Raw genomic sequence first — 126,967 nt, forward strand, 5'->3', positions numbered from 1 at the left:
CAACAGGCACTTAACTATCCAGGATAAACATCGCAAATATGATGCGATAGATAAAGCGCGAAGCAAGTAAACGATCGCAGTTTTTCGCGATCTTGCTTCAGCCTGCTCTTTATCTTACCCTTTCTGCTCAGGCCAAACAGTTATTTAACCATGAGACTGAATTCACTTTCTACGTGACAACTAAAGAAAGGCCAACAAATTTGAATTCTGCGCATCCGGCGGAGATGGCTGCCGCAGCCGCTGCCGAGCGCGAGCTCTCCGGGCCGACAGTGACCGCAGCGCCGCATGGTGAGTGGAAACGGAAGGGGGCCGCTTTCTCGTGCGCAGCTCGTTGGGAGCTTGCAAACTGAAAGAGATGTAAAAACGTTGCCATACATTGCGGGTGGCCCCTTGTCTTGGTTTGCCGCCAGAGGGCGGGAACACCGCAAGTAGCTCTACGCGGGCGCAGCTCTGCGTTGGCGAAGGGGCTTGAGTCCTCAGACTTCAGAACTTACGTACTCAGCAAGTGTTTTCACCGATGCGTCTTTAAATGTTTGTATAGTCTCACGTTTAGGAAATTGATTAAAAACTTTACGTAGCTGTGAAAATGCTGCTGCGCTGCCCCAGAGTGCGCTGTGGAGACAGTGTTGCCACGACACATTAAAAAATAGTAGTAGATTTTTTCGCGAAAGATCAGTAGAAATCAGTAGATTTTTTAATTTCAATTTTTGCACTCAGTTTATGAGCCCACGAATTCAGCGCTTATATTAGTACTCTGCTGAAGTATTGTAGCTTCCAGAAAATAGTACAAAAATTGACGCCGAGATTCTTAGCGATACTTTTCAAAAACCCGGGGATCCAGAGAGCCATTTTCAAGCACGATTTTAAAAATAGTGAAGCCCTCCGATGGCCTATTCAAAGGCGTCAGATGGTAGTTAGTACCTGAAAGCTTTAGAGTATAGTATCTTCCAGACAGGGGTAATTGGAGATCACTGGGAGAGGCCTCCATAGAGGCCTCCGTGCTGCTGTGCACATAAAAATAGGTTGGTCATGATGATGATGATGATGGTTTCATAGTTGTGGGGTTCGGTATGCACCCACTTTCAGAAATTCACCGCCTCACCTTTTTCCATAGAGCATAGAAACTCTATGCCTTTTCCCCACTTTGCTCAAAGACAGAGTTAGTGCCACGTTTGATGGTCTGGAAACGCAAGAATTTATGTTAACCTCGAAGCCAACCACGTTTTTTTTTTTCTCGCTAGGTAGCATCACATTTATATAACCTCTGTAACCTCTATAATCATCCATCCATCCATCCATCCGTCCTCTGTACTGAAAAAGTTGCAGATCCCGCTTTCGTTTCAGTAGAAAAGCAAGAAAATCAGCAGATTCAAGCGCTTCATCACTGAATCAGCAGAAAATTTTAAAAATCAGTAGATCTACTGATAAATCAGCAGCCATGGCATCACTGTGTGGAGTCCTTAGTCCAGGGCCGCAGCAGCCCCGGCCGTCCACTGCGCTCTATATTAATCAGCTGTTGCTGATGAGTAGTTGTAATCAGCTGTTGCTGATGAGTACTAATTAATTATTAATGTGAACGCATGAGGCGATGTTAGCGCGACCACATGATGGTCCAAAAAAGTTACGGGAGCCCAAGTGAACCATTCGAGGCAGTTCACGACGCCAGTCAAGGCAGAGTGAATTAGGCGAAGTTAATTAAGGCACAGTTAATTAAAACAGAGTTAATGCACTCGAACCCACGGTCGTTGAAGCCTCGACCTTTGGTGGTGGCAACGAATTACATAAATAGATGAACTAATTTATTAATGAATGAATTAAGAAGTATACCAACAATTATTGGATAATTATTAATTAATAATGGATTAACTACGCATTACCTAACTAGGCGGATTTATAATGATTTGAATATATCAAAGCTACGGCAAACATTACCTTGGTTGTGCCCAGCTACGCGGCACTCGCATATTTTAAAACTGGCTGAAGTTAGCTGGGACACACGGTATATATGCACACTCTCAGCACTTCATTTCGGGATAAAAAAAAATGAAGCTAGCACTATTTCTTTCATCAGAGCACCACATTCACTAATGCAATGTTTAAACCTGCGTGAGCTTTGCTCCCTTGCGAGCAGATTTGCACATCCAAAGTAAGTTATCGCTGCAGGAACGGAGCATTAATATGCATTCGCGTCACCAAATAAAATTGGATGATACGGCCCGTAAACTCTTCAAAACGCACACGGCATTTAAAACGCATAAGAGTGTCGCGAAAGTGCACCGAGACTGCAGCAAAACACGCATGTATACAACGCGCCAAAACACATAAACAACGGACAGTGCTTCGTCGCCCTGTCCGCGCCGTGCTGACCGAGCAAAGTGCGACAGCAGCGCCACGAGATGCGAGGATCGGTGGTGGGTCCACGCAGTCACGGGAGTTTGAAATGAACCTAGTCTACTAACGTTGGGTTGGAGATACTCTATTTCTTCTTCACTCCGCCTCATTAGATAGTCTTATCTAATTAATCAACTCCTCAAATATTACAATTAGATGAAAAGTGTCAATAAGAAAATTGTAGAGCGACATGAACAACTCCTGATATAGCTTTATGTTCCTAGTTTCGTTGCCTGTGGAAGGTACAATATCGACGGGGCATGCGGCACCCCTGAAGCCGTAGCCGATCCAACTCCGCAAGCGCTGCGCCATATTGTTTATGCGGTGCAGTACGTCTGTGACGCATTCTATCAAATTTCGTGCATAGAAGACCAACAAAACGGGCGTTTTCGTCGTTCATACCGTGATTCAGGAGCTCATACAACTCACTCAGCGGTAAGTCAAGGTAAAGAACTGTAGACTCTGTGGAATTACGAAAGTTACGAGTTTGTGAAACAGTACTATGCCTCCGCGCAAAAATATTGCGCGCCGGGGTCGTAAGTCGGCGACTCAGGGCAGATGTGCGGGAACGCCTGCAGCGTGCGCATCCGGCACGACAGAGCAGCTGGAAAGCAGCAAGCTAACAGCTGCGGTCGTAGTCGTAGAGAAGCTATCTGATTCTGTCGTCGCCCAAAAGACGCCGGCGTTGCCACGCAAGGCGCCCGCCGAGGCTTGCGCCGCCATTGAGCCCAGTGCCAAGAAGAGCAAGCTGTCGGCCGCCCTGGCTGCAGAGCCTCAGCCCGGGCCTGAACCGGCGGATTTGGAAGACGGGGCAACCTACGACAACGTATCGGAAGACGGGGCAAGCTACGACTACGTATCGGAAGACGAAGAGGCCGAAGTCGAGGAGGAAGACGCCACGTGCGAAGCGCTGGTACTTGACGCCGACGACGACGAGGGCGGCTCGCCGCGGCCTAGCGACGATCAGAAGGCGGACGACGAGGACCACAAGAGCGGTGCGGAGGAGGACTCCATGCCTGCCGATGCTGAGAAGAACACTGAAGATGACATCGAGGAGAACGCGGACGGTGCCGCCGATGCGGATGCAGAGGAAATGTGCGACGAGGCTGCACCGGACGACGAGTGCGGTGTCCGTGACGGGAGCGCGGAGAACGTTAACGGCGAGGAGTACGCGGAGGTGGAGTCTCAGGACGGCGAAGAGGAAGTCACCGAAGTCATCGAGGAGGAAGGAGAGGAAGAGAACGCCGCATGCGGTGGCGGAGATGGTGTGGAAGAAGGAGAGGGCGCTGAAAATTGGCAAGAAGCAGCCGAAGGCGCGGACGAGGAAGTGGAGGAAGGCGCGGAATATTACGAGGAGGGCGAAGGCATAACCCAGGATGGCGAGTGGGACGAAGAGGTGGAATGCCTCGACGCTGACGAAGCCGAGGTCGTCGATGACCTGTACGATGCTGAAGGTGCAGAGGGCGAAGGCGGCGAAGCATACGCTGGTGAGGAAGAGGGACAGAAAGGTGACGACGCAGTGTGTGCTGAAGAAGATGGACAGGGTGACGGGGATCACGTGATGGATGCGCCCGCGGTGCACGATGAGACAGCTCGTGACACTCCGACAGTGCTTCGTGACACTCCACGTGACGGAGCAACGATAGAAGGTGCTGGTGAGGATGAGACTGAAGGCTCTTACGTGCGCAACGATATCGAGGGCCAGGGAGGTGAGGGAACCATGGACGCCAGGGAAGGAGAGGCATTGGCAGATGAGACAATGCCAGCTGATGACGATGCCAAGGGTGAGAGTGCCACGCGTGAACCGGCAACATCTGAGCCTGCTTATGTTTCAGAGGAGGCAACCGTGGAGGTAACACAGCTGGCGGAGCTGTGCCCCACTGTGGTCTTCGAGCAGCCCGAGATCATCACTGAATCATTTCGCAACAGCATCCAGAGATCAGTACAGCTATTCATTGAGCGGCTGCTGCGTGATGCTAAAGAGTCGGGCCCAGTGGCACAGTATGGAATGGCGAGCCAGGTAAGTTTTGTATGGGCTTCTGTGTACAAGTGTGCCTTTCTGGCAAGAATTTGTGGCATCTTAAAAATTGGTAGCAGATCTTGCAAAGCATCTCAAAGAAGTACTGACATAAACTTTTTGTCTTGTTTTTACTACTTTATTGGGTAGCTGCAAACCCAGTAATTATGCTATGAAGCTTGAGTTCACTGGGACAGCAAAAATAAGTGCAATACCTTTTAATGCGACAAGTTCAAACGTGGGCCAAGAGCAGCATGACTTCAGACATTGTAAAAGAAATCCATACACGATCTTTGACAGCGTGAGCATAGACAAAGGGCAGTGAAAGGGGTGACAAATGAAGACAAGTGCTGCTTGCTGTAGGCCCAGTAAATACACTATGAAGCTTCAATTCACTGATACCGCAGCAAATAAATACAATACCTTTTAATGCAACAAGTTCAAAACGTGAACCAAGAGCAGCGTGGCTTCGGCTGGGAAAAAGGCAACCCATAGTGCTTGTCTTTTTTTGTCACCTCTTTCATCCTCCTTTGTCTAGGTTCGCGCTGTCAAACATCATGGATCAACACCAACTAACCCATTTGCATACCTTAACCCATACACCACTGAAACCTAGTCTTACGGTCTCGTGGTACCAGATGCCACTTATGCGTCCACACAAGCTGTGGCCATGCTGCCGAAAGCAGAGTCCTTTCAGCACTCGATGGGACAAGAGGGGAGAGCATGTCTTCCTGCATTTCCAGAACTTTTTTGCACTGTTCGGTGACAGTCATTGTATGGTCTTCAACCACCACACCCTGCCACTTCCGCTTTCACTGATGTGATGAGTCTTCTCTTTCACATCAGAAGCCACGCACTGTGGTTTATGCATGTTTTGAACAGGTCATAAAAAAATTGCTGTAATTAATAATTTGTGGTGCTCTCAAGAAAGTGTGGCTCCATTCCTTAATTGTGGAATCAAAAGCTATTTAAATAGGCAAAAAAAATTAATACACCAAGCTTTTGTGTTAGTCCTTTTTTTTTGTGTTAGAACATCAACTGGCTCAAGATAGCTCACTCGAAATCCTATGCTTTATTGAGAACTGAAATGAGGCCAACGGCAAAGCCGCTGTAATGCTGGCACAATAGTCGCTCACGTCCATGTGTTCTGTGCTCCACTATGCCTATGAACAGCGTCAGTTTATAGCATTGGTTGAAGGTTTCACCCAGTCAGGAGCATCGTGGTACAAAGGGGATAGCCACAAGTGTAGGGATACCATTGAGATTCTGCAGCTGCGTCTTCAGGTATTCTGGCTCTAAACGTGTTTAATTCATTTGTTAGGGCACAAGTTAAAGCAATTACATCGCCATCAATGAATCCAACCCCAAAGCCATAAATTTGAAAGAAGTCTGCTCACTTGAGCTGAACTCATTTACCTTGGCATCTTCAGAATTTGGGCTTGCTTGGCACTGCAAGCTGGTGTTGCAGTGAATATCTCTGGTGAAATCACAGGCTTGAATGTTAGCATCGCTGTGAAACTTGGACTTCCTCTTAGTTCGGTAGTTATTGTAGTGCTTCTACAAAGACAGACTTGTTGCCATTGGGTGTATTGCACACAAAAACAATAAGAATGCTATTAATTTTATTAATGCAGATAGTATTGTTTGCCTACTTCGGCCGTTTTTTGTCTGTCTCTGTCCTTTTAGTCTCTTATGCCGACCCAGTGAACAAAGTTGTCTAGCTGCTTGGGAAGCTAGGTATGTGCTCCTGGCCGTGATGCTGTTGTCATTCCACTGTCATCATTTCATGTGATCTTACTCTTGTCATGCCGTTGTCGTCACACCTTCTACCCCAACCCATTCACCCAAATTAAAGTTTAATAGCTTGTGCCAGTAGGTATGGGCTCGTGGTCATTGCTTCGCCATCATTCTAGCTTTCCCATCCGACATTCATTCGTAATGCTGTTGTCACACCATCATCATCATAGTCTCATTGCATCATCGTCATTACGGCTTTGTCCTCTGACTTACGTAATGTTGTCGTCATCAGGCCATCATCGTCACAGTCATACACAGTCAGGGTATGTTGTCGTCAGGCAGTCGTTTTGTCGTTGTCGTCAGGCAGTCGTTTTATCGTTGTCGTCACTTGAGTAACATCATCCCATTGCCATCAAGTCGTCGTCCTCATACCGCCTTCGTTGTTTCATTGACGTCAATCTTTGTTATTGTATTGTAATCGTACTGTCGTCATTCAATCGCGATTATGGCACTCTCCTCGTGTCATCGTCAGTTGCTATCATGTGTCCATTGTCAGACCATTACGATGCCATTGGGGTCGGGCCACCATTGTCACTCCTACTACGTCATCCGCCTCGTCATACTGTCGTCGTCAAGTCAGACAGGCTTTGTGCCACACTCATTATCATGCCATTGTAATCATACACTCGTCATCCCACTGCCCTTATGCTGTTGTCTTGTGTCGCTGTCATACAGTCGTCATGCGTTTGTGGCCGTACTGTTCTCGTCATGCCATCGTTGTCACGCTGTCAATCCACCATCGCTATCGCTTTAGTATCATCGTCCCATTGCCAACATGCCATCATCGTACTGTTGTCATCATGCTGCCGTCATTCTCACGCTGTCATTTCACTATCATCATCACTTGAATATCGTCATGCCATTGTTATGCCCTTGTCACCATACCACCTGTGTCTATCCATCGACATCATTTCTTTTTCATTATATTATAGTAATCATGCTGTCTTCATTCAATCGCGACTATGTCGTCGTCTTGCTGTTATTGGTCACACTGTCTTGGTAGTGCGATGGTCGTCATTCTCGCTTCATCTAGTTTTTATTTTACCGTCATGGTCACACCATTGTCGTCACCTTATTGTGGTCATGCTGTTATCGTTAAATCCTTGTCATAATTTAAGAATCACTATCTAATTGTCGTCATGTCATCGTAATTGTATGCCTTTGTTGTTATATTGATATCATTGCTTCATCCTCATTCTGTCATCACTGTGTCATTGTCATACGGTCGGCGTCATGCCTCCAAGCTCATGGGTGACCTTGGAAAGAGGGTGCCTTAACAAAGTGGGAGATTATCGGAATATCGTGTGTATAGGCAAAGTAACGAAAGTCTCAGAATTACTGCTTGACATATTCAGTAATCGGGACTTAAACAGTACTGTCTGTCACTGCATAGCTCAGTAGCTATTCGCATTACCGGCAACAGTCGTCGTGAGATGAGTTCTGCCATTTTTTTGTGGCAGCATCTTACCTTTACTGCTCAAAGAAGCTTGTTTCATAATAGCACTAATTGATTTGTGCTTAAAGAAACAGTAAGTTGGAAAGCTTAGTTTAAGCTGGTCTGCTGAAGTGCTTGAATAGTGAAATTTCCTAAGCAAATTTATATATTAAAAAGAAAGAATGGACCTTCGAATACGAAATCGAATATCAAATATATTCTTATTGCTACAAGTGAAATATGAAGTTTGTGTGGAGTCTGCTTGTTAAAAAAAATAAAAAAACATTGGGCTTGATTCCATTATTTCATACATGCACTGCTGTTCACAAGTGGGCATACTGTCAGTCGAGAAGGTTGCATATGAGAAAAGTGATTGCATCTGGCGCTCCATGATAGTGACAATAGTGAAATGCGGGAATGTCACATCACCAGATGTTTAATGAGCAAAGGAAAGCAAAGGTGGCAGGGCAGTCTTAATATTATACACTTTGCTTTAATTGAGAAAGCAAATTTTTGGGCCGGCCAGAGGCGAGCAACCTTTATTGAATTAAGAAAATTATTGCGCAGAAGTTATCTGCTTCATCTGTTTGCACAGCAACTGGTGCCTCTCTACAGGAACCACAGCTTGCAAAGCTGCAACAAAATCATTTACAAATATTTCTCCCGGAAGGCTCCTATAACGGTTGTTATCCTTTATATTTGAACGGACATGAATATTTGACAACTTCAAGTAGCGAATTCTTAAACAATATGATTTGAATAAGAAAAACTGTTTGATTCATATCTTCAATATTTGTGTACCCTGCTGGATTGTAAGGCTTAAAAGGGCATTTTGATAAAGAATGCAGTAGAACAAAAGCGCACTATGCCAAACATTGAGCTTTCTTGTCCCACAACTAATTGTTCCGTGTTACTCATAAATTGCAACATGTTCTCTCAGGTGATTAGTGAGATCACATGTTAACTAATTATCAAAGTACTTACTGTGGTATCTGTAGCGTGGGACTCTGGATTAATTTAGACCACCTGAGGTTCTTTAACATGCACTCAATGCAAGGTACACAGGCGTTTTTGCATTTCACACGTATTGAAATGTGGCCAGGAGTAATACTTGTGGCCTCATGCTTAGCAGTGCAAGGCTGTGTAGCTGCTAAGCCACCGCGGCGGGTCATGGAATCTCATGTAACTGATATCCACTGAAGAAATGTACGTTCCAAAACAGATCATTTTTAATAATTCCTTTATTTATAGAATTCCTAGAGTGCTCTCACTGGTGTTATTGCAAAGGGAGAATGCAAAAGCAGGTACATCAAATGCAAAAATAATATACACACTAGTCATATACACAGGTGCTTGGCATGTAAGTGCCTCAAGTGGCCAGTCGTCTGGCAATTTTGCTTGCATTTGGGGGTATCTTTCATGCTCAGAAAAACACTTTTAGGTAGCATGTATCAAGCAACCAAAAGCTGTATGGGGAGTTTTTGTGTTGTCCTATAATTTTTTCATGGACACTTTTTATCCAGTTATAATATTCGAGTAATTAATTAAGACTACTGATCTAATTAGGCAGAATGCGAAAGATAGTCTGAGTATCTCCAAGCAACTGCAAACATTACTTTAGTTGTGTCCAGCTATGTGGCATTTGCATATTTTTAATGTTTGGCTGAAGTTACGTGGGGCACCGTGTAACAGTACAACACTAAGACCATATGATAATGAAGCAAACAGACAAAAAAAGTCAATTCAACAATTCTCAGAGCTACAAAAATATGCCCAATAAATATTAAGACACATAGATTAGAAAATGAGGTGAACAAACAAAAATGAAAGAAGAGTAGAAAAAATATTTGGAATATTGTTGAAGTCAAGCAGCCTAGTAGATACATCATATATCTCAGTATATCTGCTCATAAGAGATACGTTTCTTATTGGCGAGTTTACTGGCAAATGCTATGGCATCTGTGGATGCTGCAACGTGTGGACATGTTGGCGTACACCTGGCAGTATTCTTTAGCCTGACCACAAGACTAGACGAGTGACTTGCAGGTGAACTCACTTTCCCTGCACCTACGGTTATGCCGTCACATACTCCATGACCAGCACCTCGGCTGCGAAGTGCATTTTTTTTTTTTTACATCCTGCATTCACGTAGAGTGTACATCAGTGTAGCGCGCCATGTACAGCAGAGGAATGTTTGGAATGGTTTATGCAGAGCACCAGTTCCCCATTTTCTATCGTTGTCTGAAGTGGGTTGCAGACCGGGATATGTGACGGACATATGCATTGACAGTGTGTCTGGGACAGGACACCATTGCCTCCGCTGAAGCTGAAGTTTTTGTATATTAATGCAATAGAAACTATCTGCTATAAAGATAGTGCAGATATACGCACACATTGCTGCACTTAGAGGGGAGAAGGAGGAGAAAGGAAAACATTTATTAAGAAAATAAAAAAGAAATAAGCAGCAGCAGTCTTCCTGCCTGTGTGGGGCTGTTCAGTCTGTTGAGAGCAACACATTGCTGGGCCTACAGTTTGCAAAGCTAGGACTGATGTATGGCGTGCTCCGTGTGCTGCATGCAACTGCAGCAGCCTAGCACGGCTAGTATTTCAGTGCAGATGGCTGCGTAGGACTTGCTTCCTGGTTATTGACCCCTTTAACGTTCGCTGCGAAGTATTACCCATGCCACGTGTCCTCCCGTTATGATTATTTGTGCTCCTAATGCATTCTAGGCAAACTTCCACTATTGGGTTCGTTATAAAATGTTCTACAGTAATGAGCACTGAAAGATATGAGCAGATAAGTTTTATTTAGAATGTCGAGCAGTAAATTTAATTTCAGAACCCTACCTGCCAGTCACAAATTTATTTTTACATGGAACACCAAGAAACACTCTGATGTGTAAACAGTGTTACTTTGCTTTTTATGCTCCAACCTTTCTCTTCTTTCTTTTTGCACTGGACATTATGCACTGTGGTGACATGTTTTGTTTGCCAGGGTTCGGTAAAAAAAAATCATATGGGAAATGCCCATGCGCTGCTTTGGAATGGTTGTGCAAACCTTCCACAAATGTCAACTAAGCATAGATAAATTACATGCACCATGAATTGAACACACAGTGCCGTCTGTTGACATTTCTAAATGTACAAAGTGAATATTCACTGCTGCGGCATCTATGAATAGTTTTAAAATGAACAGTACCTCTTGTCTGGCTAATTACCAACTTTAGCTATATGACCCCCATTCTTCTGCCCAGTGGTTCTTTGGCTATGGCTGCCAGTGGGTTAAAAGAGTCCTTCTGTGAACGCCATGTCTGTTGGGCATGTCAACCCCGTGTGAAAAAGGAACTTTTGTCCTTTAGGTCTGCGCACTCAAAGATTGTGAAAAGAGGCATTGCGTCGTCATGTATGGAATTGGCTCTTAAAAGCTCGTGTCTGCACAAGATGCAAGAAAGTTTTGATAATCAGATCAGCCGACTTTTGGCAGCAGGGTTCCCTATGTCGCTTTTGACTGCCGTGGTTGAGGCTCTGATCCAGAGAAGGAAAACCACAAAAAGGCCGGCCACCGAACCTGAAACGCGAAGGCCTGCGGTGGTCCCTTATATTCATAAGGTGACCCATCAACTCAAGAAAGTTGCTTGCAGGCATGGTGTTCCTTTGGCAATTTCTGCGCCAAACAAGCTTTCAAAGCTATGTTCCCGCACCTGCGGAGAGAGCAGAGGAGGATGCCAAATTCGGCATGGTGCCTCATACGTGTCGTGCGCTGTCGGCGTGGTACATGGCATTCCACTCTCATGTGGTAAGACATATGTTGGCCAGACAGGGCGTTGCGTCAATGAGCGACTCAGGGAACATGCACAAAAAGTAAAAGTAAACAAAAATGTAGATAGAGGAGCGCACCTTGTTGCGCATATAAACTATTGCAGCAATTGTGAGGCGCGACTTGATCGGATGGCAATTCTTGGCAAAAGCAAGAATGAACATGCGCGGCTTGCCTTAGAGGCCTACCACATTAAAAGACAAGGCAATAATTGCATCAGTAATACATCTTTGATCCAGCACCCATCAGAACTTTAATTCCTACGTTTGCGTACGCGATAAATTTGCAGATGTCAGTAGTGTATTCTCTGCGCCTGCATGGTTGTGTGGTCTAGGTATACAGTATATATATGCATCGACGACGAAAGAAAACAAGTTGTTAGTCAGCGCCAGTGTGTGTCATGTCTATCTTTTTGTGGTTCGTCTTAGGTGTTTGCGCTGTAACTTTAAGTTCAGAATAAGAGAGTCTGGTCACGAAAATGGTTCCTTGCATTTTTCTTCCTTTAATAGTTACCTACCATGTAGTGATAGTACAGTGTCAGAATTCCTCAAAGGTGTGACAGAAAGCATGGAGCATAATGAGCAGTACGTGTATTTGTGTAACCTTCGCATTTGTGACTTCAGATTCAGTACATTGTATTAGGCTAAATGCTTGCAACTTGAGATGTTCTTGCAGCGTTTATTAGACCAAAATGTTTTCTAATTTTCCCAGAAATCACATTTGTCTAAAATCACAGAAGTAAGTTTTTGCACACATACATGATCATTGTGAAGTGTTGCCTCTATTTTGCAATATTTCGTCAGAACACAATAATTTGGTAAGTCGCAAAGCCATCTGAAGCCACAACATGGGAAGGGACAAAGTGTTATGTTCAGCATCTGCTAAACCAATTTCAATGATGCTTGTTGCATTTAAAGGATGTCAAGTTCACTGATTGTTGGGAGCAGATCTTTTATTTAAGCTGCAAATTTTTTTGCAAGAATTTTAAAAATTGAGAAAAGCATAGAAAAATTTTAATTGTAAAGTTAGAAAATATAAATTGGCAATAAGCAAATAAAGTTACCGAATTATACAACATTTGATATTTCAACTGGACTTGCACAATAGCCGTTGAAATTTTATGTAAACTACACAAATTGCATTGCATTTCACTTTCGATGATCAAACTGATAGTTTATAAAATTGAGCTATCTGTTTTTAGTCCAAAGATATGGAGTTCTAAAGCTTGTGCATCATGTTTTTTATTTGCCGATTACTGTCAATTTAAAAAAAATAATTTGGGCCCTAAATCAGCAGTTCTTCTGCAACAGGCGGTAAAACTGAGCTTTCTCTCTTGAACGCTACAAATTTAATTTAGGTAGGGCCAGCGGTTCCCTGGTAACACTATTTGCGCAATGCACATATAAAGCTGTCTATTTTAATGCAAACAGACTTTTCAAAGATCTCCTGTGGTGAACATTGTAATTCTGTCATGAGCTGGATTACTAGAAAAGGTGGAGACTGCTTGCAAAACAAATTGCAGCTTGACATTACATAGTTAAGAAATTTTGCCCAGTAAATTAATTCACTTTATAGCAAATGTTCAACTTGTAAAATTCAAGAGCTTATGTGCCTGAAGTTTATGTTGAGATGCATTGATGTTCCAGTTAGCACTTAACACTTTTCCACAGTGGTCAGTGGTTCTTTAATATGAGTAGGGAAGGAACTTTGTGGTAATGGGCAGAAAAATTCATCGAATTCCTTTAGTGAGCAAAAAGCCATTGGGTGCCTGTTGGGCTTGCCCACACCAGGAAACAGCTGCAGTGCCAGAAATATTATGTAGTTGGCCGAACTGTGGCATTTGTGATGAATGGGACCTTGTGGACAAAATGTTCTGCCTGCTTGATGGCCAAGTGGCACCGACTGCAGTGTGCTAGCACCATAGTACTGTAGTGTGGTAGGTAGCTGGGCAAGTAATAATAATAATAATAATAATAATAATAATAATAATAATAATAATAATAAAACACCATGGCAACCACGCCAACTTGGAGGCCATACAAATCAGTATTCTTTAATGAGATTGCAATGTTACAGACACTCGACATGCATTTGCACCAATGGTGTCGTTATGCTGCCCGGCTATTGATTGGCACATGCAGTGCGTTTGGCTCCAAAAGCAACCAAGCCAAGTGGGTGCAGCGTCGCGCTTTGCTCAGCCGGGTCTGCCGGAGCCATGCTGGCTTCTTCCACTGGTTGGCACATGCGCTGTGGGAGCACCGCACTGTGGCAGTGCCTACACCGGTCTGAGCGAAACGGGCAGTAAATGTCAAACTAAATTCATGTAATCCTTTCTTTTTGACGCTGACAAATGCTCTTACCTCGTGCACCATTGAGGTGTGACACCAGCAATGCTGCTGGAATGCCAGCATTCTGAGAAGTCTTCATTCTGATGCCAAGCTGCATTGCTGCTTTCAATGGTTGAAAATTTCTCAAGTGCTGAAGTCTGCTGATTTGCTGGATATGTTGGATATGCTGGTTACTGCTGTCAGTTTTTTGGCTGGGCATAGTTTAAGGCTCCGTCGAGTCCACTTCTTTCTTTTTGCCTCTCTGCAGGGTGAGAAGGCGGCGTACGGCTGCAGCCTTTGCAATGTCCAGATTGACCAGCCCGAGCAGTTTGACTGCCATGTTGAGAGCGCGCGGCACATGAAGCGCCTTCGTTGGATGTACTTCATGGGTCTCAATAGTGAGTTGACGGGATAGATGGATGGACGGATGCTGTGAGCATCACCTTTGAAACGTGGTGTTCGGTTGTGCCACCAAGCTCTTGTTCTTATTTTGCCTACTGTCCTGCCTATATTTTTGAGACAAAACAACTATCCCCTGTTGTTGGCACCACCTACTGACTTGCACGTTTGTGGAGCTAGTGTTGCTGCTAGGGTTCAAGTGGTCATTGTGTGTGCGTTGTGGTGTGCGGGAATTATTGTAGTTGTGCAACAAGTTTTATTTATTTCGAGATACTGGAGGCCAGTTGGCTTAGAGGAAAGGCATGTCTTCAGTACGTGTTAAATGCTTTAATTTCAGCAAAGAGAGGCCGAAAGCATTGTTTTAAATGAGGGACACTAACGGGAAACACTGAATCAGTTTAAGCTTGATAAAGTATTCAAGAACCCTACTTTCGTTGCTTTTGCTGTAGTAAGTAGATGATTAGAAAATAAAATCGTGGTCAGTTTCATTTTTTGAATTTTGTGTCAATGCCTTGGAGCTGGTACGTCAGTGTGATGCCACAGATTGCAATTAGTATTTTCTTGCACTTCAGTGGTTGTGGTTCTTTAAAAATGTTTGAAACTTCACATGTTCAGTGTTTAGAATACAATTTTTAGTGTTGAAAGTTACTCCGAGCAGACAGCTTCATGAGGTCCAGGTGAGGTGGTTTGAGAACGTCAGGCAGGCGTAGCCTATCATTTTTGCACTTCTTCCTGGCTTATTCTCTAAGCCCCTTCTCATGGCTGTTTTAGCATTGTAGGAGGGTAATTTACTAACAGAGCTCCAATTGCTTTGCTCTTTAGGGTCACTTTGAGGAACGTAAAGGGCTCCAAACCATGTCCGACATTTTGTGGACACATTTAAATAAGCACAAGCACTGTGTACAAAATACTGCGACGATCGTCTCTGGCAAGCACAGCGGTGCGTGTGCCCCAGAAAAGCCACAAATTCGAAAAACTATTCCGTCTGTCTTTTGATTGTACCTAAGTCGTGATGCCAGCAGGGTGTCGCCAAAGTAAAAAGCTGTTGATTAGTCAGTTGATGAGCGATGATAGCATCACTGTGATTTTAGACAGCTCTCTTCTGAGAGATAAAAAAGGTTAGGGTGGGGGAGCTTGACCATTGTGCGCCACTAATCTTGCGATAAAGCTTCCATTTAGTCAATGTCGTGCAGAAGGGATGGACAGTGGAGGAGCCTTTCTTCTGGTGTGTTGAATTGAACCGCAGCTTTGACAGCACTGCGTGGAGTTGGCGAGAATAGGTGACGAGGAGGAAGTACCTGTGTGAAGGGCAGCAAAGGAGATCAAGAAAGTACAGCGGCTGCTTAGTCATACGTCAAACGCCCGAAACTTTGCTGTTAGGGCATTATCTTACAGAATTATTGTGGCTTTGTGTTCGTCGTGGACTGGTACGCAGCTACTTCTACACAACACATTCTTGAGCTCGGGGTGGCCTAAGGGCCCATAAGATGCGATGGAGATGGTAAACAAATATTTTTGCAAGTGATTAGAATCTTCTACCTACTGTGTCCAACAACAAGGCAGTTGCAGTGTCTCGAACTGGTTTCCCACAAGCGCCACTGTTAATAAACAGCGCCCTCTCAAGATGCTGCAATGCTGCTGGTCACGCAGAGGAGCCGAGCAAGTACTTCTGCCGCGTGTGCCGTATTTCGATGCCCTGCCCGGACCACTTGTTCGGACACCTGCGCAGCGAAAGGCACGTCTGCCTCAGCAAGGCGCTCAATGTGCACCCGGCCTACACCGAGTACCTGCTGCTCCAGCAATATGCCAGAGGTGAGTCAGCCTTGGCCCGGTGCATTTCTTGTCACCTCTCTCGTTGCGCTTTGTGCCCTCCCCTTTCGCCTTTGCACATGACAACTGTACGCGGGTTCCCTTAAAGGGCCCCTCACCAGGCCACATAGCAACTTTGGTTATACGCCGGAAGTTGTTACATGCCCTCTAGGGGGCGTTCTGTCTCAAGAATTTTCCAAATTAGTTCGTTAATAGCCAAGGTATAAATATTTCAGTGCCGCGAACCCATACATTCAGGAGATTAGGTCCACGGCCAAGCGAGACACCATCTCCGCTTGCCCCGTCTAGCCTCCGCAAGCGAAATTCTTTCCCTCCATTCTCCCTTGCTGGACCTCGAGGATCACGTGACGCATACATCACGGAACCTGCCTTCATTCTTTTTCCCTGGCTTTTTCGCTGCGTGGCGCACTTCCTCTGATGGTGTCACGCTCGAGCTGTTGCGATTGTCTAGTTTCGTGCAGCGCAAGATATTGCTCACTGTGCACGAGGAAACCTGACTAGCAGTGTAAGTCAGTGCCACACGAACACTGAGGCAAACACAAGCAGATCACAGAGCATGATTGTGCCCTAGAACACGGTAGAAAATGACATACCGTATTTACTCGCATAATGATCGCACTCGCGTAATGATCGCACCCCTAAATTTTGTCGTCAAAATTCGATTTTTTTTTATTTTCCGTGTAATGATCGCACCCCGAACTTGCCGCAGCGATATGTCGTGTGCCAAGTCTAGCTAATAATGATCGCGCTTACCATCTGTCGAATGCTACGTGAACGACTCTTCAAGACAAGCCAACTGGCCTGCACGCACCAAAGATTCCTAAGTAGATGCCTCATTTCATTACTGTCATCACTTTCTGCACTTCCATGACAAAATGAGGTACAACCAAACTTGCCTTTATTATGGGTTGGCTTTATAATGGTTGATGTCAACAAAAACAAGGCGCATTTCGATCCTTTCATCTGCACTCGTGAGCACGCAACAAATCGCGCGCGGAAATGATAGTAGCCACGTTTACTCTGATACGTTAAAAGCGTACCCTATTCATACGCCGACGCTTGTAACACAGCTAAGATATTCGCGCACCCTTAGCGGAAACGTGCCGTATTAGGATAGTAGTGAAGACAGATGCCGCAGTTTCCGCAGCACGTCGGCCATGCATTTCTATGTCACTGGCAGCTAAGCGCGCCCACCTGTTTCTGTCCCCTCAAAGTGGACATGGCTACGTTATTGCCGCAAACTTGCCGATATTAACGATATTATTCATCACTGATACGGAAGAAACTGTTTCAATGCACGTAATGTACTCACGAGAAAAAAAAAATCGCGTTTGGCACGTTCGGCTTGCTCCGCCGGCCGCTATGTTTGTTTTGGTGTCCCACACCCGCAATCCCGCAGCAAACGTGGGACGAAAAAAATGTTTTTTTTTCGCAGAAAATTTAACCCGCGTAATGATCGCACCCCTGAATTTGCGTAAATTTTTCTGACAAAAAAGTGCGATCATTATGCGAGTAAATACGGTAGTTTCAGTGTCTGTGTGCGCGAGTGCACAATGTGGGAACAAGCAGACGAAATGGAAGTACGTCTCTCTTGCTGTGGTGCGAAGTAAAATGGGAACACGTAGATATTCGGTTTGTATGTTTTATTATTTCTCTAAACTTCTTAATTCGTCTATTGAAGCAACAGGTTACACAAATAATAGATATTGCTTGAATAATTCTCAGAGTCTTGTGGCACTATGAGCAACGTGACAGCACAGACACATGTACGTAGGCGCATTTGCATGTATACATCATCCTTCCTGTTTGGGGCATGAGGAGAAGGACGATTGGCATTTGGTTTGAAATTTTAGCTCTTTTCACAGTGCATAGAAATGTAATACTTAGCAGATGCAATCCATGGTGCTTGTCAGCTCAAAATGGCCAGTCCTGGTGAGGGGCCTTTTAACTACTTACCCTAAAAGGGCAGTTGATGGGGAAAAAAAAAAAAAAAGAAGGCCACGGTGCTTCTAGCTAAGAACACGGTGCTTGATCACTAATGCTTTTTGAAGCCTTTATATAAACAACTGGCAGGAATGCGAGTATTTATTGCCATTGTAATGAATTAAAATAAAGTGGAATATAACAGAAATATATTAAAGGAGCCCTGCAATAACTTTGGATGGTGTCATTTTGCTCCGTTTCTGTACCCAACAAGCCAGAGAACATAATCATAAATAACAATGAAAATGACACATGCAAATGGAAGTTTGTTTGAGAAGCGTAAGAATGTGTGCAAATGAAAGCCTACTCTCAAACTTGATTTTGGTGCCTTTTACCAGTGCATTTCACTCTCCCAGTAATGTTCTACCATGCAAGCCAATTGCCGGTGATTGCGCGCGCAATTGCCTTGAAAAGTTTGTGTGCCACAGTTTCGAAAGCCTTGGCACACAAAGCCATATCTGTCCTTCAAGTGTGCGCATGCAGGATGACGGGTTGTTTTTACACAAGACTTGTAAAAGCACATGAGCTTCCACTATGCATTATACTAGTATTGTTATGCAAACCTCTACGGTGTGATGTCTTCCAATGAAGAAAAATAGCTGCATTGTGACACTGCCGTCAACAGCAGATAAGATGTTTTCTCAGACACATTGCAGGGCCCCTTTAATGGCAGGAAAGCTAGTCCAAGTATCATAAGTGCTGTCACACTTTTCTGTAAATATCACATGAAAATTCTGTAAACAGATTTCGAGCACATCTTGCACGAGCTCTAATTTTAGTTATCGCTTGCCATATGCTGCATAATAGGCAACAGCTCTCGCACAGTTGCTGCTACTAATGACTTGCCTCAACTGGATTTTACTCTCACGCAGATGGTCTCCTGAGGCTGATTTCATTTCTAACACTGACATGCAGAACGAGACCTTGCTTTTGTTGTTCTCAGCAGTCGGATGGACCTAAAATTCCAGCACTGCTTTTTGAAAGGCATCCTCCTGTGAGGGCCGGCAGTGGTCTTCGTCACCTGCTTTTGCCGTTGTTTGGAGCTGATTGTTCGGAAGTACGAGTTTACTACCGGTAAAGCCAACCTCGTTCGAATTGTGGCATGGGTCATCGAAGCTTTTGTTCTGCAGTAGTTTTTTTATTAGCGTAAGGTTTCCACAAATAGTTGTCGGTCCAGAAAGCAAGTTTCATTTGTACATTGCACTTGTATGTCAGAATGAGATGCTCCTTCACATGGTTTAGTTTCCACTGTGGGCACGTGGAAAAGTGTCTACATTGGCAGCTTTATAGTTGAGTAAAACCTCGTTAATTTGAACTTCACGGGACTAGAACAACTGTTGGAAATCACCAAAGGTTAAATTATCTAATGTGTCAAAGAAACGACAAATAAATGCTTACTACATCAACGCGACTTTATTTACCAAAGAAATCCGCAACCCCTCACTTCTATTCCGTACAAAGTCAGCATGGAAGCTGTGGTTATTGTTATCTCGAGACTGATGGGTGCTTGCAGCGGCGGGATCCTCGCGATTTCCTTCACAGTGTGGCTCCGGTATGACACCTGCACCTTCATCTGAGTAGACAGGCTTTACTCTACCTGTTGCATACACATACCTATTATTTTTAATGCTTTATCGTTAGGAATGTCAAAGCAGAAAAAAGTGTATGTCTGGGAAACCAGTCACGTAGCAGAAGTGTGCATATAATGTACGCATGTACAACCAAACCCAGTTATAACAATCGCAAGTGTAACAATCTATCAGTTATAACGACCACATTTCAGTGCATTTACAATTTTGCAATCTTGTCTATTGAAACTGCTTCAAGATATAAAAAAAATTTGTTTAAAAATCGTCATACTGTTCCGACGAATGCTTCGAACCCGGTCGCGGTAAAAAGAGGACATATGCAAAGTACCAAAGCATGGAAGTGCTACCAAACTGGGCACACGGTAGCGCGTGCCCGCTCTAGTCTTACTGCGACAATGGTATGGCCTTCGAGATAAGCGAGCAACCGCTGCACTGATTTCAGAAGCTACAAAGAAGGTCACACTCTTGCAGGGCTTGACTCCCCCCAGGGAGGAGGCCTACAGCATAAGCAGTGTGCCAGGAGGTATACCCTGGTGTGTGCGCAGGTGCAACATCGTAACTCAGGACGGTGGTACTCGTTTCGACGCAGTTGTCCGTGTGGCACCACATGCATTATACCTGTTTTAATGATTTTGGACGACCATCTATGTCCTTGCACCATGGGAACAATGGCTGCCGACAGGACCGTACCCAAGGGGGTGCCTGGGGCGCAGGCCCCCCCCCCCCCTGAAATTAAGTGGCATACCCCCCCGCACACGCCACCACTCCTGACGCGTATTCCTAAAGCACTGCCAAATCAAGCTTGAGCCTTGACAGCTATATGGCGGTGAACATTTTGCTGCCTCTTTCAATCCTTTTGTATGGCAGTACAGTGGAACCCCAATTATACGACTTTCTCGAGACTGCGAAAAAGCGTCGTAAAATCTGAACATCAATCATCCTATAAAAATACTACTAATTTCGCGCGATGGATTTACGAGGAACTTCAATGTAAACTACTAACATACTCTGCAGGGCTTGGAAACCCAAATTACCAAAAAAGTAAATGCGATAACAATTAATGCTGCAGTACAGGTACCAATCATACTTTATTCAAACGAACCTCTACGGCACTCCACTTCCCACTGCAGCGATTCCCGCCAACTGGTGCGAACTTTAAAAAAAGTCGGTAAGTTTCTTTTGAACCTTGTTTGATCCGTGAACCAAGAGCTTTCGCTCAAGTTGGGCAATGTCCAAAAGGAGGTTCTCTGCGGCATCGCGTAAACAGATGAAGTTCTGGATGTTGTCTATGTGCCCTAGCATCTTGGCGAATGTGGTAGGCACAAGCACGGCATCTGTGGCGTCGTCATTGTCCTCATCCGATGTTGCAGCAGTGTCGGCACTAGGCAAATCCTCCTCAATGGCGTCATCCAGTGACACCTCGCCACAGATCGCAACATTGTCGTTGGCCTCCACGTACTTGGCGAAGGTTGTGGTGAGATTTAAACCCTCGGAATCGTCATCGGCGAAGCCTGCATCGGCCTCGAGCGGCATCGAGGTTGTTGCATCCCCAGCAGAGGAGGCAGTCTCTCGCTTAAAGCCACAGTGCTTGAAAGAGTTAGCGATTGTGCTTCATGACACTGCGTTCCACGAACTCACATTGAAATGCATGACGTTGAGCGCAGTGATCTTTCTTTCCGACTCGCTCGCTCCATGGCCGCCAGCCGACGCTGCACTAACCGCTTCCGGTACCCTTGCTTGACGCACTTAATGATGCTGGCATCGAGCAGCTGGAGCCGGCTTGTGCAGTTGGGCGAAAAAAAAAGCAACCTTTATGTTCCTCAGGCTGGACGTATCGGGTTGGTGGCATGGTGCGTTGTCCACAAAAAGCAGTATTTTCCTATCCTTAGCACCCATTTTGTTATCCAGCTGCTGCAAAAAATTGCTGAAGAGCAAAGACGTCATCCACACCTTTTTGTTGAAGTTGTAGCTGCATTACAGCATCTTCAAGTTCTTAATAAAGCACCGCGGCTTTGCAAACTTTCCAACAACGAGCACGACAGCCTCTCGGAACCGTCCTCGTTAGCGCAGAATAGTGCCGCCACACGCTCTTTACTACACTTGCCACCATGACAGTTGTCACTATTAAATGCAAGGGTTTGCTCGGGCTGCATATGGTAAAAAATACCGCTCTCATCGGCATTGAAAACGTCGCAGGGCTTGTATGCAACAATCATCTCCGGCAGTGACTCCATCCATTCGTTCACCGTCAAAACGTCCACGGAAGTGCTTTCTCCATGGGAACGGCTGTACACAATCCTGTTTCATTTTTTAAAGCTATCCGGCCACCGGTTCGATGCCTGAAAGTCATCGATGCCTAGACGCAATGCCATAAGGTCCGCCTTTTCTTTTAGAATAGCAGCGTCAACGTTGATCGCAGAGCTCCGTGCTTGATGCAGCCACTTGACGAGAACTTTTTCTAACTTCTCATGCTGTCCTTCTTTTGCTGCTTTCCGCTTGAGCCCGAACTTGTTGGTATTCTGCAATATCTCCGCTTTCTTTGCCAGGATCGTCTTAAGTGAAGATTCGGGTATCTTAATGTCTCAGGTAATGCTGGCTTTCCGCTTCCTCGATAATATTCAGCGTATCGCCGAGCGACAGAGCTGTCCGGTTTCGGGACATTGTGCATTGCATTGCTCCCCACAACTCTAAACCTCCGCTGAATGCTGGTCGCTACGATTACGACAAAGAACATGTGCGATAAACCTAGGCCTCTCTGCGCTACCTTGTTGGCGATCTGCTGCAGGAAAACTGGAAGGAGAGAAACGCTTCCCCAACGCGATGAGAGGCGACGCCCCCGAGAAGAGAGGGAGAAAGTGATTGTGGAGAAGAAAAGGCACTATTTCAGCACAGCAAGCGTCGCGGACGGCTGCTGGCAGGGGAGAGAGAAACGAACTATGAGGCGAGGCAGGGAAGAACGCTGTGCCGGAGTGAACCAGTTGAGCGGTGTCAAGCGCTCCACATAGCGAGGAAGGAGACCCCCGGCACTTTTGTTTAGTCCGCCGTTCCATCCCGTGCTTTGCGAGGGTTGTCGCATAATGCGAGTCAGGTGTAAAATTGCGTCGGATAACTGGGGTTTATAATGCATTGCTTCTATGGGGACTTCGCCAGGACTGTGCCAATCCATCGCAAGAACCGGGGGACGTATAACCGGGGTTCCACTGTAGTTATCGGCATCTCCTGGAGTGTGAAGGCCAGTTTTCTCATCGATTCGGTGCCCACATGATTAACTCGAGATGCGTTCAGATGTCACCATCTATTGCAACGGTCAAGTGCATCGCGGTTCCTTAGTTCAACCTTCATTGTTTAGAATCTTCCAGGGACCAGGAAAGGGATTCAGTTCGTAGTAACCTGGTGTGTATGCTCCTGGAACGAGTTGCGGCCGGAGGAGACGCCAGCTGCTTTTAACTTTTCCTTCATTACTTCCTCGAGTGACAGCGCGCCGCAACACTGGCAGATCCTCGGAACCATATACCTATGATATGGGTTAGAAAGGTGGAAAATAAGCTCATGCGAAACAGTGTCCATTATCAAACCCTGCAATAACCGTTAAACCTGTAAGCGATGTGAATGTCACCCATTACCTCGTCTGGTTTTTCCCTAATTGTACAGCACTTTCTCATGCAAAATTCGAAATTGGAAAGAAGAGTCTCAAGGAGCTGAGAAATTAAGCTGTCCACTAAGGCAGAGAGCAGAGGCCACAGCCAAATAGAAATGAAAAGCGAAAATTAGCAAATTTAACAGTGGTTTGTTAATAATGTTTATGGCCCAACATCTTTTTATTTTGAAAGGAAGTAGAGGAAACTCTGCCGGAAGTGGAGAATAATTCTGTGTGTCTTGAATAACGCTTATATAATTATCAGTCGAGCCGCCTGGCATAGCCACTTCTCTGTGGTGCTTATGTGGGTGTTTTTCTAACCGTCGGTGGTGGGCGCAGTACAGTCGCCGACCGTTTATTTGGACCTCACAGGGACTGCGAAAATGTCCGAATAAACAGGTGTCTGAAAAAGCAGATTAAGAAAAAAAAATTAAATCCTTTATTTCCACGCACTTATTCGGGCTCGGCAGTAGGCTTGAAGAAATCGTGAATGCACTGTTGCACGCTGTTCCGTTTACGCGCAATCAGGTAAGCCTGAATCTCGGATAGGGTCGTACAGTCACTATAGGCGGCTGAAAGCACAGTCACTGCTTGTACACGCTCCGCATGCGACGGTAGCGTAGAACATGGTGTGTCATCTTCCGACTCAGAGTCATCGTCTGGCGGTGCTGCAGAAACCTGACGAATGATCTTGCCGTCGTCGAGTTCTGCGCATGTCAATACAGCAGTGTCAGCACCTATGAAACTGTCAAATGAGACGGTGTCCGGAATCGCAATGCAATCACTGCGCAGGTCTCGGCAGAACATTTTCCGCGCCAGTAGGGAGAGCATCGGAAGGCGACAATGCTTAGGCCTCCCGGCACCCGCATGCCGGCATTCCCCAGCACAGTCTGCGCGGGCACTGTCAACGCCATTAGACCCTTGACGCGATGTTTACATATGCCGCGTTGGATCACCGAAACCTCGACACAGCACACAAAGCAAACACCACCGTGCCGACACCACTCGCACAAACGACATCTTGCGCGAAGAGACAAATCAGCTGCTGGAGTGTCTTGACATGGCTTACTAAGCTGAAACCAGAACTGCTGTAGAGCCACTCTATCGAACCAGGCAGCAGCGATGATGATGAGCAGGGGTTTTTAGTAGCGCCACTTCGTGGGGCAGCAAGAACGCTCCGTTCAAAACAAAAATGGCGTTCAGCAAGTCGAACCATGCACTCACTGGTCAGAGTCGGTGCATGGTGCTCTCGATCAAGTTGGCTCAAGGAGTGTCCGAAAAATCAGACGAGAGGTTGCAAGGTGTCCGAACTTTCGGCATTTGTTATACATTATGGTCTATGGGGAGAATGGCGGTGCCGTGAAGCTGACTGAATAGTCGGGCATCTCCAAATTTTAGGAGTCCGGAAAATCAGTCAGCGACTGTACATCTAGAACTGCAGGGTCCTGTGCTCTTCGCGGCTGTACGGGACTAGCGGCCACGCATCGTTACGCAACTTCCTGAATAACAAAACGAGTCTATTTTGGCACTTAACTTGGTAGAGCAGTAAACGAGGGAATGAAAAGAACTGTGATTGTTCCGAAAATGTATATTTCTCTATAATTCTTCCAGACCTAATTCAAAGAACACTACTAGAAATCTTTGTTTTCGACTTTTGCTTGTTTACTTCTTGACAGCGTTCTTCCTGCGCAAGTCCATTTCATGTGGTTCCTTGTTTCTCAAGTAAAGGAGAGGCGCATCTCACGGGCATTTTGGGAGATCCACCTTATTTCATTTCTTTTTTACGGGTTTATGTGACTTTATGGCGAACTATAGGCGTTATTCACGTTTGGTCTGGTAAAGGTACCCCCCCCCCACCCCTCTCATTTTCATAGGAAAGTTACATTGGGCTGCCCCTCAAAGAAGGAGAAACCAATCTTGGGTATGTGCCTGGTTGCTGATGCGTACCTATCAACGCGGCCCGCATCAGCAAGACTGCTGCACCACGTGCGGCTGCCATGCACCCGAGGTTACTATGCCTTTACCAGGAAATCACGGTTTGACCGTGGTTCACTTACGTGTTGCTGATTGCTGATAACTGTTCGTGGTGACACTTTACCTTTTGAATATCGCATTCCTTTTACTGCAAGCGACATAGGTAATGTAATCTCTTGGCTCTTGTATGGATGACTTCATAGAGCTTCAGACAATTACTAGAGGGAACTGTGGGACTAGTGTTTACGGGAGCTGCAAGCAGGGCAGTTCAGCCAGTATGGCAATAGTGGGTATAGGACATCGTGTTGCCTAAGCTTCATCTCTCTGGTTTTAAAGGGCCCAACTCACCAGGCCCCATAGCAAATTTTGGTTATACGCTGGAAGTTGTTACGTGTCCTCTAGGGAGCATTGTTCCGCAAAAGACTTTCAAAATTCTCCTATACCGGACCTCAAGAATCATGTGACGCAACGTCACGGGTCCCGCCTTCATTTTTTTTTCTCCTCGCTTTTTCGCGGCGCAGTGCACTTGCGCTGACGGCATCGCACGCTACCTGTTATGATTGTCTCATTTTGCGCGCTGTGCACAAGGACACCTGACTAGCACTATAATTCAGTGCTACACGAATACTGAGGCAGATACAAGTGGATCACAGAGCATGATCCCGTGCTGGAACACTAAATCGCCACTGAATTTTTTTGCAAGTTGGCTGTTCGGCAACAGATTGCCCATTGCGACATAGCTGGCGGGTTTTGCACCAGTGTGGAGGAATTGAATTCTGGGGTTTTCCGTGCCGAAACCACGATTTGATTATGAGGCATGCCGTAGTGGGGGACTCAGGGTTGATTTTGACCACCAGGGGATCTTTGACCTGCCTCCAATGCACGGGACACCGGCATTTTTGCATTTCGCCCTTCTCGAAATGCGGCCGCTGCAGCCGGGATTTGATCCCACGACCTTGTACATAGCGGCGCAACGCTATAGCCATTGCACTTCACCATTGACAGCTTTTACTATGTTTGTGACATTGCGCACAGGATGCATTAAATCAAAACGGAATTGCGAATTGCCAAAACTGCTGCAGGTGAATTTGTTGTCTCTATCGATGCAATCATAGATGGTGAATACTTATTTCTGAAGGCCAAAATGGGTCATGTGAGGTGGTAAGCAGGGTAAACACCATTAACACCAGCAAAGCATTCCGTCATTCCTGTCGTTCTCCCGTGATTCCTGCTGATAGCTATGGCGATGTTGACTTAGCTGCTTCGCTTCTGTTGGATGTTGGTGCCTCTTCTGCAGCAAATACATGTATTTGCAGTGCTCAGCACGTTTGAAGGGTCTTCTGAATTAGCCAGTGTGCAGCCAGATGCATCCAAGTTAACGAAAGTTTGATGCAAATAAATACTGCATATGGTTTCCCGGGACCTGAGGGCAACTTCAAATTATCCAATTTTTTGAATTAACGAAGGGCAAATCAACGAGGTTTTACTGTACAATCTACTTTTACCCACAAGCAACTCCTGGAAGGAACCATTGTTTTTGCAGGCATGCAGACTTTGGTATCTAAGCCTTCCGAATTCTGTTAATCTATTAGATTGGTAATATGTGTTAGCTCTGAAATTAGATCCAAGGTTCTGCCTCCAAGCATTTGGCTTGGAGGCAGAAGCATGACTATGTGTGTTTTTGTGCCAGCACTTGAGCTTCTGGAAATTGCCATTGAGGGCAACTGCAGGCACATTTATTAGAAAAGCACCAGCAGTGGAGCAGCCTGCCGCACCACTTGTCCTTCACCGCGAACTGGCTTGCATTCTGAGCTCGAGCCTTTCTTCATCTTCCTCAGTCCTCTGGCTAGCCTTGTGCTGTGGGCCATAGTTGCACACCTACAAGCTCATTGCTGTTTTTTGTCGAATTCAATAGGAGTGTCACATTAAAACCTGCTATGGCTTTCTTGGTGCTGGACCATGAGAGGCATTTGGCTGTGAATGTGTGGCGTTTTGGTTCGGTGCTTTCAGCACGAAGCCTGATTGTCGAAATTTCTTGGTTAGGTGCGGAGCTCTTATCACGATCGCAATGAAAGGAATCAAAACTACAATTCTTGCTTGACTGACTAATCTCCTTCCAACCGGTTGTCAACCCATACATATCGTTAGCCAGCTTTGGGTTGTAAAAGCTCAATGAGAACGTGTGTTTCTTTTTTTGTGTGGGACGCATTATCCTTGCAGGTTGTCATGCAGAAAAACGTTTACTTTGTTTGTCTGCTCTAGTAGGCATCCATAGGCTTGAAGTATGCTGTTGCAAGGGCTGTGTCAGTGAATCAAAGTTCTAGGTCGTTGTAGCTATTTATTATTTTGTCACTTCTTCACAGATGATTGTGATTGGTAATTGGAAATGATTGGTAATTCGTTTCAGGTTGTCTGAACGGAGGGGATTCCTGCTTTGTGATTTCACTAACTTGAATGATGTCCTTGTAATATTTCTAACTTTAACCTTTTTATTTTTCTAATGTAATATTGTTCATTGGTGCAGCCGGCTTAGTAAGTTTAGTACATTAGGGAGGCTAGTTTCTATGCAGCTGGTTTCCATATTTCAAAGCAGTCAATGAAGGTTTTCAGATTGTTATCCAGTTAGGGCTTTTTTTAAGTAATGCTCAGTGTCAAGCTTACCTTATTGATTATGAATGTTCTTGGCTTTAGTCCCTGTTGCACCATGACTCAACCTTCTGAAAGTGTGTTCTAAAAGCTTTTTGCTCAGTCCACATTGTCGCCAGTGCTGGCCACAAACACAATCGCCACTCAGCCAGTAGATGCCACACCCACATGCAGGGCTGCTTCTGTTGTCTCCTTCATTTAATGCACCAAGCATTGGAAGCATGCAGGTATACACGGCCTCTGACGTGGCAGCGATGAAGTGCTCATCCTGTTACCAGTGCAAAGCACTAGTGGATTGCCGATATCCTGTCAGCATTGAATAAGTATGCTGCACCACTGTGCACACGTTTGCGGCTCTGTTCCACTTGTTCTTGCCCCCCCTCTGGTGTGGCTTTCTTGTGTCGGGCTGAATCTCGCTGGTTGTCTCGCAGAAGGATGCGAGGTGACCTCGATCATGTACCTACGGCGCTTAAGGGTGAGCATACATTAACATCTTGTCTATCTGAGAAAATAAAATAAAATTGGCCCATCATCATTTCATTTTTACTGGCAAGCAAGGCCAGATGCTTTCATCCTACCCAGCAGGGGCTTCCAGCTAGCTGGATACTTTCTGGTGGTCAGCGCAAGCTGTTGGAGGTGGCCATCGCAACTGCAGTGTTGTCTGCCCCCAGCCACCACATGTGTAAACGTGCAACTTGGGCATCACCGAGAAGGCAAGACATGACACTAAAGAGCTTAACTCACCAATATGGGGAAACGGGTGTGGGCTATGGATCCATAACAACCAATGTGGAGCGGATGACACAAGGTCGTCTGGGCATCGTGCGGTCCATCGTCTGCTGGGAAGCCACCACAGGGGTCATCATTGAGGACACCAGAACAGAGAGGCGCCACGAGCTGCAGCAGGGTCTCGAGAGCCACATCCTGAATGGTGGTTTCCCCCAGGAAACAAGCCCCACGGCCCGTTAGCTTCCGTGGGTGCCTTTCCTGGATGTAGGCTCTAAGAAACCTTCGCCGACAGCCCTGGCAGGGAGCAAGCCTCACTACCCTTTCTGCCGTGGCGACAGTGTGCTGCGACTGTGCCTTGCCGCACAGACTACTGTCGTCCACCGGGAGCTGACGGATCTTCTCCTCCTGCTTTTGTTTCCAACAGCCAAGGTGGAAAGCATGCTCCAGTCGCTCCAGCTGCCTGCCGCCAGAAGTCAGCAGGCGGCCACCACCAATGAGGGGAAGGTAAAGCATGCCACTCACGTGTTTCGGGAGGGGTGGGTTTCTGAGGGCTGCGATCGTCGCCTGTTGATCTGGAGAGCGTGGCCTGGCGCTCTGCGCCATGTGTTGGCAGCCTCTTCCTGATCCTGGGTGATTGAAATGTTCCTCTTCACTGTCGTCTCTTATTACTTTATTGCTTTGTCAAAATGTGCGCACACGGAAAACCAAACTGCATGGCCCTCTCTTTCTAGTGTTTATCTAAAGCCAGGAATACTATCTGAATAAACCACTCATTAGAAAATGATGTGATAAACGACTTTGCCCCCCCTTTGTCAAGACTGTCATGGATTGTTGCTGTTTTTGGGTGATGCTGTTCACATGCCACTCTCATGTTCTCTGCTATACCAGCTCTAGCACTAGTCACGCAGTAAGGTATCCACGTGGTACCTTGAATGACAGAAATGCCTTATAGAAGGTTATGCTGCTTTACATAGTTTTTCAGACATCATATTCACAATGCGTAATGATGCCTTTAGTGGTACAGTCTATTTTACCACATTGAAAGAGGGTAATGAGTAGCATGTGGGGATTCGCTTGCCTGCCTAAATAAAAGCTAATAAACCAGTGGCAGCTGTTGAGATATTAGCACTACTTTGTTTGTGAGCTTGTAGTTTTCGTTTATCCTTTTCTACATTTATTCTGCTTAGCTATTAACCGAGGCATTTTTTAAGAAAGTCTTTTGAGAGTGCCCCACGTGTCGGAACAATGCCACCCAGTGTGTGAATTAACTGGTCTCTTAGCTGAAAAATTAAAGTACGTGACATACTTTTACGGGATGGTATTGAACATTCGTGATGTGCAAGTCACTGCGGAGATTTTTCTAATTGTCATGGATACCTGAAGATTCAAGGTTGCATACAGCAGAGACTGACCTCCTGTCATCTGGGGACCAAGGCCATGTGGAACACAACCCAACCAATCATCTGAGGAACTTTTCAACTAGAAGTTGTGGAAGTGTGACGCCAGACCTCAGCGCTCTGCTGTCTGTCAAGCCACTGTTTGCCAGTCGTACTCATCCAACAGGCCATTATCCAATGGAGCTGCGACACCAGGCTTCTCTTCTATCGACAGTGGTTCGGCCAGTCATCGCAGTTCATCAACACCGTCCAGTCATCGTTGTCATTACTGCAGCGCTCATCCTTGACCAAGTGCCCTCCTGTGCTCAACGCAGAGAACTGGACCCCCTCGCTTTGTCATCCATTTTTCCTTTCGAACCACCTGCTGCATCTTCTCTCCATGGACAGTGCCTCTTCATCAGTACAATGAAGCCTGCATTGCACATCACAATTGTGAAGTTCAGCAAATGCCTGCACACTGGCCAGCCATTACCAACATCTGTTTTCTATGACAAGCCTTCGAATTTGAGACCTGTGAAAGCATGTTGCCATTCCGAAAGCAAAGAGGTCTCCAAAGCAACTCATGGTCAATCACCAGGAACAGTCGCAGGCAGCATCATAGGTTCTTGAAATGGAGCAATACCACCAGTGACAGGACACTACAAACCACATTCGAAATGTTTCTGCAAGCCGCGTATCAACTGGCCCTCGAAACCATTTATCAGTAGGACTATCCCGCGGAGTTCCAGAGACCTGGAGGACAGCAGAAATCATCCGCAGCCTAATGTGCTGTGCATGTCTTCTGGCCACAACCGGCTTGATACGACTTCACCCTGGTGTCTTTGTGTGTGCCCACTAGACCTTTGCTACAAACTGTGTTCTGTTGTAGCCATGCTACGTCCCCTCTGGAGCTGCGGCCGCACTTTGTATCTGCTTGGTGTGCATCTTGGAGCCATCTCACCTCACCGTTTACTGTGGTCATCTTCTGCCTTCTGGATCTTCACTGTGATCAGTGTTCAGCCTAAAGCAGTGTTTGGTGTGGCAAATGCTGTGATGCAGTCGCAATTGGTCGACCTGTCCCTGATTCGTGGAACAGTCATGGCCTGTTCATTACCATGTCGTGGAACAATTATAGCCTACACAATATGCAACTTTAAAAAGACTTGTCAGTGGGTTATTAGGGACAGAAGGAGAGAGTTTATGGTCAGGTTGTGGTGTGTCATACTGTGTCGGTATTTTGCTCTAGGAGAGTGCATCACTTGTTTTCTTTTTTTTTTTCTTCCAGCGTCATTTTGGTTAAGTATTGTGTTTTAAAGGCACAGCGCTACGTAATCTCTACCTGTACCATAAGCAGTGAATGTTGCAAACACGTTGCAAGCATGTTGTATTAAGAAGGGTACAAGGTACACTTCTCTTTCTTTCTCTCTTTTTTGTTTGTTTGTTAACCTTTTTGTTGGGCTGCATTTTCTAAAACCAGGGCCAGAGAGGAGCAGATAAGCAGCTGGATACGAGCGGGGTGAATGCAGGCAAGTTCCATTTTTTGTACAACCTCCAGCAGTGAGAATGTCAGTGAAGGTTTCTAGTCTTTCTCATGTTCCTACAATTGTTTGGATCATGGACAATTTGAATACAGACAAGTTAGTGCTAACTAGAACACAAACTCTTGTTTCCACTTTTGCCAGTACATGTAATGTCAGTGCGGTTTCGGTTTGCATGCTTTAAAGTGAAGTCTGTACAGTCTTCTGTGACCAGATAAACATAGCTGCGAGTTGTCATGCCCTCGTGTTGTTATGTGCAATGTACATTGTTACGTACATTGTAATTTCTTCACATTAAATTCTTTAGCTTTAGTTTCTAGCGTTAGTTCTTTAGCTGCATTGTGCAGTTTTGCTGCTGACCTGGTCAGTGCGAGATATGCGCCCCCCCCCCTTCTTCTTTTTTTTTTTTTGTAATGAGGTTTAGTGTAGAATGCATGTAGTGGACCGTGGTTGGTGCGCAATCACCTAATTTTTACCTTTTGCTGCGGTGCTTCATCATGTAGTAGTGCTCAGCTCTGCTGTTTGCGGGACAGTCAGTAACCTGAATGGGCACTTGGCCATCTCAGTGGCAGCACTCTCAATCATGTTTTAAGAAAAGAAGCCTGCATACCCATCAAATAAAAAGAAATGGATCTACCACGCTGTCCAGCTTTCGTTAGCACCTTCATTGTGAAGGTCAGAATTCTCCACATTCATGAATAAGTTAGGCTGCCTCCGAACAGGGATGCAAACACATTCGTTGGATTTCGACAAGCATGCTGGCTTTGTTCTTTAGAAACACGATTAAGAGCGCCGCAGTCAAGACGAACAAGTGACCAGCGACGTCAGTTTTCCTTCTCATCATATTTCGTGGCCTTTTTTTAGAACTTGGAAAAAGTTCTCGTGTAAGAGGTAACAACACAGAAACAACATCGTTGGATGTTTCTGAGCGTGCTTTTATGACTTCTCAAATGCAGATTATCCCTAAAGTGTATTTAAAGGTTTACATAATGAAACATTACTAATTAACTAAGTGCTTCCACCTCAAAAAGCAGTCTGCATAAATCAAGATTATTGCTAACAATATGCCATGGGTCTCACTTGTCAAAGGTGTACCACTTCACTTTTAACCCTTTCAGGGCTGATTTTTTTTTTTTAATTGCAGATTTAAATGCTTCAGCGTGACCTATTTCGAAAAAAATTTACCGTACTTTTTCTAGGGGCCCGTAAAGGGAAAAAAGAATATTTTGTGTTGGTATATATGTTCTGTTTATTCATAAATAACAATAAAAAAAAGGAAATAAACTTGTAGGAATTAAAAAATTGATGCATTGTTATACACATAGTTCAAGGCTTAGAAAATGCGCACACGAGAATATTTCGCAAGTCTCAAATGTTCCTCCTCTTACAATAATATTTATGTCCATAGCGTAATCGAACTGCATAGGTGAGCGGACTCGGGAAAACTCTGTAGTTGTGTGCCCGTTAAAAAAGCAAACTAAACGTGTGACAAGCTTCCGCAAATCTTGATCTTATCGCCATCCACAGGCTATTAGTTTTCGATTGTCTCCAAAAAAAAAAAAAGAGATGCATGCATGGCGGCATCCTTCGCATGTGTGCACCTCTGTGAGCAATAAACGAGTGAGTAGCAGGCGGTTGCCCTTTGAGTGATTAGTGACTACATAGCCATCAGTTTTGCGAGCGCAAGAAGCTGAAACCGCCCACAGAACAAAACCCAAACTAACCGCCGCCCGCCCGCGCGGGCGCCAATGCGCGAGCTGTATATATCGGCGCGCCGGAGCAAACAAATGATGCAATGAAAACTGAGAGAGGGAGGTGCGAGAAAAAAATTCCCTGTATTCCTGCATAGTGGCAGCACATCCCAGGAAAGAAAAAGTTAAGAAATTGGCACGCTTTAGGAAGACGAGATCAGCGAGCGAGCGGCCACGCCAGCCGCCCCGGCGTACTGCACATGAGCACTGGCGCAGTGGCGTAAACCCGCTCAGCTATAGCTCTCTATTATTGAGCAGAAGTTATCTGCCCCGTGGGTTCAATCAGGAGCCGATGCCTCTGAGTAGCGATCACGGCTCTCCCGCAGCAGAATAATTCGGAATAGTCCTCACTTCCACAACGCGCAGACGTTGCTGTAAATATACCGTACGGCATCAACCATTTTGGACTTGTTCGCGGCACCGTATATTTATGTCATTGACCCTGAAAGGGATAATGTTTGGTCCTAGTTACGTGCAACAGCATTGGGCAAGAAAAAAATATCACTATAAAGTAAAGCCGGAAGTAAACTTTTAAAAAATGTTGAGAGTTTCTTTCTGAAATAAACTGCCATCTCTGTGTTAGTGCCTTTTCGTGTATGTTTCACACTGTTTATAAGTATCAATCTGCACCACCTAGCTCAAATGTCAGCCCTTCTGCTGAGCAGGTCCCCCACTGTATCCCTCATAAAGAACAGTAAGCATCAGCTTTTTTTTTATTGGCTCGAATGCTATGTGCAGTTCTGTTTAACAGTGGACAACTGCAGTGGTGGTATTGATTGTGTAAGCTGTGTGATGACTCAAGTTTGTCTCTCGCGGCTGAGCAGGCAGTGGACAGCAGAAGCAGGCCAGCCAGGTGTTCTCGTTCTGCTGCGACTTGTGCCAAGTCTTTTTGCATCGCGAGGACCAGCTCGAGGAGGTGAGTAGGTGTTTTTGCTAATGCAGTGGGCATTGCTGAAACTAGATTTTAAAACATGTGGTGTCACCCGAATGTCAATGTGTTGACTGTGGTAGCAAGGTTTAACATGAGTGCTCGAAGTCCTCGGACAATGTTTCAACTATACATGAGCGCGGCATGTGGGCGCAACACAGCACTCTAGGCAACCGCCGCTGGGTAGGGGGAACAGCGCCCTGGCCAGGGGCGTAACGCAAGTGGTTTTGCAAATGCGGCAAATCGATGGGAGCTCAAGATGAGGCCGACAGGAAACCAGTGGTGTTAACGTCCAGCGAAATATTAGATAACATTAACTTGACACTTACAGTACCACCGGTGTGCTTATTGTATGTGTGCACACAATGCCAGCAGCGAAAGGCAGAGCGTCGTCCCGGCTCTGCCACTGAGGTGATTGATTGGAACATTGACAGCGCAGCCATTTCTCTTTGTTGTTTTTTTGCAGCAAAACACACTCCATGTTTCCAGAGACCCTCTTAAGTCTCGGGTGCAAGCCGTGAGTCTGCTGTCGATAGCGTGGCAGTAAGACAACAGTGAGAATTTGGCTTGAGCATCTGTACAATTGCCATCGCAGTAAGACTAAGCAAGTTGGTCCACATTCATTCGCCAATTTATGCAGTGGTCTGACAGCATAAAGAAAGAAGTGCACGGGGCGAGCGCTTGTCCGAAACGCTTCGTGTCCTGCTGTCCCTGTGTTGCTTTTTCTCCCTCTCACTTTTCCTTTTTTTCGTCGCTGCTGCGCAAATTGGAAAATGAAAGTATTGTTGAAAGTTGAGCTCCTTGTGATCATGTTCGTCGTCACATTACCATCATGCTAGAAAAGCTGAAACTTGGATGATACCAAAGAAACTAAGAGAGCGAAGAATACCGTATCTACTTGCATAATGATCGCACTTATTTGGTGCTGCATCATAAATGTTTCCCAGCCCATTAAACAAGGACGACAGAAAAAGACACAGAACGTTGATAGTGCTCTGTGTGACAGCACCCTGTGTGTTTTTTTTTTTCTGTCCTTGTCTAATGCGCTGGGAAACATTGGTGATGCTTATGATTTAATCAGTGCTTATGTGGTTGGTAGGATGTGTCTGGATGGTGGCTGCTTCAGCCGTTCGAGACTATTCAACACCTGTAGGATGTGGTTGCTTGTGCAAATTGTATGTTGGATTGCACAACAAGTCTTACCATGCATCTACTGATTTAACAGATTGGTTGTGCAGCAGTTGATCCATATACTCATCGAGCTGGTTAAATGATGTTTTGCTTGAGCTATGCCACCATCTTTCTTTCTTCTTTTTTAATCTAAAGTTTTTTTAGTGTCTATATTCTGTGGGATGACTCCCAGTTGTAGTGCAAGAATGGGGGGAAAATTTGGTACTAATGTAGTCAAGTGGGTAACCAGTTCAGTGAGCCAGGACGTTTACCACCTGATGGCGCTGAATACGTTACATTGAGATGGGTTTATTTGCAATGAAGGTATCAGTGGTCACATAGCAAGAATTTCGAAAAAATTGGGTCTTGAAGAAAGAAAGGCTAGAATGCCATGCAAAAGCATTTGTTTGCACTTGGATAATTGTTTATACTTTTGAACAATGCAAGATAGAAACGCAACTATTTCTTCAACACATCTAAAGTGCTCCGACGTGCTTAAAATGCCGGAAATGTAAAAAACTGCTCTAATTTTGCAAAAAAACTTATCTTCAAAGTTGGTCACGTACCTTCACTTGTGTGTGGATTGCATTTGTTCTCTGAACGAAAATATTTTTGGCTCTGGTGCAGCACTTCAAGGGTAAAAAGCATCGAACTAAGCTTGGAGATTTGGTGCAGCAAGGAAAGCTGAAGCAAGCCACCGATAGTGTAAGTCCTGGGCTCTGACTCTTCTTTCTCTGGTACTAAACACTTCCAAAGGCTTTTAAACATAGACCATTTCTTTGCCTACACACACCGACAAAACCGTTTCTGACCTCGAGTAGAACGGCTCATACTTTTAAAAAATCCTCTGTTTGGCAGTAGTATGTTTCAAGGCCCATGCTACCCAGACTCAACATCAGAGTGTCTTAACCATTAGGCTACGTACACAGGCCTTGAATGTATAAATGAATTTGAACCATATGCATGAGTTGCTAATAAAAAAAAAATTTTAAAGTTCACTTGCAGTGGCATGGCATCTTGTAGTAATTTATCGTAAAGGGTTCAGGCGTGCTTATGTAGCCTGTAGCTGCTTGTAGCGAACAAAGACATTCAGTGAAATCTCAGTATAATAAACTTGAGGGAACTGCGGTAAATTGTTCGTTATTCTGAAAGATTGTTATAATGAAAGCCCCGAAATTAACATACTGCTCATCAACCCATCAGTTCATAACTTGTCACCCTATGAGCTATCCACGAAAACATCGCTGTTGGCTCTCGGCGCGCATTGTTTGCTATTTTTCATAGGTTTCATAGGTTTTCACCACCGAAGCACCGTATAATAAGAGTGGCGCGCACAAAACGGACGGCTGACGTCGAGAAAACTACCGACAAAAAGGTAGCTTTGTGTCACCTCCAAAGCGCAGTGTTTCTTGCTTTTTGTTTGTATTTCACATTTCTTGCCGTGGATATCGCAACTGTCTCGCTCGAGGAGGACACCTGAACTATGTCCAAGCTGAAGTGCGCGTAAATGGCACCGTCTGAAAAGTGCAAAGTGCGACCGCGTGGCATCCCCACGAGTACGGAGGTTACATGTCGCCCACTGCGGGTGTGGCTAGTATGGCCGCGGAAAGAAGCGCAAAAGAAAGAGGCACGCACAAAAACAAGGGTGAAAGAAGGAAGAGATGTGCTTCAGTTGAGAGGCGTCACTTTTCTGGGCAGAGCATGCACTCGCAAAACCTTATGCATCGTCGCCTCCGCTCGCCCGCATTCTTTCCTCAGACGCCATCTCGGGTTTTTCAAACCCATGTGCCGCGACGTTCACTCTCTGCGCCTTGTCGTCTGCTAGCCTACTGTTCTGGTTGTCGTGAAGGATACACGAAAATCTAAGAAGCCCCAGATTTCTGAATATTAGTTCGTAATACTGTGTTGTTGTTAATGTCACAGGGAAACTGAATAATGATCGTTATTCTGAAAAGTTCGGTATTCTGAAGTTCGTAGTACTGAAATATGTTTACATTGAAAATATAAGAAGTCAGCAGGGGATTTCTGAAAAGTTCATTAATCTGAAAAGTTTGTTAATGTTGTGTTTGTACTAACGAGGTTTCACTGTAGTAAGTGGAATTGTGGTGACGTAGCATACGTCGCGGTTTCTTGTAAAAAAGTGCAGGTGTGGTGATGTTGCATTGCTTGCTTTACACTGCAGTCACTCCTAAAAAGCTCCATTTGGGTCGCAGTTCACAAAAATACGAAAAGAAGAACAGATAGCACACACACAGGCACAGTCACATGGCCTGTCGCTGTGGTTTCTCATACCACAGAATGCAGTCAGGGTGACATGGTGTCGGGCCGCTCGCTTTGCGCTGAAGTTATGCAGTCCACCTCGGAACATCACAGGTCATTGGGCCTCGCAAGCGACCACCACCTGCTGCAGATGAAGAAAAGAATGAAGGAAATGGCTCAAATGAATTAAGTTTCCACGTTACATTTGCATCTTCATAGTACAGTGAAACCTCGTTAAGGGGGGAGGCTACCCTGGAGACTGAACTTTCTTATTTTTTAGGATATCCGGATGAACCTTTCAGGGTACGTTCACACCACTGAACTATGAGGAACTGCAAAGTTTTGTGAAGATGTGTGTATTAGTCCCCGAGTTATTGAGGTCTAACTAGGTGGTTCCTGTATATGCCTGAGGAAGAGCCTGGAGAAATGCCAGGGACATCGTAGGAAGCTGAAATTCACTGTGATGATCCCTTAATAAATATTCCAGGGTGCTACAGAGCCCTCTTCTGTAATTTCCCCTCCAAAAAATTTTAAGACAACATTGAATTTGATGTAGCCAGTAATGACCACATTCATCAAAAATTAATTGCTTATTATGGTAAATTAACTGCACCAGCGTTAAAAAAATGGGAAGCCTGTTACCCCCTGGCAAAGTCATTCAGGAACAGAATAAAAAAAAAACGGCATACAAATCTGAAGAGCGGTTCTTGAGATATCGCCTTCCCCAGCACCACAACTAGCGAAAAAATCCATTCCGAGAAAACAGGCCTTAAAGTTGAACACATGTGTTTCTTTATTAGAAAGCTCCTGCGGAGCTTCTAATTAGCTCTTGCAGCTCCAGGCACACTCAATGTGTCAGATTTTCGACTGGCGACAGCCGACAGCACAGTTCAGCTGCTGAAAGGCGTCTATGCAGTCGGCACTCGCTGCGGAAGATCGGAAGTTCGATGCTCATACAAGGCGCACATCGCGCTCCCGCGCACCGAATATCTGCACTGTCTTGGACTAGCGAAAAAAAAAAAGCTGAGAAAATAATCTAAAAGATAGCGCTGCTCGCAAGCAGGCATCTGTTGAGGCGGACGGAGCAAGGGGCAACAACGACGCGAGTGTGGTGGGCATGGCATCAAAGGGAGCAGCCGCTGCCGCCCGCGCAGCAGGCAATGGCAGGCGCACTTTAGCCTGCAGGATTTGAATGCGCTGCTCCGGCCAATCAGCGCTCTGCATCGCATCGTGGGAAAGCGTCAGTAGCACCTCAACCACGCCGACGATGCTATTTTTCAATGCGGCAAAACAGAGACAAAGAATTCACAGTCAAAACGACACCAAGATGGCGCGGGCAGGCCGCATGGGCCAGGAATGGCGCGCACGCGAAGTTTGACTTCATTTCGGCATTTGTGTGTGTTTTGTGAGCTGCGGTGGCCTCAAAAGCAGCATTTTTTTGGCACTTGCAGTTGAATTAGGTGCTGATAATTTACAGAACAGGTAGTTTATGAGACATACAACCCAAAAATATTGAATGAGAAGAAATGAGGTTAACCAAGGGGCCCGATTTTTATTAGTCATATCATAAGGAGCCAACAAACACTGACACCAAGGACATCATAGGGGAAATTGCTTGTGTTAATAAATGAAACAAAGAAACAATAATTAATGGAAATTAAAATGGGTGAAAAAACAACTTGCCGCAGGTGGGAACCGAACCCACAACCTTCGCATTTCACGTGCGATGCTCTACCAATTGAGCTACTGCGGCGCGGTTTTCCCGTCCACTTTTTTGGGTATTTATGCGTCATGGTAGAGCCCTGGGAGTGTTAGCCAGCGGTCTTTTGCAATCACCTATATATATATATATATGTTCTTCGTTTCAATAAACATTTAGTTGAGAGGTAGCGCTCGTCCTGTTTGCTTCTAGTCTGTGTCCATGTCCCTTCGCGCTACAATCCAAGATCATGCAACAATGAGGAGCCGCCACCACACAAGCATAGCTTGCCCGACTTTGTCTGCGAGGCATTGGAGCGTGTGTTTACACGGCTTAGGGACAAAGCCCTTTTGGAGAGGTGCAGTGACGGGATCACTCAAAACCCAAGTGAAAGCTTGCACTCAGTCATTTGGCAGCAAGTCTCAAAGACACAGCATGCCTCATTATGCAGCGTTGAAAGGGCAGGGGCTGAAGCTATCAGCCGCTTCAACCAGGGCGTCACAAAGAGCACTGCGGAAATCGCCATGAAACTAGGCCCAGGAAGTCGCTCTGGGGTCCGCAGTCTCAAAAAGGACAGCAGCAGGCTTGAGAATTGCAATAAAAAGCACATGGACAGCAGTTCGACAAAGGCAAGGCTCGCAAAACGACACAAGCCAGCAAGGGACTCGGCGTACAGTGCTGGCCTGCTGTAAGGCAGTCGCAGTACAGAGCAGTGGAAATTTCTCGGCAAAAATTGTACTTTAGACTCTGAACATTGTGCTTAGACTTATTGTCTGTGGAAGAGCCACTTTACTATACTCCAAGTGTTTCTTTTGCTTGCTGTGTAGTGGAACAGACACAAAACATTGTAAATAAAGTTTCTTGTGCTAGTTCAGTGGCCACTGTGCTATTATTTTGAGAGTGTGCGGTCACACATTAAGTATAGCCATTCTTACAAAACATAGAGCTTCAAAATGGTGCCATCTGTATTGCTGTAGATTCACTTCAGCAAAAGCTACATTTGTTTGAAACTTCAAATGTGTTTATCTCAGTTCGATGTTTTTACACACCGTACTCAGTCTTACAGGTGTTTTTCCCTGGTTGTTTTTGGCCAAGAATGACAAGGGTGGTATCATTTTTTTTGTATTGAAATGATCTGGGGGGTGATGATATTTTTATTACTCTTGCACCGTCATGAAAATTTCATTCGGGTATAATACTCCCTGCTAATTAGAAAAAATGTTTATAATAAATGTAAGATTGTTTTCTTGTCCGTAAAATGCTTCCAAATGAATAAAAATAGCCTCACCCCCTACAGCAGGTCTTTAGCAATGGTGTCATGCATTTAGTTTTTTGTTTAGCAGGACCGAATCATCAAAAAGCCCCGTAACGAGTGTAAAGTTAATTTGACTTCAGACCTCAGTATTTTTTTAACTGCTACAACTATCGAAAATCTAATTACAGATTTGAAATCAGCACGAAAAATTACCCCAGGCAGTGGAGTTTACTAAAGATTCACCCAAAAATAAGAAAAACATTTTTATGACCCATGTCCCCCTTTAATGCAGCAGGTGTGCACATACAGTTGAAACCCACAATACCGAAATCGGTGGAGAATGCAGAAAAATATGCTTTCATAAGAATTTCCTGCTGACATTGGACAGCACAGGCAGGAAGTGTGCTGAAAAAAACGGAATGTTTACTGTCAAAATTCTCACGGCGTGCCATGGCGAGCTTTGCTCACGGCTGTCCAGAACTCCATTGACAACGGCACAAAGCATGGCCCCTGCGTCGGTCTGCCGGCACTGGCACTATCGGGGAGTGGTATCCCTGATAGCTTTCGGGGATAACGCGATCACTTCTGCAAGATTTCATGGGAGTTGGCGCCAGACATGTCAGCATCTGTGAGCATTAATAGCATACGACACAATAAGCAGACGACACAGCAGTGACCCCGCATTTCCTGACATCTCACAGTCCATGCCTCAGTAGCAGTCACTGTCGGTGGAAAGGGCTTAGAGGCATCTACTTCAAGTTGAAATTTCTAGTTTAAAATGCTCACTGAGAGCCCGTTCTCTTTTTTTTTCTGTATAGCCATATCAGTCCTCTACTCTCAATTACAGTGATTTTAAACTGAAAATATTCAGACGACCATGCATCGTGGCCCCTTTAACTTCGTCTTGAATTGCTTGAAAGTGGTTGTTTGCGGAAATGTTAGCTCGGATGCTTTCAAACCAGCTACTATGCGTGGTCCTGAAATTCTTATTAAGTGTTCATGGACTCGAGCATCAACTTCAATTCTACCATTGGATCACCTGTCTTAAATTAGGAAGTCGACTGATTTGTATTAATAAGTGGTTATCACACAGCTGCTGATGTTGACCACTGTTAGTATTGTGTTGACGAGAGAGACAGTAGCGACCCTGCACATGTCTTTAAAATGTTTTGATAATGTCTAAAATTCCAGATACAATCTATGGCTCTTTTTATCCCCCCATTTGAAACACATGTATCAAGGCAGTGCTTGTATCCTGAAAATTCAGTAATGCTCTCCAGTGGTTACAGCAGGGAAGATTGCCAAAATGTGTCACAGTCTCAGCCATTTGCAGTCTTAGACACATAAGCCACTTTGTTGAAAATCTCCAAGCTATAAATTTCACTGTGTTGTGCAGGGGGAAGGAGCTGCCAAGGATGCTGGCAAGCCTGCAGATGCCAGCAGTGGAGCCTCAAGCCCTAGCAAGCAGGCCAGCCAGAAAGGTAAGCTTGTGAAGTTGTTTACAGTAGACTTCCGTTAACTGGTAACCTGTAAATACTTCATTATATTTCTTAATAAATCAAGATGTCTGTTTTTCTCAGCACAAGCTTTTTGCTCACCAGTTGGTGGCAACATTAATACACCTGTAATTTCTTTATATTTATTTATTTATTTATTTATTTATTTATTCGGACCTCAAATACCCTATTTGGGGTTTTACATGAGGGGTGGGCATATCTGGGCCCTATTTTCAATGAATGCCTTGAACGATGAATGACTGGAGTGGTGCACCGCTTCAGCAGGTAGATGATTCCAGTCTTTCGCTGTTTGAATGAAGAAAGAGTAAAGATTGGCGGTAGTGCGAGCTGGAGGGGGATAAACAGCCTTTGAATGGCTATGACGGGATATGTATGAAGCTAAATGTGTTAAGCTTGAAGTGCTGCAAGCAGATTACTACGAGGCTTACAAGTCAATTCTGAATGCAATATGTAAATAGCAGTGCCTTGGCATTGCACTGAGCGAAGTTCGTTTTTCTAATTTTTCTCAAAACATCGTTTTTGGTAACTTTGCTTGTTTGCTCTGCAATATTAATACGGTGAACAAGAGGACAAAGTCGTCGACGGTAAGACGACAAAGTGGTGACAGCCTCTCGGGGTTCTGTGCTGCTGTACATATACGCATCGTGTAAATACATCGTGTAAATAGTCTATACCCCTGACATGTTGGTGGACGTGCGGGATACGCGTGTTCGCCACGGAGAGAGAGAGAGAGAGTAAACGTTTATTGTATAGTCGGATACAACTTTAGAAAAAAGGGGGCGTTTACTCCTCCGAGGCGGATGCACACGAACATCCACCAATGGGCGCGCGCTCTGGACCGACGTCATGCACCAGACGGCCGGTGACCCCGCCGTCAGAGAAGATGGCCGCCCGGGCTTCGAACTGGGCGAAGTCGCGTCAGGTGTGCGCGTCAACGCCTCGTCACAGTGAATTCTCAAACTGTTTGTGATTGTCTATCATGCCGGAAATATTACTGCGAGCTTACGATGCGGCATTTGTGCCGCGTGCATTTATTCCAAGCCATGATCCGGCGAAGAAACATTGAAGCGAGCATCGCTGACGCTGCGCTACGCTTTGCCTGAAAACAGGATCCCACGGCCACCGCTGCAAACACACATCCTGCTTGTTTGTTCCATGTCTGTTTTATTTCGCTCCCGTAAGAAGTTACGAAGAGAAAAGTTTGCCAAAGTCTGGTGCCTACTGTCAGCGGTGGGTGTGTTCGTGTACTGTGTCGCTGCGTTTCTCGTCAGACGGGGTGAAGTGATGGAGCAAAACCATTCTCAGGAGAAATGAGAAAAGTGTGCGCGCATGAAACAAACCTACGAGCATCTTAACAGAAAATATTTGCAAAAGAAGCCTCCAACGCAAAGATTTGTCGCCGTCAACTTAGCGTGAACGATCGTTTTCAGTAGTGAGATGGCCGAGCATTTAACGGCGGTAATCGTGCGTTGTGTGGCACCGTCTATTGATTGCTTTCCACCAGGGCTCACCGCGCGCGCAAGCTGTAGAATGCGTGGTGTGGCACAGTCACGCATAACTTGTGTTGCCAGCGCTCGCTATGGTTTCCCACAACATAGCTTCGCACTGCTTTTCAATTCTTGTGATATGTTGCAATTAAAAATTCCCAAGACAGTGATAAGAGAACGGTTTAGAAAAAAAAAAACATACGAGAAGGTAGGCCCAGCAGCTTGTGAACCCACTCCTATAATACCTCTACCCAGGTCTGTTTGTAAATGTGTGTATGTTTTCTTGCATTTGTCATTTTTTTTATTTCCCACATTTCTTTATATTTGAGTTTTTCTTAGTTTTCGCGTTTATGTACCTGATTCCATGCATGTTTGCGAATACTCTTATTTCTGTCCTTTTATTTTATATTAGCATTTGTTTTTGCTAGTTTTCTTTCAGCAAAGTCTTTACACATTTTCATTAACGAATCTCATTCAAAGCACTAACTCCTGTACACTGCAGAGCTGGCCTCTTCCATCTCATTAAAACCTTTCTCACTGGTCTACCTCATCTTCTCAATCTGCCTACTCTCTGTGTTTTCTGTCCTTCCTTCTTGTATTGTTGCTTCACTGTGATTAACCAACTTGCTCAAAACAAATTTTGATCACCTATGAAAACAGAAAGGTTTAGAGATACATTTTCTTAAAAGCGTCATGTGGGCTGCACAGCAACTTTGCCTCTTACCTCTGTTCATGTTTATGCATCAGTACATGTGGCAGCTCGCCAGAAGTGCACATGAAAGGCTGCATATTGCAAAGCAACATCTTTCTATGCTGTTGCATTTTTCATGCATTCAGTCTTAGTAAACAGACGGTTTCGCTGCCCAGCACATATGATGGTAAAAGTTTTCAAGACGAATAACATTGTGCAGTGGGGAGTCATTTCCTGTCTGACGCTTTCGGCGTTGCAAAGACATTTTTCTGTGAATGGAGCCCAGGGAAGCAGTGCACTGAGAGCTTTTGCAACTTTCACCATTTATTACTTCACGAATGTCATTGTCTGAACCTGGCTGTCCATCACTATGCCGATGGCTTGTGATTTAAATAATTGCCTCAATAAAACACATTCAACTTCACTCAGCATTTTTTAGTACAAACAATGCTAGCAGAGCTATTCAGGGTGAATAATTCTGCTTACATTGGTGTTACTTGCCCGGTCAGATAAACAAATACAGCAATGGCTGTGGCATGACTGTGATTTGATGTGCAGACTGCGAACGGTGCCTTTCAAGCGTGCCCTCGACTACTGCTATAAATAGTTACTCGAATTAGTATATTGGGCCTAACTAAGCTAATGATGTTTGATAATTGTTCTTATTCGCAAAACTTGCCTGGGCCAGGTAACCAAAATAAGCAATGCCACCATATGAATGTGTTTTTGCATGCAAGCTACCAACAGTGGCTGTCATTTTCGCGTTGATTGCTGCCGTTTCACCAACAGTGGTGACAGCTTGACTGCACTTTGATGTGCAGACTGCTAATGGTGCCTTTCAAGCATGCCCTCGACTACTGCTATTAATAGTTACCTGAATGAGTATTTTGGGCCTCACTAAGCTAATGATGCTTGATAATTGTTGTCTTATTCGCATTACTTGCCTGGGTCAGATAACCAGGTTAAACAATGCCACCACATGAACGTGCTTTTTCATGCAAGCTGCCAACAGTGGCTGTCATTTTCGCATTGATTGCTGCCGTTTCCCCAACAGTGGTGACAGCTTGACTGCGCTTTGACGTGCAGACTGCTAATGGTGCCTTCCAAGCGTGCCCTCGACTACTGCTATTAATAGTTACTCGAATGAGAATTTGGGCCTTACGAAGCTAATGATGCTTGATAATTGTTGTCTTATTCGCATTACTTGCCTGGGTCAGATAACCAGGTTAAACAATGCCACCACATGAACGTGCTTTTTCATGCAAGCTGCCAACAGTGGCTGTCATTTTCACGTCGATTGCTGCCGTTTCATCAACAGTGGCGACAGCATGACTGCGCTTTGACACGTAGACTGGAGGCGTTTTCAAGAAAGTAAACGTATCAAGGCAGATGACGATTATTGTTGTGTGGCAGAAGGGGCACTCCAAAGGGTGTAAACTTTTCTTAGAGTGTATTGCTATGAATGGCTACCCTAATGAGTATTTTGGGCCTCACTAAGCTAATGATGCTTGATAATTGTTGTCTTCGCATTACTTGCCTGGGCCAGATAACCAAAATAAACAATGCAAACACATGAATGTGCTTTCACGTGCAGGCTGCTAAGAGTGGCTGTCAATTTCACGTTGACTACCGCATTTTCATGTGAGGCTGGATAATGGCTGCCTGAACGAACATTTTTGGCCCCACGTATTCAGGGTTAATAATTGTATTTGCATTCAGATTTTCCAGCATTTCAGCACGTTTCCATGCCAATACTTATATTGAGCACGATCTGTGCAGGACATTGCTTTTTCAGAATTGAGCTTCCATTAAAAGGAATGTGTCGCCAAATGAACTGCTTATTTATTTGAGAGGTCGCGGGAGAATGCTTGGCTGCTGCGAACCCACCAGCAAAATTTGGGTAGCCCTAATAAGGGCTGTTCTTTCGTTAATAAGAAGCTGTTTTTCTTCATTGAGTGGCTCAATGCCTAACAGCTCGCAGTCGGAGTCGCTTTCTTCACTGTCATCTTCACCCAGCTGGATGATGATGGGTTGGATATGGTCACTCCCAGATGTATCAAGCCTGAACTTTGCCTCCAAATCCATCACGTGGTGAATGTTCTTCTTCCAGTCTTCGACCGTGGACAGCTTGAAATCTCTGTTGTCCACAGCGATGCCATTTTTCACCTTTGCCCACACGAGCTCAATAGGATTAAATTCGCAGTGGTACGGTGGGAGCCTGAGTACAATGCAACCGACCCTTTCAGCTGTATTGTCTACGATGTAGCTCAGAAAGCGTGGCTTTACAGATGCTACCAACTCAAGCAGCTGCTTTTTAACCATCCTTTCGCTGTAGGTGATGTTTTTGCTTTTGAGCCACTCCTGTATTTTTTCCTTCTTCCAAGCTGTCGTCGGTAATTTCTCTTCTCGCCGGGAATGATAAGGTGCATTGTCCAAAACAATGACGATACCAGCAGGCAACTTCTGCAGAACGTTATTAAACCATCCCTCAAAGCGATTGCCGTCCATTTCTTCGTGGTAGTCGCCCGTTTTTTGGCCTCGGAATATATTTAAACACCCGTCGACGAAGCCATCCTCGCTGCCGATGTGAGTCACAATCAGGCGCTGGCCTTTCCCAGAAGTTTGTTTGTTTCAAACCCGTCGACAGACCATTTGCTCAAGCGTATAGGTGTCCACGCTTCTGCACCACGATGTCTGTCCACACGATCGACCCAGTGTGTACCGCCGTTACCCATGTCTCGTCCAGGAATAAGATCTTTCGGCCTTCTGCCCATAGCGCTCCACGTCACGAAGGTAACGATTCTGCCATTCAGCGATGTCATCCTGATCGGTCAGCAGCGAATTGCGGCTCCTCTTCTCGTGCTTGAATCCGATCTCGACAAGCAGACGACGCACAGTACACCGCTTCAGTGATGAGAGATCCATACGCTTCGAGAACTCGTTAGTTATCTTCTCGACCGTCGGTATCTCGTTGCAGCGAAAGAAATCGTGCACACATGACCTCAGCGCGCACAACGTGAAGCTGTCCTACTTCGTGCTGCGTCTTCTTTTCTCCGCATTTCGTGGACGCTTTCGCGAGGGCGTCGACAGTTTGCTACCCGAAATATGCGACGCTTTGTCCTCCCTCCTCACCCTGAACACTGTGCTTTCGCTGACACCGAGCATCTCGGCGACAAACTTGGTCGTGGCCTCCACGCTGTGTTCAGGCTCCTTGTTACGCCAATACGTGTAGCAGTGGAGGATCATACTGCGTGAATCGCTGTTCAGGATGTGGCCACTCTTGTTCTTGTTGAGGATTCTTGGTGGTGTGGACATCGAGGCTACACAAGGCTCGTTTGGCAACAAAGAATCGCATTCCGATGTCACTTCGTTAGGCTCCATGTCAGAAAACTCGCACGGAATGCCTTGCGCGAATTAGCGAAATTTCAGGCTCGCAAAAAAAAAGAAAAGAAAAGAAAGGGAAAAATTTGTGAAACACAAAACCAAAAAATAAAAATTTTATGCTATTTAACACCATGAGTGTTTATTTAATACGATGAATGAAGCATCCTTGTACGTTTCCTGCCTCGAGTATTCACGCCCCAGGTTTGTAATGGTTGCGATAAATGCATTGTTTTATATAAGTACTTGTCCAATAGCAACTGATTCATTTTAAGCTAGGAAAAAGAGTAGTAAATGTGGCGTGTACATGTAAACAAGCGCAAAAGCCATGCAGAGCTGCTCTTTCTACTTTTGTCACTTGCAATGAAGCGAAAGAGCAGACGACAGGAAGCATTGTGGAAGGCACGGGGTTATTTTTTTGTCGTGATCCGGCATGTGCTGTAGCACATGAGAGCTCTACTAAACCAGTCATCAAAATACAAAAGTCGTTGTTCATACCGAGAATTGCGCGTTTCAGAAGCACGATTTTTTTAGCGGGATTATTTTAGTCGCGGAGGATATCGGCTGTCGCGCTTCGGTCGTTTGGGCGGGGCCAGCGGGGCCTCCCCTTTTTTCTAAAGTTGTATCTGACTATAGTATAGGTTGTTTGGTTGTGGTGGGTGGAGCCCCTCCTCCAGGGCCCCACTGGTTACAGCGGCTCGCCGGGCCTGGTCAAGGGTCACCAGTTGGCTTCCCAATTCCACTTCCGCGAGTCGCGCCTCCCACGACCAGTTATGTAGAGTGTTGTCTAGCAGCGGCGAGGTGGCTGCTGCCGGACGTAACGCGCACTGGAATGTTATGTGTTCCAATGTCGATGTTCCTTCGCACCACGGGCATTTGTTGCTGTATTTGTCTGGGTACATTGCGTGTAGCCTGTATAAATGTGGGAAAGTGTTTGTTTGCAGGCGACGCCAGTCCCGTGCTTGCATGCTGTCTAGGTCTGGGTGAGGAAGGGCTTTGGTTCGCCTACTTAGCCGTTGTACAGTGAAACCTCGTTAAACCGTAGTTGGCCGGAGCTCGGGAAAGGTACGTACTAAACGGTAGTACTGTTTAACCGAATAGCATGAGATCGCCTACTTACCTGCCGAAAACGGAACTCAGAGAAAGTGCGATGAAAGGGGAAAAAACATGCAGTATTTATTCACTTCGCGCGACAAAAGCGTTATTTTCGTTTGATGCCGCGGCGGCCTAGCACGCCGACGACAGCGGCGTCGAACTTACTGAAGCTGTGTGCCAGCTTTTCAGCCAGCCCCCTCTTCTCGGCAAACACTCGCATGGCAGATTCCTCGTTGGCGTAACGTATTCACCGTGCGCGTGCGCAATAGTGCTGCAGAAGTCCCGGGGGCGCCTTTTTCATTACGGGTGCCGGAGTTTGGAATAATTTTCATTTGGAATAGAGCTACGTTATCGCGCCCCTATTGTCGTCACGACGATTGCATTCATGAGGCTGACGCAACGCGCAGCTTATGCCACTGTCGGGCCTGAATCGCCCGTGCTATCGCTTTCCGTGTCATCCTCGTCACTGTCACTAGTCGACACTTCGGCAACAACAGAGGCAACGATGGCGAAAAGTCGAACCTCGCAGCCGACATATCTTCGCAGTCGCAGCAGCGCTGCCGAGCAACTTCTTCGCATTCCAAATGCCACACACTGTAGTCAACAGCAGATCCCTGTTGCGTGTCAGCGCCGACTTCTTCGTGTCACGTTCGATAGCACGGACGATGTCTAATTTTTCTTCTATGCTGAGCACCCGGCGTCTTTTTTATCCAAGCTTCGGAACGACGCGAGTCCTCGCTCGCACGACGCCATAACGCTCTCTGGCACCGCGTCGAAATGATGTTGATGTTGATGTGGCTTCACGCGCAAACGCACAGGGCGCTTGGAGGCCGTTGTTCCGATCTGTGAGGCTTGTTGTTCTGCCGTGCCGCCCGATGGAGACGGCGCAGCGCCGTGTTTGCGCGACGAAAAGTTCAAACGCTACGTTTTAACCGATGCGTACGCAGTAAGCTGGTACGGTTTATGCGGATACGAAACACCTTATGTTCAATGGCCACTGAGTCGGGGATTTGACTTTACTACTTTTAAAACGAAACTACTGTTTAAGCGGGTACGGTTTAACGAGGTTTTACTGTAATTCGAGGATTTGTCTTGGCGCACCGGGTGTCGAAATGTTCTCTCGGGCGGTGTGGCCCGCGGCTCGGCCTGTCATGCCTTGAGCCAAGCGGTCCGCCCGTTCGTTCCCCGCTATCCCTGTGTGCGCCGAGCATCAGGTCACGCAATGATCCAGGGTGAGTTCCGTTCCTAGGATGCGGAAGACGCAGCCCGGTAAAGCCCCCCCAAGGAAGAGGCGGCAGGCGTCCTGCGAGTCTGTGAGCACGTAGGCCGATTGGCCCTTAGCTTCCGCGGCGCGTATGGCCAGGGCTATGGCCACAGCTTTGGCCGTTGCAACCGATTTCGTGTGTATGGATGCTGCTGCGGTTGTTCGTCCTTGGCTAGTCGCGACTGCTGCAAATTTATTGAGGGTGCCTGTACAGTCGCCGACTGTTTATTCGGACCTCACAGGGACTGCAGAAATGTCCGAATAAACAGGTGTCCGAAAAAGCAGATTAAGAAAAAAAAATGAAATCCTTTATTTCCACGCACTTATTCGGGCTCGGCAGTAGGCTTGTGGAAATCGTGAGTGCGCCATTGCACGCTGTTCCGTTTACGTGCAATCAGATAAGCCTGAATCTCGGAGAGGGACGTACGCTCACTATACACGGCTGAAAGCACAGTCACTGCTTGTGCACGCTCCGCATGCGACGGCAGCGTAGCACATGGTGTGTCATCTTCCGACTCGGAGTCATCGTCTGGTGGTGCAGCAGAAACCTGACGAATGATCTCGCCGTCGTCGAGTTCTGCGCATGTCAGTACAGCAGTGAAACTGCCAAATGAGACGGTGTCCGGAATCGCAATGCAACCACTGCGCAGGTCTTGGCAGAACATTTTCCGCATCAGTAGGGAGCGGAAGGCGACAAATCTTAGGCCTCCCGGCACCCGCTTGCCGGCATTCCCTAGCGCAGTCTACGTGGGCACTGTCAGCGCCATTAGACACTTGACGCGATGTTTCCATACGTTGCGTTGGATCACCGAAACCTCGACACAGCACACAAAGCAAACACCACCGTGCCGACACCAGTCGCGCAAACGAAAAACGTGGCCTACTCGCAACGTCGTGCGCGAAAGAAACAAATCAGCTGCTGGATTGTCTTGACATGGCTTACTAAGCTGAAACCGGAACTGCTGTACGGCCACTCTAGGCACTATAGCCACTCTATCGAACCAGGCAGAAACGATGATGATGAGCGGGGATTTCCAGTAGCGCCACTTCATCGGGGCAGCAAGGAGGCTCCGTTCAAAACAAAAATGGCGTTCAGCAAGTCGAACTATGCGCCGGTCAGAGTCGGTGCACGATGCCCTCGATCGAGTTGGCTCAAGGAGTGTCCGAAAAATCAGACGAGTGGTTGCAAGGTGTCCGAACTTTCGGCAGTTGTTATACATTATGGTCTATGGGGAGAATGGCGGTGCCGCGAAGCTGACCGAATAATCGAGCATGTCCGAATTTTTGGAGTCCGGAAAATCGGTCAGCGACTGTATCTCGCACTGTGGCCGTAATAACAAAATGTGGCCAGGCTATCTCAAGCAGAAGCTGGCGCTGGCATTGTCTGCTGCCGAAAAGCTGATGGGGCCCATGTGCGCTATCAGTGAAGTCATTGTATAATGACTTAAAACTTGAGAACTCTGGGAATATAGCGGTATCCTACGATGGCTCGGGGATGACGCGCGGCCATTCTTTGCACATCGGAGTCGGCACAGTAATCGAACTATTCTCCGGACTTGTGCTTGACTACGTTGTCCTGAGCAACTTCTGTGCTGGGTGTGTGCGCGGCCCAAAACCTGGTGGCCCCGACTACCAAGATTGGAAGGCAAGCCATATGTGCCAAAAGAATACAGAAAAAAAGGCAGAGGAAATGGAAGTTGAAGCGGCTCTTATGCTATTCCAGAGGTCCCTTCAGCTGCACAGACTGAGGTACGCCACAGTCCTCTCAGGTGGTGATGGTCACGCACTGCTTGCTCTCAGACAAGCCAAAGTGTATGGCTTTGTACCACTCGAGAAGGAAGATTGCATGAATCACGTCCAAAAAAGGATGGGGTCTGCTTTGCGCACTCTCGTTGCTAAGCGCAAATGCTCTGCTTCTGAAACACATGGTGGCAAAGGAAAATTGATGGGTGACCTGATCACCAAACTCTGTGCCTACTATGGATGGGCATTAAAATCGAACAAGGGGGATGTGAAGGCTATGCAGAAGGCTGTGATGGCAACATACCACCACATGACGTCAAATGACAAGGTTTCAAACTACAGTCTTTGCCCAGCTGGTTCAGACTCTTGGTGCCGTCAGAATGCTTTGCAAGCAAAAAATGAGCCCATCCCAAAGCATCGCTATAATTTGCCTGTCCATGTTTGTCGAGCGTTTCTACCAGTGTATGAGTGCCTCTGAGAAGAAAAATTGCTTCAAAGGTGCCAGCACAGCACGACCCAAAACAATAATGAATGCTTGCATTCCATGGTTTGGGCATTGGCACCTAAGGAACAGCATGCCTTGCTTTTTGCTGCTGAAGCTGCTATGGCTGAGGCAGTAATGAAATTTAATTTGGGGAACAAGAGAGCTTCATCTGCCATACTCCAGGAGCTTCATTTGAACCTGGGGTTACTGGGAATGGGAACCTGGGAACTGAGAATGGCCGAGGAAAATAACCAGCGAGCAGCAGCATCAGCCCGCAAGCGTGCATCTGGAGAAAATCTGCAACAAGCCATCAAAAAAGGCCATTTGGGTAGCTGTAGGCAGACAGATTACCGTATTTACTTGCATAATTATCACACCTTTCTGTAAAAAAAAAAAAATTGGCGCAAATGCAGGGGTGCAATCATTACGTGGGTTAAATTTCTCGCGAAAAGAAAACATTTCCTTTTTGATCCCGCACTCGCTGCAGGATGACATGTCAACAAACAGGTGGCTGCCACTGTAACAGTGCGGGACACCAAAACAAAAATGGCAGCTGGCGGAGCAAGCCGAACGTGCCAAACGCGATTTTTTTTTTTCCGTATCAGTCATAAATAATATCGTTAATATTGGCAAGTTTGCGGCAATAACGTAGCCATGTCCACTTTGAGGGGACAGAAACAGATGGGCGCACTTAGTGGCTAGTGACATAGAAACGCATGGCTGGCGTGCGGCGGAAACTGCGACATCTGTCTTCACTACTATCCTAATACGGCACGTTTCCGCTAAGGGTGGGCGAATTTTTTAGCTGTATTACAAGCGTCGGCGTATGACTAGGGTGCACTTTTAACGTATCAGTGTAAACGTGGCTACTATCATCGCCGCATGCGATTTGTTGCGTGCCCACGAGTGCAGATGAAAACGAATCGAAAGGCGCCTTTTTTTGTTTTTGTTGCCCACAACCATTATAAAGCCTAAGTTTGGTGGTACCTCTTTTTGTCATGGAAGTGTGGAAAGTGATGAAAGTAATGAAACGAGGTGTCTACTTAATGTTTGGTGCGTGCAGACCGCTTGGCTTGTCTTGAAGAGTCGTTCGCGTAGCATTCGACAGATGGTAAGCGTGATCATTATTAGCTAGACTTGGCACACGACATATCGCTGCGGCAAGTTCGGGGTGCGATCATTACACGGGAAATAAAAAGAAGTAGAATTTTGACGACAAAATTCAAGGGTGCGATCATTACACGAGTGCAATCATTATGTGAGTAAATACGGTAATCACACACAAGTTTGCCAAGATTTTCACATCCGCATGTTCACAAAGGCCCATTTTTGTACAATAAAGCTATTGGTTTATTTTCTAAATGCCAAAATGAGCATAAAAAATATTTTTTGAACTTTCCTATGCTGTTATCTTACAACTTTTGCAAAAAAATCCATTATAAATTTTTTATGAGGTGCAGTTAAAAAATGGACAGCTTTATTATATTCATCAATGTTTCAGGATCTAAGTGCAAAAGACAGAATGATTTTGTCTTCATTCATTGTGAAATGGCACTGGGATGACCGAAAGCAACTACACAAAAAATGAAAGCTGAGAAAACAGAGCTCAAAGTTTCATTTATTGTAAACATTTAAATATTACTTTGAGCACATAAAACTCACCTGGGATGTAGTCCTTTGCCTCTGAGGACACATTTTCTTTACATTTCGATGTAGTTTTTCACTTTCTTGCAGCAGTTTCGTGCACCTTAGTTGCCTTTTTGATTGTTGTGCATCCATGCGTCGTGCAGAGGTAGATAGCGCATGCAAAATGTTCGCTCTTGTCTCTCCTTGCGCAAACTCTTTATTAGTGAGAGTTGTAGCTGAAATCCACAGTTGACTTTTTGACGCATAAACTACAGCATACTAGATAGCTACGCGTGGGTATTCTCTCACCGAGTGGCACGAGTAGCACATTTATTTTTGCTGTACAGCAATCGCACAATTTACGAGGGTCGAACGAAACATAGTCGATACGAATGCGTTGGCAGTGCGCACGTCAGCTAAGCAATGGATGCCCGACGGTGTAGCCAAAGTTTCATTCCTATGTGGGTGGGCGCAGCCAAGTGTGTGCAGACGATAGTCAGCTTCTTCTAGAACTACACAATTCTTATTGAAATTCGAAACACAGATTTTCACTTATTACAGCCTGTTTGGTAAAATGCATCAGTAATATTAATAAACACAGTAATGGCAGGAAGAAGCACACTAATCCAAACACCCTTCTTGATTGATGTCAACTACAGTAAAAGCTTGTTAATTCGAACCGCAAGGGGAAGCCTCTTCAGTTGAAATTAACGAAAGTTCAAACTAACGAAAGTGAAGGAGAACAACAGTAAACTGCGATTTGGAAGCAGTAGGGCATGTAAGAAATTTGGCGTGTCAGAAAGTGATATCGTGTGCCCACGGCACATGCCATCTTCAAGTCGCTCTGGGTCCGCCTGTGCCACACCGCCGACGTCCACGGAAACGAACATTAGCTGAGGCTTAACACCATCGCAAAGAATCGCGACGGCCAATACCTCCTAAGCTGAACACAGACATACACAAACAATGGAGATTGCCGAGACAAAGACGCTGAACATGCGAAGGTGGCGAAGGCCCCGATTTGTCGGTTCTTGCTTGCAAGCGCAGCTGCGACGCACTCGATCCACTGTGTTTTGGTGCTTGCCGCGCCATCTGCCGCACAACATTAGTAGCTGCACAACATTTGCAAAGCCTCCGAGATTCGCAACAAGCAAGAAGTCTCGGAGGTTACGTAGAATGAAGAGGTGGCAGCGGCCGCTGCCTTCTGGCCGACTCCGCGCCGGTTAGATTTTTTCCGATTTTGCCTTCTCTCACCGTTCTCTCCGTTCTGGAGACGACGAAGCCTTGTGTATAGGCAGTAGGCGCGTTTCTCTGGCCGTGTGCCAGGCGGCGTGTAGTTCGAATTATCAGTGGTGGAACCTTCTCGCATTCAAAATAGCGGGCTTTTTTATACATGGACTTCTGCGGAACTTGGCCGGACCAAATCGTACAGTTCGAATTATCCATAAATTCAAATTATTGAAGTTCGAATTAACGAGCTTTCACTGTATCAGCCAATAGCAGCACTCTGTAGGAGTCTGCCCGGTAATGTCAGTAGTGGCGAAAAGCAAGCGTTTGACAAAAAGTTGACTTTATGCTCCACTTGTGAGCCCCAGGCACTTATGCACGAGTGCAAAATATGGCTAAGATATTCACAGAAGTGTATGCTATCTGTGGAATGTCTTTTTTCACCAAGGCCGATGGTAGGAGTGGTTCAGGGTTCCTTTTTTGCACATGTTTGCCAAAAACTTTGCGCAGTGACTTGTGCTTTATATATTCAATTTTACATGCCATTGTCTGTCTGAAAGCTTGTAGTACATGCCTTATGCTACAGTGTAATCCGGTATAGGATATCTACGTATGGTCATGGCGCTCAACATTTGGTAAACCGAATCAGTTCCGTCCTTCGTGGTATTCTGAAGCATTTTGCATATGATGTCTCCCCGAAATCTGATGTGTTCAAGACTTTGTCTTTACCTGATTTCAATTCTTTGCTGCTAGAAACCGTTGTCTTAAAGAATTTTTGGATAAGCCAGTATAAAATTTATGTGCCTGTTCGTTGCCTGAGAGCAAAGAATCCTTATGTTACACCCCACTGTAAGACGAGATACAATCGAAGACTCCGTAACTATTATGTCCTCGCAATGCTTAATTTACTTTCCCAAAGCATACAAGACGTGAAGATGAAATGTGGTCTCAGAAAGGCTCTTAGACAAATTATTGCATGATCGGAAGCCTGTCATGTGTTTTTTTTTTTTTTTCCACTGTTGTCTACAAACTAAGAACGTGTTACTGATGGCTCTGTGTCTGCCAGGCACTGCCGTTCAAGCCCATAAGCTTTGGCAGGCCTGATTCTTGCATTGTATTATACTAAGTCATCGATAAGGTGTTATTTTTATTATTATTTATATTATATATATATACTATATATACATGGGTTTAGTTATTTAGTAATAATACTTTGCTCATTTATCTAAAATCAGACCGCGATTTGCCATGCAAATAATGTTGACATTTTTAGGTGATTTAGCTTATATGACGATTTTTATTCTGCTTGTAGAAGCTTTCTTTTTTCTACCTCCTGAGAATGTGCTTGTAGCTGTCATGTCCCAAGCTTTACAATTACTTCTGCAGGAACAGCAAGCAAAGCGACAGACAAAGAGCGAAAAGACGGCCACCACTCGAGAGATCGGCATCCGAGGGACCACTCCCACAGCAGCGCACGGAGGGGTCGGAGCAGCTCGAGGGACCGGAAGTCTCGTACCAGTTCCAAGGACGGCGCTTCCAGAAGAGGGGACCATAACCACAGTGCTGCTCATGGCAGCTCCGGCCGTAGCCGCTCCAGAGACGGCACGTCATTCAGGAAACGATCCAGCCGAAGTACTTCGAATGCCCGAAAGGATGGCGTTAAGGGGAGCAGCAGGACTTCGAAGAGCGATGCCAAAGGCTCGGGAAAGTCGGCTTCACTGGAGGAAGCTAAGGCTCACGACACCAAGAAGGATGCGCCCAAAGGGGGCCCAGCTGAAGATGGCACGAAAGTCGAAGGCGCCGAGGAATCCATACTTGCCAGTGCAGTTGACAGCACCAGAGGAACCAAAGAAGATGCCACTGTCGTCAGTGGCAATGATGCGGCCGCATCATCAGAAGCCAAAGGTGCTTCAACCGACGCCGAAGCCAAGGGTGAACCAAAGACCGACTCCGAAGGCACCACCACGAAAGACCAAAAAGAGGCAAAAAGTGAGGACTCCAAGAAAGACCGCGAGGGCAACTCCAGCGACCGTTCGAGAACGAGACGTAGGCGGCTGTCACGCAGCCGCAGTCGTAGTCATTCCAGAGGCCGGCCCAGGGTTGGACCCGGGCCAAGGCCAGCTGCGATGCCGAGGGACCCGAAGCACAACGTGCGTCGGGTTTCCCCGCTACGCAGGTACGTGCGGCGAGATTCTCCACCAGTGCGGAGAAGGCCCGAAATCCACAGCGAGTCGTCTCGGGGCTCCAGACGGTCGAGATCACGTTCCAGGGACAGAGGTACGATACGCTGGTTTCTGAACACTGGCATTAACACTGCTAATTGTGCTCCACCAAATATGCATTCCCTGAGTATACAACTGCTATAAAAGGAGAAAGTGGCCGAAAGCTTTTGTAATGAAAGTGGTGGGCTTTTGTAGCCTGTGTACACAAAAACTTGTTCCATTGCCATCCTTTGACAACAGGTGTGATTACACTGGCTCTGAAGGCTCTTTTACTTTTGCATGTAATTGTAAGATGCAGGCAGTTTTTTTTTACCCATTTTCATTTCGAATAGGTGTTCGTTTATGGTTGACAAGGCTCAATATAGTAAACTTGACTGTCTTGATCCTGCCAAAGGCTGAAATTTTCATGCACAGGGAATAAGAAGTGATGAACGTTAGTGTCATCAAATAAGATATCCAATCTATAGAATACTTAGAATGCATCCCACCGTATTTGGACATTGCAATCAGATGTTCACAGTGTGTAGATCACGGGGTGGCGATTGCGTCTGCATAGTGTTGTGCGGCTGTATGCTGCAAAAGCAGCTGAAAATTCAAACAAAGGACCACGCGCTGTTATCCTCAAAGGAAGCACTCTGGCTGCAAGCACGGTGACGTCCCATGCAGTGCATTACTTCAGGTGCTTCTATGGGTAGGCTTATTTCTACATTCCAAGCTTTTCTTAGCCCTTTGCACCCATTGATTATTTGAAAGTGGTCCACCTGTGCACTTGTCAAATTGCATGATGCAAAATAGCTTCACCGCTGCCAAGTCAACGGATCATCTTATCCTGTGTAAATCATGTCTCGATCACTATTGGGCATAGGCTAGGGTGGAATAACTGAAGAAATGTGAGATAAACAGATCTTGAAGTCTTATAAACATGCCAGATGTGCAGGTCACCAGTACCTAGACGCAGGAGAAAAAGCACCCAAGTGAATTAAATCTGCGTCAGCTAATAGGAGCCCTCAGACACTCTGCCACATTACTGTAGGACAAATTGCATCACTAGTGTTCCTTTTTTGCTCTCACTTTCTTCCTTTTTGGGGGGGGGGGGGGGGGAATTTGGTACTGTGCTTAAGGGGCGAGGCTACCCTGGAGACCGAACTTCTTATTCTTTAAGATATCCGGATGAAAGTTTCAGGGTACATTCGCACCACCAAACTGCAAAGTTTCGTGAAGATGTGTTTATTTGTGCCAGAGTTATTGAGGTCTAACTAGGTGGTTCATGTATATGCCTGAGGAAGAGCCTGGAGAAATGCCAGGACATCGTAGGAAGCTGAAATTCACTGTGATGATTCCTTGATAGATATTCCAGGGGGCTACAGAGCCCTTTTCTGTAGTTTCCCCTCCAAAAAATTTTAAGACAACCTTGAAATTTATGTAGCCAGTAATGACCACATTCATCAAAAGTTAATTGCTCATTATAAATGAACTGCACCAGCTTTCAAAAAAGGAAGCCTGTTACCCCCTGGCAAAGTCATTCAGCAACAAAATAAAAAACGGCATGCAAATCTGAAGAGCGGTTCTTGAGATATCGCCTTCCCCAGCACCACTATTAGCAAAAAATTCCATTCCGAGAAAACGCGCCTTAAAGTTGAACACATGTTTTTTTGTTAAAAAGCTCCTGTGGAGCTTTTAATTAACTCTTGCGGCTCCAGGCACACTCAGTTTGTCGGATTTTCGACTAGCGACAGCCGACAACAGAGTTCCGCCGCTGAAAAGTGTCTACGCAGTCGGCACTCGCTGCGGAAGATCGAAGTTCGATGCTCGTACAAGACGCATATTGCGCTCCCGCGCACCGAACATCTGCACTGTCTTGGGCTCTGCCAGCATCGTGTGCAGCAAAGAACTCGCGAAAAAAAAAAAAAAAGCTGAGAAAATAATCTAAAAGATAGCGCAAGGCGATGATCAGCTCGCAAGCTCATGTTGAGGTGGACTCAGCAAGGGGCAACAGCGACGCGAGCGTGGCGGGCGCGGCATCAAAGGGAGCAGCCGCCGCCGCCCCCCATGCAGCAGCCAATAGCAGGCGCGCTTTAGCCCACAGGATTGGAACGCACTGTGCCGGCCAATCAGCGCTCCGCATCACATCGCGGGAAAACGCCAATAGCGCCCCTACTGCACCGACGATGCCATTTTGCAAGGCGGCAAAACAGAGACAAAGAATTCACGGTCAAAACGACACCAAGATGGCGCGGGCAGGCCGGGAATGGCGTGCGCGCAAAGTTTGACTTCATTTCAGCATTTGTGCGTGTTCTGTGGGCCGCGGTGACCTCAAAAATGGTGTTTTCTTTTTTAGTACTTTGCAGTTGAATTAGGTGCTGATAATTACAGAACAGGTAGTTTATGAGACACGCAACCCAAAAATGTAGTTTTTCAAAAATCAACTTTTTCGCAATTTTTCTATTTTCGAAGGCTGCGTCGCCCCTTAAGCTCTGATCTCTGCTGTTAAATGTGATACCAAAATGGCGGCACTGCATGAACGGAAGGTCATGTGACGGCACCTTCCGTAGCCCAATTTTCTTTGCTATTATGATGACAATGCACTAAAAAAATTCGCAATTTCGATACTCTTCAATGCAAAATTTGAGCGCATCTGTATACAGGCTTTCATTTTGCAATATATTGGCTGGCACGGACAATCTGTCTCGTGCGGCGCATTGCAAACAGAACAAAGTGTGGCGTATGGCTTGCTAATTGGGAGATCGTGAGAGGCAGTTCGTGGGTGATGCATGGGCGCGATTCACAGCAGTCACCGCAGACAACCTCTGCTCGTGGAAAGCTTTGTTTCCATCCAGACGATGCACGCAACTCTGGTGCTTTCTCGTAGCCATCGCTGCAAAGCTCCTTATGCGCGGCACTATGCTTTTCTCCTCACACTTTCATCATACCTTCCTCCGCTTTACGCCTCATGGTTCCACTGCACCCTGCTCCTCGCACTCTCTTCGCTCTCGCCGCTTTTTTCATCTGCCGCTGCAATCTGTCTGCTCGGTTATGCAGGAATGGCCACCTAAGAGCTGCGTTTTAAAACAACGATTTCTCTCATCTTTTACTGTTTCTTCTCCGTAGTATTTCGCTGTGAGATAAAGAAAGGCCTGAGAATCACGAAAAAAATTATTAAAATGCTGAGAATTTCAACAAAATCAACCGCCAACCCCCTTGAAATTTGGTGTGCGTGAGAGGGTGGTGCTTGCAGGCACCCCAACTAGATAGGATAGCAGGGTGTCTACCAAAGCAGGGTGTCTACCAACTGGGAAAACCAGGAAAATCGGGAATTCTCAGGGATTTTGAGTAGCCTGGAAAAAGTCAGGGAAAACTCGGGGAATTTGGGCCTCCATCAGGGAAAATTAGCGGCAATTTTATTGGAAGGGTTGAAAGTCGCGGTAATACTGGCTTGAGCAACAGACAGGAATCGCAATGAATCGTCTTTGACACCCTGTCGTCGGCTGGATGAGTTGCCAGTGTGCAGTCAACGACCGACTTTCCGGATTCCCGATAATTTGGACGGCTTTGCGGCACCGCCACGTACCCCATAGAGTCAACGTATCGGAACGTGTGAAATTTCGGACGCAAGAACCCTTCGCCGTCTGATCTTCCGGACGTTTTGCCGTGACCGCAGGTTCGAAACGGCAATAATCAAAGGCACCACCACTGCCGTTTTGATTACTTCGCCACCTCGAACCGGCACTCTCGCACGCAGATCCGGTGGCAGCCGTTGCCATCACTGTGGCAACGCTAGGCCTAGCTGCTTCGACGTTCGCTATGAAGCTTCTTGCCGTTGGGTGCCGAGTTTTTTATTGAAAGAATTAGCTGCTGTCAGCAATGGCACGGACTCCGCTTTTGTGGTCCTCGCGATTGGCTTAGAAACTTAACACGGTGCGTTGCATAATGCCGGTTCCCGAAAGTCAGCTTCGCCTCTGTACAAAAATGTTACATGGTGAAGCATACGCAAAAGTATTGCAGTGAAGCATAACAAGCGTGGGAAGGGGCTATTGCCACGGAAAACAGTATGTATTCCTTACTTATACACACGTGAACCCGGTATTTCCTGTCACAGTACGAGCACCGATATGCCTAATATGTGTACCGACAGGCCTTCAGAGCATTTTCTAACGTGCCTGTGGCGGTTTGAGCCCCGATAGGCAGTAAATGACACGCATTTATTTTTTTCCAACTGGCCGATTTTTCGAACGTTTTCGCAACCCCTAGGGAGTTCTAAAAATCGGCCGTGGACTGTGCAACTGACCAAGATGCTTCAAATGGTCCTTGGGGCGAACGAGTAGCAGCAGGAGGACAAGACCAGAAATGATGTACGCATTGAGGAATAAACGGGAAAGGAAGCTTGCTGCCGCCGTTTTGAAGGAGCTTGAGCTCAAAAAACAAAGTTTTGGCTGATGCCGAGATGCAGGTGTCCCAAATCCAAACCAAAATAAACTCTTTAAAGCAGTGAAACACAACACTCATGCATCGTGCGTGGGCTGAGAGTATGTCAGGACAGTTGAGGTTGACTTACGAGCGTTTGAGAGAGAATCTCAATTGTGACAGAGTTCGGGCCTCATACCACTGAGCTTGCTATCAGTTGATAGAAATTGCTCATATTCGAATATATTTGCTTCTATGTGCATCTCCTTTTTATTCGTATTTGTGAATGTCCGACTTATTTGCAATTTTTTTCGAAGACACTTTATTTGCTGTGCATTTTACTAACCCTTGCCTTCTATTCTCTTTTTGAATAACATAAACACTACGCCTTAGTATTCAAATTGGATTAAGTCGCTTTTTAATTTTTTTCATGTGCTTACTCGAGAGTGACAGCATCAGGCGATATGGTTTCAGCCCGTCTTGACATAAAACATAGTTCTGCATCACTCAGGGAAATGGGCAAAGGCACTCAGGGAAAACCTGGAAAAGTCAGGGAATTTGGAAATGTCAACTTGGTAGACACCCTGGATAGCTGACTTGTGCAATGCTCGAGATGGCACGTCACATTTGAACACGTTTTGCCAGGATGGAAATTCTTAAATGCTGCACGTAGTTGGCCAACTAGAAAACATGACCCTTGGAGCCTCGAACTACAGGACGCGGCGAACCAGCATCTCTGATTACATTAAGTAATCCAAAGATCGCCGAATAAAGGTAGCGCATTCCTGCAGCGAAATTTTTTGCCTGGGTTGCATTTTTTCTTGTGTTCAGTTAATTAAAAAACCCGCCCAATTTGCAGATTTTTTGCAGTCCCAATGACTTCGAATTAATGGGGTTTTACTGCATCCAAATAGTAGCACCGAGCGCGCCGCAAGCGTAAAAGTCTGCTGCTGTCTCGGCCGATGCGGTAGCAGACTTAGTCACTGCGAGCGCGCCCCGCTGTCGGCCCGATGCGGGGAAGGCACACAGAGTGCCTGAATGCCACAATTCGCAGAATGGTGCTGCATTTGCTGGGTCCGCCTCTGGCAGCACAAGGTTAGTCCAGATCAACAGGACCAATCGAAAGAACATGATGCGGACAAAGGGAACGGCAACAAAAGCAGTGCATGTTGTGGAAAGTGAAAAAGCACACGACAGGCACGCAGGTCGTGTTGGACACGTGGCAAAGAACTTCACCGGACACGGGAAGTTTGCCGTGTCCCTCCAGGTTATAGAACCTTTGACAGTTGGCAAATCACACTGAACCTGACAACAAAATGGCATGGACGGCGCCTGCATTTTACTGCTGGTACCGACTACGCGCAGAGCAGTGATCAAACCACGTGATGCATGGTCCTTTCGTCTGTCACGCAAGCTGGCCTTACGATACTCCACCTGCCCTAAAGTTGGGATAGCCGTTGTCTGTCTTGGAGAAAAACTGGAAAGCAAGACTTTCTATGTAATGCATGAAAGCTTGCTGCAAGGGACAGGTCCGCTATTCAACTGAGAACCTCATTGGTATTCAGTACATCAGAATGTCACTAATTCATTAGATTCAGAGGCAAAAAGAAAAAAAGCCCTCAATTCTATTCAACATAAATTATGTTGATAAAAAAGAATATTTTTTGGAGCTTATACCAGAACTGAGCTGTAATCAGTGCTGGCATTCTAATTTTGTTTAAGAGTGGACCGTACGGTACAGCTTGATTTTCTATGCAGTCAAGTAACTGGTGGCTTGCTGCATTCTTGTCATGCAATGCTAGGAGAATCCCGAGCATATGCGATACTGTATTTTCTTTCCCAAAATTTCTTGGCTACAAATATTGTGAAACATTTTCTGATATTCAATATTCAATTTGATAATTTGCTTCTTTTTCTTGATTTGATTCAATATTCAGTTCAAAACCTACTATTGGGTTTTCACACATCCCTACTAAAGTGCGTGAAACAGGACCGTGAAACAGTAATTTGAACTATGTTTTTTTGCATGTCAATTGTGCTGGATAATTTAACAGAAGTGTATGATTTGGCAATCAATATTTTTCTTTCTATAATCAGTTGACGTGTGTCTGCGTACCATAAAAAAAAACTTGTGCAAATAAGGACCAGCATAAGAGTTGATTAACACAGCTATAAAACTTATTTTTTTAATACTCTTGCCCCCTCGTGGTAGCCCAGTGACCATGGTGTTCCACTGCCAAGCTTCTTGAGGTTGTGGGTTCGAATCCCTGCCGCGGTGGCCACATTTCAATCATTTATGCTCGTGTATTTAGATTGAGGTGTACCTCAAAGCAAGTCGGGGGGTGTAAATTACCCTGGAGTACCCCCTTTGCGGCGTGTTTACTAGTCAGATTTATGTTTTGGCACAGGAATTCCAAAATTTAATTTTTTGTTTTCTACACACACATTCATGGAGAGAGCTCTATTTTGAAAGGAAAGTCAATATTCCTGTTCACTAGTTCAGTTCCTGTCTCGAGTGATTTTGTAACTGGATTGTGCTGCGGCATCTTGTTCTTCCAGGGCTGAGGGGGTCACCGCCTGGGACCTACAACTGCCACACCTGCAACCTAGTGCTGCACACGAATCAGGAGTACCACGAGGTGAGTGTGTGAAAGCAGTGACAGTGGTCACAATAAGGTGGACAAAGCATGGAGCTCGTACTTGCAATGCTGGAAAGAAATCTGCTAACCCTAATAGACAGCTCTAGAATAGCTTATGGGCCCTTACCTACATTCCACGCAAGCAGTTTGCATAACGCTATGGTTTGCTCACCGTACGGGAAGGCAGGCGTGGCAACAAAAGAGGTTGTTGTGCCATGTGGTTCCTAGTGTCAAACCAGTTTAAAGCAAGACAAACTACTAGCCGGGACATGTTTTCTATGGCGATGCATCTTGTCACGCCTGTGGATGCTAGAATCACCAAATGACGTCTGAAATCGGGTGAGCTGGCTGCTCGTAACTTGTTTAAAGAGTTGAATGTTGGGCTAGTTCACTTTCTGATTGCGAATCACTTCCTGTGCAACAAATTCGATTTTTTTTCTTTTAACGGTGTGTGTGCGCATATTTTGGATATATATAGTACCTGTGGGTTTGGCTTCAATAAACTCAGTTGTTAGTTTGCACCTGTGTTCATTTTCCTTTCTGTTGTACTGTCCCATTGCACTGTATTTTAGGATGGTTCTCCTGTCGTAACTTGTTATTTAGGTAGATTTCAAAGGAAGCAGAAGCTTACTTCACTATTTAATGGTAATCGGCAAAAGCAAAAGCACAGTCATCACATCAGTTCAAACTGAGGCAGGAAGCCACAGATAACTGCTTCGTTTGACACTGATTTCTAAGCATGCATAAACGCCATGCATGTTAAACTCGTCAAATAGTATATGTTACTATAGTGTATATGAGCCACAGAAACATGACGACGTACACGGTATGTGCAGTGAAAGTGGAACGAATGCTTTTTATTCGCATGGGGGGCACAAGGCCTTCGTGTTTGTTTACAAGTGCTATTTAAAAACTGTCTCGTATCTTAGCGTGCACCACCGGCACGTCACTTCATTCAGCGTGAGCGTGCAGGGACATTGATTCGTCTGTAGTAGTTTGCCCTGTTGGCTTCAGCAAACCTTCTAGTTTCTTATTACAGTGAAATCTCGATAATTCGCACTTAAGGGGCCAGAGAATTCGTTCTAGGTAAAGGACGTTCAAATTAAAAGAAGGACTTGTTCTTGAAGTATTCATGCTCTATAGCACGATGGACGAATAGTGCGAGTCGTGAAATATTGCGGCGCACAAGCACACAGCGAGCGAGGACCACAAAACTGCCCATGCTGGTGAACGCTCGCTTTCCGACAGCAGCAGAAAACAAAACTTCAGGGAGTGGGCTAAGCTGCTGCCGGGTCTGGTGGTGCCGGTGCAGAGGCAGGGGCGCGTGGAGGCCTTCGAAGGTGAGGGAGTTATGACGGAGAAGAATTACATTCTGTTCGTCACCTATCATTGCCACCGCTGTTTAATGTAACTGCAGCACCCGATTTTGTTGTAGTGGTCATAGTGGGAAACTGCATAAATTTGAGTTCAAGTTATCAAGATACGAATGTATAAGAAATGAATGGAAAGGCTGGTTAACACATTGCACTGTTGGTTTCTCTTAAATTAACTTTTGCTGTCGTGAACATCTTTATAGCTCATGTTTTACGCGTACTGTATGTATACACAATACATTTGCCAAGTATTCTATAACTCTGTATCATGTTTCTAGTGTGTGTGTCTACTCGTGCAACTAGTGCCAGTTACCAGATATTCATCTCCAAACTCCTGTCACAGAACGCATTGGTTTTCTTATAATTTGTCTATTATTTATAATATACAAATAATATTTAGGAGCCCTAAAATAGTGGTGCTATTTGAGGGCTCCTACTTAGTGGATGTTCCTTTATACCCTTGCATTATGCAGTTAGAATCTGTGCTCTTAGGTACAAAGCTAATTAGGAAATTTAGTTAATTAGTTCATAAGTGATTATTACTTATTATCTTACTTCTGCCATTGTTAGTAATTTTGTTTGAGGAAAACGCATTTTTATCCCATTCATTCTCTTCAGAAAAGCTTAATCTTGCTACAGTAATCGGGGCATGTGGTTCGATGCTGGCAGTACTGGTAAATCGTAAGAGTGCTGAAAAACACTTCGTCGGCTGAGTGCATGCCACAGTTGCCGTTGCTTTACTGCAGTGGTCGGAGACAATCTTGTGCGGTCTGTGTGTTTATTTCTTTCTGGAAGGTGCATGACTAATGATATTCACTTTCATTCTCTCATGCCACCTGGAGCAGCACTTTACCTCGCGGACACATCGCCTTGCTCTTAGCTCACATGGGGTAAGTATCACTCTCTGCTAATTCCCATCACTTACACATCTCACCATTTATTTTTACTTTTTATTCTTTGTTAGGGCTATACTTCATACCTGCATGAGCTTCAAACGACGAAAAAAAAGATATTAATCATGTATGATGAGAAAGAAAGTTACATAAGAATAGCAATGGTTGGAGCATGCACAGCAGACATTATCACATTAACACTGGCAGCTTATTGATATCCTTGAAAAGTGTACGGTCATTGCATTGTACTGGTGTTAGCATATTGCATAGAGACTTTCAGCTTAACAAAGAAGCTTCAGAAGAAGTTAAGCGGGCAAGGCGCAATGGAACGATAAAGGTTAGGCGTGCTGTCAAAAGACAGGAAGTTAGTGGTGTGGATCAGAGAGCAAACGAGGGTAGCTGATATTCTAGTTCGCATGAAGAGAAAAATGTGGAGCTGGACAGGCCATGTGATGCGTAGAGCAGGTGGACCATTATAGTTACAGAATGGGTGCCAAAGGAAGGAAAACGCAGTTGAGGACAGCAGAAAGTTATGTGGTGTGACAAAGTTAGAAAATTTTCAGGCACAACTTGGAATCAGCTAGCACAAGATAGGGGTAATTGGAGATTGCTGGGAGAGGCCTTCATCCTGCAGTGGACGTGAAGATAGGCTGATGGTGTCGATTGTTGTTTCACACTTAGGAGGCAGTGTGGTGAAAGCTACGCAAGTAGTATGGCCTACGCCGTGCTTTGTGTGCTGTGTTACTTCAGAAAGTAAAGTTACGTTTGCAGAGAGCAGTTCGTTTTTCATCTCTCTCAAGTCAGTGAGGTGCCTTTGCCCAGGCATCATTCAAGACCAAAAGAGTGCGCATATTCTTTCAACGTGTCGTGTGCGTTGGTTCATTGTGGCATATTCATGGCCACTGTCACCAGGTCATTTTATCGAGTACTCATGTTAACGGCCCTTCCGGCTGAGCTCTGTTACAGTTCTCTATTTTGTAAAGCTTGCTGCCTGGGTGCCAGGTAACTAATGCTTAGAAAATCGTACTGCAGGAACTTTAGGAGCATGAAAGCTAGCAAAATGCGTTTCCCCTGAGCTTCGATAGTTATCTGGACTGGGATATCTATGTTGATGCGGCACCCCGCATGACATACAGAGACACCTCTGATTGTTGACACCAGAGTAGTATCCTAGTAGAGTTCAAGTTTAAACATAAAATAAGAACACATAGCACATATCATATTTACTCAAATCTAGGCCAGCCCCAATTCTAAGCTGACCCCCAATTTAAGCCAACCCCCAAATGTCCGAAGCCAGAAAAAATAAAAAAACTTGCCATGAATGTAAGCCAGACGAAAAAGTGAGGACAGCGTTTACAAAATGAAAACAGTATTTCTTTAATATGAACATGCCGAGCTCACTCTATGTCATCATCGCTGCTAGCCTCGTACGCTTGTGGATGCACGCGTCCGCGCTCCCACGCGTGCACAGACAGTGCAGCACGGCTCGTGCGCTTCGAAATGCAGCGCAATCTTGGTGATCAGCTCCTCTCTGTTATTGCGCGCTTATCTTCCTTATCGTTATCATCTCCTCGTTGTGGCACATGCAAAAGGCGACTTCCGTAGCCCTCTCATACAACGGATGTTTTTTTCATCGATGCTGATGCTCATCATCGATGTTGTTATCCCACCCGGCTTGAATGTTTGACGATGCCTCTACGGCTAGCACAACTTCTCGTTTGTGGTATCACCTGTTTGGTGCCATTATGATGCCACACGCCGCATGCCAATACTTAAGCAAGAGACACACGGTCCGATTCGGTGTCCGATCCGGCATCCGACGCGCTAGAACGGCAGCCGGAATCGAGGTGCTTTGCCATGCCAAAGCGCCTGATCGGACGCCTGGCATGCGACAAATTGGGCAGGTTTTCATCATCCGGCACGTCCGACAACCGCACCGTCGTTTGTCCGCAGCCAATGACAACTCGGCTGGCATGTGAAGTTCTCCGACGTTCCCTCCATAGATGCGGCACCAGTGGGCCGGTTTTTCACCGTCCTTTTTTTTTCCCTTGCTGGCTGCAATTCGTTTCAGACACGAAATAGTTATCAGTTCAGTAAAATTATCTCGAAAGTTTGCTTGTTCTGCAAAGCAGCGCCTAGTATACTTGGACTAAGCTACTGGTGAGATCGGGAGCCGCAATGCGAAGGCATTTCACAGCCAGACAGCACGCACCGGCCGTCTGAGCAAGGCTGTTGGCTGCGCTTGCACGTTTGCCCTTCGCAGCGACTGCGTTGAGTAAACCAATCGTATTTAATTATGGGCGACCTAAGTGTAGTGTTAACTGTTTTGGCAAAAATAAGCGCTCTTCGATGAGCTTGTGCTGGATCGCAAGCACTGTTAGCCGCGGCATCCGCTGAGCTAGGCCTACCAGCCCTGTCGCTGGCTGTGGGCGGAGCCGTCAGTGGACAACGTGCCGTTGTGAAGTGTTCTGTTACTTGCCGAGGCTCAATTTTATTGCCAGTGTTTGCGTGAACCGAAGCATTGTTGTACAAAGTTGTTTATAAATATTGTACTTTTCGACGTGGATATGAAGTGTTCTGAGCGTACAAGCTGTAGCACTGGATCTGGGCGGAGCTTGTGCGCTGCTCGCTTGTTCGGATGCATGTCCCATGTGCCCCGAATCGTCGTATGCGGCATGCCAGAGCATGCAACCCCGCACGTCGAATTGGACACCAAATCGTACTGTGTGCCTCCTGCTAGCCACCATACCGATACGACACAGGGCAAAATGGCGACGTCACTCGTGTACTTTGGTTGTCTACTGACATAGCTAGTAGCGACTGCGATACTGACTTTTCTAGATGGCGCTAGCCATGTACCATATTTATCATTTTCAATTACAAACTGGCGCATATTTTAAAATCCTCAAATCTAAGCCGACCCTAGAGTGACCCTAGAGCTTATGGATTATTTGAAACAAACTATCGCCCTAGATTTGAATAAGTACGGTATGTTGTGTGTTGACAACGTTAAGAAATTACTCGCGTCCTATTTCGATCGCATGAGCTGTGGCAGCACCTCTAGGCCTGTCACCTTTCAGTAGTGTGGCTACATTGAAGCTCAAGCTTAGTAATGACACCCCGAGAATTTTCGCAATCGCAAAAATGTGTTGAGACTTCTCTGGGAAACGTGAAAGCTTGCCACTCATCGTCAATAGCATGTTTGCTATGCACCATCCAGTGCATTCCCACACACCAGCCTGGCACCTGGACGATAAACGACACTGTGATCACAAAGTACCGGCACCTGCAATAAAACGGTCTATACGTTCCTTTAATAGAGAAAGTGGTGGCTCCACTTGGATGTTCGAATGATCGAGCAGGTTCCCAAAAAGAATGGTTGGGGACCATAAACAAGTTTGTATATGGCTTCTCTTGGCTGTAAGCCAACGTCGGGGACAATGCGGCTTCCTCACCAAAACTGATGCTGTCATATACAGTCGACTCTCATTACAACGGACCCTGATAATCCGACAAAAAACATCCGCTTTATCCAAAGTCCATAATATCCGAAACGTCTCACTTCCGAAACTTTCGTCGTAATGTCCAACAACTTTATTTCAAAGAGTGACTGACGAACATCGAAAGTAAGATACAGACAAAACAAAAAGTCACACTTTTGCCCCCGAAATGCAAAGAACCGATTGCGATAGCAAATTCTGCAAGATAGGCACGGCGGCAGCAGCGAGTGAATTGACCTTCATGCTGTCTCTCACTTCAATGCGAACTAAACATCGAAAGCACAGCGCATACGAAGCTACCGGCACTAGGCGCACTTTGTCCACATCACAGATCGCTTTCAAGGTACGGCGGCTGCGTCATAAGCAGCAGCCACTGAAGTAGAACCCCCTGCTCTTTTGCCTCCCCGCCCCATGTCTTGCGCATGAAAAAAGGCTGCGCATTTCCGCCCCACTTTCCTCCCTCCCTCGCGCTTGCGATATTGAGCCGCGATCGTCAGCTGACCCTCGCAGATAAGTTGTCAGCCCATGTCGACATGGCAAAAGTCCATTTTATACGCCCAATTTTGAAAAACAGATGCCCCTAATTTTGTGCGCTGTGGCCGATAGTCCGTTGTAGCATGGTCTGTTAAAAGCGAACTTCGTTGCATTAATAAAATAAGTGGAACAAACTACGAATGAAATATAGTCTGTTATGTATATCCGAAAGTCTGTTGTATGTGGGTTTGATGTAACAAGCGTAGACTGTATATGTTTTAAAATTTATATTTGTTCCTTCTGAATATCCCTGACTTGAGCTGCACATGGGTATATGCGGGAAAAGGCATCATATTTGCTCTGAAGGTCTGCAGCCTTCTTTAACTCCCGAAAGGAGCTGATAACACCCAGGTTGTTTAGGCGTCTTGGTGGGCATATCCAGTACGTCTAGGCTCATGTCTCCAGCCACAGTCCTCTGAGCCCCGGATCACTGCACAGGAGATGACTTGATGTCCGGCTTAGCCTCGGTATCGCAGGAACGGGAGCTTACTAGCTTGGGCTGGGCACTTTCTTGTTTGTTGTCAGATGCTTTCTTTTTCTTCTTGTGCTACCATCATTCTAGAAGGTCTTTGTGACCACAGCTAGCTATCACCATGATGATTAGGATTTTGGGTTCCCCCAGCAGATCTTGTTCGCGTTGGGGTTGCAGTGTAGATTAAGCTGGTCCATACAGCTTTCTTTTTTACTCTAATCTTCCCCTTCAGTTCTTGTGGGCCGATTCAGAGCTGTGCCGGGTATGATGGGTGGAGCCGATGAGTGAGAGCTACTGCTTAATGTGCTCGCTGCTGTGTGGGCCACGCCATTGCCGTTGCCACCTGTGTCCCCCAGTGTCCACTCCACCTGTACCTACAATAGTTGTGGCAAAGCTATCAGTATGCCTCAGAAGCAGTTTTCAGCTGAGCCTACACAATTTGCATACCGTATTTACTAGATTCTAACACGCCCTCGATTGTAACGCACACCCGTTTTCTGTGAACAAAAAGTTAAAAAAATATGAAAACCTCGATTGCAATGGGCACCTATTTTCCATGATCAAAAAAAAAAAAAAAGAAGAAGAAAGAGTACAATACCACACACTTCGTGCTTTCATATAGAAACACTATTTTCTCTCATTTGGAAAAAAAAAAGGTTTATTGCCAATACCCTAAAGTTGCGATGAATAAAAACACAGATGGAAGCGGCATACCTTGCTGCCAAGGTTTTCACTGCACCGGTACGAGTCGCGTGGGGCAATAGATATCACTCATTGTCACTATCAGACAACTCCTTATCGCTATCAACAGACCAAATCATTTGATCCTCGGTGCCGTCCATGGCATTCAAAATCCCGCACTTTTTAAAGGCCTTGTTGACCATTGCAGACGGGATCGTGCACCATGCGTCTTTCACCCATCCAGCAAAATCGTGCAGCGGGGCACGCTTCATTTTATTGGCGGGCGTGCATTCGTGGCAGCCACTGACAAGCCATTCGGTGTAGAGTGCCCGAATTCTATGTTTCGCTGGCTTGTTCAAACAAACATCGAGTGGCTGGTGCTGCGATGTCATGCCGCCAGGTATCACGGCAAAGTCGGTGTTGCATGCAGCCAGCTTGTCCTTGATGCACTGGTCAACGTAGCACCTGAATGCGTCGAGCACAAGCATCCCACGCAGACCCAAACTGCCGCCGGGTCTCTTCCGCCAAACATTATCAATCCAGCCGGCGACCAAGTCCGCGGTCATGCAACCTTTTTCATTTGCACGCACAATCATGCTACTCAGAAACACGATTCCTTTCGGGAGCGTCTTCCATCTGAAGATAAGGTCTGGGGGCAGCTTGTGCCCATCCGCAGTGCAACAAAGCACTGTGGTGACTTTAGTTTTTTCATGGCTAAAAAACAAAATGTGCATTTGCTTTGCCCCCTTCTTTTCAGCAGTTGTGGTGGCAGGCATGTCAAAGTAAAGCGGCATGTGATCAGCATTTCCAATCTGTACGAAGTGGTAGTCGTTCCTATGGTGCAACTTCAAAACATGCTGCTGAAAACTGTGCAATTTCTCTTCATATTCTTCTGGCAATTTTTGGCATATTCCTGTCTGCCTTCGAAGAGAAAAGCCTTTTCTTTTCATAAAACTTGATAGCCAGCACCTGCTTGCTTTGAATTCACTCCACATTAGCCCTTCCTTTAGGGCTAATCGCATCGCCCGTACATGGAGCAGATCGGTCGTCACAGACTGCTGTGCCGCTCTTATACGTATTCCGCAAGCAGCTCTTCTATTTCGGTGAAGCGGCCCTGCTTCGGTCCACTGAAACTCTTCCTTGTTGCTTTGCTGGTGAAAATATTCTCCTTCTGCTTGCGGCAGTCCCGCACGCAAGTTTCAGGAACTCCGAACGCCCGTGATGCAGCCCGATTTCTGTCAGTCTCCGTGCACATGATAACTTTCCTTTTAAATACGGCATCATGGTGGACTCAGCGTGTCTTTGCAGTCGGCATGTCCATGCTGATTGAATAAACGCAGAAAATGGGAAGACAGGCAGTAGACTAGGTTACACCAGCACCTAGTCACACGTACAACACGGAGGTATGCACATGGAGGAAGCTATGGCACCTAGGCCGGAAGCGCACACGAGGCGGCCATTGTTCGAATGCCGATAGCGATGTGGTAACGCGGATTTAGGTTTGTACTCTATTCTAATGCACATGCAATTTTTGGAGCTGTCCTATCGGGAAAAAGGTGCACGTTAGATTTGAGTCAATACAGTATGAAATCGTGTGTTTTGCTGGTTTTGTGTGTGCTTGACAAGGTGGTTGGGATATGATGAAACACAGGATTCAGTCAAATCTGAGGGTGCATCCAAACTGACTTACTGTTTATTGTTAGTAATAAAAAATGCTGGTCTGACATAGTAACTTGGCTAGCTGTGAAGCACTATTTTGCAGTGGAGCCGTTAAAGGCAGCTCTGCAGTAGCTTTTCTGTGGCGGTGTGGTCACTGTCGAGTGTAATGCAACGCTTTATGCGTCGCAGCCCCGAATTTGCTTTGAAATGTAATGATCAGTGATTATAAGGTAAAAATTACCTTGCATATATCTCTTTCGAGTAGGATCTGTCATTTTTGTTTTTCATGTTGCATTATATAGGCTGCGATTTGGAGGTCAGCAAGGAGTTTGTGCAGCTGCAGCGGTGAAAACTGGTGCCGTGGCGTTGCAACAGCCTGCATAGGAGCTGTCGCTAAGTACAGCCACCTCAATACTTCCGAAAAGCATGAGAACTCGCTTACAGTCGAGGGCCTCTACAACGAACACCTCTGCTGCAAAATGACCCGTGTGACGAAGCCGTAATTGCGTCCCAGTTCTATTGTGAGTGATTCGGTGCTCGACCTTTACGACGAAGTAACTTGTATAACAAACAATTTCAAAGGTCCCAAACACTTTGTCATAAAGGTGTTCAACTGTTTCATTGTCTTTGATGCAACATTTGTCAGATTGGCATACATCCATGCAGAATTTATTTTCTTGTACTTGATGATTCAGTGTTATAGACTGCTAGCAAATTTTTCTAAAAACAATGGGTGAAAACTTAGGAAAATCGGGCAACTCAACAGTATCAGTGCAGTAGACCCTGTTTCCAGGTTTAGTAATGTGAATTAGCCACCTGGGCAACTTCTGTTTCCTTTTTCTTTTTGTGCGGGTGCAGCCTGGCGTGCCTGGCCGCAAACGATCACGCTCGCCAACGCCCCCCTTGCGCCACCGGTCGCCACGAAGATCGCCCCGCCGGTCCCCGCGTCGTTCTCCACGGCGGTCACCTCGGCGGTCTCCGCGCCGGTCCCCATGCCAGTCACCGCACCATTCACCACTCCGCCTGCGGTCCCCCCTGCGGTCTCCCCTGCGGGAACACTGGGTGGGTGGACCACTGCGCAAGCGTTCTCCGGATGTGTTTGGTGACCGGGGCCTGCCTAGAGACATGTTTGCACAGAGCCAGAGTGCACCTGGAGCTTTTCCCAGTGGCCTCGCTGCTACTCAGGTATGTGCATGAGTTCAGTTCGGTTCCACTTTCAATTTTCTATATTTACTCATATAAGACCTGCCCTCATGCAAGGCCCCCATCCCTCTTTGGAGTGCGAAAATGAGGGGAAAAAGAGGTTTTGCTATGCATCACATGCATGGTCGTGTGGCGGCTTATTTCTGCAATCCGCTACTGTAGGCAGCTTCAGTGGTTCTGTGCCGCACTACTCGCTTCTTTGACCAATCATGGGGGGAGGGGGAGCGAACACATCTTAAACATGCCCTTCCGTGCCCTGTCATCTGCTAGCAGCGAGTGATGCAGTGTAGGTGGCGGCAGCATCTGCTGAGATTGCAACTGCGCAGCGAGATCAGCTGTTCTGATAGCAGCGGTAGACAATTCGTTCCACATTCTTTCTGACATGAAAGAGGTGTGCTTCTTCGAGATATTTCGAGATACAGAGAAGGACGGTTGCGAAGACAAGTGGAGAGCACTCAGCCAACGTGTCGCACAGGATGGTGGGGCCGTCCCTTGATCCCTCTCGTAATGTCCACGGTGCGCTCGCTGACATTCCTGAGAGCAGCCGTTTTCTTAATTGGAATTCATGCACGTTTACAGGACTCCTTCAGCACTGTTCCAAGCATGTTGAATGTCAACTTATTTGGTCCTTTCGTGTGAAAGAGCAGCTTGCAACGATACCACACAAGCGAGTCCACAGATGCAATTTTTGCAAAGGACAAAGCACTACTCAGGAGGGAGTCTTCTGCGGTGTTGTGGCTGTGCCGACTACACGTTTAGAATTAGCCAATGTTAAATCATGTGTTTGTACTATTTAAAGACAAATTGATGTGTGTAAGGCAACATTGCATTAATTTTGTTGTTCTTTGCATGTTTTTATCCGAACAACTGGAGAACTCTAGTTTCAGTATCATAAAGCCTCAATAAATATTTCATTAAATTCACGCAATAAACTGCTCTGTGACTTGCAGAGAAGCTTCAAAGTAGACACCTGCAGACAAGACCACTTGTCCAGGCCGTTTAGTCAGGTTTTGAACTGTGGCATTTCATCTTGCTGTGCAAGAATCTGCGCTCGTGGGCCATGTAGCCTTGGTTCTGCTGCACAGAACTACCGTATTTACACGACTGTAAGTCGACTTGAATGTATGTCGACCCCTCTATATCGCGTGACAGGAAAAAAAAAAGAGAGCATACCTGAGGGAGCATTCGATAACGAAAATTTATTAGTAGCTGACATGATCACTGGACTACTCGTCTTCACTAGTGCTGCCGTCATCATCGTTGCCGCGGTCCCACAGCTCGTCGTGTCCAGCGAAATTTCATATTTGGCAAACGACCGCACCACGACATATTGTGGAACAGCAGCCCCACGCCGAATGCACCCAACCACACGCAGCCGTCAGGGAGGCTCTTTTTACAGGTCCGGTTGGCGTAATTTCGCGGCATTCTGCCGCCAGCCACTCATAATCACGACGGAACAGAGCCTTAAAAGGCGAAGGTCTGGGCTTGTTACATGACCATGTCGCACTTCACTGACAGGGACCGATCACGCATTTCAGCGACATACTCCGCAATTAAGACGGCAAGCTGGGCGAGTTGGTGATTGAACATGTTCCTGTGGGTGGGCAGCGCAACCCGGACGAAGGACGAGAGGAAGTACACAACACGAGCGCAGACTAACAACTGGTTTATTATTTCAAGCAACGGAGTATAATATACAAAAAATATAAACACGTGTAAAATGACGTCTACAAGGGTGTTAGCCTATCTTGCCATTCAAAAAATCAGCTTCTTTATGCTGTAGAGTGATAGAAGGCTGGCTGACGCATGCGCCTGAGTTCACATGCATGAAGTAGGCCTCTACAATCTCGCGGTTAATTTGATGCAAATTTTTATACAGTATTTCCGTTTGTTCAAACATGGGTTTGCATGAGCAAACTCTACAATGCGCGGCCAGATTCGAACCTGTTTCATTCCTGATCGCACCTTGGTGCTCCCTAAGGCGGATGTTAAGGCAGCATCCCATCTGCCCAAAGTACATTTTGCCGCACGAAAGTGGGATGACGTAGACCACTCCCGCCGAGCATGCCACAAGCTGCCCCGAGTGTTTGACGCGGCATGTAGCTTTTGACGCCTGTTTAGGTCTATTGACAAGATTGCAAATCTTGTTTAAGGAGTTCTTTGCTGAAAAGATTACTTGAACACCATATTTCATGGCTGTCTTTTTTTACCCATGCCCCATCTGATGTACATAAGGGATGACTGCATACGTTTTAACTTTTTCGACCTGTCTTTGGGGTGCTTCCCCTTTCTTTATTTTCTTCACTAGCCCTTCACATATTGACACAATAATGGATTTAGGAAAACCGGCCTTCTCTAGACGATTGAGTTGTTGCGAAAAGCTCAGATTGGCGAGGTGGTGGCATGACTTTCTAAGTGCGGAACCCTAACACGTCATAGCAATTCCTCTTTTCACAAGTTTCGAGTATGCCGAGGCGTCGTTTAGAATTGGTTTTCTAGTCCTGGGGTTATAATGCCAACAAATATGTTGCGCTGTTAATCTTAACTGCAAATCCAAAAATTGAATTTCATCATTACTGGGTAGTTCATGAGTAAATCTGAGTCCCGTTCCTTCTTTATCAAAAGCGGCGAGAACATCTCCAATAATTTTGGAACTGTTTTGGGAGCGTTATGGATAACTACCAGGTAGTCGTCAACGAACCTGAAGCACTTGATCTAAGTTCCTGCCAAGACGCTCTCGAGTGCCCGGTCAACAGTGCCGAGAAAGATCTCGCTAAGAATTGGTGCGACCTGAGAGCCGATGCAGACCCCCCGCTTCTGAATCATTATTTGATCATCCCAGATAACGAACGTGAAATTTAAATAAAAAACCAAGAGTTCGAGAAAAGACTAAACCGGGACGCCACTATCATTTCTAAACTTTAACTCGTCGTTTTCCATAATGCAATCTTTGATTGTCTTGATCAGCTGATTTCTAGGAAGGGAATAGTATAAATCTGTGACGTCGATGCTGAACGCGGTGCATGCTGGATACGCCTCTTCTCGTAAAAACCTAATGACATCTTCCGAGTTTTTTACTTCGAATGGGTCTTCTACCTGGAGCCCTGTTAAGTTCTTCTGAAGATAACCAGAAACTACGTGTTGCCATGTGTTTCTTTCAGACACAATTGTTCGTAAAGGTTGGTCAGGTTTACACGTTTTTATCATAAAGAACACCTCAAGGTTCAACCCCTGACTTTTGTTCACTGCACCAGATAGATGCTCTAGGTTCAATTCTAGCAACAATTTCTTTGCTTGTTCTTTGACTTTCTTGGGTTGAACGTGCACCTTCTTGAAGTTATTTGTTAAAGTGGCTGAGGCTTTCTCAGGAAACTGCCCCTCCGTTAGGAGGACGAAGTACCCTTCTTTATCAGCGGTCAGTACTTTCACTTCATTCTCCCTTAAAAATTGCACAAGGGGTTGAATTTTCCGCGCTCTGCCATTCTGGTTTCCTTGATGTCTGACTAACACGTCAACGCACTCAGAAATGCACCTGAATTTTTCATCTTCTTCTACATGTTTAGACACTGATCTAATGGTGGCTATCTTATTGACAGAGTCTAGGCACGGCTCTATGCAGAACTTTGGGCCTAATTCAAGAATGTTCATGTGCTTATCTGGAACGGCGATATCGGTTAGGTTCAGCACTTTGGTCGTGGGCTTCGGTTTCTTCTCCCTGGGGGGTAGGTTGCGCCGGACGTTGTTCCAGAGGAATTCCAGGAACTCGAGAGCGTTTTGGCAGGAACTTTGATCAAGTGCTTCAGGTTCGTTGACGACTGCCTGGTAGTTATCCGCTCCCAAAACAGTTCCAAAATTATTGGAGATATTCTCGCTGCTTTTGATAAAGAAGGAACGGGACTCAGATTTACTCATGAACTACCCAGTAATGATGAAATTCAATTTTTGGATTTGCAGTTAAGATTAACAGCACAACATATTTGTTGGCATTATAACCCCAGGACTAGCAAACCAATTCTAAACTACGCCTCGGCACACTCAAAACTTGTGAAAAGAGGAATTGCTATGACGTGTTTGGGTTCCGCACTTAGAAAGTCATGCCACCACCTCGCCAATCAGCTTTTCGCAACAACTCAATCGTCTAGAGAAGGCCGGTTTTCCTAAATCCATTATTGTGTCAATATGTGAAGGGCTAGTGAAGAAAATAAAGAAAGGGGAAGCACCCCAAAGACAGGTCGAAAAAGTTAAAACGTATGCAGTCATCCCTTATGTACATCAGATGGGGCATGGGTTAAAAAAGACAGCCATGAAATATGGTGTTCAAGTAATCTTTTCAGCAAAGAACTCCTTAAACAAGATTTGCAATCTTGTCAATAGACCTAAACAGGCGTCAAAAGCTACATGCCGCGTCAAACACTCGGGGCAGCTTGTGGCATGCTCGGCGGGAGTGGTCTACGTCATCCCACTTTCGTGCGGCAAAATGTACTTTGGGCAGATGGGATGCTGCCTTAACATCCGCCTTAGGGAGCACCAAGGTGCGATCAGGAATGAAACAGGTTCGAATCTGGCCGCGCATTGTAGAGTTTGCTCATGCAAACCCATGTTTGAACAAACGGAAATACTGTATAAAAATATGCATCAAATTAACCGCGAGATTGTAGAGGCCTACTTCATGCATGTGAACTCAGGCGCATGCGTCAGCCAGCCTTCTATCACTCTACAGGACAAAGAAGCTGATTTTTTGAATGGCAAGATAGGCTAACACCCTTGTAAACGTCATTTTACACGTGTTTACATTTTCTGTATATTATACTCCGTTGCTTGAAATAATAAACCAGTTGTTAGTCTGCGCTCGTGTTGTGTACTTCCTCTCGTCCATCGTCCGGGTTGCGCTGCCCACCCATAGGAACATATACTCCGCAAGCTTAGCCTACAGCTCCGGAAAGCGTCCAGACTTCGGCATGTGGGAAATTTCTCACTTGCCGTCACAGGTGAAAATTTCGCTCGCTGCAGTCGACACTCTCGCACCACCCCTTCAGAAACATAGAAATTGCGGCCCCTCTGTGCAGTGATTTGTTTCTTCGGCGTAAAGGATGGCAGCCCTCTTGAACGCTGCTGTGAATGAGTGCCGAACGATTAGTGGGCCTGGAGCACTCATGACGACTGGGGAAGCATAGAAGTAGCACGCAGCCGGCAGTCAAGTGGAACACGTCAAACCAATGCCTTTCGTCAAGAAAGTTAAGCGCAACAGGCAAAGAGAAACCCGTGAGCGGTGCCTGCTCTTCCACGAACTAGCGATGCTCCCCGCAAGCGCCGCCGTTCTGAGGGTGCCACCGTAAATAGGAACAGCAGCGCTTCCATCAGCTATCGACACCCCCCCCCCCCCCCCCCCCCGCCTTGAGTGTTGCATGCACTGTAAAACTCTCAAAAACGTTGAAAAACCCTTCTGAAAAGCGAACAAACACGCGAGATAGCGAAAAGACACGGGTAGGGCCATAGAGCAAACAAAATCGTAACTACGTTGTAGCTCCCGTTGGTCTCACTTTGTTGGCAGCGCCATGTTTTAGTTGCGCATATAAGTTGACCCCCCAACTTCAAACTTTCAAATTTAAAGAAAGTGGTCGACTTACAGTCGTGTAAATACGGTACTGAAATAGTGTGTACGTGGTACTAGTTGCCCTGCAGATGGTTGTGTTATCATCACTGTATCCTGCACTCGGTGCAGTACCTATCGAAGCCGCAACTTTGGTTGCCAGCTCTAATGAAGAGGTGCGATGGCGATGGTTTGTCTTAGACAGCGGGTGCAGCAAGCCATTGCAGGAAGTTCACTCTTGAAATGTTTGTACCAGTAGACTGCGGCAGCGGTCAGGTGTGACGTAACATGTGCTGGCTGAACCACATCAGTGTAGCCGTGTTTGGGTATGCAGGCTTTGATTAACCAGCAACTATGGCGAATGCCTACGAAGCTTGTGTGTGCCTTACTGCATGTAATAGTATAACCTCGGAGTCGCTTAAGTTGATGTCCATGCATATTAGGCTGCTGTGGATGGCAACCTTCCCTCGACAACGTTCAGGAGGCGAGCACAGCCAAAGTATCTCAGGCTTCCCACCTGTCTCTGTGGAGAAGGCTTATAAGAGAGTGTTGAGGTGCTCACTTAACAGAGCGTGCAGGTGGTTGTCAAGGTACCTAAAGTTGTCTGTTTCCTACTGTGGAGGGGCAAGGAAAGCAGGCAGATAAATCAAACAGGTGTTTGTGCTCGTTCAGCATTGCTTTGAATACAGAGCGATACATATAACAAGATCAGGAAGTGAAGAAGGCATGGGACAAGCATCGTCCTGTCCTGCAGTGTTATTTTCTATAGCAATAAAATGGAACTGCCTAATGGACAAGACAGGTCACTATCGACAGATTTTTATTTTTATTGTTTAATTCTTCAGAAGATATACAATCGAATCTCTATAATTTGAACTCAAAGGGGCCCAAAAATTTGTTCGAATTAAAAGACTTGTTCTTGAAGTATTCATGCCCTATAGCACGATGCATGAATGCTGCAAGTCGTGAAATATTGCAATGCTCAAGCACACAGCGAGTGAGAACCATAAAACTGCCCACGCCGGCGAACACTTGCTTCCCGGTAGTGGCAGAAAACGTCATTTCAGGGAGTGGGCTAAGCCACTGCCGGGCCGACGGGGCTGGTGGCGCCGGTGCAGGGGCCGTTAAAGGTGAGGTAGGGCGAGGGGAGTGTATTTGTGAGGAAGGGCAGGAGGTAAACGGATATGCTTTCTCGCCAGCTTGACAGATGGCGCTAATTACCTCTGCCACCTACTGCCACCTAAGACTTCCACTGAAGCGGCAGAGTTGCAGAGGCAGGACCGCTTCCCTCTGCGCGATCGCATACTTTTTCCTTTGTCTGCTGACTATCGGCACTGTGTTCATGTTCTTCGTCCTGCATTCTTAACGGGTTGTCTTATCAAGATGACGAAGTCGTTGCTACTGATCATAATCTTGTTGGTGCGCTCCCTTCTGCTGCAGCGTCGCCGCATTCAAAAACAAGAACGAAGTACTGGCCATCGCCTTCGCGTCCTTGTATTCTGGGTCTGCCTTGTCGTACAGATTCGGATACAGTGGAATCTCAATGATACGAATCTCACAAGGTCACGTAAAATATTCGTATTAGCCGAAATTCGTATCATCGAAACAGTTAAAACTAGCTAAATTAAAGAGTCAGAGGTGAACTCACTCAGGCACACGTACGTAAAAAGCATTTATTTCTTGAAGAAAAAGTCTCTAGTGTCCTCCTGCTTCTTTGTCTTTGTCAGGTCGCTTAGCAGACTTTGTTCAAATCCATAAAAACGTGTGCACATGTCGTCGCTGATTTCATCCGCAGCCATAGCACGCCTCAGAACTTCGAGCGCTTGCAGCGTTTCAGCCGCTGGTGGTGGACCTTTGCCATTGCCCACGTCTAACACAAAGAACGCGGTCCGAAGCACAGCAGCTACTCCGTCCGATGGCACACGGAAGAGGAGGAAAAGCACAAAAGCAACAAAAGCGCCACCGCTTCAAAATCTTCGCGCCCAGTCGCGGCCTCCACGCTGTCCGGCGCCGCGTCCGCGCCGAAAGAGAAGGGAAGAAATCGCGTGACTGTGCGCTGTTCTCTTTCGCGGCAGTCGGTGGGGCGGCGTTTATTAAGGCGAAAGCTTTAGCTCATGCTCATGGTCGCGTCCGTCTGTGCACTGGAATCGTGCCAACTGTGGCCTCTCCTCCACGCAGCGGTGCAACCTCCTCCCCTCCTTAGCAACCAGCGCGCCGGTGGGGAGTGCCGCTGTGCATAGTAACCATGACGTCACACAGCGGTAGAATGAGCGCACGCATGTCGGCCATGTGTGCACGGTGGCAGCTGCGCCACCGCTCCGGTTCTTTATGCTATGGCCGCTTCTTCGACGGACGTCTCGTTGCAGTCGAGTGAGTAGTGAGACGCATGGCTCTGAAGCGGCCCAGTGATTCCGCGCAAAGTGGTTCGGGGAAGCGGCAGCGGACGCCGGATTCCCCCAACACGGAACGCCAGAAGAACAAGGAACGAATGCGCATGTGACAACTGAACATGTCACCAGATGCGAAAGCAAGGGAGGCAGAACGGAAACGCCAACAGCGACTGATTAGATCGCCGGGTACCAAACGCAGGGAAGCAGAACGAAAGCGGCAGCAGCGACAGGCGATATCGCCGAACACCAAAGCAAATGAATTAGAGCGCAGACGGCAGCAGCAACTGGCCAGGGAAGTGAAGCGCAGACAGCAGCAGCGTCTGGCTTTCGCCAAGCACACTTAAGAATTCCAGTGTCTTCGGTAATTTTCGTATCAACCGATGCGGGTCAAAAATTGATTCGTAACAACCGTTCTCTAGCACATTGCAAAGTAATGGGGCTCGGCCGGAACTACAGAAAAATTTGTATCATTAGGAAATTTATATTAGCCGTGATTGTATCATCGAGATTCCACTGTATGACATACTGTCGCCAACAACATTGCCATCGGGACATCTCAATTTAGACTCATCATTGTAAAACAACAAGCGCAAACGAGACCAAAACAAGCCAACCAAAATAAGCTAGAGCAGACACGAGCAGACGATAGTGCGAAACAAGTGGTCAGGCTGAACCCAACCACACGCAGCCGTCAGGGAGGTTCTTTTGGCAGGTCTGGTTGGCGTAAGTTTGCGGTCATACTTACAGCGAAGCAGATCCTTAAAAGGCGAAGATCTGGGCTTGTTTCATGACCATGTTGCACTTCACTGGCAGGGCCAATCACCCATTTCAGCAACATATGCCGCAAGCTTGGCCTACAGCTCCAGAAAGCATCGAGACTTCGGCCCGTGGGAAATTCACTTGCCGTCACAGGTGAAAATTTTGCTTCGCTGCAGTCGCCACTCTCGCAACACCCGTTCAGAAACATTGAACTTGCGGCCTACTGCGCAGTGATTTGTTTCTTCGGCGTAAAGGATGGCAGCCCTCTTGAACGCTGCTGTGAACGAGGAGGAGGAGGAGGAATAAATTTTATTTGTGCACAGCAGATTTGAGACCTAGGCCTCTACCTAAATGACGGCCTCGAGCCCTTGGGCCCTGGCGGCATCTTCGGCCTGCTGGATTGCCTTGAGTTGGTCTTCCGGTGCACAGCTGAGCAACGCGGTCTCCCACTGCTCTCTGGTCTTAATTATTTTATTCTGTATGGGTGTACGAGGACAAGCCCAAACAATATGTTGTAGGTCCGCCCTTTCTTCACAGAATCTACATCTATCCGTGTAAAGGTCCGGGTAGTAGCGGTGGTAGGCCACCGGGTTCGGATATGTATCTGTTTGTAAGAGGCGCCATGCCGTCGCTTGCTGTCTATTTAACAAGGAGTGTGCCGGGGGGAAATGGGCCCTTCCCAATTTATAGTGTTTGGTGATCTCGTTAAAGCTGGTCATCCGGTCTCTCTCCCTTCCCAGTATTTGTTACGTGTCACCTGCTCGGCCTGTCAGTTCTCGAGCCAGGTTGTGCGCTATTTCGTTCCCGGGAAGGGAGAAGTGTGCGGGTGCCCATATAATGTGAATGTCGCGATCTTCACGAAAGTTGTTTAAAATTCTCAGTGCTTCAGGCGAGATTCTTCCTTCTGCATAGTTCTTGACGGCTGTCTTGCAGTTGCTTACTACGATGTTAGCTTCCGTGGAGGCTATTGCCAGTGCTAAGGCAGCTTCCTCCGCCACCTCTGCCTTCCATGTTTTTACCGTCCCACTAACTCTGCAGTCACCCTCTAGACTCGTAGCAACTATCGACATACTCTGTCCATTTGCGTACTCCGCAGCGTCCACATAGACCACATCCCTGGCACTACGGAATGTTTTGTGGAGTGCTCTCGCTCGTGCGTTTCTTCGATCTTGGTGAAACTCCGGGTGCATGTTTCTTGGGATTGGGAGTATTGATAGATGTTCCCTTATTTTCCTTGCGATGTCTCTCCGCACTGCGTGCTGTGCTTCGTAGGTTATTCTGATGTCATCTAAGATGTGTCTCCCCATCAAACTCTGTGTAAGCCTTTCATACTGCGCTACTCTCTGGGCCTCAATAAGTTCGTCTAATGTGTTGTGGACGCTGAGCGCCAAGAATTTCTCGTTTGATGTATTTGCCGGAAGTCCCAAGGCTTGCTTATATGCCCTTCTAATAATGCAATCTATCTTGGCTTTCTCCGCAGCGTAGAGCTTGAGGTAAGGAACCACATATACAATATGACTGATTACGAATGTTTCTATTAATCGGATGAGATTGTGCTCTTTCATGCCATAGTGCCTGTTGGATATCCGCTTTATTAGTCTGATTGTTCATTGAACACTATTGTCAAGTAGTCCAATGGTTTCTCCGTCATGGCCATTTTCAGATATGCGGAGTCCCAGTATTCTCAGGCTCTCCACTATCGGTATCGTGGTGCATTCTACTGGGACCACAATTCCCAGCCTTTCCCTAATGCTTTTTCGACCCCGGAATGTGGGCCTATAGAGCAGAAGTTCTGATTTTTGCGAGGAGCATCTCAGTCCCTTGTCTTTGATGTAGTCTTCCACCATGTTTACTGCTGTTTGAAGGATCTCTTCCACATGCCCATCGCTTCCACCCGCCACCCAAAGGGTGATGTCGTCCGCGTAGAGGCTGTGTCCGAGTCCTTCTATCTTTTCGAGTCTCGCAGGAAGACCGATCATTGCCACGTTGAATAGAAAGGGAGATAGGACTGAACCCTGCGGGGTACCTCTATTACCTAGCTTGAGCGCGTCCGATGTGGATTCTCCTATTGAAATCTTTGCGGTACGATCTGTCAAGAAGTCTTTGATGTACGCGTAGGTTTTAAGTCCTACATCCAGCTTTTGGAGATTTTGTAGTATGGCCTTGTGCGTGACGGTGTCAAAGGCCTTAGTTAGATCGAGACCTAGTATTGCCTTAGTGTCTAGACTTCTCACCCGCATCTATGATCTGATGTTTTAGTTTGAGCATAATATCCTGCGTCGATAACTTTGGTCGAAATCCAACCATGGTATCTGGGTAAAGTCCTCCATCATCCATGTATCTCGTGAGACGTGTGAGAACCACATGTTCCATGAGTTTACTGACCCAGGATGTCAGTGATATGGGCCTTAAGTTCGTCAGTTGTGGTTTCTTTCCAGGCTTTGGTATAAAAATGATTTGGGCTGATTTCCATTGACTTGGAATGCTGCCTTGCTCCCAGCAGTTATTCATGTAGTCCGTGAGAGCTCGGATGGATACAAGGCAAGGTTCCTGAGTGTTTTGTTGCTTATCCCATCAGGTCCTGGTGCAGATTTCGAGTTGAGCCTGGTAAGTTCATATCTGACTTCTGCCTCCGTAATAGGGGTATCAAGATCAGGATTCTCGTTACCTAGGTAATCTGGAAGTAGTTCTCTATCTGCATCTCCAACGTACATCTTTTGGAGCTCTCGAAAGAGCTCTTCTGTGCCGTTGTAGCTGTGTATAACCTTCTGTAGATTGTGTCTTTGTATGGTTTTTGTACTTCCGGGGTCCGAGAGGCATGCATCGGAGAATGTTCCAGGTCTTGGACATTCCTATCTGCCTTTCCATCAAGTCGCATGTGGCTTCCCACTTCTGTTGGGTTCACCTATTTGCATATATCTCGATTTCCTTGTTTAATTCCACAATTCTCTTCATGAATTTCCGATTATGTTTTTGCTTCTTCCATCTTTTCAGCATGCTACCTTTCGCTTCCCACATGTGCAATAATCTGCTATCCATCTCCTCTATACCTGCCTCCTATGGAACAGTTTTGGTAGCTCGTTTAATGTTTTCTTGCAGTTTCTCTGCCCACTTCTCAATGTCCGTTATAGTGTCTTCCGCATCATCTTGTTGGATTTTGCAGAAAGAGTCCCCTTCTACTAGCTTCAGTTCTCTCCCTCTCTTTTTCCTTGGGCCTGCTTGTACCGTTGTGACGATGATGTAGTGGTCACTAGCTAAGCTTTCCTGCATGTTTGTCCATTGAGAAACTGCTACATTGTGAAGTGCTACATTGGGTGAACGAGCGCCAAATGTTTAGTGGGCCTGGGGCACTCATGACGACTGAGGAAGCATGGAAGTACAGTCGAACCCGACTAGATCGAACCCGCTTACATCGAATTATTCTACATATCGAACAATTTCTGGTCACGGTATAGTTACAATGAGTATATATAGCAAAAATTACGCTTACATCGAACAAATATTGCAGTGACTCCCGATATATCGAACGTCAAGCGGCGGAAAAGTGTCCCAAGAAGTTGGCTTTCCCTCGCGGTAGCGGGGAAACCCGGCGGCGCGCGTGGCTCCATCCAACCGCTCTCCCTACTGTGACCGCGCTGCCTCGGGCTGTTCGGGCGAGCCGTCGACACTCCCTCTGTCGCGCATAGTGGAGTCTATTAGGCCACATCCTCCCTCTTTCTCTATCATCTTTCACTTTCCACTCCCTTTCCCCTGACGACGCTTCGCCGTGCTCCCTCATGGGTTGCAGAATCAAGCGTCCTTCCTTTCTTTAGATCACTATCTATCGACACTCCCCAGCAAAAGATGATCCTGGCCTGCCTCGGCGCTTGCTCAGACAGCCAATCAGAGGCTTTGTGGTCTCTTCGTGCAAGATGGCGGAAGTGCGAGTTGTCTGGCTGCTTTTCTGGTTTATCGTGTTTGCGCCTTGTGGGCCTTCTCCTGCAGTGTTGCCGTGATGAAGCGGCAGAATTCGCCTTTCGTCGTGAAGCTCGAAATCATAAATCGCGTCGAACGCAATGAGAAGTTGGATGTCCCCGCACCGTGCAAGATTCCGAGGAGCACTCTCGGCACGATTAAGACTAAAGTGGCCAGACTCACAACCCGGTGCCCATGGCGCCCGACGCGTACGCACGGCCATGTACGAGGGATTCTTCAAACGTTCCGGTTTCCGCGTGCTCGGTGATGACTAAATTCTCATAAATGCGACGAAGCTGTTGCCGGTGTTGCCAAAGTTTGGAGCGAGCTGTCAAAATTTCCGGGACATTTGAATCAATGGTGGACGAGTTTGTGAGTGTAAATGATGGTAGAGCCCGGAAACGAAGACTACATCGCCGACATCGTACCGAGCACAACTGAAAGTAGGCACACTGAGGAAAGCAACTACGGTCCTTTGCCCACATCCTCCGAAGTGATTGGTGCACTCGCATTAGTCCGGTGCTTCTGCGTGAATGTGGAAGGTCGCGGCCTCAGCTGCTCCGACTCCTTAGACAACGTGGGGAAGTGTGTGCGTCGCAGGCAGCGAAATTGCCCAAGCAGAAGAAAATGCAGGACTAATTTATGCGAAACTAAGCTAGTTTCTTCAATAAAGTGATTTTATAAATGGTATGTGCGTTTATGACATCCAATTATTTAGCAGGCTTATATCGAATTATGCTCTATATTGAACTGATAGGCGTTTTTTTTTTTCGAGTTCGATATAGCCGGGTTTGACTGTAGCATGTAGCTGGCAGTCAAGTCGAACGCGTCAAACTAAGAGCTACAAGGAAAAAGAAACACATGAGCGGTGTCTGCTCTTCCACTAACTATCGGCAAGTGCCGCCATTCTGAGGGTGCCGTTGCGAATGGAACAGCGGCACTTCCATTAACTATCGACACCCCTCCATGAGTGTTGTGTGCACTGTAAAACTCTCAGAAATGTTGAAAAACCCTTCAGAAAAGCAAACAAACACGATGGATAGCGAAGAGCTGCGGGTAGGTCCCTAGAGTAAACATAAAATTGTAGCTACGTTGTAGCTCCCATGATATCTCATTGGTCTCGCTTATTTTGGCAGTGCCATCGTTTTGGTTTTGATTGCAAGTCAACCTGCCGTTCAGATTTTCAAATTTAAAAAAATAGGTGTACGCACAATCGTGTAGACTCTGCTGTAGACATGGTAGACTCTGCTGACTGTGTCTTTTGCTGCCACCACAGACTGGACTCCTGGAAGACTACACGGAACGTCGTGGTGGTGTCGGGATGTCTGCGAATGAAAACACTGTGGCGGCCACGCTGGAGACCATGATCCAACTCCAGCAGAGGCTGCTCTCCATGACGGCTGCCCAGCAACAGCAGGCAGTGTCTACCGGCTTGGTGGGAGCCGCCAGTGCTACTGGCGGGGCAGGGATTACGGGGTCAGCTGGCTCTTACCGAGCCGACGAGTTTTCGCCCTCGTCCGGCCTGGACCTGCAGAAGAGCCTGCAGCAGCTTAGGCAAAGCCAGCGCTACAATGTGAGTTGCTTCTCAGTTTTTATTCCATCCCTGTGAAGCGTTCACCGGGCACGGCCGTGTGTTTGATGGAAGTTAATTGATTTGAGAAACATTTTGCAAAAAAGAAATTGTCGTCTTTGAGTATGCCAAATTATAAAAGGCTGATGCTTCGGAATCTTTCTTCAAGTTCATGTTTAGAAACCTTGTGTGTTCTTTGTCCATCTGCGTACCTAATGATTTTGAAGCCTTGCAGTTTTATATCATGGACTTAATCAATGAGTAGAACTCTCCTTCGTAGCGCTGATCAGGCATGGATCATGGAGTCAGGGTGCCTACCAACCGGGAAAACCGGGAATTCACACGGAATTTGAATAGTCTGGAAATACTCAGGGAATTTGTGCTTCTATATTAGGGAAAATTAGCTGTAACTTTATTGAAAGAGAATGAAAGCCGTGTAAATGCTGGCTCCAGTAAGAGAGGAATCGCAACGAATCGTCATTGACGCTGCGTAAACGGCACGAGGTATTGCCAGAGCACTTAACGACTGATTTTCCAGACGCCCGATTTTCGGACATGAACGAAAATTCGCACGGCTTCGCGGCACCACCACGTACTCCACATAGTCAATGTATATTGCCCTGACTGCAAGTCTGAAATGGCATTAATCAAAGCCACCACCACCGCCATTTTTATTATCTCGCCGCCTCGAACCGGCACTCTCGCACGCAGATCCGCTGGCAGCCGTAGCCACCACCGCGGCAACATTAGGCCTAGCTGCTTCTACGTTCGCCATTAAGCATCTTGCCGTGCGATGCCGTGTTTTTCATTGAAAGAATTCGCCGCTGTCAGCAATGGCACCGACTCCACTTTCGTAATCCTCGCGATTGGCGTCGAAGCTCGCAGAGCACAGCGCGTGGCGGAAACGAAGACTACATCGCCGACATCGTACCGAGCACAAATGAAGTAGGCACACTGAGGAAAGCAACTACGGTCCTTTGCCCACATCCTCCGAAGTGATTGGTGCACTCGCATTAGTCCGGTGCTTCTGCGCGAATGCGGAAGGTTGCGGCCTCAGCTGCTCCGACTCCTTAGACAACGTGGGAAAGTGTGTGCGTCGCAGTCTCCGAAAGTTAGCTTCGCCTCAGCACAGCAGTGTTACGCGGTGAAGCACAACAAATGTGGAAAGGGGCAATTGTCACGGAACACAGTATATATTCCTTAATTATGCACGCATGCACCGCCGTCTCCTGTCACAGTAAGAGCACCGATATGTCTAATAAGTGTACTGGCAGGCCTTAAGAGCTTTTTCGGACGTGCCTGTGGCAATTTTAGTCCTTAAGAGCAGTTAAAGACATGCATTCATTTTTTTCGCACTGCCCGATTTTTCGGATGTTTTTTCGGCCCCTAGGGAGTCCGAAAAATTGGACGTTGACTGTACAACTGACCAAAAGGATGCTTCAAATGATCCATGGGGTGAACGTGTGGCAGGAGGATGAGAAGAGAAAGGACCAACGCACTGAGGAATTAACGGGAAAGGAAGCATGCTGCCGTCTCTTTGAAGGAGCTTGAGCTCAAAAAACAGTGTTGGCTGACGCCGAGATGCAGGTGTCCCTCATCCAAACCAAAATAAAGTCTTTAAAGGGAAACCCAACACTGGGATTTTGTGTACGGGCTGAGTATGTCAGGGCAGTTGAGGTTGACTTCCCAGCTGCTGAGAGAACATCTTAGTTGTGACAAAGTTCAGGCCTCATATCAATGAGCTTGTTATCGGTTGATTGAAATAGCTCAGATTCAAAAATATTTTCTTATTTATGCATTGCCTTTTCATTCGTAGTTGAAAATGTTTGACTCAATTTGGAATGGGTTTTACCATCCGTTTTTCGCTGTGCATTTTACTAACATCTTCCTTCTGTTTTCGTTTTAAATAAAATAGATTTTACTCCTTACTATTCAAACTGGATTAAGTCATTTTTTTATTCAACATGGTTACTAGAGAGTGACAGCATTAGGCAACATGGTGTCAGCCTGTCTTGATATAAAACAAAGTTCTGGCTCATTCAGGGAATTTTGCAAAGGTGCTTAGGGAAAACCTGGAAAACTCAGGGAGTTTGGAAATGTCAACTTGGTAGGCACCCTGAATTGGAGAGATGTCCAGATGTTCTGGCCCTGCTTCACAGTTCATGGTGGTTCTTTAAAGGGGTCCTGAACCAGCCCTTGGGCTTGGTAAACAGACAGTCCGCAGAGAGCATATGCTGCTGAAAACACCTCAGCCAAATTTCGCAGTCATGTGCACCACGTGGAGCTCGCAAGCAGAGTGTGAAGTGACCTTTTTCTCAAACTCTCTTTTCGGCAGAGGCCTTCTCCTCACTCTTTCCCGGCTCCTATATTTTGGCATATAGCAGATTCCTATACATGGCTGCTGTTGGCCAATAGCGGACATAAATTAAGAAAGGTGTTTTGATCAGTACACTTTTTCCTACTGTTGGTGTGTATTGACACAGTTTAATAAACAAGTGGAATAAGCGAAAATCTGAATTTCGAATTTCAATAGAAATTACGTACTTCCAGAAATGCGACTATCGTACTATAGTTGAAAATCTGCATTTCGAATTTCAATATGAATGACGTACAGTCGAACCCGACTATATTGAACCCGTTTACATGGAGTTATTCAGTAGATCGAACAATATCTCAACACGGTATAGTTGCAATGAATATATTAAGTAGAATCTTGTTACAACTAACTTCGCGGGACCAGTGTATTTAATTCGTTAATTTGAATTGTCGTAGTGCTGAAAAACCAATATTTTCATGTCATTAATGTAACAGAACAACAAAAAAACATACCTTTGCAGCAGATGTACGTGTTTGTACGTAAATGATAAATGAGAACGCTGGGCACAGTTTAGCTACAATTTATTGCTTGGAGTCTGCAATCTTCTTCTGGCGAGTAGACAGCAAGTGCTGCAGGCCGAACGCCACCACATCTTCAACCTTCCTCTGAACGTCATTGGGGACATCTTTACAGCCACCACCACCAGGCAACCACACTCTCGGTATCTGCTGCCTTTTCTTTGCCACAAGCAGTCTACCATGCAATGCCATTCCTTTGCCAGGAGGGGTAAAGCCATCCGCACTTGCATCGAAATCGGAGATGTCCAAGGAGGCTGCGAACTGTAGTGCCTTCTCTTGAATAATCGGGCCTGACAAGGGCACATCGTTTTGTCTGGCATCCTTAAGCCGCGCGAGGACGGCGTTGTCGACATTCTGGTAATTGCCAAGCTGCAAGCGTTTTCTCGAGGGAGCCAGCTGTGACTCGATGCAATTTTATGATCTTCTCCCGATCCTTGAGCATCGTTGCCATTGTTGATGTGGGAATATCACGCTCCCTGCACAGGTCGACTTGCTTTCTTCCAGCATTCAACTGCGTCAAAATGTCCACTTTTTCTTTGAGCGAAAACTGGCGTCATTTCTTTTTAATGCAGAGGCCAGGAGAACTCACTGTCAGCAAAGCGAACGCACAACGCAATCACAGCACCGATAACTTCGCAGCTCCTGCCATCGCTATTGATGTGGTGACGCTAGGCCTACGACGTAGTAGAAGAGTCAGAAAATGACCATACCTGACACTCACGCTGATGCCAATGCTGCTAGGGCTGTACCCATTAAAACGGGTTCCCCACTGCATGGCTGCTGCTGCTACGGATGATGATGATAGGTCTAAGCCTCAGGGATTCGGTACCGAAACTTCAACGGAACTTTGTAATAACGAAGAATCTTGGTGATTACGGAATTAAATTATGTGCGTTATTCTGAAATATTCGGTAATCTGAAATTCGTAGTACTGAAAGTTTTTTACATTGGAAATATAGGCATTTTGGTGGCGATCTAAAAAAAATTGTAAATCTGGAAAGGTTGGTAATGTGGTGTTTGTAGTAACAAGATTTTACTGTATAGCAAAAATTACACTTACATCGAACAAAGATGGCAGCGACTCCCAATATATGGAATGACAAGCGGTGCAAAAGTGCCCTTAGAAGTTGGCTTTTCCTTGCGGCCGCGGGGAAACCTGGCGGCGTGGCTCCATCCAACCGCTGTCCCTACCGTGACCATGCTGCCTTGGGTGAGCCGTCGACACCCCTCTGCAAAAATGATCCTGGCCTGCCTGCAGTGCTTGCTCAGGCAGCCAATCAGAGGCTCTTGTGCCCTCGTCGTGCAAACTGGCGCAAGTGCGAGTTGTCTCGCTGCTTTTCTGTTTCATTGTGTTAGCACATTGTGGGCCTTCTCCCGCAGTGTTGCTGTGATGAAGCGGCAGAATTTGCTTTTGCCGTAAAATCGGGTTGAACGCGGTGAGAAGTCAGATGACCCCGCAGCTTGTAAAATTTCGAGGAGCACTCTCATCACGATCTTGAAGAATAAGGGGGACATTAGGGCTAAAGTGGACTAACTCGTGACCCGGTGCCCATGGCGCCCCATGCGTATGCATGACCATGTACAATTGATTCATCTGAAATGGCTTCAGACGTGCCGGCTTCTGCGTGCCCGGTGATGATTGTAAATTCTGATGAGTGCGATGAAGCCGTTGCCGGTGTTGCGGAAGTTTGGAGCAAACTGTCAGAATTTCCGGAATCCACTGACAAGTCAACGGTCGACAAGCTTGTGAGCGCAGATGATGGTGTCACACACCACAGGAGAGCCCGAAAACGAAGACTACATTGCCGCCATCGTACCGAGCACAAGTGAAAGTGGACACAATGAGGAAAGCAACAATGGTCCTTTGCCCACATCATCCGAGGTGATTGGTGCACTCGCACTAGTCTGGTGCTTCTGCACGAATGTGAAAGGTTGGGGCGTCAGCTCTCCGACTTTTTAGACAATGTAAAGAAATCTGTGCGTCGCAGGCAGTGAAATCGGCTAAGTAGAAGAAAATACAGAACTATCTCATGCGAAATTAAGCTAGTTTCATCAATAAAGTTACCATGGTCACTTTAAAATACCACGTGAACATCACATAACCGAGCTTTGACCATACATAACACAACAAAACAATTATATAACCATTCAGTTACCTTAGCATACGTTAATATTCCCTGTTTCCTCATGCTATATCATTATGTAATAAACTACCACAAGAAGTAGTTAGCGCTTATACAGTTGAACCCACTTATAATGATACCGGTTTTAACAATATATTGGTTATAACAGTAAGAAGCTACGGCACCGTCGACTTTCGTATGTTTTCCATGGTGAAATAACCTGCTTACTACAATGCCCCAATGCTGCATTATCGGTTATAACGATGAAGTGTGGCTGCTGGGTGTCCAAGTCGAAAGGTAGTGAAATGAGAAATCCTTGAAAAGAAAAAAAGAAAGGAAATTCGAGCCGCTGCACGATGGGCCGCTGTTCCAGCAGCCACTGTGCTCTTAATTTTTTAGCCATCTCCGCGCGGCTCTCTCCCGTCGCCCTCCCACCCCTCCAAACATGAATGGGCTGCGCCCATAGCTCTACGCCACCCCACCCTCTGAAACACAAATTGACTGCGCCAACTGCGCCGCAAGCAGATTGCTCGCATGTTGCTCGCTAGCTCCTCATTCAGTGCAGTTCTGTGAACAGCTTAATCGCTTGCATTCATTTTTGTTGGTTGTGTCAAAGTCGTTCCTGGCCACGCGATTTCTCAACTTCGCTTGACTCGCCACCGAAACGGAACATGGCTGATGCACCCACTGATCATCGGTAATGCATGCCATTGCCAGTGAAAAGAAAACTATAGATTTGGAAACTAAGTGCTTCTAACCGATCAGACGATCATAGCGAACATACTTGCATCGGATAGTGACGGCGACGACGGCAGCGATGATGCGTTAGGGCAGGCTAGGCCCGCCATCATTCAATCCATCCAGGGCTTCGTTTTCCTGACGAACCTTCCGCTGCACTACGTGAAGGGCCTGAATGCTTTGGAGAAGGATGTCGGCAAGCTTCGCGTAAAGCATGCATGGCTGACAAACATAGGCTTTTCTCATGCAAACCAGTGACAAGTACGTGGTGAGGTGCTTGTGGCGATGTCTCAGCGTTTCTTCTTTATTTCTCAGGCTGACAGGCTGCCGCAGCAGCCTTCTCGCAATTTTTAAGGACCCCTTTTGGGGCCACCAAAGCGATGCCTCAGTGGTGCTCGCATGTCGCTTGCCACCTGTGACCCCTCTTTGCAGTTGTTGTAGCAGTGCCATTCTTTAATGCCAACAGCCGCAACTTGTTACATGCGATTGGAGCGCCTAGGAAGCAGTTAAACGAGTGAGCACAATCAGCAGCTGAGTGGAGGAAGGTGGTGGGGAGGGGCACTGGCCTCCCTGCCTATATAATTTTCTTATATCAGCTCTGCCATCCCCCTATTTAATTTTTTCATGTAACCCGGTTATAACAGTTATCGGATATAACAATGGAATTTTCGTGGCACATGAATGAATATTGTTATAAGTGGGTTCGACTGTACAACACAATCGTTCGTTCATCTTGCGAATAATTTTTTTATTGATAGCATCCTGCACACAGGGAAGGAAATTAATTAATTCTTGTCTGTGTGTTGTACTAAAATTAGGTAAAATGCTGAATTGGGTGATCTGTTATGTGTTCATGGTTTTATCACTACTTTATTGTTGAGTTGCGAACTACAGCTATTGTTCCTACTTTGTATTTATTCTTGATAATTCTGAATTGCAAAGGCTGATGCCCATGTATATATATTATTGTTCTGTATTTTTCTATTTCTAGCCTTGTTTATTACCATTGATGTAACCATTCCTGCTGGGGCCCGAATAGGACCTGCAGTAATTTGTTCAACCTCAGAAATTGTGTGATTGCCTCAGAGATGAGTGCGAAAGTAAACATGCTAGGCGTGTCACTTAGTCTGAGAATAGCTGCACGTAGCCATCTAGTATGCTGTAGCACAGCAAAGGGATGAGACACCGCGAACTGATGGATAGCCTCTGAATTCGTCCCATTGTAGGCCCCGAAATCGGAAGTAGTGGTCTCTATGTGAACACCCAAAATCAAATTTGAACTGTGCGTCACGGTGACGTTCAGTAGGCAGAGTGTTGTGGGCACCACGCAGCTCTGCTGTAGCCTCTGCAGTGCAAGGCATTGAAGCAAGACAGAGCCCTGCAAAGGGGATCATAGGCAGTCTTCAGGGTGTCTACCAACCGGGAAAACCGGGAATTCTCAGTAGTCTGGGAAAACTCAGGGAATTTGTGCCTCTATCAGGGAAAATTAGGTGTAATTTTATTGAAAGGGTCGAAAGTCGCGGTAATGCTGGCTTGAGCAACAGACAGGAATCGCAATGAATCGTCTTTAGCGCCCTGTCGTCGGCTGGAAGTGCTACCAGTGTGCAGTCAACGACCGACTTTCTGGATTCCCGATAATTTGGACGGCTTCGCGGCACCACCACATGCGCATAGAGTCAATTTGTATCAGAACGTCTGAAATTTCGGACGCAAGAACTCTTCGCCATCCGATTTTCAGGATGTTTCGCCGTGACCGCAAGTCCGAAATGGCATTAACGCCACCACTGCTGCCATTTTGATTACCTCGCCGCCTCAAATCGGCGCTCTCGCACGCAGATCCGCTGGCAGCCGTAGCCACCGCCGCGGCAACGCTAGGCCTAGCTGCTTCGACGTTCGCTATGAAGCTTCTTGCCATTGGATGCCGTGTTTTTTATTGAAAGAATTCACTGCTGTCAGCAATGGCACGGACTCCGCCTTTGCGGTCTTCACGATTGGCTTAGAAGCTTGGAAAGCACGGTGCGTTGCATAATGTCAGATTCCGAAAGTCAGCTGCGCCTCCGTACAGATATGTTGCTTGGTGAAGCATACGCAAAAGTATTGCAGTGAAGCATAACAAGCGTGGGAAGGGGCTATTGCCACGGGACACAGTATGTATTCCTTATACACTCGTGCACCCGGTACTTCCTGTGAGAGCACGAGCACCGATACGCCTAATACGTGTACCGACAGGCCTTCAGAGCCTTTTCGAATGTGCCTGTGGCGGTTTGAGCCCTTAAGGGCAGTAAATGACATGCATTTATTTTTTTCCAACTGGCCAATTTTTCGGACGTTTTCGCGGCCCCTAAGGAGTTGAAAAACTCGGACGTGGACTGTGCAACTGACCAAGAAGATGCTTCAAATGGCCCATGGGGCGAACGAGTGGCGGAAGGAGCACAAGAACAGAAAGGACCAACGCATCGAGGCATGAACGGGAAAGGAAGCGTGCTGCCACCATTTTGAAGGAGCTTGAGCTCAAAAAACAAAGTGTTGGCTGATGCCGAGATGCAAGTGTCCCTCATCCAAGCCAAAATAAACTCTTTAAATAGGTGAAACACAACACTGAGGCGTCGTGCGCAGGCTGAGAGTATGTCAGGACAGTTGAGGTTGACTTAACGAGCTGCTGAGAGAGAATCTCAATTGTGACAAAGTTCGGGCCTCATACCACTGAGCTTGTTATCAGTTGATGCAAATAGCCCATATTCGAAAATATTTGCTTTTGTATGCATCTCCTGTTTTATTCGTATTTGAAAATGTCCGACTCGATTTGCATTTTTTTTTTCGAAGTGATTTTATTTGCTGTGCATTTTACTAACTTCTCCCTTCTATTCTCTTTTTCAATAACATTAACACTACTCCTTAGTATTCAAATTGGATTAAGTCGGTTTTTTTTTTTTCATATGCTTACTAGAGAGTGACAGCACCGGGTGATATGGTTTCAGCTTGGCTTGACAAAAAACATAGGTCTGCATCACTCAGGGAATTTTGCAAAGGCACTCAGAGAAAACCTGGAAAACTCAGGGAATTTGGAAATGTTAACTTGGTAGACATCCTGAGTCTTGGATTGCCAATAACTGTGGTTCTTCGGAACGCATTGAAGCACTCTTTGCTGCTAAGTATTTCTGCAATAATCTGTTTTAACATGAAATGCATTTCTTTACTTTGGATGAAAAGGGGTTCAGGAACCCCTTTAAACCATTTGTGGGCTACTAGACACAGTTAAGGAATATGCAGCTTTACTGCACTGGTCATGAGCCACCGTGCTCAGTTGTTGTCTACCAGCCAGTCCGCAGTGGCCCAACTTTGTGTGACCAACAGGTTAGCGAAACATATAGAAAAAAGTGTGCCACACTTTGAAAATTCTTGAATATCACAGTGCCATTTTCAGTGTCTTCAAAACACTTAGACTTCATGAAGTGCTCAAACATTCTTGAATTCGTTTGCTGCTAAGCACAGTAAATTTTAATCTTCTCTTGACATCTGGCAAGGCAAAAGTCAAGGCAAGCCATTCTTGTCAGCAGCTTTTCGATGATTCATGGTGGTCAATAAAAAAATTGCAGTTTTGTCCAGAATGCAAAGCAGTACACAGTCAATATTGTGTGGAATAGGTAGACATAAACATCCACAGTGCGAATGTTTTGAAGCAGTAAATGGAAATGACGACAAGCAAGCACCCCTGGCGAAATTATTGAATAATGTGTGTTTGTCTGCGAGTCTCCTTTCAAGTCGTATGCCACAGAACAGCATATTGCCGTTAGCAGCGAATTTAGCTGGCTATGGCCTCCAAGATGTGCTACCAAATCCCGGAGGCCATAAGTTGGCGAGTGCGGTGTTGAGTAAAGGTCGTAGGGGGCAGAGGTATTGGCGCATTGTATTGTGCACTTTGTGTAGTGTATAATTCCCTATTTTACATGTGAATACCTGCCATCCCTCCCTAATTTGTCATGAAAGTTTATGCATTTGGGCTCCTTCTACGATTTTACAAATGTTGCATTAATTTTTATTAACAGTAAATTCTATTCACAAAAACATTTTAATATTACTTTTCAAACTTCCTGTTGAAAGTCTTCTGACGGTTAAAGGACACCATGAATTACTTGGTTCGACCTAGTTTATGCAGACAAGTTCCTAAAGCAGGCAAAATGAGCATCAGATTTGCTGAGAAAGTCAGTGATCTAAAAACAATTTTTTCCATCTCACTATCTGCTATTCCAAGTTTGCTGCTGCTTGTGCATACCTCAAAAGGCATGTGTCTAGAGCGACCGTTATACATTCTCCCCCTTTTGTCATGGCTGCGGAACTTTACAAATTTTTTGTAGGTACGTGTGCGCCTGGTTTGGTGGGCTTGTTGTCGCCATTGTCCCCTACCTCATTTGGCAAATGTGAGTGGTTGTAGAGGCAGCAGTCCTAAAACAGCTCGCTCTTGAGAACAAGAAGGCCAGTACTATACTGTAAGCGATATCAATGGGCGAGAGAAGAAATGACGTCGCTTGTTTTGGCATATCACAGGGCTCGCTCTTCATGATCTTGAAGTTGAGAGAAGCTATCCTAGACTCGTGGGATAGCTAAATTTATTTATTTATTTATTTTCTGAATGCCGAAATGAGCGCAAAACTAATTCTTTAACTTTCCTGTGCATATTGTCTTACTAACGACTTTTGCAAAAAACAAAAAACATTATAAATGTTTTTATGAGGTGCAGTTAAAGATGAACAGCTTCATTGCACTCATCAATGTTTCAGGATCTAAGTGCAAAAGAATGATTTTATCTTCATTTGTTGTGAAATGGCACTGGGATGACGAAAGCAACTGCACAATAAATGAAACTGGGATAACGGGGCTCAAAGTTTCATCTGTTGTAAACATTTAAATGTTTACTTTGAGCACCGAAAACTCGCCTGGGATGTAGTCCTTTGCCTCTGAGGACACATTTTCTTTCCATTTTGATGTAGTTTCTTGTGTTCGTGAACCTTAGTTGCCTTTTTGATCATCTTGCGTCCATCCGTCATGCAGAGGCAGGTGACAGTGCATTTAAAACGTCCACTCTTGTCTCTCGTTCTGCAACCTCTTTATTAGTGAGAGTTGGAGCTGAAATCAGCAGTTGAATATTTGACGCGAAAACTTATGCTCCGCCAATGTCGCATTGCCGTCACAACCACACGCGGACGTACCGTCACCATCGCTCGCGGTTGCACTTTCACCATAGCTCACGGTTGCGCTTTGACCATCACTCACAGTCGCACTTTCACCATCGCTCGCGGACGCGCCGTCACCATAGTCCACGGTCGCGTAGGTGTTCTGTGGTCACGTCGTCAGCACTGCATGCGGGCCCGCCTTCCTAGTGACCCACGTACGCCGGTCATGCCTTGTCAAGAAGCTCGGCGGCATTTGCTTCTAGGAGTAGTTTTCTCCCTCTTTTCCATGCCTTTCGTGGTCTTCTTTTTCTTTTGGGGCTCATCACAGAAAAGGTACGCAAGCTGCCATGATCGTCAGTCGTGTTGATCGGAATGCGCACGGCAGAGGTTCGTCAGCAATTAAAATCTACAACAGCCAATAGGAGTGTGCCCTGCGCCCCACGTGACTGCTGTGCCTAACTGCAATGTCGCATTTGCCTTCTCTAGCTTGCATTTGCTGCTTTATTTTTCAGTGGAGAAATGCGTCGCTCCGGCTGTCTTCAGCTCTGATCTCTCCTTTTTACAATGATACCAAGATGGCGGCGCTGCGTCAACGGATATCCGGGCAATCCGCGGTGCGACGGGGCCTCCCAAAGCCCAATTTTTTCGCATTTTTTTATGATAGCTCTGAAGGAAAGTGCTGTTTTCTCGATTTCTACTGGATATATTGTTATAATATTTCACCACAAGGTAAATAAAGGTCCATGGATTGCGAGAAAATACATAAGAAAATCTGAAATTGTTACAATTAAACCACTTCGATTGCCGTGTCGCCTTTTAAGGACTTTGCTCAAGGCGGCTCTTCTTGACAGCCACCACACTTTTGCTTGCAGCAGCAAGTGCTCATAGGCAGCACTCATATACCTGCACAGCTCCTCGAAAAGATTAACACTTCTAGGCTTTGACTTGCCTATCACAACTGTACTCTTGGCACTAAGCTCCTTTGACCATTCAGTGAGTGGACATAATCTCTGTGTTTATCAATGCTGTGAACACTTCCACATTCCCCGTCTCCCTGGCACCATTGGTCCAGGCTGTGATGCAGTTCTTCCAGAAAAGTCCGCTGGAAAGAAAAAAAAAAAACTCTGGAATGCATCAAAAATTGCCTTTCCCTCAATGCAGCAAAGGAAGTTGTGCAATTAGACTGTCGGTCAGATATTTTATGATCGGTGGTTGAGGATAGTTTTAAACATAACAATTCTCGTCCTCAGTAGTTTGCAAATTTTGTCTATCTTTAGATTCTTTCAGTCACTTAGAGCTTGCACGTTTAACGCCATTTCACGGATGCATCAACAAATATATTGTCACTGGCATTTGACTTGTGGGGCCCTTTCTTCACGTATTCTTTCCCAGTCATTGACTTTATGACATCCTGAAAGCAAGGCATTATGAGGTCCTCACAAATTGTTTGAGGTTTTGGCTGTTTGGCTATTGTGTAGGTGGGCAGGTGCAATGTTCTAGTCTTGCTCTTGCTCAGGGATGATGCAGCACTCTGGAACTGGAAATATTAATCATTCTGAAGGCTTACCCTAGCCTGAAAAGTCAAATCTTGAATGGAAAAAGAAAACTCTGAAGGAAAGCTAGCGACAATAAAATGGGCAACGTGCAGAGCGCGACAAGCCAGCACAGTGTCACAATTGTCTGTGCGACATTGCTAAAAGGAAAAAAGAAAGTCGCAGTTTCGCTCGAAACACGAAGCATCGCTTGCGATAAGAAATTGGTGGATGTCTATACGAAGTAACGATAGTAGTTTTATCGGTTGTGTAATCTCATAAATATAGGCATACTATACTCGCCGACACAGTTCTGTGGCTATGAAGGGAAAACTACGAGTTCGTGGCTTCTGCACTTGTGTTACCTCGCCAAGTAGTCCAGCAGCGTTTGGCAGTGTTTTTGGTTGCTCGGAACAGACGCTGAATCGGCGCAGCTTCCACATGCAACGGTTTCGTGTTTCCAGACGCGAAAGGGAAAAGTGGGAAAATACACTTTTACACTCAGTGGTGCGTTCTGTCTTATTGAACTGTTGCTAATAAGGTGTTCATGTTTTCTCTTCCCCAGCCTAAACTAACGTGGATTAAAACATGGAATTCTCTTGAGAAGCACTTTCACTTGTGTGCGCTTTGCCTCCGCAGCTTTCCATTCATAGCCACATAGAGTTGTCCGCGCATGTAACTGAATTAATAAGCATCGTGTCACGCCTGCACAAGCGTACAAACTCGCTATCAAAATGCTGCAGTGAGCAAACGCAGCAGCGGCAGCGAGCGAATTGGCCTTTGTGCAGCTGCTCGCATCAGCGCAAATTACGCCTTGAAAACACAGCGCAGCGCGGGCTCTGTAGCTGTCCGAGTTGGCTTTCAAGGTACAGCGGCCCAGGCAGGTACGTGTGGCTGCCTGGCGTAGAATGGAAAGTAGAATGACCGCCCTCCCTGCACTCTCCTTGAAGCCTTGCGTGCGACGGGAGGCGGCGTGTTTCCTCCTCTCTTTCTGCCATTGTGTGTGCGAGATTGAGGCATGATTGCCGGCTCGCCCTTGTATGCTTTCACTTGCACATGCAGCATGCGTTGTGCGGTTACGATTTTATCGCTCGTGGGCTTTATACAGAACCTCACAGCAACGCCGATGGCAGAAATGTGCCTTGAGTGTCCATATATTTGCTATCGCAAATAAATTTCAGAAACAAATTTCTGTGAGAGCAGTTTCAATATTTTCTTTTTCTGAGTTGCAGCCTTCTATTGTTTTTTTTTCCAAAGTATAAGTGCCCTATCTTTGCATGTTGGATCTCTTGTAGTGAGGTAACGAGAGAGCATCACTGGGTTCATGCACCTGTTGGCCAAGACATCATTGCAAATGGCACATTAAGGATTTCCCACAGTTTCTCTAAACCTGTATTGCGAATAACTATTGCAGTGTGCTTTCTGAGCTCCCATTGAACGAGAAATGTAGCTGCCATCACAGGTGTAATTGTAGAGGTAGTCCTAATCTCACCTGGTATGCTCTATAGAGTGTTTTTTTTTTTTTCCCGCCTTCAGCGTGCACATTAGTGGCACCTATGTAGAAGTTGCAAAAGTGCAAATGACAGGCCATGGCCTCCAAGATCTAGATGAAGAAGCCCAGACGCGCTACTTTAACTTGGCAGCTTCAACCGACAAAAGCAGCTGGTGTATTTCTTGCATGGCTCTCATGTTTCCCGCATGTCCCTTGTTTTGCTTTCTGGCACCAGGGCACAGGTAAGGAAGCGCATTTTGACCAAGTGCTCTGCCTCTGTGAAGCCTTAGTGAATATGAAGACTATATATAACCAGCTTGCGGAACCGCAGTGGTGTGCCTGTATAGCTCCTGGATTCCAAAGAGCTCGCTTTGAGAGCCCATTTGTTAGCTCTTGAAAGAACAGCTAGCGGAGCATGTAAACAGAGATTCGCTGTATTCGCACAAGAAGGAAAGAAATGGAGAGCAGAGACACTGAATATCAACTGAAAGGTCACGCGCTGGTGGAAAAAAGGGATGGCACAAAGCCCGCCTGCATATGCTGAAGCAAACATTAAAGGTTAAGGATATGAAAAGTTGCATAGCCCCGCCGTCTGCTCTGCCCCTGCAGGTGGGGTCCACAGCACCTTACAGTGGCACCACCTCTGCGGTATCCCAACCACAGCACGTGCATCAAGTGGCACAGCCTTACAGAACTGGTTCCACAGGGGCGCCTCCGCGGAACATCGGTTCCAGCTACCAGAGTAGCACCATGGATGCATACTCCAGCAAGAAGGGGCCTCCATACGGAGCCACGGCTGTGAGTGAATGTTCCACAACAAGTGCTTGGGCAGGCTGGTGCTCGCCTCGTGATGTCTTAAGACTAAGGCAACTAGCATTGGAAACATATTGTCACATTGTCAGTGACGGTGAAGACCCAAACACTGCTGGAGGTGCGAGCTCTTATTAACCAACTTGTGCGCAGAAAGGCCAGGAACTCTCAAAGCGCAGCAATAGCAATGAGCACAGTTGCTGGTCGTTGAATCTTATCTCACAGATCAAGTGCGTCCACTGTCTACATTTTGTATTGCTGTATCTTCCAGAAGTAATCACTGGTGTACATGCATGTTCAGGAATGTGCAACACCGGTCTAGTTGTGTGCACAGATTAATAGGCAAGACTCATTCGCTTTAGAATTGGCGATAACATTCAAGAAATTACAGCAATGAGAGGTGTGTCTTGCACCGAATGATAACTTGATAACAGCAATCATCCGGCAAAAAATTAATCACTGGCAAAAAAGTGCAACAATGTATGTGTGACAATATTGGAATGTTAAAATTTCTAGAAGTGAAAATGCAAGTTGGTAAACGTTCAACATGTTAGAACAACACAATAACAAAGAATGGAATGAATGAGCACCGGCTAACAACTGAAGATTTATATGAAAAACATGAGCTATAAAGGGCAGTGTTACTTGAAAACTAGCCTAAGCAGGCTCTTGGATCAGTGCGCTCCTGAAAGATAAAACAGCAGGTAAAATAGTGTCAGCAACTTGGTTGGTAATGTAGATGCACTTTTTCTCACAAAGAGCGAAAGATGGTTGCTTAAGGCGCAAGGAATTGCCCTGTGCTTCTTTCACAAGATGGGCCCCCAGGATTTCACGCATTTTCTTGTTGATGTAACAATGTAGAACATCAGGCTTCTCAAGTCAGGATGCACGTCCACATTTGGACACCGAGCTGCAAGGTGCACACGGTTCTTTCACTTTAGGGGTGTAGCCTGGTGTTACCAGTACTGACTGTAATCATGGTGTTACTAGTACTGGTATCCTGCCAGTGCTAACCTATTGGCCTTGGAACTTAGGTACTAAAAACGGCTCAAGGCACAGTAAAACATGGTTGCACCAGGAAGGTTTTGTATATAGTAAAATGTAGGGGTGTGCAAATAACGAATAGTATTTAACATTGAATCAAATCAAGGGAAAAAGCTAAATATCAGAAAAGTAGCGCTAAGTGTATTGCTTACAAATTTTATGCTAGGAAAAAAAATATGCAGATAACTGCACATGCTATGTACTCTACTCTCATCACATAAGAATTTCATTAGCTATCAGTAACCTTGGAATCAAGGTGTATAGTGTGGCCTACTCCTAGTAAAGGGAATACCAAATTAGTTTTCCAGCACTGAACACAGCTCAGTTCCTTATGAAAGTCTCAACAATTTTTATTCGATCAATGGAATGTCTGTTGAACACAATCAAGCACTTTTTTGTTTGTTTCTGAAGCTGAAAAAAATACTCGAGGTATGCTGTAATGAATATTTTCAGTTTAATGGGAGCCATACTGTGCTTAATGGCAACCTTCCTGTCACAAAAGCTGACATTTTAAGCTGGCTTGCTAAAAAAGTATTTGCTGCCTTCGTGTTGTTGCGAAAATGCACCAAAATGTTGGAGACATTTTTGCCTGCATCATGCTTGACACTGCCGGTTCTTGTGGAACCTGAGCATTGTTAACACCATAATAATCCGCCTTAAGGCCCTCCTCAATCATTCAATTATGATGTCAACCCTGCAGGTTTTCACATCGTCATCGACACAGACGTAGCTCTATGTGTCCGCAGAAATGCCATTTGGTCCTCGCATAGCTAGAAGAATTTGCCTTCTCTAAATCTGGCGATCCAAGCCTTTGCACTGACCCCTAATTTATAGGCGTCATTGGCAGATGTGGAAGTTCTGCTTAACTGTGTTAGTGGTCTGTGATAAGCGTACGGCAAAGAATGGTGCTCTATTAGATTTACTAAATGGGTGGCAAAAGAAGAGAAGCGCAGTCAAGGACGGCAGAGGATTAGATGGTATGTTGAAATGAGGGAAATTTGCAGCCACAAGATGGAATTGGTTGGTGAAAGACTGGCAACTAGAGATTGCTAGCAGAGGCCTTCGTCCTGCAGTGGGCATAAAAATGGCCTTACAATCATATGTTGATGATTTGCAGATTTACATTTTTGCCTTTTTATAACAGACTTGGACCTGCCATGAAAATGCCTTTGTTATATCAATCTGATATTCGTTATTTGCATATATTCACTATACACTGATATTCACGAGAACATTGTATATTTACTTCGTTAGATCCGATGGTTTGTTGTATCCATGTTCTCTATATAGAAGTTTTGCTGTATTTTTGCATTGGGTCTATGGGAAACGAACTGAATGTTCACATATTGTTCCTAATGTCCAAACTTTCGGCCTAAGCAGGTTGATTTTAACAGCAATACACTGTACTAATATTTAGTGTCCCCTTTGACACTGTTTAAACTGTCATTTGCAGGGTACTTACTCGCAAACTGGAGCCCCGGCAAGCAGCACGTATGGCACAAGTGCAAGCGCATATGCCAGCAACTCTAGCGCAATGAGCGCTAGTAGCTTCACGGGGAGTAGCATCTCCAGCGCCCTCACGCGCACCAACGACTACCGCAAGAGCAGTCTCGGTCCCACGGCGCCCATTCCAACCAGCTACGGACGACTGCCACTGGGTCACCTAGGGCGCGGTGGCCCTGGCATCAAACGCTACTGATCTAAGTCAGCGCAGGAAAAGCAGGATCCTTTTCCCCCACCATTTGGTTGCTTCTAATTTGTGTACATATCCTTCACTCAATAAAGAAAACGGTCATCTGTTGCATAAGTGCCAACTGTTTCTTCACTTGCCAATAGTTGCGTGTGCGCATATCCTGCCAGCTGAGCTAATAATGGCAGAGGGCCTTTTTAAACACCCAAAGAAAAATCGAGTAGCGCGACCCATTGCTGCACATGATATAAACAGAGCCATACACTAGATGGAAACAGCATGTGGATATGCCTGTGAAACTGGAACCAACGAACCGCTGGTTACTTCGGTACAACCTTAATAAATCAGGTTGAACTGATAAAGTATTCTTTCAAAACTGTTCTCGTTAACGTAACATAATTGGTTGATTATTAAAAGAGAAAATGTACAAACTTTCGTTATTTTAATTTCATACCCAAACTTGGCACCTGTATGTCAGCGTGACGTGACAGATTTCAAATAATTTTTCTTTTTTTTTTTTTCGTACTTGGGCCGTGGTGGACTGGCAAAAGTTTCTGAAACTTTAAGAAAATGGCACTGTTCTTTTTTTTAATGTGAGGCTCTCTTTGTCTACCATTCCATGGTTTCTCCCAAGTTGGTCAATCTGTTGGTTGGTTGGTTGCTGGTTGGGTTTCCACAGAGTAGATTCCTCCTCACTAATAAAAAGAAAGAAAAGTGCGTCTAGTGATAGCAATTTAACCTCAGACCCCCAGCAGAGTAGCCTGATGTTTTAACTATTAGGCCACAGTCTCATGTACACTTCTATCTGGCTCTTTCGTAAGATAATCACCGGACCATGATTGCGATGATGGTTTCCATACGATGGCATATAGTACCCATGATGGGCTATCTGCCAATAAGCGTGTTGACTGTGATGATTTTCGCGCTATATCCCTTACCCACAAAAGGGGAACGGCCAAGATAGGGCTGGTGATATCGATTAACATTTAATCGATTCGAAGTATCCAGCGAAACTATTATTCTTCATTGATGTCCACCCTTCATTTAATCAGTTAGACATGTTCAATTGATTGTTTTCTAGAGTGAAAGGAGTGGCGTGAAAATTTTCATATCGTACGTGAATGGTGGACCACGAGCAGTGACTGTGCGGCTGTGGTAGAGCGACTTGTGACTGTTTATGCGCGTCCCGAGTGATGCCGAGCCGAGCTCTTCCCCTCTCTTCCCCCAAACACCACCCAAAGCTGGAAGCTCGAGATGTCCTCGCAGTTCAAGGTGTACTACAGCAACCCAGTCGTTGATCTTCGTGTCACTCCTAGTCCACTGAAGACGTGGCATAGCATTTGCCTCAGTTTTGAGCATGTATATGACACACCGATTACAACTTCCGAGTGTCTATTCTCGCATGTTGGTTGTGTGGCCATCAAAAGAAGGTGTCGTTTTCATCCAAGCATCCCAACCAATTCACATTCCTACTCTGTAAAAAAGAGCATGTGGCTTAAAATTCTAAGCAGTAATTTTCTTTTACCCTGTGCATATTGCAACTTTTTGCATATTTTACTTGGACTTAACCTTTCACTTTTGCCATTTTTCTTATTTCTTGTTGAACTGTAGTGCACAGAGATTCACTAGTGCCATTTGTCTTGTCTAATACTGCTCTAGGTGCCATCTTATAACAGATATATTTTCAAAGATCGCTAGTGCCAACTCTATTTAGTCTTTAACAAATTAAATATTATTCTTTACCAAACTTTATACTCTTGTATTTCTAACTTGGTTCCACTTCTCAAACATTCAGATAGGGTCCCACAAAAGTCGGTGACTGTGTTTCAACCTTTTTATAGTGCCCAGAAGAAATATTGATTAATCAACTAATTGTTCAAAATCCTGCATCAAAAGTTATTAATCAATAAAGGCTAAAATTATAAATTATTAATCGTTAATAGAAAAAAAAAAGGTAATCGACCATCCCTAGGCCAAAAAGCAGCCAGTTAGTTTAACATGTTCACTGTGGCAGTACTTTTTGAAGTCTCGATTTCTGTGCAGGATGACCCACCGGTGGGTCACTTGAGATATTGCTCTGATGCGTGGTGGACCTGCTGAAGAGTAACCAGGGAGTTTGAAACTTTGTCAAGGTGCAGACAGATGACACCACAATAAGGTGGACTAGAAAGAATTTTTCCTTTTCATTGATTTCTAGCAAAGACGTCATGTGCACACTGCAGAAAAGCCCTGCACATACGCACAGTGGGCATAACTGCCGTGATGCACCAGTAATCCATGGTGCAGTGAACGTGCTGAAATAAATGAGAAGATATGAAGAAATACAAGCGAATATAAGAGTTGTCACAGTGCGTAGCATAGGTGCACAAGAGCACATGCACGCGCAAGTGATTTTTGCGCAAATGGCCCAGAAATGAATTGGGCACATATATAGCATCTCATAAGCGCTTCACAAATGTGTCACCTCACAAATTCCAAAATGCGTGCTGGATTTCCATCATTTGTGTTCTGTTTTTGTATCTTTACTGAACAGCTGTCAACTATGTAATTACACTATGGAGCCAGAATTCCTCGATAATGCAAGAATTACGTTACCTTTAATGTGACCAATTCAAAATGCATGCCAAGTGGAGCGTGGCTTTGGAAATGAAGCAGATGTTGTTCTTGTCACTGAAACCTGATGTTGGAGTCTTTTACCAGATGCCACTGATGCATATGCCCACACTACTATTGCCATGCTGGTCAAATCAAAGACCATTCATCACTTCCTGGGCTAATGCACATAATGAGAGGGTCATTGTATGACCTTGAACCACAGCACCGGGCTGACTGGCATGTGCTTGTGTTCTGTGTGATTACCACATGACCGAAAAGTCCGAAGCTGTGCCTTGCTTTGTGCGCATTTTGAAGTGTTCGCGTGAGAGCAGATGTGCAGTAAACCCCCATTAACTCGAAGTTGTAAAATCCAGAAAAAAATTTGAGATAGGCAAAATCAGTAAAATAGAAGCTTCTGGGCCACATGTAGAATACATAAAACCTTTCCAAAGTAATGCTAGTAATATTTCTGGCCATTTTCACTTGCATCGGCACAGGACATGTTGGCGTCTGGGCAACGGCATTACTGGCACTGTGGCAGGACAACATGCAGAGACAATGGATGCTAATGCAATATTTGCAGCAGTCATTTGAGCATAATGTTTTCAGGCATCCGAAATGCTGACGCTGTGACTTTCTGCGTCACAATAAATTCCGGACAGTTTAACTTAAAAAACTGAAACTATGGGACCGCACAATTGTAGCATGTGTATGAAGCGAGCGTCAAGCCACGATCTCGCAGTGGGCTCGCATGCTTTTGGGTGTGAACTGTGCGTGCCTGCTCCAAAGTGCCCTTCATCTTGCCCACGGTCACAAATAGTACGCGGTGGCCACATCTATGCGTCACCAGGGCAATTTTCTTTTGCCTAGACTGGCTACACGAGTGTAGGAAGTCACCATTTTTTACAGCATAAACTGCTAACCCAAGTAGCACAAAAGAGATGCATAATGTTTTTAAAGCGTTTATCTGAGATGATAACAGTTTAAAGACACAAGCAAGACAACTTTGTTGTTGAAACATTGTATATGTCTGCTAATGTCCGGTTTACTTTTTTCAGACGATCTAGAACAGCTCTTCAACACGTATTTGAAAACCTGGTCTTGAAATAGGATTGGGAAAGACACAAATAATCCCTTTGCCAGGGCTCTTCATGTATGATTTCTAAACGCTTTTAATATGTTATCAAAAAGCTGGTCTAGAAGTAGTCTTAAAAGGTTTACGATAATCTGAAGCTCGTTTTCGCGGTTTCTAAATGAGTCGAGACGTCGGCGTCTAGTGCTACTGAGCTCCTGGCGCAGTGCCAAGCACTGTTGCCTAATGCGGCCGACGCATCCTCGACCAAGTCACATGAAAAGGCACATGTCAGCGAAAATGAATCCAGAGCACCATCTGTGGTATGAAGATGTTTACAACCAAAATGGGAATTACATCCTGCTAAGAAATTGGCTCGTCTTGACAATTGGCCAGGCCAGGGCCTTTGTGTGAAGAGCGCATGAAATGAGAATATTACAAAGCAACACGTTCTTGCAAAAATAATACTTGTGCAAGGTTTGAGCAAAATATATGAGAAATCCAAAGTAAATAGAATTAAAAGCACATCAGGAATGACTAAATCTTCCAGAAACAATTCTTAATAACTAGAAATTGATCAACAATGACTAGAAGATAAATAAACGAAATTCGTAAGTGCACATACAATGACAAACGACAAAAACACAGAGTGTACTAAAGTTTTTATTTTGCATAGTAAAGAGCACATACTATCAGATGAACAGACTATAGTTATTTAGAAATTGATATCACACCAAATGGAAGAAGCAGAATGAAAATGCGAAATTGAATCGCATGGTAGCTGCCTCCAAGCAATGTTACCAACAATCTAGTAGCTTGAAAAGAACACAAAAAGAAATAACACGTACCATCAAAAATAAGTCCTGTGGTAAAAACCAAACAATGGAAATATGTCAAAATTGAAAATGTTTCCTTTAGGATATATCAAGTATGTGTGAGAATTTAAGGAATCAAAACTAAAAAACAACAATGAAGTGAAAGATCTTATAGAATACTCAAGGAAATCTGTGTAATAAGTGAGCACCACTGTAATGTACGATGAGACTGAGTAATGCTGCGTAACTAGAATAATCTTAGTACTCTAGTACACGAGAAATGAATGTGCAAGCCTCAAAATTAGAAACTTGTATAAACGTGGAAATGAACTGGAATGCACAGAACCTGCATTTGAGTAACCAAGGGGGAAATTATCATATTAAATATGAATCGATTTATCTAATACAAGAGGCCCATATATACCACTCTCGCAAAAATAGGCACAAGGTCGCAATGAATCCTTTGCAAACCCATGTATACGTTAGTACGCTTTGCACACACCTCCAGTCTCCTAAAGTAAAAAAAGAAATTGGCTCGCCATCTCGGCCCTGCAAAAGTGGATGTCCAGTGAAGCTGTTTAAAACCACCACTACAACTGCTGAGGGGGGTATGCAATGCTTTATTGCTTTAGTGTAATGGTAGTACCGGTAATTTTGACGGCAAACCGCCACCAATAGCGGTGCTGCGACAAAATTGAAATCAGGTGCTAGGCTGGTTATTCTATATATGAAAGGCTAGGGACGTCACTTCCGACGTTGCAAGCTGCCATTGCCGCAGCAGCTTGCGCAGCAGTAATCGCTACCAGGAAAGGTATGCGGGGAGCACAATGTACATTGTTAGCATTGTTACCAGGCACACCTTATCATCAATTATGTTGCTCGGATGCTTGTTCTGCACTTGTTTATTGAAATGTACGCGGGTCGGTATGTTGTATCCGTGAGCACAAAGAATGTATGCTCTGTGCGCTTCACTTTGTCGAAGCCTCTGGCTTACGGGGGTATGAGCCATTGCTTCTAGCCCTTCACTACCGCTGCGATCGGCCCCACATATTTGCTAATGGACACAAAAAGTGTCGACCAACTAGGGTTTAGGAGCTTTGCTGTAGAAAGCATTCTGAATGACAAAAAGCTTTCACACGTGTAGCCCTAAGAAAATGTTTTACTCGTTCAGCCCCACTTTCTCATCCAACAATATTTCGCACACATTCCAGGCACAGTTCCATTGATGAACAGCTTGGGAGCGCACCACTTCATATTCTATGGTTCCGCTGGCAATAGAACTGCTGTACACGCTGGCACTTGAAATGTTCTCAGTGTAGACACACTTGCTGCCCTGGACAGGTATGCCCAGGTATTTGCATTGGTGCCACATGTTGCTGAAGTGCACTCGTATTTTGCACTATGCTGGTAGTTTCATATGCACATGCATTGGCTTCACCAGAACGGCTTGCCTACATACCACCGCTGGGACATGTATGCGCTCACTCATCGCTTGGTAGCACCGAACATCAAGTGTCCCCTCTCGGTGTGCTTGCCAGACAAGTGGGCAGGCCTCACACACTCAAATTTTCGCAGCTTGCATTGAACCATATAACAGCACACTTGACGAACAATGTGAAAGATATAGCACTACATTTTGTGACTGATGAAAGTGGTATGTACACAAAATAAGCAACTACAACACTATTCAGATCATAAAAATAAACATACGCAATGCTAACTATAAATATGTATTGCGGAAATTGTTTTGAACAGGCTCTTAAATGAAATGGACACATATTTACATTCCACATTAAGTATATCGAGCATTGCAACTGAAATTAGCGACAGCTTATGTAATGACAATGTATATTGCGTTCACTCGCCCTTTGTGTGCTAGTAATCTGATTGCTTGACTTTCTTAAACAATTTGGAGGATGTCCTTTAAAGCAGGTGAGGGAAATATGCCCCAATGTATATCCACACATTCTCTCCCGCCCTTTCACCAGGGGCCACTGCACTGATGCCAGTGGACTGAATGAGAATGATCAGTTGGCACAGTGCAGTGTAGCAAGAATTGAAGCCACTATGCACTTAAACTATTATCACGTTTTATGCCACCTGTCAACTGCTTACTACCATTCAAGACACCACGCTAAGTTACCAAGCATTAGTCCGATATTGCTGAATTTATTGACACACTGTCACCTTGTAATCACATTTTCTACTAAGACTCGTGCGATCGACAGCATGAAGGTCACTTCACTCACTGCTGCTGCCACACTTGCTCACACCAACGTTTTGACAGCGAGTGTCCGAGCTCATCGAGTGTGGTGTGTTCATGTTTGCTTCTGCGCGCTGACACCACGCTTGTTAATTTAGTAAGTAAGCGAATGTTTACAAATTTATACAGTCAATAAAAATACCGTCCTTAATTCATATAGCTGTCTACTAATTCCCTATCGCAATCGATGCTTCGCCTTTCAGGCAAAACTGCAACATCTTAAAGTTAAGTAAGACAGAATGTTTAAGAGCAAGATATTGTCAATTCGGCTTCGATGAACTTCGGTTCCTCCGACATGGCATCAGTGCTGAAGGCGTTCGGCCAGATCTCGAAAAGACAGCTGCTGTTGTGAGGTTCTTGACACCTACAGACAAAAAGTCAGTGTGACGTTCTCTTGGGTTTATGCACATACTGCATAATATTTGTGAAAAACATTTCAAAGATTGCCGAGCTTCTAACAAAACTAACAAGAGAAGACGTACCTTTCATGTGGCAAACCGAACAAGACGCCTTTGACGAATTAAGGAAAAGGCTGCAAACTTCTCCAATCCTTGCCCATTTTGATGAGACAGCCAACACTGAAGTTCATACTGATGCAGGTAACGTTGGCCTCTGTGCCATACTAGTCCAGTGGAAAAACGACCAGTAGAAAGTCATAGCTTATGACAGCCGTAAGCTCTCAAAAGCAGAGGCAAACTACTCGGCAACAGAGAAAGAGTGTCTTGAAGTCATTTGAGCAATACGTAAATTTCTACCCTACCTCTATGGTAGACCATTCAGAGCAGTCAGTGATCACCATTCGCTTTGCTGGCTGGCGAATCTCAAGGATCCATCGGGACGACTAGCAGGATGGAGCCTTAGGCTGCGAGTGTATGACATTACCGTCATATACAGATCCGGGAGGAAACACACCGATGCCGACTGCTTCTCATGCGCACCAGTCGCGACATCTCTGTAAAAAAGACTTCCTTGGCATCGTTGACGCGTCACAAATCGCTCAACAACGAGATGACCCGGAATTGCTGCCAATTATACAGGGACTGGAAGGACTCGACATTCAGCTCCCACCTATTTTCTCTAGAGGGCTGTCCTAATTCTGTCTGCGAGGAAGTGTCCTTTAGAAGAGGAACTTCGAACACACGAAAAGTTTTTACTTGTACACATAGCTATGCGAGAATAAATTTGCGTGCATGTCACGATTAACCAACATCTGGACACATGGATGTTAGCCGTACATTCACTGGGGTTCATCTAAAATATTACTGGCCTAAGTTAACATCAGTACAGCACTATGTCAAGACTTGTTGCGAATGTCAAAGGCACAAGACGCCATCTATAAAACCGGCAGACCTCCTCCAGCCAATAGAGCCACCGAAAGCTCCACTCCAATAAGTCGGTATTGACCTCCTTGGACCCTTCCCAACAGCATCTTTAGGTAAAAAGTGGATAGTTTTAGCCACAGACTACCTGACCCGTTACGCAGAAACTGATTCCCTGTAGTACAGTGCAACTGCTGTCGAAGTTGCAAAATTCTTTGTCAACAGTATCATACTCGGGCATGGTGCTCCCACCATCGTCATTACTGATTGTGGAACAGCTTTTACTGCTGACCTAACGTAATGCTTTATGCGAATGACTCGTACTGATCAAAGAACTACGGTGTACCACCGCCACACGGATGGTTTAGCTGAACTCCTTAACAGAACACAGGCTGACATGTTTTCAATGCCGTTCAAGAAAGAACACAAATCACACCGTTTGAGCTTGTATTCACCCGAACAGTAACTACAACTTTGGATGCTATGTTGCCGTTTGATGAAGAAAACAATGCATTCGATCTAGATGATTTCTTACAAAGAGCCAAGGAAGCACGACAGATGGCAACGTGCGGAATATGCAGCCAACAGCGCACCAACTACAGCTGGTACGACCAGCGACATAGTGAAGCCCAGTATCAGCCCGTAGACAAGGTGTGGATATGGACCCCAGTGCGACGCCGTGGACTGTCCGAAAAGCTTTACGAAATACTCCATCATATAAGCGACTTCACTTACGAAGTGAAATTCGCTGGGCACGAGAGCCCAAGACGCTGCAACTCCACGGAAGTTGTACATGTCCGCATGAAACCCTACCACGAGAGGTCAAGGAAAACCACAGGAGCCTCTACTTTATTTCACGCATTGTGCCGATGCGTTAAGAGGGGGATATTGCTGTGACAACTTGACCACATTCAAGTAGCGCGCCCATCGCCCTTCATATTGGACAGTGTGCCATAGTGTAGTTCAGTGCAGCGCCAGATTAAGAAAAATGGGGGCCCTGGGCTAATGTGCACGCAAGCCCCCTTTCCGTGTACTGACCCCCCCCCGCCCCCTGTCGCCTGCTATGCTACTGGAAATATGCCATGTTTCATTTTAATTCCACCAAATTAAAGAGAATGAAGTGCGATCAACGGGATTGTTATTATTGTTATTATTATAAGGAAAGCAACAAAACTTGCTTGAAACTTGTGCTGTTGTAAACACCAACACATATGTTCACTTTGTGATTAATCTGCATTCTGTTTTCAGCAAAAGCTAGGCTTTAAGGAAAAGTTTAGTGCACTCAAGGCGAACAAGAACCTAGAAAAGACAGCACAGCTCAGATGTCGATCCTTCTAAAGCTAGGCTTTGTTTGCATCACTAAGTTTAATCACGTGAGGAGACGCATGGTTGTATCCAAAATATTCTTTATTAAAATTCAAGCATCAGACTGCAGTAATCGTTATACACGTTACTCTATAAATACGCAATAGATATATTCAATAGTTAAGGCAATACAAACACCATAAAAATGCTCTAGAATACAGATGAAAATTACCAACTGTAATTACAAAACGTTATTTGAAAAAATTTTCTTTAAAGGTAAGACAAGCAATGACGACACCAAATAAACTTGGCACTATCAAAAACAACAAAAATACAGTTCGTTATAAGCACGCTAAATATTGCAACAAGAACAAGTAAGAGACGAAACACTAAGTTTTGCATATATTGAATTACACTGCTCAGTGTTTCATTGGCAATGTGGAGGCTGGGAGGCGACACAACGAACTTATTGGAACTATTCAAGTATAGTGCAAACAGCCCTCTTTTAAAATGGCATCTTTCGCGCCTTCGCTTTGGCGAAATCAGATATAGTCTGTTTGAAGGATAGATCGCGGAGGAAGTCACTTTCAATGGCCATTATAGCAAACGAGTTCACCTTGTCATCAAGGAGGCTCGAACGAAGGCAATTTTTTATCAGCGACAACTTGGAAAACGGTTTTTCGGTCTCACACTTAGCCACAGCTATGCTTAAGTACATTCGCAAAGCAACAGAAAGGTTCGGAAACGCATCAATAAGCTTTCTTTCGTGCAGCAACTTCATTATTCCCAGGGGACTCGTGTCCTGGCACACAGAGTTGTGCAGAAAGTTCGCAAACTAAACGATTTCAGCGGGAAATGCTGGCTCCAAATCATTTTTGTAGGTTTTCACCAACTTCTCAGCCTGCTGTGCCAGAGAGGCCTCGCTCCCAACTTCTGTCAGCAATTTTAAGAATTCGAACCTTTCGCACTCGCAAAGCAGAGCCTAGACTGTCAAGTACACTCGTAGGTCTCTTGTAGGTCTCTACGATAAACTTTTTTCTACCTTGTAGCGCACTATCGCTTTTTCCTTCCGGGTGCTTACTCATAACGATGCGTTTGCCCTCATCCTGATAACATTGATTGGTGCTTAGCGTGCGTGCTCTCTCTTCGAAAGCAAAGAGAGGTCGCAAAGAATTAACAAAGCCTTCTAGAGAGCTCAGCAGGTCTGCAGCAGTTGAAATGTCTAGGCCTGGTTTCTGAAGTGCTACGCTTTTGTCAAAGCGCTCCAAGATTTCACTCCAGAAAATTGCCATGAATGCAGTCTCTCGTTTTGCCATTTTCTTGAAGAGAGAGTGCACTTCGTTTTTAGTGTCAACGATTTCAGCGGGAAATGCTGGCTCCAAATCATTTTTGTAGGTTTTCACCAACTTCTCAGCCTGCTGTGCCAGAGAGGCCTCGCCTCGCTCCCAACTTCTGTCGGCAATCTTAAGAATTCGAACCTTTCGCAGAGTTCAGTGTAGGCAGCCTTCCGTTTTCTTCCTCGTTCTTTGATATAGCTTCAAGGCAACACAAGACTGCATTGAAATTTTTCAGAATGGCCTTACATGATTCAGCGTGTCTTGACCACCTCAGAAGTTTCAGAAAAGTCTCTCAGAAGTCCTTTAAAAGTCTCAGAGAGACATTTCAAGACGACAAGCTGCTGGCCAGTTCCGCCCATGCTGTCCAAAAGATATCTCCATCGCTTAGGTGAGGCAGCAAAGAACACATACAGTCTCTGAATTATAGTGAAAAAATTTGACTGCCTCAAGGCAACTGTCAACACTACATGCACCAACTAATTTCAGTGAATGACCAGCGCACGGGACGTAGATTGTCAATTCGTTCAGGTGTTTGATTTGAGCTTGCAGTCCTTTGTATTTTCCTGACACATTACTCGCATTATCTTGAGCTTGGCCCTTACAATCATCAATTGAGATGCCATTGGTCGTCAAGAGGGATGTCACGGTATCGAAAAGATACAAGCCGGTATGTGATTCAATTGGAACAAATCCAAGAAAGCGTTCGTACACTTTCCCATTTAAATAGTATCATAAAACAACTGACAGCTGATCAATGTGAGTAAGGTCTGGAGACGAATCAACAATTAAAGAGAAGTATTTTGCGCGTTTTACTTCGTCAACGAGACGTTCCTTGGGAGCCTTTGCCATATGCTCGATAGATTCATCACAAATGGTTTTTGACAGATACGAAGGGTGACCTTTTCCTTTGTTCCCGTAGCGTTTGATGTGCTCCTCTAGAAAGGGATCAAACTTGGCAATGACCTCAAGCACTTCCAAATAAATGCCATTTCTCGGTGAACCAAAAATCTCCTTGCTGCCCCTAAACGCTAGGTTGCGCTCAGCTGGAAGCTTAACTACAACGACTACGCGCTTCAACACCTCTGTCCAGTAAGTGGTCTCAGTGACAAGATGCTTAACCAGCTCCTTGTCAATTGTGCTGCTCGAGTTAGAGCGGGCGAGCCATGCTGCCACGTAGTTCCGGTGCTCGATGTTATTTTGTGCACAAACCTTTTCTTCTGCTCTTTTCCAATCAGAAAAGCCGTGCGTGGTGAAAGCACTGGGGTTGCTTGAAATCGAAAAAGTTTGCACATGAAACAGTAAACGGAACCTTTGGACTCCCGAGTACATTAACCAGTGTCGCTCGTACGCCTCCCCATTTACAGCCTTTCGCACGAAAAGATCAGGTGACATATAGTGTTCCTGAGTTTTGTATTGCCTTTCGGAAGAGGGAAAATTTTCGGCCCTATTTTGAAAATACAATGGCCCTTTCTCAAGCCATACACTCCGAAAGCTGTCAGTAATATCGTCCGGCAACTTAGCAGGGCCACTTCGGAGAATCTTGCAACGTACACTTGCTGCGGGGGTGTCCGTACTTCTCTGTTGCCGCAACGAGAAGCCGTCTCATTCGTCCTAGGCATACTTTGTTGGTGGGGACATGATTATTTGAAGCCTAACTAACAGGGAACAAGTTAGTCGGTTCTTGGAGTGTTGTTTCCTGGCGCTCATCAGTAGGAGGCTCATCGGGGAGGTTTGGCAGCTGTTGATCAGCAGTAGTAGAAATCGGGTGTGGCGGACCGGACACCTGGAGCTCTGTGGCAGGGGCCCGGCCGAGTAGCATAGACGTTGCTTACTCAGGAACAGGACAGGGCTCGGTTAACGTCAGTTGCTCAGAAGTATGGACGCCCGAGGTTGGCACCGTTTTCACATGATCCAGACAACCAAGATGAGTCAAACCTTGCTTCTTGCCAGGAAACCGTGGTGATGGAGTTGGCTAGTCCTCCACAGAAGCACAGTCGGTACTATTGGAAGTTTGACACGGACTCTGGGTAGAGCAATCATACTGCTCCGCGGAAGCTGCATTCTGTAGGTACTTTGTCATCTTTCATCATCATCATCAGCCTGGTTAAGCCCACTGCAGGGCAAAGGCCTCTCCCATACTTCTCCAACAACCCCGGTCATGTACTAATTGTGGCCATGTCGTCCCTGCAAACTTCTTAATCTCATCCGCCCACCTAACTTTCTGCACCCCCTGCTACGCTTCCCTTCCCTTGGAATCCAGTCCGTAACCCTTATTGACCATCGGTTATCTTCCCTCCTCATTACATGTCCTGCCCATGCCCATTTCCTTTTCTTGATTTCAACTAAGATGTCATTAACTCGCGTTTGCTCCCTCACCCAATCTGCTCTTTTCTTATCCCTTAACGTTACACCTATCATTCTTTTTTCCATAGCTCGTTGCGTCGTCCTCAATTTGAGTAGAACCCTTTTCGTAAGCCTCCAGGTTTCTGCCCCGTAGGTGAGTACTGGTAAGACACAGCTATTATACACTTTTCTCTTGGGGGATAATGACAACCCGCTGTTCATGATCTGAGAATGCCTGCCAAACGCACCCCAGCCCATTCTCATTCTTCTGATTATTTCCGTCTTATGATCCGGATCCGCCGTCACTACCTGTCCGAAGTAGATGTATTCCCTTACCACTTCCAGTGCCTCGCTACCTATTGTAAATTGCTGTTCTCTTCCAAGACTGTTAAACATTACTTTAGTTTTCTGCAGATTAATATTTAGACCCACTCTTCTGCTTTGCCTCTCCAGGTCAGTGAGCATGCATTGCAATTGGTCCCCTGAGTAACTAAAGGGGTGGAGACATCAAAATTTTCGTTCATGCGTTTGTTGATTCAAACGTTGCGTCATGCTTCAGGGAGCACGATACACAAAGCGGGATTCATATATATCCGATAAATAATTTAATAATAGCATTATTATACCGAGCGATTTCGGTTTCGGTTTCTGGGCTCCGGGGGATGATATAACGTCACAGAGGAGGAAACGCAATATGGCTTGGTCACGTGGCCCACCAAAAAATAGTGACGTAAAACTATGCTGCGTCGTCTGCTCGCGCATACGCGTGCTCTGCCAGCAGGGGTCAACCACTGGCGATTCGAAGTGCATGTCGTGATTATTATAATTATTGCGAAGAGCGACAACAACGGTAAGAAAATATTGCGGCTTGTGAGAGTCGGTGATTCATTCCGAAGCGCCGTAAGCTCTAGCTTTGAAGTGAACCGGAAAAGGCCTAGCGACGATATCGGCAGGCGGTGAAGCTGCCGTCGATGCCAGAGCGACCACTCCTCGGTCGCTGATTGGCCGCTTCGCCGTACGGCTGCCGCACAAATGGGTCCTGGGCCCGTCCTCTCTACGGCAAGGAAATCCAGCCGTTCGCGAGCAAAACCGCCGTCACACGGGAGCCCGCGAACTGCAAACGGCGTGCGGAGAGTTTCCGTGCCGGTAACGTGGACGGGCCGGTAACGTGGAAAGGCCAAGCGAAGGAGAGTCCGCTCCGAGCTGCCGAATTACGCGACTATGCGAGGAGAGAAGCAGACAACACGAACGCCGCATATCCTGGTCCCTTTCGGAGTCGGCCGGCTAGTGTTACACTCAAACGTGTAACAGGCCCGTCCGCAGGGCAACTCGCCGCACGCAGTTTGCCGTTCGCGTGCCGTGCAGACCTGGCGGCGTGCGGCCGGCGTGCGGCGTTCGTGTTGTCCACTTCTCTCCTCTTGTGTCCGTGTCTGCACGCCTTACCCCTTCTTTGCATTAAGAAAGGATTTCTATATGCATGTAGCTCGGTCGTAGTGGAGGCTATGCTCGGTTGCTCGGCTCAGCAGGCTCCGTAATCGGCATTTCATCGCTACTCATCATACGTCACGTTTTTGTGCTGGTGTGCTATGACGTCAATATTTTCGTTCCTCCTCTGTGACGTATAACTGCCGCGCTAGCGATGGGTCTCGACTACGAGAAGGAGTTTTTAATGACTCTTTGGAGCTCAATTAAAATTATTTTGAAATGTTTACAGCGTCCAATACCTCGTTCTTGGTGTCCTTGCATACGGAAGCAGCCTACAACATGCTTTTTATAGCCTCAAAATTTGGTGTCTCAACCCCTCTAAGCAAGGCAATATCATCAGCGAATCGCAAGTGTCAGTTTCAGTTTCAGTTTGTTTATTCAGACGTACATTGCCTGGGTTGAAAGGACTAAAAGGCAGATGAGCTCTGCCTGACTAAGGTCCCTCCACCCATACATTTGCTCAGAAGCAGTGAGAATAAAAAAAAGAAAAACAATGGCTTGTACATTAAAGCGCCACAAAAAGATTTTCATGAACAGAAGTAACATCGCGATTAGGCATCTTAAATGGAGTAACGGAATCACACAATAATGCAACAGCAATAACCTATAACAAGCACAAACGCGTAGATAAATGGCAACATATTAGAAAGTAGAAAGTTTGTGCAAGCGTTATACAAAATGTAACATAACAATTCCTAGCAATGTATAACTGTTAGAAGACGCAGCAGAATACAGAGGTCATAGAACAATAAAAAGGCTTTTTTTTAAACTCAAGAACTTATTTAGGACAGAGCACCAGACAGTAAGTACATTGTAACATTTTTCTTTAAACTGTGGATAGAAGTACATTTTTCAATAACTTCGTGGATATAACTATTGTTGCGGAGAAGGTTAGGTATAAGGTAGAGCAATGTTTGATTGCCGTAAATGGTTCTGAATAACGGTATTCTAAATCATCTCCATTAACTTTTATCCCCAATTCTTCCCAATCCAGGTCTCTGAATACCTCCCGTAAACATGCTGTGAATAGCATATTGGAGAGATCGTATCTCCCTGCCTGACGCCTTTCTTTATTGCGATTTTGTTGCTTTCTTTATGGAGGACTACGGTGGCTGTGGAGCCGCTATAGATATCTTTCAGTATTTTTACATACGGCTCGCCTACACTCTGGTTCCGTAATGCCTCCATGACTGCTGAGGTATCATGCTGTTTTTTTTTTTTCATGCTGTTATCTTTGGTAGCTTCTTTTCATGCTCTTCTCTTTCTAACTTCGTCTTTCGTTTAGACGCACCATGCACTTTGATGCTTCCGAACGACCATTTTCGCATGAATGGATGCTAATTGTTCACCGGGCACTTCGTCAGTCCGACGCGGCCGCAGGTGCCCAACGGTGGCCGTCCCGATGACTGGCGCACGCTGCCTGGATGGTCCGTGGCTGGCCGAGAGTGGTGCGTCCCCCGGGAGCTCCTCAGCGGGCGGACTTATGCAAGCTTAACCGGCGGCTCGGGGCTGAAACGCAGCCCGCGATCAACTTCCTTTTATAGACGAGCGCCGCGTCTGTCTGCCACTAGAGCCAAAGAAGGCATTCACATACGCATAGAGTTCCTTGTACAAATTCCCTCCTTCTCCGTACAAACACACTCCTCCCGTCCGGTCTCGTCTTCCTATTGGCTAGGAGCAATCGTCTGTTCTGGGAGAATCTCGATTTTTCTTTCGCCCTGTCGAAGCCGAGCGCGAGAACGAAGGGGAGAGGGCGACTCCTAGCGCAGGCGAAGTTACGCGCTCTCCGTCGCCTCTGAGTAATCTTTTTCTACTTCTTTCTGAAAATTTCGTCGGCCATTGTGATCCTTTTCCGTCGAGCGCGCTCGAGGGTGCGCAGCCACTAGGCACGAATAGGCCCTGGAGACAGGCTTTTGTGTCCAGCTCTCCAACTTCCCCCTTCACTTTTCCAGTACTCTAGCCCGAACAGTAGACATTCCATGCCCCACAACACGCGGACAAAAGCACGCGTGACGTCTTCTTTCCTGCCTAGACTCTGCCGTCAGACTCATCATCATCTGCTATCGGACTCATCCTCCCCCGCCCAAGTTACCATCACGGTAAAGAAAAGTCGAATGGGAGGCACCTCTGGGTACTGCAGCGCATCCTTTCTATGAGTAGGACAGCGGCAGAACTATTTGAGAGGTGGAGGGTGGCGTGTTGGTGACGACGGGCAAGGGAGATTTAGGTACTCATTAGCAAGGAAGAAGCTTGGGCGTGTTGGTGGGATACATATAGACTCGGATACATAACGCAAAATTACCCCCGCGAAAAGTGGCGGTAATTCCCTACTTTCATAAAGTTTCCCACAACCTAAAAAAGGTTGGGCAACGTTCTGGTGTAAACGTTGTGTTTACAGCACCTAACAAACTCTTGAGGTTGAGTGTGTTGAGCTGTCCAATGAGGAAACGAAAGCCTGGTTGCGCTAGCGCGCACAAAGATCCTTTTGTTATATGCACTTGCAATGTTGTGTATAAGATCCCACTTTCGTGTGGGAAGTACTACGTGGGCCAGACGGGGCAGATGTTTAAACGTGCGTCTGGTGGAGCATAGTAGCAAAGTGGAGAGCATCGCAATAGATGGGCATGTGGCTACCCATTGTAGAAAATGTGACGCGAAGGCACCATGTTTCCCGCTCTTGAAACAAACTGTTGTTGTCTATCGCCACAGGAGTAAGATTACGAGGGAAATTGTGGAAGCAGCTGAGATTGCCAGAGCAGGTGACGAGTGCGTTAGCACGCCGTCTATACTTTTATCAAGGAAAGAGCTTGAATTTTTGGGCACAGTAGTCACATGACTGTTTTTCCTCCTTTCCTTCAGTGTGTCTATTGCAGTGGCGTCCCAGTGAGTATATATATACTCACCAGCTGCAATAAATCAATTGTTGAAAGTTAGCGCTCGTCCTGTGTTCTGCTTGTCCCTGTGTCATTTTTTGCGCTATGTATCCGAGTCTATGGGGCTCTTGCATTGCCCAGGGGCGCTGCGAATGGATGGATGGATGATTGAGGCTCAACCCTTTGAATCGGGCGGCGGCGGCGCGCGCCACCTAGCCTTTAATGGTTATATATGCATGCATACCTATGTATTTACTCCTTTACTTTTGCGTTGATATTATCCACCAATCGGATAGTCTCCGTTTAGTTATTTCTACCTGTTCAAAGTCTTCTACTTTCACTGTCTTTAAAACCCAAAGCTTTGAATAGTTCCCCGTTAGATTCAACTGCAGGGTGAAGTTGTTTAAAAGCAAGTATCAGGTGTTCAGCTGTTTCCTCCTCCTCTCCACACGCATCGCACACCAAATCTATCTCCTGGTATCTGGCTCGGTACGTTTTAGTCCGCAGTACACCTGTCCTGGCTTCAAACAACAATGAGCTTCCCTTAAAGTTATCGTAAATATTTTCTTTGGCTATTTCTTGCTTAAACGTCCTGTATGTCTCCAATGTCGATTTGGTTTGCATCTCTGTACTCCACATACCCCTCTCTGTCTCCTTAACCTTTTTCTTGACAGATGATTCCTTACTTGTCCCCCCGCTACTGCCCAAGTATTTGCTTGTCAATTTTCTAGTTCGCTTCCTCCACCTCGTGTCAACATTCCTCGTGTATAAGTAAATGAAAACCTTCCTAGCCCACCGAATTTCCCCCATTTTTCTCAATCGCTCCTCAACTGCTATCTTGCTACTAGCCTCTCTGCTCTCGAAAGAAGACCATCCTAGATCCCCCTGCACTCCAAGATTTGGTGTCTTGCCATGTGCTCCCAGAGCGAGCCTACCCACACCACGTTGCCTAATTTTCATCTGTTGCCGGGTCTCTGTTCTAATACATAGAACCGCATTGGCAAAAGTCAGGCCTGGTACCATTACCCCCTTCCATATCCCTCGTACTACCTCGTACCTATTGTAGTTCCACAGTGCCCTACTCTTCATAATCGCTGCACTTCTGTTACCTTTAGTCGTTAGATATTTTTCGTACTCTGTCAGATACTCAATGCCATTATTTATCCACACCCCAAGGTACTTGTATTTATCGACTATCTCCAGCGTGGCCTCCTGTATCTTATGCTCGCCGCAAATGTTATCATTAAAAATCATGACTGCTGATTTTTCTTTGCTGAACTTCAAGCCTAATCTGTCTCTTTCTGTACCACATATGTTCATTAATTCCTGCAGATCTTCTGCATTGTCAGCCATTAATACAATATCATCCGCGTACATCAGTCCTGGTAATGACTGTTCAATCAATTTTCCTTGTTTGAAAAATGATAGGTTGAAGCCGAGTCCGCTTTGCTGTATTTTGGCCTCTAAACCTTGTAGGTACAGCATAAACATCAGAGGTGACAATGGGCACCCCTGCCTAAGCCCCCGCCGAATCATTACAGGCTCCGAAACCTGCTTTTCCCATTGTATAATCACCCGGTTACCTTTATAGATATCTTTTAAGAAATTGGTTACTCCATCTTGCACTCCTAAAGTTTCCAGAATGCCCCACAAGCCCTCTTGAAGTACACTGTCATAGGCTCCCTTGATGTCCAAAAAAGCCAGCCATAGGGGTCTGTGTTCCTTTTCAGCTATTTCAATGCACTGTGTTAGCGAGAACAGATTGCCTTCTAGCCTCCTATGCTTCCGGAACCCATTTTGTAGCTCTCCAAGTACCCCCTCGTTCTCTACCCATGCCTGCAGTCTGTCCTTTATAATCTGCATAACCACCCTGTAAACCACTGACGTCACTGTTATAGGCCTGTAGTTATTTATGTCAGCTTTGTCCCCCTTTCCCTTATATATCATTCTCATCCTACTTAGCCTCCATTCGTCAGGTACTTTACCATCCACTAGCATTTTGCTCACCACCTCCCTCAATGCTTTCTTAGATTTCAGGCCCAATTTCTTTATTAACGTAATTGGAATACCATCGGGACCTGCCGATGTGCTACTTGGTACCCTCTTCTCAGCCCTTTCCCACTCTTTTTGTCCAAGCGAAAGCAGTGGGTTGACCGGGCTATCCCTCTCCGACGTACTGCATGTACCATTTCTCTGTTTTGTAAATTTCTCCCTCATCATGGTTCCTATATGCTCCATTGTCTCCTCTCCTTCTAACCGAGTACCTTGAGCTGTTACTATATACCTCTGCTCTAGGCTTGTCCTATTACCCAAGGAGTTCAGATGTTGCCAGAATTTTCTAGCTGCCTGTTTATCTTTTTTATTGCTTATTTTTGACAGCCATTGGGACCCTTTTGTCTTGATTTTCTCGTTGATCAAATAGGATGCTTCCCTTATGCATTTTATGTAGTTTACCCATTTCCTCTCTACTTCTGCTTCAGGTTCTCCCTTACTTTTGGAATACCTGTGTTCCCTGGAGGCTTCCTGACGTTTCTTTATGACCTTCTTAACCTCTTCATCCCATCAGCTCTTGAGTTTTCGTATCCCTTGCCTTGTTTTCCTGACTCGCGCCTTACCTAGCTCACGCTCAAATAGTCTCATTATCTTTGGGTAAGTCCAATCAGTTTCAGTACCCTCTGATATTTCCTCTTCAATTTGTTTGGCCGCTATTTCCACTTGGTCTTCTGAGTAAAGAATCACATCTGGCGTTTCCTCGCGCGTCGTTCGTGCTTGAGTTTCCCTCTTAAAACTCAACTTGATACGTTTGTGGTCGCTACCTATACTTCTGGAGCCCTGTTCATCTATAATCATGGCTCCTAATCTATCGTACATCCTATGTGACATTAACGCATAATCTGTTGTCGAGTGACGAACCCCTACCTCCCATGTTATGATCCCGTTACACTTTTCAGTAGAGTTACAGACAACTAAGGTAAGCCTCTCACACATATCCAGCAGCATGTTACCTGTGGAGTCTGTGTACCCATCCATATCTTCAACATGCGCATTCATGTCTCCTAATACAATTACTTCACATCCTTTTCCTAGCTCATTGATGTCCGCTGCTATACAGTCCATTTTTTTTTGTTTTCCTCTTTAGCATTTGATCCTGTCCAAAGGTATA

The 126,967-nt window shown here is 45.8% G+C and overlaps 1 protein-coding gene and 1 non-coding gene across 4 annotated transcripts; one reads left to right on the forward strand and one right to left on the reverse strand.

Annotated features, from left to right (window-relative positions):
* Window positions 1–2,676: 2,676 nt before the first annotated feature.
* Window positions 2,677–106,517, forward strand: LOC142584739 (uncharacterized). Of its 3 annotated transcripts, XM_075694967.1 has the most exons (16): window positions 2,677–4,175; window positions 4,227–4,411; window positions 14,053–14,182; window positions 15,834–15,995; window positions 28,996–29,075; window positions 31,425–31,477; window positions 34,065–34,152; window positions 35,962–36,039; window positions 41,944–42,028; window positions 56,449–57,339; window positions 64,245–64,324; window positions 66,543–66,587; window positions 74,295–74,621; window positions 88,609–88,905; window positions 103,463–103,651; window positions 106,161–106,517. In XM_075694967.1, exons 1-16 carry the CDS (start codon window positions 2,894–2,896, stop codon window positions 106,404–106,406), a joined length of 4,218 nt encoding a protein of 1,405 aa, XP_075551082.1. In that variant the 5' UTR covers window positions 2,677–2,893; the 3' UTR covers window positions 106,407–106,517. The 3 variants fall into 3 exon arrangements, with proteins under 3 accessions (XP_075551082.1, XP_075551081.1, XP_075551083.1); XM_075694966.1 differs by having other exon boundaries at window positions 2,677–4,411; XM_075694968.1 differs by lacking the exon at window positions 103,463–103,651 and having other exon boundaries at window positions 2,677–4,411.
* TRNAS-UGA (transfer RNA serine (anticodon UGA)) lies at window positions 39,274–39,346 on the reverse strand. Its single transcript has one exon. It is a non-coding gene; the product is annotated as a tRNA-Ser (tRNA).
* Window positions 106,518–126,967: the final 20,450 nt, after the last annotated feature.

The sequence above is a fragment of the Dermacentor variabilis genome, chromosome 6 (genome assembly GCF_050947875.1).
Source record: "Dermacentor variabilis isolate Ectoservices chromosome 6, ASM5094787v1, whole genome shotgun sequence".
NCBI lineage: Eukaryota > Metazoa > Arthropoda > Arachnida > Ixodida > Ixodidae > Dermacentor > Dermacentor variabilis.

Bases quoted from the DNA above. Each gene is read 5' to 3' on its own strand.
- LOC142584739 (XM_075694966.1), top strand. From the start codon at position 2,894: ATGCCTCCGCGCAAAAATATTGCGCGCCGGGGTCGTAAGTCGGCGACT. The intron at 42,029-56,448 runs GTAAGCTTGTGA...TTACTTCTGCAG, and splicing joins CAAGCAGGCCAGCCAGAAAG to GAACAGCAAGCAAAGCGACA. The intron at 66,588-74,294 runs GTAAGTATCACT...GTGCGGGTGCAG, and splicing joins TTGCTCTTAGCTCACATGGG to CCTGGCGTGCCTGGCCGCAA.